The sequence below is a fragment of the Manis pentadactyla genome, chromosome 14 (assembly GCF_030020395.1).
Source record: "Manis pentadactyla isolate mManPen7 chromosome 14, mManPen7.hap1, whole genome shotgun sequence".
Lineage (NCBI taxonomy): Eukaryota > Metazoa > Chordata > Mammalia > Pholidota > Manidae > Manis > Manis pentadactyla.
In genome coordinates this window covers 83,903,357-84,047,535 of record NC_080032.1, presented here as the reverse complement: position 1 = coordinate 84,047,535, position 144,179 = coordinate 83,903,357, and the positions used below count along the sequence as shown (strand labels likewise).

The window sequence follows — 144,179 nt, the reverse complement described above, 5'->3', positions numbered from 1 at the left end:
AACTATGTTATGGAGTATTGCTTCCAAATTGCTACTATTGTAACTATTACCTCAATGAATATCTTCATGTATAAAGTTTGGTCTCCATTTCCGATTATTTGATTAAACTAGGTTCCTACAAATTGACTCTGGGGACCAGCCCCCAGTATGGTCCTTACTGATCCCCCTTTTCTGGAATTCTTGGCCTTGTCTAAGTCTTTCCCATCCCAATCCCGCAGTAAGTAGAGCTTTTTAGTTTAACCAATAGGATATTGCAAACATGGTGACGTGTGACTTTTGAGGCTGAGTCACAAAAGTCACTGTGGCTTCTTCCCTGTTCTCTCTCTGCCGGATCCATCACCGTGCCAGCAGACAGCTTAGCATCTCTCTGGAGGGGTCCATGTGGTGAGGAACTGGGGCCTCCCGCCAGCTGCTGTGTGAATGGGTTGTCCTGGGAGTAGATCTCCCAGGCCCCCAGTCAGGCTTTCAGATACCTGACGCCATGACAAGAACTTAAGAAGCCCTGAGCCAGAGCCATCTAGCCCAAGCTGCTCCCAGATTCCTGACCTGCAGAAATTGTATGAGATAATAAATGTTATTGTCTATAGTGAAATGGGCAAAATTGTATAATCATCAAGTTTGCTAACAAACTAGAACTTAATTATTCCAACCACTAAAAAGAAATTATAATTATCTAATATGATACAGATGCTAATTATTGCTATAATGGCATTTGTATTATAATACGTAAATGTATGAAAATAACATGCTGTACACCTTAAATTTACACAATAGTATGTGTCAAATATATTTGAATAAAAAATGTTGGTGTCCTCTAAGTTGTTAAGTTTTGGGGTAGTTTGTTACGCAGCAATAGATTAGTAATATATAGACGAATTGAATTAAAAGGTAAAATATTTAAACATGCTTGATAGTGTTAAATGGCTTTCCAGAAATGTTGTAGTAATTCCCATCCAAAGTACATGAGAGTGCCTATATTCTTACTCTTTCATCGCTACTGAGTATTCATTTTTGTAATCTTTGTTAATTTCACAGAAAAAGCAGGCATTTTTGCCATTAAAAATCTTGCTTTTATTTTGTCTCCCTACATTAATACATCATAATTACTCAAAGTGCATAATTTACACTAGGGTTCACTTTTGATGCTATGCTAAGTTAATTTTTTCATATTTCTTTTCTATTTGTGTTTTCTGGGAAACCTCTTTATATATAATTTGCTCAGTCTCCTGTTGGAGTCTTAGTGTTTTTCCTAGCAATTTGTATGAATTCTTTGTATATAAAGGATATTAACCATTTGTTATGTTTGCTATGTTTGTTTTTTGGTTTTATATTTAATGACATAGAAGTTTTAAATTTCTATGCAGTCAAATGGTCTGTGATATTTTCTTTTATGTTTAAGCTGAAAAAACCCTTACCTATTCAAAGAGAAGATAAATATTTATGTTACAGTTTTTGGTTTTGTTTCATATTGGATCTTCAATTTATTTGGACTTCATGTATTTTTTTTGTATCGCCAAATAGCTAGCAAATTTTATACTATTTATGCAATAAATAGGACAGTGTCCCTCTTTTCTGTTTAGTGATATTTTACATTAAGTTATTTTAAAATCTAGTGCCTGTTTCTGTGTTCTCCATTCTATTTTTAACTGAAAAGCTTTTCTGTGTCACTATTACTCTGTCTTAATTATTGTGGCTTATAATGTTTTAATAAGTGGAAGGACTAGTTAGTATAATGACCTTAAGAAGTGTGACCTCACGGTCTGTCAAAGCCACCGAGCTTTCCAGAAGGCAGTCATTTGCCATTCAAAAATATTTAAGAGTTGGGTGGCCCTTCACCTAAGAGTTTGAAAGAAGGCAAATTTTCATCAAGATCAGCAGTCTGTGGAGCCAGCCAGAAAAAACATTTTGATATTCTAAGAGCCAAAGAAATGAAAAGTCTAGTCAAGTGTTTTAGCAGCTTGGCTGAGGGCTGCAGACTGCCACGAGTAAATGGAAGAAAGACATCATATGATTTAAACCTGGGGATGTAAATGAGTTCTGCTACATAAACAAAGTCTGGCCAATAAATTGGTTTTCATATTTTGTGTATCTTTGTCAAACTATGGAAAGTTTGAAATAATTCAACTGGAGAACTAAGCTTGGAAATCTTTCATAGCTATTCCGTTGATAATTCAACATTTTCTTTGGTTTTAAGTTTCAGAATTTCAACCTTTTAGTCAATTCTGGCCCTTACAATTTTTCTATTAATCATCCAATTTATTGAGATTTCTGTTTATCTGCATATTCTGATGTTTGTTATCTTATACCAAAATTTTTCTAGTATATTCCTCGTTTATTTTATCTATGTTTTTCTCTCCTTTGTGTGTGTGTGTGTATTGAATTTGACAAGATGTTTGTTTGTATATTTTTTCCCCAAAACAACTACTCTTGGATGTATCAGTTTTACTGTTTTTGTTTTCTTTTAATTTGTATTTTCTTTTTTCTTAGCTTTATATTAGCTATCCTAATTTTATGAGTTGAATAGTTCGATTTCTTTTTGTTTTTTTAAGAAGGAAAGCATTTAAGGTTTAAGATTATTTACCATGAAATGTAACTTGGTTACAAATTGTAAACTAAGTTTTCTATGTATTATTCTTATTTTCATTATTTTGCAAATAGTCTGCTATTACATTTGTTTTCCTCTTTGACTCAATATTATTTTACTAAAAAACAGTAAACAAAACCATGACTAAGCAGATCACTAGTCTCATTCGTTCCCTCTTTACATTCTATAAAAAGTGGACCAATTCTTTTTGTTCTCTTCCCCCCTAAAAATCATTTTTCAAAATTATGCCATAAAAGAACTTTAGGAAAACCAACAGAAGTCATTACATTTAAAAACAATTTTATTCCCTACGTTGTGTTTGCTTCCCTGTGACTAATTTATTTTATAATCAGGTGTTTGTGCCTCTTTATCCCCTTCCCCTATTTCACCCATCCCCCCACCTTGCATTTGAGTCATTTAATTCACTTATTTGATACAACTCCCACATGTCCCAGATTAAACCAACTGGTTTTGAAAATATGTTTTATGCCATTTAACACTCAATGAAGAGTGTAAAGTCAAAGAAATAGGAAAAAGGCTATTTTTGACATCAGCTCATTTGTGCTACAGCTGATATCTTGGGTCCATGATTCAGTGTAACTGAAATAGCTGTTTCCTTTGCCTAGAACACAAAACGAGCAGCGCATACAATGTTGGTGGAAAGGTACAAGAGCAGGCGATGAACAGGGGCCCCGAGAGGAGGAGGGGGCCGGCGATCAGCGTCGTCTGGGAGAAAAGCAGCCGGGGGGACGGGCTGGTGACCCTCAGGCCTCCACAGCGGCCCGTCCAGGCGCTGAGCCACACTCGTTGCTGGCCCGGCCTTTGCTCCGGATCCACCGCGACCCGCGCGGGCCTCGGGGGCATCACGGGAGCCCTGGGCCACTCTAGAGTGGGGCGCAGCCTCGAGCGCTAATCTGTGCTCTGCTCCCGTTCCCGTCCGGCTGTCCCATGGTCTTCGGACATGCCGGGACCATTCCTGTTCTACTAAGGAAGAAGCAGCCAGCAAAGCTGACAAAACGCCTGCACCCTTACACTTCGCTCCTGTATCCTTGCTTCTAAGCCCCGTCCTGATCCCCCGAGACCCTGATCAGTTCCTTCCAAAGGATCCCAAAGGGGAGAATAAGGAAAGGAGCCCCAAATAAATCACCATAGGCGGAAGAGCAATGTGCAAGCTTCACCCACAAACTAGAGGGAGCTTCCCCAGGGAACGTCCCGCCCTCTCTGGCGCTGTGTTCCCGAGACACAGCCCAGCACCCTCTTCTAGAAGAGATTTGGTTCCTGGTCGTTTAGCCCTTGACAGAACAATGAAACTGGGAATGAAGGAGCCTTGAATCTATCACTGTGACTCTCTTCTCGTGGACAGATTATTGGGTGAACTTTTGAAAGCCATGTAGCCTCTCTGGTCCCAGTTTTCATCACTTCAAAAAACTGGGGATTGACCCCTATGTTTATCACAGCACTACTTACAATAGCCAAGATATGGAAGCAACCTAAGTGTCCATCAGTAGATGAATGGATAAAGAAGATGTGGTACATATACACAATGGAATATTATTCAGCCATAAGAAAAAAACAAATCCTACCATTTGCAGCAACATGGATGGAGCTGGAGGGTATTATGCTCAGTGAAATAAGCCAGGCAGAGAAAGAGAAATACCAAATGATTTCACTCATCTGTGGAGCATAAGAACAAAGCAAAAACTGAAGGAACAAAACAGCAGCAGAAACACAGAACCCAAGAATGGACTAACATTTACCAAAGGGAAAGAGCCTGGGGAGGATGGGTGGGTAGGGAGGGATTGGGGGGAGGAGAAAGAAAGGGAGGGGGCCTTACAATTAGCATGTATAACGTGGGGGGGGCATGGGGAGGGCTGCACAACACAGAGAAGACAAGTAGTGATTCTACAGCTTCTTACTACGCTGATGGACAGTGACTGTAATGGGGTTTGTCGGGGGGACTTGATGATGGGGGGAGTCTAGTAAACATAATGTTCCTCATGTATTGTAGATTAATGATACCAAAAAAAACACAAAAAACCGGGGATTGGGTTTGATGGCTTCTGAGGTTCCTTCCTGATTCAGAACTCTTGGTTTGATTTTTCAGGAGTTTGGTCCAGGAATATAGCCTGGGGTTCTGCCATGCCACGCCACCGGGATTGTCCCTGTAACCATCACAATGGCCGGCGTATACTGAAGGCGGATTGCTTGTCAAGTACTATGTTGAGTGACTTACATGCTTACATACATTGAAGACCTGGAAGAATTTTCTGCTGTCTCCATTCTACAGATGACGCCAGGGAAGCTTCAGGAGGCTATGGAGTTTACCCAGATTACACAGCTAATAACAGGTGCCACTGAGGTCAGACCCTGGTCAACCTGACTGTAGAGCCAAAGGCTTCTACTTTGCACGACATTGCAGCAGGATTATTTTATCCTAGTCTCCACAGAATTAACAAATTAAAGAGAGTAAGAGGAGAAAACTTTCAGATTTTAGAGGTTAGTAAAGTTTGAAAAAAGAAGGAGGAGGAGGACAAAGAGGAAAAGAGGCAACGGATACAATTCTGTTCGGGACAGTTCAGAAAAACAGCAATCATACAAAGTTCCAGTTGGCAGAACTTGGGAACTACTTCTCCCCTGAACTCTCCCCTCCCCCAGCTCTTCTTCTGAAAATAAGGGCTTTCTTTTCAGTAGCTAGTAATAATATCAAGGGCTGTAAGTCAATAGATAAGTCATGTTTAAACACGGAGTTGATTTGTCTTCTATTCCCAAATTGTTACCCTGTTTTAATAAATGAAATCAAATCAAGATGAGCCTTATTCCTTATAGTTTATCACCTTGTAGCTCCGTCATTACAAAAGCATTTAAAAGTGGTTCTAAACTGATGAATTTCTAATTATTCCTTACACAAATTATGCTCTTACATTTAATCTACCAAACTTGATCATTTTATAGGTCACAGGAAGTTCGAGGTGGGGGGAACGTACAGCTCATATAGTCACATTTCTCTTTCTCACTATGGTAAGTGACATCATACCTGTGGGGTACTCTGGAATTCCTACTCACATATTTCAAAAATTCCAAAATCTTGGGAGAAAGGTAAGAAGGAAATCTTTAGCTCACTTTAGAATTTTAAGGTCTCATCTTCTATCTTCAGCTGAAATTATCTCTGACTTTTAAAAATATGCTCATATTAACCAGATTTGGACACACAATTAGTGCACATATTTGAAATATATTTAAACTCAGAAATTGAGGCTATGGGTTAATGGTGTTTATTCGTAAGTAGCTCCCTCTAGTGAGAAGTACTAAAAACTACAAGGTTCACTTATGAATCCCCTTTGCACTGGTAACTTTTTCTGATAATTTTTAATTTTTAAGACCTGCGAAGTCTTGAATTTTATTCTTTATAGGGTCCTGAATTATAGGCTAGTGGAGTTTTTGTTACTGTGGGGCTTATTTTAGGAATTAATTCATGATGCAAAACAATCCAGAGACACACACATAATAAATGAGCTGCGTCTCAATACCGTAACTGCAACCTTTTGGAGAAACAATAAAGTTGGCTTTAAAGATAAATCTTGGTAGAGAAGTGAAATACCAGCTGTTTCTGAGATAGACGAACGTAACAGCAAGATGGTGATGAGAGTGCTACAGAATTCAGGCCGAAAAGAATAACCTTGCTAACAGTTCACAGGTTGCTTGCCCTTGTGTGTTTCCTTTTGCCCTTTCAGAGCTCCTGTGAGATCCGCATTATCCCCTTATGTTGCAGGCCAGGCGGTTAGGTGATGTGCCCAGTGTCGCAGGGCATTGTGGGTGCTGTGGTGTGACACCCAGGGTCCCGTTCAGGATGCATCGCTCCAGTTGCCCTGAGAGTTGTTGAGTGATGCTTCTCAGCCTGATTGTCCTCAGCTAAAGAAAGACACTCCACCCAAGCTTGTGCTGCCTGCCCCCGGTCAGTGCATATCCCACGACTGGTTCACGTCAAAGCCTTGCCCACCCTGGCTCCATGTGCGATGTCTTGGAGGGGCCATCGGGCTCCAGAGCTCCCAGGGGACCCGCTGAGACCTCTGCGGCAACATGGTCCTTTCATGTTTTCCCTGCGGAGTCTGTCCTCCCTCACCACTGGCAGGTGCTGTTTCTGCGAGGATTCTGCAGGGACCTCTGCGCAAGAACATCAGCCTGTCTGTCTCTTTCCTGGGGAACCCAGCCCAGGACAGATGACCCTGGGTGTGGTCCCGGCTACCATGTCTAAAATGGGATTTTGTTGTCAGGCCTGGCTGACTGTAGTAAGATGCCATCACTGCTGGTGTTGGTGGTGGTGTGTGTGTTTGTGTGTGTGTGTGGTGGTGGTGGTGGTGGTGTGTGTGTGTGTGTAGCACTAACAACACCAGGCGTGTGTGTGTGTGTGTGTGTGTGTGTGTGTGTAGCACTAACAACCCCAGGCATGCAGGTCCTGCAACCGTTCAAACTTTTGCAGGTGCAAAACGGGGCTGGGATCCCGGTGGAAGGCAACGTCATGCGCAGGTGCAACGTCTCAGGATCACCAGCAGAGAGGATCCTGGAAGCCTGGCCAAAGCAAAGCCAATATGATTAAAGTAGCCATTTCAAAGGACAAACTGCGGGGCTGCATTCCAGAGGAGGGGAGCCGCCTACTCCCTCTGCCTCAGCCTGTGGGCTGGAGACCCGAGGACCTCAAGGATGTTTACCCAGCCCCTCGAAACTCGAACTCAAGACAGGAAGCAGCAGTTCCTCACCTACATGCCCCCCTGCACGTGGCCTCTCCCCTTCCCCCGATTAAAGCCAGCCTGACAGGGCAGGGAGGCCACCTGGGCAGAGCAATTGCCCCAAGGGCCTCGCCTGCTCCCTGAGTAATCCCTTCATAAAGCTCAGGTCCTCGCCACCCTGCGGCTGGTTGAGTCCGTCTTTGGCCTGTCGGTTCCCCCACAAATCGGAGGTAGTAGTTTCTTTGAGGTCTACCCAGGAAATTCTCATTTAACAGAATGATTTGAGAATTTCAGGGGAAATTAAGTAAATGCAAGAATTTTGGAACTAGATGGCTGTTGCGTGGGGCTATCAATGCTTTGGAGACAATGAAAGGTTGAGGAGGATTACTCGCCAACATGGTGGGAAATGTGAAGCCAAGCTCTTCCCTGGCCATGTATAAATAGGTTCCCACATCCTGTAGCCTGGAAGCCACAACGCTGAGGACAGAAATGACGAGCAGCACAGTTCGAGAGAGTTCTCTGCTCTAGCCGGTCTGTCTGTGATTCAGAAGGAGTGAGACTTCGGATGAAGACACCTGGGTCAAGCTCTACAGAAATCTTGAATCCTCAGATTCCCTCGGACCCTCTGGGCCTGCGGAAGTGACCCCCGCCTTCCTATTTAAAGACTGGTGACTTTTATTTGCAGATGGTGCGGAGGATCATCTCCCTTGTAAGAAACCGCGTCCTGCTCAGGATTCATCTCTACCTCCACTCCTGGCTATCAGACCAAGACCTAGGGTCCAGTCACGACATAACCCAGAGAAGTTCTGGGCCTGCTACAGGAGAAGGAGACTGTGCCCCAGTCGTAGGACGCGGTCAGCGTGCGCCATGGGGAGCTGGGAGCGTATGTTTGGAACTAGATCGGAGGGACACAGAACAGAACGGTGGAAAGCGAGGGTTTGTTCACATGAAGCGTTCTCTCCTGGTACAGGATTAATGCCTTGACAAGGCGCCCAGGAGATGGCGATAAAACACTGCAAGGTTGCCGCTTCCAAGTTGGAAAAAGCATCAGCCCAGATTGAGGTGGAGATAGAAGGAATCAGCATGTCTGGAGAAATGGGCACGCAGGACTGAACATACCGCAGAGCCCAGAAAGCCACCCAGGAGGAACGTCCCGTGGGAGGGCGCCGGACATGCCCTTTACCCTTATGAGAAGGTGACACTAACACTCAGCTCTTTTTAAAAATCTAATTTATTTTTTATTGAATACATTTGACATACATCGTGTAAGTTTAAGGTGTACAGAATGTTACTTTGATACATTTATATATTGGAATGTGATTGCTATTGCAGCAATATTTGTAACATTACAAAATTATGTTACAGTATTATTGTCTGTATTCCCTGTACTGTGCATTAGATCTAAGGCCTGTTGACTAGCGGTTACACGTTTGTACGCCTGAAAGCCACCAGTCTAATCCTCCCACCCTTGTAAAACTCCGGTAGCTGCTTCCAGAGCCCTGAAGGCCAGAGTTCCTGGTAGGAGAGCTGTTCCAGAACTGGGCTGATATAACTGGGATGCGAGGTCCTGAATGATACAGGCCAGGTGACAGAGCTCAGCTGCCGTAAGCAGGTGGGTGCAGTGATCCTGAGGAGCCGCTGAAAGCTCATTGGCTGTAAACCAGAAAGTCAGGATATCAGAGTCAGGAACGAGCCGGCTCCTCCCTCCTTCTGATCCAATCACAGCGAGGCCTGAAATTCCGCTTGGGTGAGCTCTGCATTTTTGTCTCAAATGTTAGGCTCTAATTCTTGTTTTCTGTTATTGTTATTGTGTTTTAGTTTTTAAAGAACACCTGTTTTCACCGAGGCCCTTCTCACCTGGGATTCCAAGAGCAATCAGGTCCCTGTGTCCCGTGGCATCGGTTGCATGAAATCTGTTAACTTCCCCCCATGCATGTAGAACAGCGCCACCCGTTCTAGATTCTAGGCTTACCATGCTTGCGAGAATTGAGAAAGTCACCCAAATCAGGTTCTGTGTTCTGAGGTTCAAATGACGAACTCCAGTTATCTGCTGCCTGCTTATATCCTTAACTTTTTCAATGATTAATTTGCATATTATATCTGAAGATCTGGTTTCCCCGCAAGTCTCTTTAGCGGTTTTGTTTTCTGTTTGGCACTTTTCACCTATCTTCTGTTTGTCCAGCCTGGAAGTGGCTTGTTAGGTTTTTAACAGCTTTCATTTCTCTGTTCTCTCGCCCTTCACCCCCAAATTCTTCCTCCCTCTGGGGTCACTAGGACTCACTCTTCGGCTTATCTTCTCTTTGGGAAGGCACCTCAGAGAGGCTTCCTCTAAAGGCCATGTCTCAGGGGAGCGGCCATCTCTTTCCTAGTCCTTTCTTTGCCACAGAGCACTATTTTGTGGTATTTGTCTAAAAACACATAAACAAATAACTTATGTAAATATGAAATTGTATTTAGTTACTGCATTAGTAGTGAGTATGAATCTCGCTCCCCAAACTCAGGTGTGCAAGAAATATAACTTTAACATTTTTTTATAATAGGACATTTCTTTTCTGACACTAAGTCCATGTGTGAAGCTGAATCTCGGTCATTTCTAGGGTTCTCTGCTGTCCCCACACCCCTGGGATTTACTCAAGGTCAATGGTTTGCAGAACTCCTTGGGTAGGAGGGGGTCACTCCCCTGGTATCTTTGGCCCCTGCTTCTTGGCCTCTTTACTGGCCCCTCCCCTTCTGCTAGACTCCTTAGAGCAGCCCAGGAATGGGTCTGAGCCCACCTATACTCTCTCCCTAGATAATCAACTGTAGTTCTTGGATGCTGAAGGAAACCAAAATTTGTCACCCCAGAATCTGCCTCTTTGACATAAGAATTATTTTGAGCTGAAGGCGATTAAGAAGCAGCAAATGCAGATAAAGCTCTCCCCCTTTCTGCCTAAAGGAGGATATATATTTTCCTAGACTGGAGATAATTCTAGACTTATCAGCCCAGAGACAGCATTAGAACAATCTTCGAACAAACCTTACTCTATCAGTTTTCTCCCATATGTGTGTGTACCTTTCCACAGTTTAATGCTCTTAGAAGCTTAAAATCATTTTACTTGTCCTGTCATTTCTCTACAAATGTATTGTTCTTTGTTGAAGAGGCTATATAAGCTGGAGTTCTAAGTCACCTTTTTTGAGTTACCCTTTCCCTAGTCTCTCCCAAATGTATGAGATACACATGCTAATGGACTTCCATTGATTGCCTTTTGTTAGAGGGGCCCCAGCTGAGAATTTAAAATGGAAGAAGGAAAAGGATTTTTTTCCTCCCCTACAATGGTAAGTATCATCTTTACATTGATTTTTTTTCCCCTCCGACTTCCAGGGCAAACTTCTCCCCAGAACTCCAGATGCTCACCTGACATCTCTACCTGGATGTCTGATTTCATCTCAGGCTTATACACTCAGAGGAGAAATCCTGATGTTTTACCCTTAGCCATTTTCCTTCCCCATGATTCCCTTTAGCTTGAGCTAAGTATCTACGAGCCATCTGGCACCTGTTTTCTTTACCCAGTGATTCGGTCAATTTGATTGACTCTGCCTCCAAATACACCCCTGTTTCATCTGCTGCTCATCACCAGTGCTTTCAACCTAAAGTATGGCCGTCTTCACTTAGGAGAGCTGAGCATTTGCCTATTCATCTTTCCATTAACACCCATCATCTTATCACCATTATTTCATACAGCAGCTGAAAGTTTTACCAGCACTAGGACAAAAATGGTCAGACCGTGTCAGAGTTCTGCTCAATACCCTGTTTGCTCCCCACCACACTCAAACCCTGAACTCCTTATCAAGGCCTTTGATGCCCTGAGTAATCTGCTCCTTGTTTCCCTTTTTGAGTCTATTTTATATCATTCTTCCCCCTGCTGGTAGCTCTTGCCACACAGGTTTTCTTAGCCCACCCACTTTATTTTAAAATAATACAAGCTTTTTTTTTTTTGCCTTAAGGCTATTTGAACTGCCATTCCTAAAATGCTCCTGCCCAGATATTCATAAAGATCATTTATTTAGGGAGAGGAAAAGAGAAGAATTAAGAATTTTGGGGGGTAGCGTTTTGTTTTGATCACTTTGGGTGGATAGTTCCCCCGTTTACTGAGATGTGAGTCCTGGGGGAAGAGATGAGAAATTTGAGATCTCTATTATTAGCTTGTATTTATAGAGTGCTCGAGTATTACCTGTTGCTGCATAACAAATGATCTCCAAACTTAGTGGCTACAAACAATATTTATTTTCCCACACTCTCCCGGGGTCAGGAACGTGGCCGTGGGGTGGCGGGCCCTCTAGCTCAACTCTCACGAGGCCACAGGTGTCTCGGGACGCAGCTGGGAAGCCTTCTTTTCTCAGCTCACGCCCCCGGTTGCCAGCGGAATTCATTTCCTTGCATGTCGCTGGACTTGGGTCTCTTTCCTCACAAATGTCTGACCACAGGCGTTCCTCAGGTCCTTGCCACACAGGCCTCTCCACAGCATCACGCCACCTGGGAGTGGGCTTCATCTGAAAGAATGCCGGGGAAGAGACCGTTAGCAAGAGGGAAATCAGTCTTGGAGTCTAAATCACAAAATGATATTCCATCATTTTGGCCATATTCTGTTTGTTTCTAGAAGCAAGTAATTAGGTCCAGCACACACTCAAGGGGAAGGGGTTATACAAGAGCTGAATACCAAGAGTTGGGGTCACTGGGAGCTATGTCAGAAGCTGCCTATGCCACAGGCATGTAGGCACTGTTCTAAATGCCTTATCCTTCTAATTCATTTAGCTCATGAAACACACCTTAAGGTAGATACACTATTGTCTCCATTTCACAGACGAGGTGCCAGGAATGAACCTTCCTGAGGTCGCACAGCTCACTAAGTCAGTGGGGTATAGATTAGAACCTAGGCCGTCTGGCTTCAGGGTCCCTAGTCTTACCTAGTCGGCTGCGCTGCCTGCAATGGGAGTATCAGGTAAGAGCTGGAGCCTGGACTTCGGAGAGGATTGGGCTGGCAAAAGAGATTTGGGAGATGAAATTAATTACTCCTAGGAAAAGAATCACAGCCGATTCCCAGCGTGTGTCTCTCTAGCCCCCAGACTCCAGCACCAAGGAGGCAGGAGAAAATAGATGTAAATCTTTTCCCCTGGTATTTGTTTCTTCCTTCCTCCCTTCCTTCCTTCTACAAACCCTTGACTGCCATCTGTCGGGGGTGGAGAGAACTAGAGCCTGGGGAGTGTATTGTTTAGCTCTCTGGATACAAAAGATGCCGAACTTTTTGAATAGCTTGTAGTTTTCCCTGAAATCATCTATTTAACTGTCATCTATTTCAACTTGAACTGTCTTCCTATTAAATGTACCACTGTTAAGTCTTGTGATGGTACTAGGAAATAAGCAATTTGTAAAGCACTTGTACAAATTCTAACCGGGCTTAATACTTTGGCTTTTTCTATTATCTACTTAGCGATCAAAGCAACTCCTTAATTTAACGTGATGTCAAATAGAATTTTACAATATATCCAATTAAGTTAATTTTTCACATTGCTTTTGTGTTCTTTGCCATCACACGTAGAATGATAAAATATTCTGGGTTGCATATTATTAATGAATGTGGGATGTGTTTTTCCATTTGAATCACTAATAGCTCACCATTATCTAATTTTAGAAATGAGTTCTGTACTCAGTACACAGTAACCAGCTTCTCCAAATTAACCACAATTCAGAGCTAAGCTGACACTCCACTTTTTCTAGAATTGTGCCAATCTGTAACAAGCCAAAGCTCAATGATCTACTTCAGCTAAATGGGTTGGACAGAATTTAGAAGTTCATTAGCAAGAAGTCTGACCCAGAACAAAGAGAGGCCATCACAGTAATGAGGAAAAGAGAAAATTACACAGTTTAGGCCAGCTCTGTCCAATCTCTAATTTATGCTTGAAGAAGATTATTGCACTAGCAACCTGCTTCTTGTTTCATACAATCCTTTTAAAAATGCGAACAATAATTGTTTCGCTTATAAGTTCTGTTGAATATTTAGATTATTACCAATAAAAATATAACGTAAAAGCCAGTCTATGGAAAATATCAGGAAAGAAAGTTGTGCTTCCTGGGACAACCTAACCTACCAAATTTTGATTAGTGTATAAACATTCCATTTGGTTACATTGCTAGGATATTCTGATAAAAGACAACTGTTTCTCAGGGGCAAACCTGAGAGAATCTCATGATAGCTCCATTTGGGCATTAAAAAAAAAAGTCCTGTTGTTGCCAGGGAAATATTCTAATGATTCACATGTTGCGCTAGTATTTTGGTCTATTAGAATTGTGAGAACTTCCTTTGGAAAAGTGCTCATTATCATGTGGCTAAGAGGTCAATACAGATATTCTCCAAAGAATATCATCATCACGAGTCAAATAAAATTAGCATGCTAAAACGTCCATGTTTAACTGCTAAAAGTTATCTCTGGGTCTGAGTCAGTCTATCAGTCAAGGCTTTATTAGATACTAAATCCATATAATATTTTTGGGTACTTGGGCTGTAGAATGGCCACATCTGCTGAACACCCAGATCTCATGTGGAGCTTTATGAAATAAACAGATGCCTGGGGTCCTAATTCTGAAGATTCTAATTGGGAGATTCTGGCACGAGGCCCCTAGGAGTCTTTTTTTTTTTTTTTAAACCTCCTAGGTGATGCTGGTGGTTAATCAGTACTGGTAACCATGACAGCGGAGGCTGTCAACGTCTGGTCCCTCGACCTTAGCATTATCGTCATGACCTGCAGACTTGCTGGAAGTGCAGATCCCCCAGCCCCACCCTACCCAAATCAAAGGCACTGGGGGTGACAGTCCATGTTCTAACAAGCTGCCCTAGTGACTTTGATGCTTGATACAGTTAGACAGTCACGGCCTTTTCTCCAGATTGAGATGGATGCCCAGGCTTGTTCTCTCTTTGCTGCAGGGCTGAAGGAATAGGATTTAACTTTCCCTCTTTGGGTGCGTAGCCAGCCACGCACCTTCCTTCCACCCTGAGCACGTCTGAAGGAGAGTGGAGGGGAGATGTGCTTCCTCAACGTCCCCTTCCTTGCCCCTTGGTTAGAGGATATACATGTGAGATGCCCATTTATCTTTAAGGCAAACAAAGAGGGGATAACAAATAACAACCAATATTAAGGGGAAGAGGCAGTTCGGGATTTAAACGAGCCTTTCTCCCGCTCTCTGGCCCTTTATTCTCCTGAGTGTCAGCTCAGCCCCCCCACCCCACTTCCCACTCCACCTTTAGCAAAGCTGTATGACTCTTCACAGCAGCTCAAGGCCTAAAAATAAAACAAAGCCAAGCAATAGATGTCCCCTTTGAGCATAAAAGTTTTCTTTTTCACTTTTTAATGGGAAATCATTCTAAAGAAATTTTTGTTCAGTCTATTCTGGATTTTTCTTGATCATCTAGTAGTATTATAACAAACTGTTTATATCCTACAACAAACAATGTTATCATGGACCATTAAAGATTAAAGTCGTGTTTGTTTCCTTGGTATTTATTTTTTGTCTTTAACCCTCACTCAATCAGCAAATATGTCCAAGTATCTTCAACATTCTTCTAATTTTTTTTTTGCTTTTAATGTATTCCTTTGGAAAAGCAATTTGCGACGTATGCCAAGATCCTTAAAATATTCATCCTCTTTAATATAACATTCTTCTAAAACGAATATAAGGAAATTATAAAAATATCAATAATGAAGTTTGTTTTATCACTTATAACAGGGAAAAACTGGAAATGACCTAAATATTTAATAGCAGAAGAATTTTTAGGTATATTTTATTTAGGTAAATTAAAACTGATGCAAAGATTTTGAAGTAACTCCAGCATATGTCCACATAATATAACATTAAATGAAGAAGGAAACACCCGCACCCCCCACTGCAGAGCTTAGAAATAATATACTAATGGCTCAGTATTTTATATATGTTAACTCATTAAATCTCCCAAAAATCCCTATAAAATAAGTACAATGATAATCTTCATTTAAAGGGTGAGGAGACTGTTACTAAGAGTTTAAGTTCCTGGCAATGATTGTCAGAGCTGCTGCGCAGACTAGGCAGGGTGGGTCCAAGAGTCTGCGCTTTACCCGCTGAGGCTTTAAAGAGGGACGGTTCAGTTTCTGTGGGCTTTACCAGCATCAGTACTCATGGCGCTCCGTTTCGTCCTTGGAAGTCCCAATTGAGATGACAAATCATATAGTTGCACTAGCTCTAGGTGAACATAGCCATACTAACAACAAATTCGCAGAGGATCAGAAACTGTGAGGGTTTTCTCAGACTGAAAGTACGTGGAATCAGGTGGAGGAGGGCACTAGGACATGACTGATGTAAGGGGGAGTATGATCATAAAGGGTTGGCGACCAAGTGGGCCTCGGCCTGTAGGCCGTGAGAGCCAGGAGGGGGGTCCAGGGGAACCTGGTGTGGGGAGCAGTGGGTTACTCTAACAGGAATAGTGACTTCAGTTGTAATAGATTGCTGAAAATGGGCACAATACCTCTACTGAGAGGTGGTATCTATTTCCCCGCCCCTTGAATCTGTGCTGTCCTTTGACTTTCTTTGGTCAAAAGGATGGGATGGAGGCGATACTGTGTGACTTCTGAACACTGCTGCCATGTGAACAAGCCTGGGCTAGCCTGGTGGAAAATGAGGGTCACATGGAGGACCAAGATGCCCTAGCTGACAGCCAGCCACTAGTCAGACATGCAAGTGAGGCCACTTAGGACCAGCCAGACCCTAGCAGAGCAGCCAACTGGGTATCCAGCAGCTTACTACAAATGCATGAACAGGACCATAGAAGAATTGCCCACTGAGCCCAGCCCAAACTGCTGACCCACAGAATTGTGAGCTGAATAACTGGGTGCTATTTTAAGCCACTGAGCTTTGGAGTGGTTTGGAATGCAGCAAAAGCTAACTAATCACTGGGCAACCCTTGCAAAATCTCCAATTTCCAGTCCTCAAAAGTCTAAGCAGTGTTTCTTTGTGGGTATCTATGCCAGGCAGGAGCAATGCTTGGACAGGAGGCAGTGACAGAGTATCTAAAGTCACCTCCCAGGTGAGGTCGCTGAGCCCAGAAAAATCATCCATGAACTATCTTACCCAATAAGATGTATGTGATCCCTTTTTTCCAAAAGATAAATCTCATATATTGCAAAATGAGGTAAGAACAGCATATATTTCACCAAATAGCTAAGAGAAGTCTTCATCCAGAAATGATTCCTTTTTGTTTCTTAATGCTGCTGTTAAAGAAGAGCCTGCCTATTAGGTCTGTTTCTCCACGTAACTCAAGTACTAGAATTACAAGTGAACGTTACTACAGCCCCAAGACTGGTTACAAAAAGGGAACCCTTTACCCCTTTGAAGCAGACACTTGATTATGCCACAAGTTTGGTTGTATATTGCAGACAACCCGATTTCATTGCCAAGATAAATAAATGAGATCAGATCAAGTTTGCAAAAAGTAATTCAGCAGAAGGAAATATGTAGTACAGTTTTATATATTTATTTTTTATTGAGGTGAAATTCACATATCACAATTAACCATTATAAAGTGTACATTTCAGTGACATTTAATGTATTCAAAATGTGTAGCTACCACTTCTCTCTAGTTTCAGTAATTTTACAGCATGCCAGGAAAACACCCCTATCATTAATCATTGCCCCCTCACTCCTCCCCAGGTACCACTCACATGCTGTCTGTCTCTGTGGGTTTGCCTGTTCTGGATATAGCATATAAAAAGGATCATTTAATATGTGACCTTTTGTGTCTGGCTTCTTTCTTAGCATAATGTTTTCAAAGTTCATCCAAGTTGTAGGATGTATCAGCACTTGCTTACTTTTTTAAAAATTAAAGTATCATTGATATACAATTTTATGTTGGTTTCAAATATACAACACAGTGGTTCAACAGTTACCCATATTATTAAATCCTCACCCCCTCTAGGGTGCTTGTTATCAACATACTAAGATGTTACAGAATCATTGACTGTATTCTTCACGCTGTGCTACCATCCCTGTGACCAGCTTCTATTGTGATTGCAAATTATTGTGCGCCTCAATTTCCTTCCCCCTCTCTACCACCCTTCCTCACCCCTCCCCCTTGGTAACCACTAGTCCCTTCTCAGTGTCTATGAGTCTACTGCTATTTTGTTCCTTCTGGTTTGCTTTGTTTTTATACTCCACAAATAAGTGAAATCATATGATATTTGTTTTCCTCTGACTTATTTCAATGAGCGTAATACCCTCTAGATCCATCCATCTTGTTGCAAACGGCAGGATTTCTTCTCTCTCTTTTTTTTTCATCTCTTCCTAATTATTATTATTATTTTTGGTATCATTAATCTACAATTACATGAGGAACATTATGTTTACTAGACTCCCCCCTTCACCAAGTCCCCGCCACAAACCCCATTACAGTCACTGTCCATCAGTGTAGTAAGATGCTGTAGAATCACTACTTGTTTTCTCTGTGTTGTACGACCCTCCCTGTGCCCCCCACCACATTATACATGCTGATCGTAATGCCCCCTTTCTTTTCCCCCCACTTATCCCTCCCTTCCCACCCATCCTCCCCAGTCCCTTTCCCTTTGGTAACTGTTAGTCCATTCTTGGGTTCTGTGATTCTGCTGCTGTTTTGTTCCTTCAGTTTTTCTTTGTTCTTATACTCCACAGATGAGTGAAATCATTTGGTACTTGTCTTTCTCCACCTGATTTACTTCACTGAGCATAATACCCTCTAGCTCCATCCATGTTGTTGCAAATGGTAGGATTTCTTTTTTTTATGGCTGAATAATATTCCATTGTGTATATATACCACATCTTCTTTATTCATTCATCTACTGATGGACACTTAGGTTGCTTCCATATATAGAATGAGATTTTAAACTTAGACTGACAGGTCATGTTTGCCAAAAATAAATGTTTTGAGAATTCAATTAGCACAATTAACAGGCTTCATCCAGTAGATGCACACACGAATTGCAGCCAAACACACTGCCTTCTCACAGGTGGTTTCTGAGCAGTTGCTTGGCTGAAGCCAGGTTGCTCATCATAAGCTCTTAAGTCCCTTTTAGGAAAAAAACCTGTCAAAAAGAGAAAGAGGGGATGCTATTTTTCTAAAATGGGCCTGTACTGCTTCCTGCAAACTTCCTTCACTGGTGGCAGGAGCTGCTTCTGAGAAGCATGGGCACCCTCTTCGGCAAACCAGCACCCACAATCTGGGGCGCAGGAGGCCTCAGGAGGGACACCAGGGATGCGGCGCCTTCCAACAGGACCCTGCCAGACTGCCCCTGCTGGAGGTCATCTGAGCAGTTTCTAGGGTTGGCAAGTCTTCTGAAACTTGTTAGGAGGGTGAGCAGCGACGGGCCACGCTGCGTCCCTGGAGCGGAAGGGACTTCCCTCCGCCTGGGCCGTGGCATTCAGGGTCCGGTGGGGCTGGGGGCCCGGGGCTCTGCCTGCCTCTCCGGGAAAGGGCAGCAACCCCAGAGAGAAGACCTCCCACTCCGGCAAAAATGGAGCAGGGAGGGAGTCCAGAAAGCCTGGGAAAAGGCGGTAGAGGGGCTGCACTGACAGAGGCGACAGATCGGAGCAGGGCCCTCGCCTGCAGACTGGGGCAGCAGCAGAGCCCGGGGCCAGGCCGGGCCCTTCAGATTTCTTTTGTGGATGGGAGGTGTTTGTGTGGGTAATTGTTTCCTCTCTGCTACTTTAAGGCAGCAGTGCTGTTTTTCATTCTTGGAAGAAACTGCTGCTGCTTCTTGTCAGGATCCTAGAGGCACGTAAATTCTGGCTCGCGGGGAAGAGTTAAGCGCCAAAGAACTCACGTTCTCCCAGTGGTACGTGTAAGTTGGAGAACCTTTAACCCCGCAAGAAATTAAGTTCCATATGAGATTTTCTTGGTGTATGTGTTAGAATCAGTCTTGCTACTGTGTGATCTCCCCTGGGGGAAGCCTCTCCCTTCCTTCTTTAATCTAGGATAAGGGAAGCATAGTTGAAAACATAGTGTAGTAAACAAAGCAAGCAAAACTTGTTAGTTACTGGGTCCTGCTCATTCAGGTTATGTACCATTAACCATACTGAATCAAAGGTGGTGGGGAAACACACTTGCTTCTGATGACAGATACTCATGTTCCTTGTATCTCAAATACCTATGAACCTGGATTGACGAGTGAATGTTAAATGAATTTTATGTGTATACATATTACTGCTTTAACCTGACCACCAGGCTTACTAGGCAAACAGCTTAGGCCCTTTTATTTCCCGCCCAGTTGCCCTCGGCACCTTCCCGCATCTGCCCATCGAGTACCTCCCCTGTGCCAAGTAGGAGGAAGTTGCTGGAGTCTGTCAGAGGAAAAGACTCAGTAGCTAAACAAAAGGCCAACTTGAATGTATCCTTAATCACAATCTCCAGGAAAACCCAGGAGCTGATTTTGTGAAGGGTTTGGGAAGAGTGGGGTTGAGGGACTGGTGGATTTTCAGAGGCAGGAGTGGGCTGACGCCAGCCGTGGGAACCTGGCTGTTTAGATGAGAATGGCGGGGATTGGCTGGTTTTCAAAAGCACGGAGCTCTTACTGGCTGACTTTCAGAAACGCGTTCACTTAGGCAAGTTGCCATTGATTCATTAAAGTGAGGCAAGCTGTCACTGATCCACGAAACCAGTTTAGAACTGGTTGTGGTGGTTATTTGTTGCCATAACTACAGAACATGTCATCTTTTCCTAGGAGTGTGGGAACTTTTTTATTTCAGGTCTCTGCCTTCAAGAAAATCATCGTCTATGTGGAAGATAGACGTGTAAGCAGCATGACAGAGAAGTCCCAAGCGCCAGCTTCCTGCTAAACCTGGAAGATGGAATACTTGCAGTTACCTCTGCTCCTTCCTAAATGCCACTCAGATGACACTGAAGGGATTAAAAAAGACATAAACCTATGAGGGAAAAAGAACCCGAGGGGAGACTACAGCAGGGAGCCGAAGAGCAGGTGAGAGATGTCAACCAGATTTCAGAAGCCAAGAAGCAGACAGGCAATAGCTCATCTAGGAGACCAGGAAAACCGAGACCATACTGCCTGCCAGAGGGAAGCCGAGAAGCAAAACCCTGCTTTAGGGGCCTGGAGAGTCTCAGGAATTGTGGTGCCAGTTCTCTCTGCAGGCAGGGGTGAGAGGTAAGGTTGAAACACAAAGATGGGTTGAAATTCTGTAAGTGAAGCATTAAGGCGTTTATATCCCTTCTCACACCAAGGGCAACTAAGCAACCCACCTCAGCAGACCAGAGAAGGGCACTGAGTTGAGGGAGTCCAAGGTTCAGGTGGAGTAGAAAGGCAGAGAGGTCTGCAGAAACAGCAGGTGTACGTGGAGATCGACACCTTGCCCAGTAAGATTCTCAAGCCTCTTTCCCTAACGTGGCTCCCAGAGCCCTGGGAGCAGGGTTGACACTTGCCTGTGTAAGGAACTGGAGCTGGAATTTCTCCCTGGGGAAAATGACCATTCCAGGAAAAAAAGCCCTCGAGATACTGACTTGATCTGACACTTCTTATCTTTACCTGGTGACACCCTCTGATGTCTCCCAAGGGCTCTGAATCACACACTTTTGTTTGGCCTGAATTCTGGCTCTCAGATGCAGAAGACTGAATTAATCATACAGCTCAGTTCCTAGCACATTATCATTAGCCTATGCAAGGTCCTTCTCCTGTTTTATATATTCCCTCTTAACCTCATTTTCCACTTGCACCTCTTTCCTCTCGTAGAAGAAAGCATTCTAATCCATTTAAGGTGGTTTTATTTCCCTTGTTCTTACAAAATACGTATTTTTGTTTGCATATGTATTTTCATTTACAAAAAATGTACATCTGATGCATATTAGTCTTGGCTACTATGCTTTTGGTCCAGCCGTGTTTCAATGTGCATCTGACATGTCGCTTTTAATCGCTGCACAGTACTCCCCACGTGCATCTAACACATCTTACTCATCGCCTCTCCCAGGGACAGACACCCAGATTACCTCCCGCTCACCGCACCACAAATACTGTTACAGTGACTATCTTTACGTATGTCCGTTTATGGGCCTGAGGTCATTTTAACCCTGGACAGAGCTTACGTATTGCCCAATGTTCACTTAAGGATGACAAGTACCTATTGACTGTTACTATAGCACCAGGCACTGTTTTAGGTTGTAGACATACAGTGGGAAACCAGATAGATGAGACCCTTGATCTCAAACAGTTCACATTCTAGGGTGAGGAAACTGAATGAACAAATTTTTACAGGTAATAAAATTTTCTCTACTCCAAATCAGAACAGTGTAACGTGCTAATGGCAGGGTGGCTACTTAGATTAAGGAGCTAAGGAGGAACATCAGAGCTAAGACCCGAATGACAAGAAAAGTGAGCTGAATGAAGTGATGGGTGAAGTGCCTTCTAGGCAGAGGACTGGCGAATGGAAGGGCCCAGGAGGGCATAACCTTGACATACGAGGACAGCTGGAAGAGGACCACTGAAGGTAGACTGTAGAGGATGTGGAGGAGTATGGGGGAAGGTAAGAATTAAGTGTTGCTGCGGAAAAATACTACTGTAAGTTTAGGGACACCGTTTCTCTGAGTCAGGACCAGGCACGGCTTTGCTGTGTAATAGGGCAAAGCTGCCCCCAGGGGTTGGCAAGGGTTGGGTTCTCATCTGGGGCTTCCCTGAGGATTTGCTTCCCAGCTCACGAAGTTGCTGACAGAATTCAGCTCCTTGAAGGCTGCTGGACTGGGAGCCTCCGTTTCTTGACAGCTGCTGGCTAGAAGCTGCTCTCAGCTCCTTGCTAGGGGGGCCTTCCCAACATTGCCTCCTTCCTCAAAGCCAGCCTGGGAGAAGGGAGGGAGGGTTTCCTAGCAAGATGGGTTACAGTCTTCCGTAACGTCATGAGGGAAGTGACATCCCATCACCACTGCTGCATTCTATTGGTTAAAAACATGTTCAAGTCCCACCAGTCCAAGGGGAGAGGATTACTCAAGGCATGAATGCCAGGATCCTGGGAACCTGGGCACCACCTTAGCCAGCCACAATAAGGTAAGAGAGATTGGGGGCGGGGTGTTAGTATCAGGAGGGCCATTGGAAGTATGGATTTTTTTCCTATGTGGGAGGAAAACCATTAGGAATTTTGAGCAGCAGATTATATCAGATTTAGAATTCTTGAATATTGCCTTGCTCCAGTGTCTAGGATAAGTTGTAGTGGGGCCAGCAGGGAAGCAGAAATCCAGAGGAGGCGGTTGCTGTATCCTAGTTAGGAGATGTTAGTGGCCTGGCTTAAGTGGTAGAATATGTACAAGAAGTGGATAGAATTGAGAGCTACCTTGTAGGTAAAATTGACGGCATTTGCTGATGACTTATTGTGTGGCTGTCACAGACTCAGTAGTTTGCCCAAGGTCACAAACTCTGAACTGATAGAGGCAGAATTAGAACTCGGCCTGCCTGGTTCTTTGTCCAGTTTCCTTCGTACTAGGCCCTTATGCCATTACGGCTGCTATGCTGTATACAGGACAGACTGTCTCGACTACCTCGCATTTCCTACCCTCCACTCACCCCCTAAATTTTGCTTTCGACAAACAAACAGAGCACAGGCTGCACCGGAGGAGAGGCGGTGCTGCTGCAACTCTAAGAGATGTTTTTGGAATTAGCAGCATTAATATTTCTACTTAACAACATTAACATTGCTAAGTAGCAGCATTAATGTTGCTAGTGGCAGCTCAGGGAAGTAAAAGCAATGGTCTCAGAGAGGAGAACTGCCTACCCTCGCACTGGCAAGAGGGCCTCTCTATTCTTGTACGCAGCAACTCTTGTGATGTCACCTTCTACACATTAAAAAAGTCTGGGCGGCCTGAGCAATGCAAAGCATGGGCAAGGGCACTGTGCTGCCGGCAGTCCTCGGGGTTGACTCGCGGCTCCGTGGTTTCCATCCGTCTCTCTCCACATGGCCTCCTGTCCTGTTTCTCCTCCATCTTCAGATCTCTCTCTCTATTCTTACAAGGACACCAGCCATTGGATGTGGGCTCACCCTTCGTCCACTCATCCAGTATGACATCTTCTTAACTTGATTACATCTACAAAGACTCTATTTCAAAAAAAGGGTGCATTCACTGGTACTGGGGGTCAGGACTTTGACATACTTTTTGGGTGGGCACAAATCAACCCACAGCACCATACAGCTCATCCCTTTAATGTGTACAATTCAATGGCTGTTGGTATATTCGCAGAATCATGCAGCCATCACCACTGTCAACTTGAGGACATCTTCACCACCCCGCAGAGAAACCCTGTGCTCACTAGAATTACTCCCCATTTCCCCTGGAACTCCCAAGCCCTAGGCAACTACTAACCTACTTTCTTTCTCTGTAGATTTGCTCATTCTGGGCATTTCATATAAATGGAATAATACAGTATGTGGCCTTTTGTGTCTGCCTTTTAATCTTTAAATATAATGGCATCAAGGTTCGTCCATGCTATAACAGGTATCACTGCTTCACTCTTTCCTTTGACTGAATCATATTCCTTTGTGTGGATATACCACCTTTTTTTATCCATTTGCCAACTGATGGACACTTGGATTGTTCCCACTTTTTGGTTTTTTGAATAATGCTGCTATGAAAACTTGTGTTCACATTTTTGGGCAGAGAGATGTTTTCATTTCTCTCGAATATATTCCTAAGAGGATATACTGGGAATTGTTGGGTCACATAAAAACTGTATGCTTACCTTTGAGGAACTGCCAGGCTGCTTTCCAAAGTGGCTAAACCATTCTGCATTCCCACTACCAGTCTATGAGAGGTGCAACGGGTTTTTCCATCTCCTCATCACTAGTTATTATCTTTTGGATCACAGCCATCCTAGTAGGTGTGAAGTGGTATCTCACTGTGTTTTGATTTGCATTTTCCTGATGACTAGAGATATTGAGCACCTTTTCATATACTTATTGGCTATTTTTATATCTTCTTGGAGAAATGCCTGATCAGATTCTTTACCCTTTTTTAAACTGGTAACATGTCTTTTCAGTATTTAGTTATACGAGTTTGTTATCTGTATTCTTATCACATATAAAAATGCATAACATTGTAATATAATATATATATATATTATTGATGATACAAGTACATCAAATATGCGATGTGCAAATGTTTTCTCTAATTCTATGGATTGGTTTTTCACTTTCTTGATAGAGTCCTTTGAAGCTCAAAAATTTTTCAATTTTGATAAACTCCAGTTCATCTTTTTTTCTTTTGTTGCTATGCTTTCGGTGTCACATCTATTGCCTATTAAAAATGAGTAAATAATTTATGTGAGAAATTCTGGGGTAACAAAGGGATGGTGGATAAGAAGTATTTCTGTAAATGACAAAATAATTTTTACTCTTTTAGGCTGTCCTTTTAGGCCGACTTTTCATGGTTCATATAGGATTTTTGTCCTTTTATGGGAGGCAGAATTACGCAGGCTGTCATTTATTCAAATATTGTCTGTTACATGTTTATTATTGTATTTTCCACTTGGACAATTAGCATTTTTGTTTAATAATGAGGTACCACTTAAAAACATTATTCATTACTTTTCTAATTTCTAACTTGTTCACAAGAAAGGGAAAAGATAATTGAAGTCATGTGAAATTCCACTTCCCAAAGCTAACGTGGAATTACCATTTGTTCCAATGCAAAGATGCCTACTATATTTTAAATGAAAATAGCAGAATGATCAAATGTGTTTAGAACGTTCTCATGTTTATAAAAAACATTATACAGATATTTGCTGGGAAATAAGTCTGGAAGGATTAAACAAAAAATTAATAGTGGCTATCTCTGAAGAGAGTAGTTTTCTGTTTTGGGGGAAATTTTTTCTCATTGGATATCTAAAAAATATGTTATAAAAAATAAGAAAATATCTTTTAGTCTTTTCTATGCATAAAGTTAAATATTTTACAAAACCACAATTGTACTAATAATGTTTTATGTCATGTTACGATCCCACTTTTTAAAAACTTCATGTTATTGGATATTCTTTAAAAAGATTATTTATCCTGCCTGAATTATAATTCGTAGGTCGGAGTTGCCTTATTTGGTTATTACTCAATCATTGAATGCTTAGATTGGTTACTATTTATCATCACTTAAAAAAATGCTGTGATTAGCATTTTAACTATATTATTTTCTGCATCTCTGATTACTCCCATAGGGGAGATCCTAAAATAAGGGTCAAAATATTGGATCAAAAGATATGATGATTTTAAGATGTCTTAATGAATTCCTTGAAGAGGCAGTGACACTGAATTGCTTATTCTTTTTGGTTTCAGTTCTGCCGGTGCAATTGCCCAGTTTCTACATTTTATTACCTCTCTATGGAAGCAGCAGGGACACGGGCTGCAGCACCTGGGATGGCCCATTGCACTAGTGGGCCAGAGACCTGGATTCTTTAGGTCCTCGGAAAACTCCCACCTGTCCAAAAGCTTGCCTTGCCTTATCTTTCAAATAGGAGAGGGATTTCACAGCCCTAAAATTCTCTCATTTTTTTCTAGGCTACCAGGAGAAACGCTATGCCCCACACTGTGGGAGAAGCAGCAAATGAGAACTTCCCAGTGGAGGATATGGTTCAAGGGCTGTGATCCAGAGATAGGCTTTTTTCATAAGGAACTACTTAAGGACACAGTTAAACAGGTGTTAGTATCTCTGTTTGACAGCTAATGGATCTCAAGCCCCGAGAATTAGGTAACTTGTCCAAGATCACTCAACTAGTAAGGGGCAGAAGTAAGAATGAAATCCAGGTGTGTGTGGCTCTGAGCAATCTGCTTCTCAGTGGCTCTACAAGGCTTTGTGGAGTATTGCCCCCAAAATAGAGAAGGGACCAAGAAAAATAACAAGAAGGCTAAGAGAGATTTCCAGGGAACAGTTAACATAATAAAGTTGCTAAAGAAAAGATTGCAATATTGCATACTTTCAGCTTCATGGGGTGTCTCTTCAAATACTCAAAGAGAGAAACCTATAAAAGTAAAGTCCTGACCAGTATAGATGTCAGTTAGGAAAAAAAACTGCCTTAATTGTTTGAAGCATTTTTTGAGAGAATTCCTACAGTTTCTAAGGTTAATATTTTTGTGGGCCTTTATATATATATATATATAAAGAATTATACTATCACATTCCCAGTAGTTTTGTTTATACTGTTTTTCTGGTATTGGAATTAATATAGTAATAGTGCTACATCATTAAGTCCCTTTGAAATAAAAGTTCTTAGGAGAGAAATTAGCAGTATAGAACTTGTGAATGTATGTGTGGTTAAAAGTATCAAGCCCATAAAAATTTGATTCCTGTCCAACTTTGAAATATTGTGGTGTCAACAACACAAACTTCATCTATCCCCCATAACAAAATATCTAAGATAATTTCTCATATCTCTATTCATATGCTACCCACTTCAACATTCTTTGCTGAAATAATCTTTCCAGTTTCAACAATACGAAGCTACATTAATTTTAAGTGACTATAGCATAACCATCCCCACAGGAACCATACATTTGCCAGGCAGTGCATATTTAAAACCTTCACATTTTCAAAGGATGTATAGTTTGGCTGTTTTCTAGAAATCACCATCCATTATGAACCTGCAGTATTTTTAGTTTTTCTATTTTATTTAACTGGTTGTTTTTGCTATTTATTCCTGCAGCTTTTATTAAATTCCCACTCAGCAATATGAAGGCAGGGGCTATATTTATCTCACTCAGCATCATATCCTTGTTACTAAACACATAGCAGGCATTCAATAAATATTGTTTCCCCTCCAGCTTTATTGAGATATAATTGGCATATAATGATAAAAATTTGTTGAATGAGTGTATTATTCCCTATTTATTTGAAACAACCCTTTTTGTCATGTTTTAAATATAGGAATTTCTTTCTAAGCCTGAAAGTGGCTTTCCACAAATACTGCCTCACAGTTGACAGGCCAAATCAAGGTGTAGAAAAGAGGGAGTGGGGGAGGGGAAAATAAAACTTCTGACAAAAATTTGGGGGGAGCTTGTGTTTTTGGAATAAGCAGATTCACTGGCTTTAAAGGTCTCAGGAAAGATTTTTCTGAATCACCTTTTTCATTTTCTCAGACATAATTGCTACATTACCTACAGCCTCCTACAAATGTTCTGCTTTACTTATATAGACTATATCTGACCAGATTTGAAACTTAATTATTTTTTCTTTTACATTCTTTCTTGATTCATTTTCTGAGTTCATGTTGAGAAATAAATCCACATAGATTTAGTCAGAATGATTTAGGATCTATGGCCAGATCTATAGGACCCAAGGGATAGTTTTTTCTTCATTAATTAGAAGGGAAAGATTTCATGATTAGTATGAATGAAGTACCACTCTTAGGTTTATTATTAATTCTGGCTGCAGCAGGTGTAACCCAGTGCCGTAACTTTGTGCCCTCCCTGATGTAAAAGTGTGTCCTTCACATATTTTTTACTCTGTCCACGGTTAACTGATTCTTCAGGGGTGAAGCTTACGTCTTCCTCCTCTCATGTTCAGCAGCTCTTTTCTCCAGTTATCAACAAATGGACAATCTAATATTTGTCTGACCCTCAAGGTCACACATGGGATTCAACTATTTGAAGCTGAAAACGCAACATTAAGGTACATCACAACACAAGAGATTGAAAAGAGCAGGTAGTAACTGGCAAAATACTGTACAGAATGTTAAAAATTGTGATAATTTTTGTGTGGCCTCGATCGACACTTTTTAAACTGGACCTTTGTTTCCTTGAATTATACTTGATTTTTCTTTGTTCTTTTCTTGCAAGTCTAAATATATTTTATCAGAGGCTCAGGGACAGGACCTAAAACCATTCTATTGTAGTGTAACAACTGGACACATATTGGGACCAAGGTACCGCTGGGTGTTTTTCTTTTTTCTTCTTGTTCGGTATGAGAACCACCACCCCTTCCTTCAGAAACACTGATGTATTTCCAGCCTTCTCTCTTAATTGTATGCGACCGTAGCGAGGTTTGTATGAGCCCTTCTGCGTGCCAACGGAGTCATCTGTTCCGAAGCTACAAGTGACACAGCCTGAACACAGTCCTACGGAAGGTTGTGGGGTCCCCCAGTCCGTCTTCACGGCGGTGCGCACTCGGCTGGGTCCTTTCGGGGCAGACGGGGACCTGCCCATCCCACCCTGATGGGGCGCGGGGAGGACAAAGGAGCCCCGCGCGTCCGCAGCCGCTCGGGCGCCGGGTAACTGGCGGGTCCACGGGGGGCGCGCCGCCCTTCCCGAGCGATGGGCAGCACCTGCTCAAGGTCGCGCACCCGAGGCCCCGGCCGCGGCCCGCACGAGCGGGTGGGGCTGCGGCGGCCGCCCCGCCTCCCTGGGCTCACCTGCCGCCCCGCAGTCTGCGCAACCGCGGGGAGCACGCGCCCCCTGGCGGCGGCCGCCCGCCGCAGCCGGGCCTCCGCGGACGCCGCGGGGCGCCGGAGGGCGGGGCCGGCGGCGAGGCCGCGCGCGGATATAAGCCCCGCCGGCAGAGGGGCGGGCCCGGGCCAGCGCGGCGAGTCGGCGGGGCGCCCGGCGCCGCAGACGCCGCCCGCGAGCTCGGGGCGGGGAGAGCGGGGAGGCGGGGAGGAGACGCAGGCGCGGGCGGCGCCGGTCCACCTCCGCAGCGCTCGCGGCTCCCGCGGCTTTCGAAGGCGGGCCCGGGCTGCGGCAGCGGCCTCGGCTGCCTGCGGAGGTGAAGCCGGACTGCGGCGGCCTGCGCGGCGCGGCGGGAGGCGGCCGGCCCCGAGGGTGGGCAGCGCCGGGCGGCCGCGCGTTCCCAGCGGAGTCCCCGAGGGCAGGGGCCCCGGGCGTTTCCCCCCCGGGCGGCCTCGCCGGCGGCTCCTGCAGAGGCGGCCTCGGCGTCCCGGTGGCCGGAGCCCTTCGGGCGCTGAGTGGCCGCCCCGGAGAGGCGCCCCCCGCGCGGGCCCCTTGAGTCGCGCCGGCGTGCCCTGGGCCCGGGAGGATGCCCTGGGGCCGCTCCTTGGGCGGACGGGGATGCTGCCGGAGATGATGCGCGCGGCGAGGCGGGACCGGGGCCGTGGCAGTCTCGCTAGGATGAGCCCCTAAGCCCGGCGGTGGGGAGTGCTTGTGGCTAGGCCAAATAAAACAAAAACCCATCTCGGGGCATTTGCAAAAGTAGCTTGCAGCAAATGTCCAATAGTGCCAGACTTGCCATGTAGGCCCCAGAGCGATCAAAAGGAAGTTAGCGTTCCTGTTCGAGAAGCTGCTCGCAGCTAGTGAACGAGCGCCCAGAAAGGGTTGCGGGGTTTGGGATTTCCTTTTGGATGGCGTTGCTGATTGGGGTTGGGCTGGTGGGAGGGATAATGTAGTGAGATTCGAGCGGCCGCTGTAAGGTCTCACTGTGGGAAGCTTGCTTTGCGTGTGTCATCACTTGGCCGAAGATCTTACTCAGAATGTGGATTGCCCCCAGGACAGGAGAGGAGCTCTGAAGCCATTGCTTGATTAGCAGTGATTCCTCCGTGGAAAATGGAATTTCTGGAAACATCCACCCTGGTGTAGATTTTGCCTACGGAAGGGCGCTAGTGTTGGCACGAATTGCCTTAAAAGTAGTGAGATGGAGGCAGGTGTCTAAAGCACCACTGGTTTTGAGCTCACTTCTGTGAAGGAGAATTTTGAGGGAGTGAGCCTAGACTTTTCAGGGAAGTTAAAGCCTCAGTGTGTCTCTCGAGTCCTAGTTTACTTTTATGCTCAACTTTTTTTTCCCCCTTCCCTCCTTTAGCCTCATCTGTTTCAATGGTGCAACTCTCTTCATCTCCTTCCGGTTACCAGTCACCTTCAGGCCGTTCAGAGGAGGGACGAGAGGGGAATATGAAGTCAGCCAAGCCCCAAGTGAACCACAGTCAGCATGGAGACAGCCAGCGGGCCATGAGCCCCTTGCAGTCTGCGCTCAGTTCGGCTGCTGCCTCTCCTTCCCAAGCATATGAGACATACATTGATAATGGACTCATATGCCTTAAACACAAAATTAGAAACATCGAGAAAAAGAAGGTAACTTTTTTCTCCCAGCCCTAAGTGTGCACCATTTTAAACAAGGATGAAGGACCTGACGTCTTTGCTTCCTATCAGGACTCAGAGGTGTTCCTTCCTGAAGATTTCACTAACTGTGGGGCTTAGCTAGCTGCAAACATACAAGCAGGCTAAGTATTGCATGTATCAAACCTTTGCTGTTTGATTTGTCAGCAGAACTGAATAAAAATTGATAGTAAAACAGTTATGCATGCTACTGTTGAAATACGTGAAAGCTAGCTACTTTAAGTCAGATTAATCCTTGAGTGCTTTACTGTTTCTTTTCATAGACGAATAATAGCTTGATTTTTATTTTTTCAGCTTGTTTTCCTTGTGACTTTCTGCAGCAGTTGATATTGCAGTATTAACTGCTGCAGTCGGGGAAGCTTTTTTGATGGTAGAGCCAGAAAATGTTTTAGCACCAATATTTGTGTTGCTCGGGGATTGTTTGAGATGGGTAGGTTGAAAGCATTGTAGAGAGCCTTGTAAAGAGACCCAGGGGTCATTACCAGCTTCCCGTTGCAGTAAATGCTGATGAGAAGATCCAACTCATTCCTCATTTCCTGAGTCATGTAGCCTGTAGAGCAGCGCTGCCCGCTGCTTTGTTGTGTCATGATTCTCTTTTGCTCGTGATGCTAATGTGAGTGATTAACTATCTGGGTCTAGGAACTACATATTTTTATGTCAGACCTAGTTAAGACCTCAGGTAAGTTGCTATTAGTGGTGGAGTGTGAAAAGGTTTTTTAAGAGCCTGGTTAATTTTTTTTTTTTTTTAAACACACCAGGAAGGTAGGGAAGAAGGGCCAGTTACTAGCAGCTTCTCTGTAGCCCTAGCTCTTACCAGTTGTCTTTTGAATGCATGCCGTCCATCGATCACAAGTGTGATAAGGTGGGTGTGCTGCGGTCAGCACAAATTCCCTGCCACTGTGGGAAACTAGTTAAAGCAGGATTTATTCAAAGCAGGATCTACTGATGGAGGCACGTTAACATCTTCCCCTAAGTGGAGGAACTACATACAGGTGTACAGATATACCCACTTATACCCTGCAACTTAACTGTAGTACCTCTTAACTTTTGAATACCTATCTGGTCAGTACCAGTGCTTTGGCTGCAAGCTTCTGGGAAAGCATTTTGAAGCTATAAAGCCAATATGGGAGGAGCCTAAACCTTTCTTTAGAATATCATAGTGGATCATGTCATTATTATGGGGGCAATAAATGCAATTTATTTGTTATGTATTTACTTAAATACCAGATTTAATATGAAGAACAGATTCAGGTTGAGGCTCCATAGTGCTTCAAAAGACTTACATTTCTGTACATCCATTGGGAAGTTCCCTATTGGAAATAAATGCCACCTAATTCAACAGGTAACTAATAGTCTATGCATGAGATCAGAGCAGGATTTCTTAGCCTTAATACTATTGATATTCTGTACCAGGTAATTCTTTGTCATGGGGGATGTCCTGTGTGCTGTAGGATTGTCCTGTGTGTGTTGAGCAGCACCCCGGGCTTCTGCCCACAAGATACCAGTAGCACTCCAAGCTGTGATCACCAAAAATACCTGCAGGCATTGCCAGATAGGCTGGCAGACAGAATTGCCCCTGATTGCGCATCACTGGGGTGGGAATGTGTAATTGACTAGTTAAGTCCCTGTGTGTTAAGTAGTCCAATGATAAACTGAGGCCATTAAAAGGGTTTTCTTAGTGCTTAACTTTTGTAACTCCATGTAATGTTGGCTGTGTGTAATATTTACTTCCCTGACTGGACCTCATCTGCACTTGCTGCCTGCCTTGTAGTAAAATGGAGTTCTTGGAGATTGATAGCTAGCTTCAAGAACTTGGTTTTCATAAGAGACAGTCTGATCGTTGGCTTCAGAATTCTATTTCAGACTCTAGTAGGTGCAACTTTCTCTCTTGTAGCTCAAACTGGAAGATTACAAGGATCGCCTGAAAAATGGGGAGCAACTGAATGTAGACCAGTTGGTAAGTGGTTTCCTTTTCTTAGTAAAACTGTAGATGGATTTGATGAGACCAGAGATTTGATAGGCCAAAAAAGAAGAGTGAGAATCCACTGGGTTTTTCAAAAGACTTCGTCTTCGTCGCCTATTAGATCTCACAGATTTGACTTGACTTCCTTTGTCCTAGCCGATGGTATGGATGGGGGTGTGGGTTAACTAAGTGAACACGAGGCTCTCACTGAGGGTGAACATAGGGCTTTAAATTCACCTTTTGCTAGGGTGGACTGAGGAGGAGGGGAGGGGGCACTCTGGTGTTCTGCTGTTCACTGGTATATTCTAAACCTGACATCTTCTTTAAAATGTAGAAGAACACTGCCTCCAGCTTGCCTGCCTTTTCTCCAGGTGCTTCCCTTTACTGCCTTGCGTGGTTTCTCCCTCCTTGTCTACCCCGGATCGCCGTGTCCTCTCAGGAGGCATGTTTATCTCATAACTATCTGGCCTTCTGGAAGAAAAAAACAAAACAACTTACTATAAATACTAGACTTCACAATTAAAAAAATAGTGTTTGTCCGTGGTATAACTGGCAATTGCAAATTTTATCTAATGTGGAGAAGGAGAGTTCTTAGAATATGGAAAGAAAAAAAATTGCTTCAGTAACGTTTGTCACTTTGACCTGATCACATCTCCTAGCTGAGAAGGGACACGGTGAATCTAAATATTATTTGATCTGGCTTGTGGATTTATTATCTTTGTCTTTTTTAACTGAGATTTTGGTTGTGTGTCATAGATACTGGCATTCAGGAGCTTTTCCCTTGCAGTATTGACACCTCTTCACTGACCTAGAATTTTGTGATGTAGTAAATTGCAGTTTTGCTGAGGTACAGGTTTGAATTGTGTGAGCTCCACGAATGAGGTTCCCACATCAGCACTGGACATCCAGCATTTCAGCGTGCCTTTATTTTCGAGTAGTTGTGCTCTTTTCCAATAACTTTTAAAGTGATAAAACGTTCCTTTTTGTCAGTATCCTTGAAGGAGTTACTCTGTTCCCGTTGTGCTTCTGATTTGGGGAAAAAACGAGCATTGGCGTTGGGGAGGTTGGTGGTTCTTGTGGTCTGTTTCTTGGGAATGTCAAGGACATGCTATAATTCAGAGCTCCAGGCAGGCTAACTTTCGTTTTAATATTTCATTACCGTCTTCATAGCCACGTGTTGCTTCTATAGTATTGACTTTGATTTTCCAAGCAACGTGCTGACAGCTGCCTAGTTTATATCACCAGTAGATCAGCCCCTGAACCCTAAATTCCTATGTCCACTTGCCTATTTGACATCCTCTAACCTTACCCTCCCTCCCAAAACCTGCTCCTCTTTTGACCTCAGCTCTGTAGTTAAGGGCCTGATGAACTAGAAGGATGGAGTTTCCACAAACCTTGGGGAATTTTTCACCTCATATCACACCCAGCCCATCGGCAAGTCTGCTCAGTTCTATCTTCAAAATGAAATGAAGAAACTGAGCATTTCTCATAAATGCTGCTGCTGCCGTCCTTGTCCAGCCACGTCATCTTTCATCAGCATTACTGTCATAGCTTCCTCATAGGCTCTTCTGTTTCTCCTCCTCCACGTCTGTTCTCAACACAGTAGCCTCAGTAATCCTGTTGACGTGCACGTCAGATGGTCATTCCTCTGCCCGAAAGTCCCCGTGACGGTGGCAGAATGTTTACTGTGGCCTACAAAACCGCACAAAATATGCTCCCCAATTTCTTTTACATCCTTACTGCATTTCCTGCGCTTCTGTCCCTTGCTCGCTTCATTCCAGCCAACTGACCTTCTTGTCTCTCAAACATCCCAGGCACACGTCTGCTTCAAGGTTTTTGCACGCGCTGTTCCTGCTGCCTGGGGTGCTTTTTCCCAGATGTCTAAATGGCTCAATTCCCAGCCTCCTTCAGCTGCTTATGTGAAGGTCATCTCAGTAAGGCTTGTCCTGACAACACTATACTTCTATTCCTCCATTCACACTCCTCGGCAGCTCTCCTTGCTTTAATTATTTAATGTTTTATGAAAATATAGCTGATACATAGCATTCGTTTCAGGTGTACAACATAGTGATTCAACAATTACATTACTAAAATGCTCAAATGTATCCATTACTAAATGGTAAGTGCAGTTACCATCTGTCATCATACATAGATATTAGAGCATTATTGTCTATATTTCCTATGCTGTACTTCCAACCCCATAACTAATTTATTTTGATTGGAAATTGATACCTCTTTATCCCCTTCACCTATTTTGCCCACTTCCCCACCCACTTTAATTTTCTTAGTAGAAGCACCTGTCTCACAAACTGTTTTCTTTCTTTCTCTTATAATATAAATGCCATTACAGTAGAAATTTTGTCTGTTCACTGCTGTTTTCCTAGTACTTAAAATAGCATATAACTTATAGTAGGCTTGTAAAATATTTATTACATATAGATTTACTAAATATAAAATGACTGAATATTAGATTTTAGGTGTGATAGTTTGTGGTGTTTTGGAGAAACAACATCTTAACACAAGCAATAAATATTGAAAGTAGAAATTTAGAAAATGCAGGTAAGTCAGAAGAAAAAACTCTAATCTGACCACTCAGAACTGTCATCAGTGGTGTAGTAGTTAATTAAAAAGTTCTAAGTTTAGTTTTTAAACGTGGCAGTAAATCACAGTTTAGAAACTAGGAAATATTAAAAAAGATGTGGTTTTTCTTTCACCCTGTCCTTCCTCTTTTTAGTTCTCATCTGACAAAATAATGGTTGCTAATTCTTACATGTCCAGAGCTTCTTTAAACCTATATATCCAGATATTCTCCCTTCCTCTTGTCTGTTTTTCTATACAACTTAGCTTAATAGAGGTACATTTTGGGCCTTTATTTTGCTGTCTCCCCCCACCGTAGACCTTATTTTTTGAACAGTTACAGGTTCACAGCAAAGTTGAGCAGAAAGCGTAGTTCACATAGACACTCTGATCCTACATGCGCATAGCCTCCACTGTTAATATTTCTTACCAGATTGGTGCATCACTTACAGTGGGACCTGACACGTTGCCATCACCCAAAGTCACGGTTTGCATTACGCTTCTCGATGGTGTACATTCGTGGGTTTTGACAAATGCCTAATGGCATGTATTTACCATTACAGTATCATACAGAATAATTTCAGTGCCCCTAACAATCCTTTCTGCTCATCTATTCATCCACCCCGGCCTTTTTAAATATCATGTCAGTGTTTCCATAATACATGGTCTTTAAAGTTGGGTTGAATTGTTTTGTGAAACTGTCTAAGACTGATTCTATTTTGGGTGGGAGTCCTTTGAAAATATTGTCTATTTTTCCTTTGTAAATTGGTTTGCTTGTTTTTTATTCCTTTTTTTGGCATCAACTTTTCAAAACTTCCCCTGAAAATCACTTATTTCATCCGGTTTTAAAAGTTTGTGTAGATTAGGGCAAAGTAATTTAAAAATTCTGTTTCTGTGTTATTTTTCATTTATTTCTAATTTTGTGTGGTTGTATTTCCTTGGTTAACTCTTAATTAAGTCAGCTTTTTTTTTTATCAGCTTCTGGATGTATTTAAATTTTTCTTATCTTTCCACTTTCCTTTGGTTTATTTACTTCATTTTCTAACTTTGAGTCGAGTGCTTAATTCATTTCCTTTTCTCCTTCAAGCACTGTGTTAGCTGTATACAGTAAGTTTGATACTGTATTTTCAATATCAGTGGCTAGAACTTCTGTAATTGCAGTTTGTATTTCTTCTTTAGTGCAACAGATATCTGTAATATTGTAAATAAAGCTTTCTGTGATCTGCGTGGGTATCATAACGTCTTTTAGTGCTACCTCTCAGTAACCTGTCAAGACTAAACAACACACCTCTAAGATTTCACTAAGACTGCTATCATAAACCTAGATTTCTCCTCTTAAACAGTAAGAAGAATGTCTTAATGAAGTTTTTTAGAGTCTTGTTTGTAACTTTAACGTCTGGTTTGGTTCAGATCTAGATTTGAAACAGATAACAGAGATTCAAGTGCGTGAGCAAAGGCAAAGGATGCTTGATGTTCTGGCTGCACTGAATTTTTATTGTTCAAGAATGAGGATTTGGTACCCATCTCTTATTGCTAAACTCATGAAACAATGTGGAATCTTCGCTCCTCTGTGGTCCCACTGCTACCGGTCTAGTCAAGGAAGCCCCCTAAGTGTTGCATACATTTCCTAATTAACCTTCTGCTCTGTCCTTCCAGTTCACCAGTCCTTTTCCCTCTAGTGTTCTTTTCTCAGCAGAAATCTCAGTGTGTGATTCTACTCCAAAGCTTTAAATTCTGCTCAGAATGTTTAAGCATATTTGAGGCTAAGATGATGTTCTGAAGTACCTTTAATTCATTTCAACGAAAATCTTTTGAGTGCCTATGCTGGGAGGTGCTGTGTGCTTCATGCTAGGGCTGTAATATCGGAGCGACAAATGTGATGCCTGTGCTTGTGGACATTATGTGATGGGGGAGAAAGGCAGGAGATAAGCGAATCCAAGTGTGGTGGGTGTTCAGGCGAAGCGCAGAACGATGACAGACTGTGATGAGGAGCCTGGCCCGGTCTGGAGAGTTGGGGGCCACTTTCTTGAGAATAGGGTCCTCCAGTTAAGATCTAAGAAAATGAAATGGACTTAGCCAGTTAAAGTGGGGAGAGAGGAAGAGGCGCAGGCTAGGCAGCTGCTAGCATGTGTAAAGGGCCTGGAAAGGAAAACTGTGTTTTTACAAAGAGTCTTTCTAAGAAACTGGAAAGAGGGCCGGTGTGGATGGAGTGGTGAAGCTGGAGGAGAAAGCCACAGAATGCAGATCTCTGTATGCCAGTTAAGACTCTGTGCTTTTTCTTAAGGGCATCAGAAATGATACAGATATATTTTAAGCAGAGAGTACTGATTTGTAGTTAAAAAAAATCATTTTGCTGGGTGAGGAGTCATTTGGAGATGGTAGAGTACGGGTGTAAAGAGACCACATTCGGGTTGGCTGTGTTCTAGGTCAGAGGTTACGGGAGCTGGTACGAAGGAGGTGGCAGAGGGGTTTGAAGAGGTAAAAAAATTGATAGGTTTGTGGCTTGAACACTTGAGTGGATGGTAAAACCATTTTTTGGGTTGGGAACACTGGGGGAGAACAAAGTTTGGGGAGGATAGGCTAAAGGACTTAATTTTGGACAATTGATTTTAAGGTGCTATGAAGCATTAAGGGTGATGTGTAGTAGGTAGTTAAGATACAGGTGTGGGGCATAGGGAAGTTTAGTCTACAGATACATCACCTGGATGGCTGCTAACTGAAGCCACGAGAAAAAGATGAGACCATCTTGGGTGAGAGTGTAGAAAACAGAAAGAAGCCTAGGACAGAGTCCCGAGGAACTCTGACATTTAACATTTGGGTAATACTGGCTAAAAGCATTTTTAAGGAACTCACTTTAGGGTCAGGCATCATTCTGAGTGATTTATAAATATGAAATCATTTATACTGCACAGCATCTCTGTGATGTAGGTCCTCTTATCCTTATAAGTACAAACAACTGAGGTGAGAGAAGTTAATGGAAAAATTCTTGGTAAATAAATGGGAGAAAAATGGGGAAGTTTAGTGTTAATGAAAAATAAGGGATGTTTGTAGAGCAGGAGAGTGCCTTTATATTGAAGTCTTCTGAGATGTCTACCAAAAGGAGAGTTATAAAAAATCCATGGGTTTTAAAGGCTGGGATTGACATTGCTGAAATCAGCCAAGGCAGTAGTGATAGAATCCAGGTCGCTAGAGGCTGGAAGAGAAATGGAGACTATAGATGTTTTTGAAATTTAAATCTGGAAGGAGGTGGTTGCCAGAAAGGCACATTTTATTTTTCTTGCTTAGGTTGGGGAGACTTGAACTTTTTAAAATGCTGGCTTAAGCATCAACAGAGAGAGAAGCTGAAGGCATTAAAGAGGAATCGCACAGTAGGATCTCCTTGGAAGGCAGAGTTGGGTAGGATGCAGGGCACAGGGGGAAGGGTGTCCTCCTCAGGGGAGGAGGGGAGGGAGAAAGGGTGGGTCCCCGCTGGAACCCAGCTCCCAGCAGAAGGGGTTGAGGTGGTTCCCAGATGATGCTGTTTCTCTAGACACAGTTAATACCATCTGGGAGTGGACGTGGAGGGATTTTCCTTTCTAGTTTTTCCTCCCTCTGAAGGCTGTATACTATGGTTATGTTATTTGTGTATTCTTGGTTCTATAGTTGGAAGACTTACTTACTTTTCTTATAATGAAATATATGGTCCCAGCCAAACGTTGCGTGTGAGTTATACTGCATCAAAAAGCATGCATCAAACAATTACCAAAGGGAAAGGGACTGGGGAGGATGGGTGGGAAGGGAGGGATAAGGGGGGAGAAAAAAAGGGGGCATTACGATTAGCATGTATAATGTGGGGGGCACGGGGAGGGCTGTGCAACACAGAGAAGACAAGCAGTGATTGTACAGCATCTTACTGCGCTGATGGACAGTGACTGTGAAGGGGTATGTGGGGGGGACTTGGTGATGGGGGGAGTCTAGTAAACATAATGTTCCTCATGTAATTGTAACTAATGATACCAAAATAAAAAAAAAAGATTGCAAGATAAAAAAAAAAGCGTGCATCAGAGCCGTCGCTCAGCCCAAGCAGGCAGTGCCAACACCACTGAACTCCTTCCCATGCTTCCTTTCCTGTAACCTGACGAACTTTTCCCCTCATTCCTTTGCTTTCATTTTAGTGGCCCTTGTTTGTCGCCCTTGAATCTGTTCGAGTTGCTTTTCTGTACCATATAATAGATGTCATTGTGCCATACATTTGGCATTTTGTCGTCTTCACTCATGTTCAGGATTTTTATAGTGAAGCCAGTAGCCTATATTGCATTTGTTTTTCTCTATTCACTAGAAGTCTATAAATAAATAGATAGGTGTTTGAATTGCTTGTTCTTTTTTATTCTACTTTGAACAGTCTTATATGTGTTATTGAGACAGGTGCAAGATTTTTTTTCAGGGTATTTACCTACCACTGGGCGGTAGGGTATGCCCATGGTTAACTGCATAGGTAAAAATGCCAAACTCTTTTCTAAAATTATTCTACCAATTTATACTGTTGCTCGTAGTACATGGGAGTTCCTATTGCTCTATATCTTTGTAAAGACTTAGTATTATCAGACTTTTTAAAGACAGCTCGATTGAGGTACATATATATAAAACTAATCCATTGTAAGTGTACAATTCAATGATATGTAGTAAATTTGTAGTTATGCAACTATCACAACAATCCAGTTCTAGAACATTTCCACTACTCCTTGCCTTTTGTACCCTTACTTGTTTTTTAGCTCTCTAAATTTGTCTTCCCTGGATATTTCATATAAAATAAGGTCTTTCCCACCTGGCTTCTTTGATTTACCACCTTGTTCTGTTTCGTGTTGACCCTTTGTTCTTCCAAATACATTTGAGTTAAAGGTCCATTAAAAACCTAGCCCTTCTCTAAGTATCAGCTTTGTTCTTCATGTGAAATCTTTAACAAATTTGCCCCTTTAAATTTACAGTATTTCTATTATAATACTTCCTTAATTTAATCTATTACAGGTAGTTGTTTACCAGTCTTTTCTACCATAATATAAATTTCTTGAAGTTGCCTAGTTGTCTGTGTGACCCTCACTGTGGTACCTATGTAATATATTTGAGTAGTGAATGAATATTGACAGAGGAATCCTATTGGCTTATTGCTCATAAAACTGAAAGGTCTGTCTGACCTTACACTTACAGACAGGGACTCAGCCCTATTTTTATTATGGCTCAGATTTCTAGTATAAAAAGTGAATTTTTAAATTAACTTTATATAATCACTGCTAAATGCTTTTTCTCCCTACTTTTTTGAGTATGTATAGTAAATGGCTAGTTCATAAATTCTTAAATCTTTAAATCTCCTCACTTATTTTGACATTTGTGCTTAAAAGTTCACAGAATTGACGCTTTCTTATCCTATTTGGTAGGAAGCAGTAGAGAAATATGAAGAAGTGCTACATAACTTAGAATTTGCCAAGGAACTTCAGAAAACCTTTTCTGGATTGAGCCAAGATGTGAGTATGTTTTCTTTGCTTTTCCTAAGTCCAGTTCAACCATTCTTCTCGAAGAAAATATCTAATGTGTTCAGTCACCATACTTCTAATTCTTGCTGGTATTTTGTTGGGGTGAGGGGTTGACAGTTGTTACTGAAGAACTAGTGTTTTCAGATTTCCAGAGTCTCAAGAGAGTACAAAGGTATCTGAATATGAGACATTGTGGATAAAGTATTATCTAATGTGTATTATTTCACTATGAAATTATAGAAATCATCAAGAAGGAATAAGAACTGTTTTGATAGATACATTTCCTAAAGATATTTTAGAATATGTGGGCTTGTAAGTTTAGCATTATTTGGCATTAGGAAACAGAATTGGTAGACTTTTCTTGAGACCACGACAGTTACTACCAGGAAAATCTGTGATTCTTGTAAAATAAAGTTAAGTCTGGTCTCACTGCTATTTAGGGTCTATATGTTGGCAGTTCAAGCTTTTATGTCTAACAGATTTAATCAGTTAATGTGAAGTCTTATACATTCATTAGCAAAATGTTCCACGGTGGTTCAGAATCAGATTAATATTTAGTATTAGGCCCTTTAAAGATCATGTGCTAATAGGAGATGTTTTGTAAATGCATTTCTAGGATTGGGAGCATGCCTAATAAGATAGCCTCTTCTACTTTTTGGATATTTTCTTCTGGTATGGCGAACTAAAATTCTTTTCTCCATTTCTCTGACATCAAAAAACCCCAGGAAATCTCAAAATATCATTTTTAGGCTCAAGACATCTATCATCTTAATCCTTATAATACAACTCTGAGTTGCTCTCTTCTGGAAGTCTGACTTACTTAATTCTTAAAATGTAGTGTGTAAATCTGAAATATAAAATAGCCTAGTGGGGGGCCACTACCCTCTGTTATTGCAAGTAGAAGATGACATCAGCTCTTTTTGTCAACCATAGCATTTTAACTCATGTTGGCTCATTTATCACTTAATTTTAGTACTTTCTGTTAATTCCACAATTATTAAACATTTTTAGGCTATTTAAAATACAATACTGTCAAGTCAGTATTTTTGTTGTATGTTTTACACATACACACACACAAACATACACCCATGCAAATATGTTAAGTTTATTTAGTTTGGTCTGTTTTGCTATAAAAAGATCTCCCATATATTCCTTCTGGTTGGATGGTTGGAAATATGCTTCTACAATACATAAAATTTTCCATTAACTCCCTTTACTCAAAGTTACCCTGTCAAATCTTAGTTTTCCATTCAGGTGTTTATTTTTTTCAGTATATGGTATTCCTCTTCTTTTTAGGTTTAAGTCTTTTTAAAAACACCTTCCATGTGCCAGGCATGTACAAAAATCCACTTAATTTTTATAGCTATCTAGGAAGTAGGTGTAAATAGCCCCATTTTACAGATCAGGAATCCAAGGCTTGGGACTAAAGGAACTTCAAAGTTTTATGGCCCGTAAGTGGCAGAGTGGAGGTGGGGCCCTATTTTTTACCCATAAAAATGGTTCTTTATAGCACAGCATGGTATGGATCTATTTATGTGTGCTTCACGGCTGTAGCCCAGTAGCCACCAACCTGCTAAATTGTATTGATATCCATGTCTTGTTTTTCCTTATTTGTACCATAGACCTACTTTCATTTTAGGCAAGGTGCTAAAATACTTCAGAGCGGGCCTTAATCAAGGCCCCAGAAGTGCTTGCCAGTATCTTCCAGCCTAGTAATTTGTGGGCCCTTCTCTGACTAGAATCTGGCTCCTGTCAGACCTCCCCTGCGGTAGTCAGTTTTGCAGGGCATGTAACATTTTCTTCTTTCCCTTCAAACTGAAGTTGGAAGCCAGCCTGTTCAGTGCAGCCACGTTGCTCTTGTCTTCCTGGTACGAGCTCTGAGCCCTTGGTGGGAACTTAACATTCTAAGTCACGGTTCAGAAAATTTTATTTTTCAATACTGTTGGTTGATAGTGGCTTACTTCATATCATCTCTTTCCCAGACCAGTTCTCAACTGGAAGGAGAGAAAAAAATGTAACCTGAGTTTTTAGTTTTTACATAAACAGGCTGTGGTCAGTAGTTTTCATGACAGGTAGTTATGATTTAGGAGACAGCATATTCTTTTACTTGATACTTGATTGGCTTACCAATATTTGAGGTCCTGTTATGTGTCAGGTTCTGTGCTGGGCACTAGTGGTATATTGGAGGTACAGTACCTGTCACCATAGAGCTGAAGTCTAAGGGGGATGCAGAGAAATAAAAAGGTTGCCCTTTAATGTACCAGCTCGATAAGGGAAGTTCAGGGTGGCGTGAGGCCATAAGAACACATAACCCAGTCTTGCGAGGTGGCTGAGGAGATGTGAGGCATTCGTGTGACAGTGATGCCCTCAGCGCCACTTACCTGTGCCTTCCTATACCATCATGGAGCTGTAAAGAGAATCCCTCTGTCTTGGAGACCTAGAAGGGCCACCGCTATCCCTTCTTCCTCTAGAGCAGACACGGAGAGTCCTCTAATTTTGTGCGTGGTATTGGTGTAAGTCCATATTGAAGTCTTGGAAAAAGCTTTTTGAACCCTTGCCATTCTGCAGAAAATATCCTTGCCCACAAGGGCAAAATTCTCACTCTCAAAATTTTATCTTCACCCATGGTCTCTTGTCACACCTGGTAGTAGCACAAGTCAAATTTATCAAGTTGCTTTCATACCCGCTAGGAAGGAATCAATAACGCCCAGTGGATCTTCTTCCTGAGCCCACCTTCCTGAATCTTAATCTGTTAGGATTTATGGACAACATCTCTTTTGAACAGTAAAGTACTTCAGCCCATTTCTAGGGGAAAATCATCTTCTGGGTTTTTTTGTTCTTCTAATCTTTATAGCTTGGAAAATATCCAATATGGTGGAAACATTACAATCAGAAAAACAACTATGGGGAGAAAAGACCTTTTAGGTTTCTTAATGGAAATAGATGGTAATTTTTATTGTTGGTATTTTATAAATAGGAAGCCACTTCTGGGACCCGTGTGTTACGCGCCTTTAAGGTATTAGGGTTCTGAGTCTTGGAGTGGACTCCTGGCAGCTCAGTCTACACAGACATTTATTTAAGGGTGAACTTTCATTTCACTAATTCTCCATTTGTATTTTATCAGCTAAATATTGGAAGGCAGCTCCATCCAAACTATTATGAAAATGTCACTTAATTTTACTTTAAAAAAACTGCAGCTGTTTTCTGGCATTACTTTTGTAAGACATTCTGTTTCTCCTTGGTTTTCTGTATATTCTGTACACTTATAAGACATTATGTTTCTGCATGCTTCAGCCTGTCATCTTTGGTTGGTTGAAAATTGACCATTTTAGTTTATTCTTCTCAGGTAACAAGAGATTTAAAAAAACCCACACAAACTAAGTTGAAGCATTTTCTTAAAATATTTGTCCTAAAATTGCTTGATAGACATAAATATGAAAAAGTAAAACCTTGGCACTAACAGGGCCATCAGTGATAGGTACTTAGATTCTCAACAGGGTGGTACTAGGAGTAGGGGTGCTGGATAAAGGGTGCTCTGAGTTGGGAGCCAGATACTTGGACTCCCTTGGGTCTGATTACCTGAGACAAACCAGTTTATTACTTAGTCACTTCTTTAGCTACAAAAGGAAGCAGGGGTTTAGTGAATGTGTTCATTTCATAGTCAGTTCTAATGTATATGAGATTTATCATCTGATCTTTGGGGTCAGGCTGTTACAGACTATGAATTGCTGATAAGGGGTGGTGGCGAGTTGTCTACCTTAATTAGCATTTGTTTTCACAGCTACTTAAAGCGCAGAAGAAGGCCCAGAGAAGGGAGCACATGCTAAAACTTGAGGCAGAGAAGAAAAAACTTCGTACTATACTTCAAGTTCAGTATGTGTTACAGAACTTGACACAGGAACACGTACAGAAAGACTTCAAAGGGGGCTTGAATGGTGCAGTGTTTTTGCCTTTAAAAGAACTTGACTACCTCATTAAATTTTCAAAACTGACCTGCCCTGAAAGAAATGAGAGTCTGAGGTAAGCCAGTGAAAGTATTTTCCTGAAAAAGAACACATAACACTTTAGTCTAACTTTTAAGTTATATATGCATATTTTAAGTAATTAAGAAAACATTAATTCCGATTCAGTATGGGCAGTGGTGGCCGCTCAGCCTCTGATAGGGGTGCTAGGCTGTCGGAAGGAAAGTGAGTGTGAACGGCCTCATCAACATGCTTTTTTATTGTACCACCAATTTTACACATGATGTCTGATCAAGTTTTAACCTTATACAAGCATTAACCATAATACTAATTATGTGTATTCTTAACAATTTTTGTAATCACCTCAGGCTGGTTTATTACCTGAGAGCCTTTGCCTTCTTACTGCTGCTGTGCTTAAGTGGAGGTAAACAAAATTTAATTTGGCCAGTGTCACTAAACAGTCAAAGAGAATTATTTGGTGTTCTTCTTATGCTCTGAATAAATACTGAGAAACAAATCTGATACTTTAAAATATAAAACTAGCAAACTGAGGCTACCGTTTTTGCTCCTACAGTTACTGATTTGCTGTTTTTTGCTCTGATGGCATAAACCAGCTAATGAACAAACCTCTATGCTTTTATTTTGTTAGATACAGGCTGTTGCAATGTTGTGTCTGTTAGCCATGCACAGGCAGAGTTAGATTTCAGCTGTTATTAGGATTCAGCCCTGTATGGGGAAGAAACCTAACTAGATTCTTAATTACCTATGTGTGGCCATATATATTTTATTCCCATTCTGATCATTTACACTATTATCATTACCTATTTGGTTGATTCCTTCTCCTTCAGTTTGGTGGATTCAGGGAATGTATGTGAAATGTCAGTGTAACGTAATTTGAAAAATAAGCTGCTCTCTTTCAAGTCAAATGCAGGTCTTAATATTTCCATTCCACTGTTTTTCATCTAGGACATATACTATATAATGAATAATAATGCACTGACAGCTTTAGGCTCTTTTTGGTCTATTCCTAAATAGCTGTATTTGGTAAAATCTTATTTTAGTTGTCATTTGAAATCCCCATAAATGGGCACTTTGTCATCTTTCATAAAATTTGGGTTTTTCGTTTCCAAAGAGTAAAAAGACAGACTAACACTGTCTGTTTTGACTGTTGATGGGTCATACTGTGTAAGTTGTACTGCTCCGTAATCTGTGTGCCTCTGAAGCCACTTTGTTCTGCTGCTGCTTTTCCTTCTCAGTGTTGAAGACCAGATGGAGCAGTCATCCTTGTACTTTTGGGACCTTTTGGAAGGTAGTGAGAAAGCAGTGGTAGGAACGACATGTGAGTTTTCTCTTCTCTGGGATTATGCAGTAAACGCTTCCCTGGATGTCTAGAAGTTTTAGTATGATGAAGGCCCAAACTGTCAGTCCATCAGAACTTCATGTTTGACAATTCCGTATTCATCAGGAGAAAGATCTCTTTGTTTAGCTCTGTTAACAGCAGCTATTGTATAATTGTACTCAACTAAAATGAAACCTAGGGAGAGTTTTGAAGGGGCAAGTCACTGTGATTTGGAACAAGAGCCAAGGACTAATACTCGCTTCAACACTAGCTTGACCATTTGGGGTTCAATTCTCTGTCTGCACGGTAGTACCTGTTGTGTTTAAGAATCTTAAAATTTACACCTTGTTGATATCAAAGCTTATCTGTCAAATCTGTCAAGAAGATATGTGAATGGTTTGGCTACATAGTCTATTGAAGCATTATGGCCATTGAGGAAATGATAGGGAGAGAGAGAGCTCTTCTGGCTTCCTAATAGATGTTGGCCAGGTGACCATGTACAAATGTACACAAAATTTTGCATCCTACCTTGGGATAATAGGTTCTTAAACACTGGTAACATTTTCATTACTAGTGATTGCTTCCCTTTAAAAATATTTAAGTATGTATAACTCAAAATTTCACCTTTCAAGTTCAAATCACAGAAATTTATTTCATGGTTAGAATGCAAAATGATACAAATACTTTGGAAAATAGTTTGGCAGTTTCTTATAAAATTAAGTCTATATTTACTATATGACCAAGTAATTACACTTCTAAATCCCAAGAGAATCGGAGATATATGTTCACATAAGTATTTGTACGTGAATGGCCATACCAGCTTTATTCATGTTATTACCAAATTGAGCATAGCCTAGATGTACATCAACTGATAATTGATAAGTAAATGTGGTATGTCCATACAGTGGAACCTACTCAGCAATAAAAGGGTGAATTATTGATACTTGCAACAACAAGGATGAATCTCAAAATAATTATGCTGAGGGAAAGAAGCCAGACAAAAAGTGCATACATATTGTATGGTTCCATTTATATGAAATTATAAAAAAGACATAACTGGAATGATAGGTCAGTTGTTGCCAGGGACTAGGGGGAGGGGATTGATACAAAAAAGCATAAGTGGACTTCTGAGTTGATGAAAATGTTCTTTATCATGATCCTAGTGGAAATAACATGACTGTTAAAATTGTACACTTCAAAGAGGTGGATTTTTTGTTTGTAAATTATTCTTTAATGTTGATTTTTTTTTAAGACAAATCATCCGAGTACTCCTATGAAAAGAATAATAGTCCCAAATCTAGTATGGGAATGCTGTTTAATTTGGGAATTATGATTTTAGTGGATATTAAATATGAAATAGACTTTAGACCTATATATGATGCAGCAGTTTTAATGTCATCTTAAGATTTTTCTTGATCATCAAATGGCGATGTGCTAGGAGTGACACAGACCATATCTCAAAAATAAAATTGTAATCATGGAATTTTATAGTTTAGTAATCCTTTAGAGATTGTCCAAGATATGATTTTCTAGGGCTTATGTTTAGAGTAACTGCTAGTTGTGATGTCTGGGAGCAAATGGAGGAAATGACTTTTCTGTCAGCTCAGGGAATAGATGTGTGCTTTTGTAACATATTAGAGAGTTTGATTAGGAACTCTGAGCTTAGTCATTTTCCAAATGGTAGAAATGCAGACCCAGAGGAACTTAGGGACTTGCTAAACTTTGGGATTCTGATCTTTATTACTTGATTCAGCATGGCATAAAGATGGACTGCATGCTTACTTTTTATGATACTGACCAGTTCTTTGAATGCCCCTAATGTAGAATATTATATGACTACTATAATTAGGATAAAATTATGATAGGTTTCTGTGCCAAGTAATTTTCCATGAACTATTAGGCTGTGTGATAACTGAGTCTCAATCACTCTTTCTTAGACAAACACATGAAAGAATTACTGTCTAAATTGCTGAACTCAGGCTATTTTGAAAGTATCCCAGTTCCAAAAAATGCTAAGGAGAAAGAGGTACCATTGGAGGAAGAAATGCTAATAAAATCAGAGAAGAAAAAACAATTATCGAAGACTGAATCTGTCAAAGAGTCAGGTTTGTTGTGATCTCTGAAATTATTTCAAGTGGTTGTATTTTTAATACTTCCCCAAAATATAAAAATCATTTTACAATTCATAAAATAATGTACAATTATTTTGTTAGTTTCTACATGCCTGGAAATCTTTACTTTCTGTAGGATAAACCTAGGTTCAGAAAACATTTATAGATTTTATTACCATGATTTATAGAGTAAATAAAATCCATTTATTTGTGAATGCCTCTTACTAGAAACATTAGGTTATACTTTGTTACAAGAGAGTACACTGTTAAAGTGAGGTATTTGTGGAATTTGAACGAACCTCTGTGAAACTATTAGTAGGATAATTCCATTTAAAATTGTTTAAAATGTAAGTTATAATAGAATCCAATACAGTGGTAGAATGAGAGTATAAATGACCTAAGGTTAACATATTGATTCAGGGAAAAAAATTGCCAAAACTAGTGAAGGAAAAGTACTTTTCAAAACTCCACTTTTCCTGGGGAAGAAATCTGTGGAGTAAATGGTATTTTTGCTTTTGTTTGTTGAAGCTGGATTTATTTAAGAAATATCACTTCTAAGGAGGTAGTCTGGCCAGGATTCTCTGGTAGTTTCAAGTCATTTCTTATGTTCACTTCCTCTTAGTTCTTAATCCTAAGTACAGCGCTTCAGTATCTGCACTGCCTTAACTCCTGCTGCCGACTTTAGCCTGGAGGGGGCCTTTGAGGGATCTATTTTAAGCTGAGAAGACTGATTTTTGCCCCAGGGGGCCAGAGCTATGATTCCAACTTTAAAGAAGCTGTGTTCATTGGTGAGAGGAGGTATTTTATTTTCAATCAGAAATTAGTTTTTAAATGCAACTTGACTTCAGAAGTGTCTTTTATAAGGAGTGCTTCTAGGTTCAAATAGCCTCAGACCACATGCTTTTGACCAGTAGGGAGTAGTGAGAGTTACTCCAGCCATGAACGTACTTCACTGTGCTATCCTTTGTCTATCACTCTTCTGAAATATACTGCCAGAATGAATTACAGTTGTAGTTAGTCTAAAAACCCATAGATGACCTGGTATTTATTTAATATTCCTTTTATCTCCCCAGAGCCTCTTACAGAACTTGCACAGCCCGAGATCCAGCCCCAAGAGGTAAGGTCCTGAGAGGGAATCTGCTGATTTTGGTTTCTGAGACTTTTGAATAGTGATGTTAGGAACTGAGGCTCTGCAGCTGGCCTGGCTCAGCAGCTCCCTGCTTAGTGACTTTGGACAAGGTGTCTGGCCCAGCTGTGTCTGTTTTCCTCATGCATAAAATGGGATAATAAGAATGCCTGCCTCATGCGGTTATTGTGAAGATTAGTAGAGTTAACTTAAATTCTAAGTTGCTTAGAACTTGGCCTGGCACATGTTAACTCCTCAAATGTCAGCTCTTACTATTGTTTTTGGCTCCTGTGATAGAATTTAAAGATGGACAGGCTCTTGCTCTCTCCAGAATTTTCTCACATTGCTAATAGAAGAGGGTATTGTTCTCTTTATAAACACATTGAAATTCTTGGAAGCTGAAAAGAAGGGAAGAGGCAAAAATCACAACACGACTGATATAGAATGGAAATTAAAAGAAGGCTTGCAGTTCAGGAAATGTGAGGCTCAAGTCAAACAGTTTAACTTTGTATAGTTGAGCTAGCTTCTGCCTTAGCATTAAGGTTGTCAGGTGGGTAGACTGGCCCTAAGGCTGGCGGAGGGGGTAACCTTGGTGAAGCAGCCTGAATCAGGCAGACGTAGCACCATGACGTGCAGGTCTCAGCAGCCTCGGGTGAGTCAAATATAGATTCACTGCTTTTGAAGTATCAGAGTTTGTGTTTCTGTTAATTGAGGGAAAAGGAGAGGCCAAGAAAGTAGAGCAGTCTTTTCAAGTAGGATGAGGACAGAAATTCCCCGTTCGCACGGAGGCTCAGACCAGTGGATGTAGGAACACGACAGTTCAGTCTTCTCCTTAAGGTCATCTACACATTTTGTGACTCCAGTGCATTTTTTCTTTGCTCTAGTTTCTTAATAGACGCTACCTGACGGAAGTAGATCATTCAGGCAAACAAGATGAAGAGCAATCTTGGGAAGCAGCCGATGCTAGAAAACCGAATCTCCCCAGATGTTGGGATACGCTTACTGAACCAGACGGTCAGGAGAAGAAACAGGAACCCTTCAAGTCCTGGGAATCTTCTGTTAAGCACCAGGAAGTATCAAAGCCTGTGGTTTCCTTAGAACAGAGGAAACAAGAGATTCCCAAACTCAGGTCCACTCTGCAGGAGGAGCAAAAGCAGCAGGACATCGCCAAAGCCAAGCCAACTCCCAGCCAGTGGAGGCAGGACACTCCTAAATCCAAAGCGGGTTTCGTTCAAGAGGAGCCGAAGAAGCAGGAGACACCAAAGCCTTGGCCGGTTCAGCTGCAGAAAGAACAGGATCCAAAGAAGCAAACTGCAAAGTCTTGGACACCTTCTGGGCAGAGCGCACAGGACATCCCCAAGTCATGGACCACTCCCGTGTGTGAAGAGCAGGATTCAGGGCAGCCAGAGACTCCAAAATCCTGGGAAAACAATGCTGAGAGTCAAAAACACCCTTTAACATCACAATCACAGATTTCTCCAAAGTCCTGGGGGGTAGCTACAGCAAGCCTCATACCAAATGACCAGCTCCTGCCTAGGAAGTTTAATACAGAACCCAAAGATGTGAGTTGATTTGTATCCGTCTGTTTCTGTCAATGTAGTCATAAGTAAAGAGTTGTAGTAATAATAACTTTTTATTGCTCTAAGGAAAAAAAAAAAAGAACAAAGCCCATGTTAAATTAATGTATATATTTCATTTAACTCTTCAGTGCATTGTTTTCCCTAGAAAATTGGAAGTAAACCTAGTCTGTCTTTTGAGCCTAACCTGAGATGAAACCTCCACAGTTAAAAAATATTGTTTTAATGCCAAAATTTTAATGACATGATTGACATAATAGTGGATAGTTCAGACAAAACCAAAATGTGAACAATTGAGAAATGTAAGTGCATGTCACAGAGTGGGAACTTTGTTACACTGTATTTCCTTTGTCTTTCATCTGGCACACGGGTTACTTTTTCCTACGAAGTTACATTTTTTCTGTGTTCTCTTTCACTCATTTGTAGCCTGTACTCTTTGAAGAAGGTATGTGGGGTGCAGATACTCTGGTAGTTGGGGAATGACTTGAATTAGTTCTCCATTTATGTTTCAGATTAAGAATTTTCCAGAGATGGAAACAGTAGGCATTAAATGTTCTGTAATTTCATTTTGGATTATGAGATTTAGTTGAAATACAAAGCCTTGTTCTGTTAATGATAACCTATCTCAGACAGATAAGGGTGCTCATAATGGATAATCCTTGGACACAATGCTAGTTAGTGTTGTCTTTTATTAAATTAAGTTGTTTACCACTATTTAAATGCAACCTCTTTACCACCTTGTTTGCTAAGAAATGTGAAGTTACCTCCTAGTGTTCTCCATTTCTAGTTCTGTTCCTTGCACTTCTAGGCCATTTTAAAGGCTTTCTGATAAAATTTTGGCCCTCTGATAGTGTGAGAAACATCTTGTCTAGGGAAATCAAAACATTGCACTTTATAAATAAATTACCCCTACCTGAGTTCTTACTCATGGGACGAGAATTTTAAATTCTCTCATCTGCTTTCTTCTCTTCTTCAGGTGCTAATACTAATTTTAGCTTCTTTCTGACCCTGCAGGAGATTGATAGCCTTATTTTATTAACCAGATATCATGTAAAGGTAATTGTAATAGACAACTATTTTGAGAAACTTACTTCAAAAACCGAGTTTTAAAATTCCACTAAATATAATAATGCTGAGCCTTTACCATACCAGAATATTGATATTTGTTGAACAGATTTAAAATCAGAGGTACTTAGTTGGAAAGGTCAAAACTCATTTAATTTGCTTTTATATTATATTGAAATTATGTTATATTGAAGTTGCAGGGCCTTTCAGTGACTGAGAGGGCACTTCTCTGTATAATACAATGTTTGCTTCTCTGTCTGCAATCTGAGCTGCCGAGGGTATGACTAAGTACAGTCAAGGGCAAAATAGAGTTCAAAGCCAAAAGACTAGATAACATGAAATTAATCACTAAAGCTTGTACTTTTTTCCTAAAAGAACCTTTCACATATTCACTCGGAGTCTATTAACTCTTATTGTATGCGATACTTTTGACAAGCTTAGCTGTGTGACTTCCCAGCGAATTAGAAGGTGAAGAGTTGCTGGAAGGGATAGACGCTCTGATGGCTGTAAGAATTAGCTATGAACATGCAGTCTAGTTCAGGATATGCCAGTTTTAAGCAATGTGGCATGAGTGCCAACCACCTGATATCCCTGAATAGACCCCCAAAGTATGTTTACTTTATAATAAAATATAGAAGTGTGTTTCCTTAAGTCTAGGATGCATACACACACACACACACACACACACACACACACACACACACACACACTTTAATATCTTAATATTTCTGAAATCACATACACCTTAAAAATGGGATGTATATTCCATGTGCTAGTAGTACTTTTTTCTCTGGAGGGAAAACAAATCATTGGCATGTCATATAGTCAGTGGCATCTTACCATAGAGGATATATGGTAACTGTGTGCATAATGAAAGAACTTTCTATCAAGGAAGTTCTTTTATTCTGGGTCCTTCCTTTAAAAAATGAGGATATTTTAGATTTCCATTAAAGTTGTTCTGAAGGGGAAAACAATTTGGTGGTGGTTAGGAATTATTTTTCCTGAGTTATTTAGGGAATGGATTTATGCGGAATTCTTTACCTGAGGTAAATCTGAGCATTGCTCTGTATTTTGATTTCCTTAGCACGTACTGATAAGCTGTTCCCTGAATGATGCTACTGAACATGAATTTCACTCCTACACCTTATGGGTTTATCCTGTAGGTGCCTAAGCCTGTAGGTCCTTCCTCTGCCCTCCCAAAGGATCCAGTACTGAGGAAAGAGAAACTGCAGGATCTGATGACCCAGATTCAAGGAACTTGTAACTTTATGCAAGTATGAGTCATTCTTAGATGAATCTTTAAGTGACATTCATGGGGCTACTAGCTTCTGATCTGAAGCATTATAATGAAGTTGTTGAGAGCATAGGTTCTGGTGTCCAGAAGGAGTATGAATCCTGGTTCGGCCTCTTATGAGCTCTGAAAGTTCAGGCAAGTTACTTATTAACTCTCTGCCTCAGGTTTGTTTTTTGTTTGTTTAAATGAGGGTCATAGTTCTCACTCCTAAGTTTGTTGTGAGTCATTCAACACATGTAGGAAGCTTAAAGTGTTCAAATATTATTACTGCTGTAGAGCAGTTCCCCCCTCAGACAGTGAGAATATACACTATGCCTGGTGTTACGGCAGGTGCCACTGTGTATAGAAAATCATGACATTTATGGCCCTGAAGTTTGTTTTCCAGTTGTGTAAGATTATACGTGTTAAGTCAATAGTTGAATGCTAAATTGTGTCAGACAGACTCTTAGAGAATTTTGGAATAGTGTGATGATATTAGCTGAGGGATGACGTAGGATATACTTTTGCATAGTAAAAAGATTTTGTGTAGTAAAGAGGAGTTAGACCTGTGTTCAGATCCCAGTTCTACCAACTCTGTAATCTGTGACAAGTTATTTAGCTCCAAACCTCTACTTACTTGTAAAATGAGGGGATCCTTATCCCTTCAGATTATTTGAAGATAAGTAAAAGAACCAAAACGGCAAGTGCGTAGCTTAAGTACTCAAAAGTTTGCAGACATTTCTGGGAGAACCAAGATAGGCAGACGGGAGAAAACAATAGCTGCTCCTCATGAAAGTGTTTAATAGCTTGAGCTAGTTAGTGGTTGAGATTTATTTAGACCCTCTCGTTAGTCAGGTGTAATAGAAATCAGAGTTCCTTCCGTACTAGGATGAATGTTTAAGTCCTCAGATCAGGAGCTTGCTTTTAGACCTTAAAATTACTGTTAACAGGTTTAACACTTGACGCAACATGAAGGTTTAACAGTTACGTTAGGTTTTATTTTTCAACTCTTCTCCTATAAAGTCCAAGTTATAAACAGTTTGAGATAGCTGTTAGATTTCCTATAGCTAATATACCATGGGCAACGTCATGAATAACATAATGGCAATAGCTTTTAAATAATCTTTTGTTTCTATTCATTATTTAAAATCTTGCCTTTAGGAATCTATTCTGGATTTTGAGAAACCTTCAAGTGCAATTCCACCGTCACAGCCGCCTTCAGCTGCTCCCGGCAGTCCAGTAGGTATGTGATCATTCTTTAGACTTGAATAGTTGTAGGTCTAACAGTTGGGTTTTTTTTACAGATAATTTTATGCTAGATGTCTTAGGGGTTAAATTATGTCTATCAGTTAATTTACTCTAAGTGTGTCCATACGTTTTCAGAGTTATATATGGTCAAATTACCATTAGGACATTAGTGTACTTATCTGACCTGTTTGCATTTTAGAGAAAGTCTCCAGACGGGTGACTCGTGCAATGGCTTCTTTTGCAATTTTTTATGCTCTTCTTAGAGTGAATTCTGACTTGATCCTATCTGTGAGTGAAATTGCCTCAGTGATGTTTAGTACACTGATTAACACAGGAAGCCTAGAATTGAATCTGGTTTGATGCTTCAAACGTCAGGCTTTTTGCTCTGTGCTAGTTTGTCTCAGGGAAGGAGTGATGTCATCGAAGCCATAGGCCAGCTGTAGTGAGCAGTGTCTGCCAACCGGAAGACGGGTGCTGTGATTCCTGTGTGAAATGAGAAGGATAAAGGGTAGTTAACAGAAGTGATGGACATTAACAGAAAGAAACCACACAGAAACTATGTAATTCAATAGTACATTAATATCTCTGATCAAAGAGAAAGAAAAATAACTGAAGAGACAGACAACCCAGCCAAGACTGACTTTGAAACTGAAGTGTTTTAATTACTATTCATGAGAGCTCAGATATTATCTCCCAGATTGTTACAATTTTTAGAAGTCATAGTTCTTTTCTTCTGGAAACCTTGAGATGTTGCTTTTGCCCATTTAACCTTAAAACATTATGTATCACAGATAGAACTAGCATCCTATTCTTCTACAATATTCTGAGTCTTTGTGGAGCTCTAATAGAAAGCACATGATGCATTTGAGACCCAGTCCTTCCAGCAACCGCTTTTAAAATAAAGTGCAAACTTTAGTTTTCACCCAGTTGCCGTGCATACACTTTTCTCCATCAGTAGTTTACTGTTGATTTCACTCTCTGCAGCGTCTGCAGAACAAAATCGATCCAGGCAAAGTGATTTTCTTCAAGAGCCATTACAGGTAATTTGTCCAAATTAATTTTTCATTTACTCTTGTTCACTATTCAGGGAAGAAATTGTTGCTTTAGCGAAAGTCATCAGAGTTACTGATTCTAATACACCTAACTAAATTATTGAAAATGTTCTAAGGTTATCTAGTTTTTTTAGTTAAAAGATTTTCCCTAATGACTGTGGGGAAGACTGTTTCAGCAGGCTAGCTGACCTGTGTAGAGAGGGAGCAAGCCTGAAGAATTCACACGCCTTCTCTGGGAAACTCACTTGCTATCCAGCTGTCTGTGTTACTTAGTAACTTGTTAATTACAAGTTAACCATTGTTTCAGGGGCAGGTCTCTGGATGGCTGCATCAGGATCACTTGCTCACCTTAATAAGAATATATATTTCTAGATACCACCTTAGACCCGTTGGATTTCCAGGGGTGTTCCTAGCTATCTGTAGTTGTAATAAGCTCCCTGGGTGGGTCTGCACATCTGTTTTTTTTTTTGAACCACTGGTCTCCAACATCGTGTTTGTTCACCAATAACTCAAACTACCTCCAGCTGGTCTACTTAAAGAGCAGTAATTTGGAGGCAAGAGCTGCCATAACCTCTAAATACTAACATGAAAAATTTGTCTTCTTTTTTGTTGTTAAGTGAACCTTTTAACTCAAATTCAAGTCCTTTCAAGTTTACCTGTCAGGTGGCCTGAGTCATCTTAACCTAGCGTCTGTGAATCTTCCTGTGGCCCTAGAGAGTTATGTTCCCACAACCACCGGTCTCACTGATTTTGGGCATTTGTCTCATTGTTCTAATGAGAGGGCCAGAAGAAAGCCTAGTTCTAGAAATGCTCCAATCTCATAATAGTTGTAATATTTTGGTCAGATCTAAATTTTAACTATTTAGGTATGTGAGATATTCTAAAGGATTTAAAAAATTTTCTCCATAAGGCTTTCTTCCAGAACGTGGTCCCCCTCTCCTTCCTGAGAAGGAGCAAATCACGGTGATGCCTTCTAGAAGGTCACTGAAACATAACTGCTCTGGGTATTTGGTTACAACTAATTAGTTTCAGTTCACACATTTTATTACTTGGACTTCTGAGAACCACATTGAAGCATTCAGATCAAAGGAGTGGATTTACTGACACTTAAGACCTCGGCATCACTAGATTTGTATGGGTCTCTCTCTGCTGATTTGTAGGGGTCTCTCTCTGCTACACGCTGTGCCATAGAGTTCCTTCCTAGCTACTCTTAGTTTTTTATTAGTTGTAGTTGGTACAGCCTGAGTTATTACTGTTCTTTCTCCCAATTTTTATACATATTTGAGCTTTAATTTTTATAATTTTGGTGTCCTTGTGATTTATGTACAATTTATCCTCTCTCTACTTCTGCCTATCTCTTTGAGATACTGAGAACACTTAGAATAAGAGCAGTCATTTTGACCCCCGGCAAACTATGCTTGGAGTGTTCAGTGCACCCTGAGCTCATCTTCCAGGGAGGTGCTGTGAGGGCCACAAGGAAAGTCTGGCCCCAGGCTCCCAGGGCCAGGAATCCCGATGAGTGAGGGTGAGATTAGAAGTGTAGCTTTGGTGTCTAGGCCTGGAAAGACAGTGTAGCTGACTGCTTCGGTTTGAATCTCAGCTCTACCATTTAATTTTAGGGTGATATGGGTAAATTACTTAACTTTTCTTCGTCTCTGCCTGATTGTCAATCAAAAAAATGGGGATAGTAGTACCTACCGCCGAAGGTTATTGTTGGGATTAAGCGTACTGACATGTGTACAGTGTTTAGCCTGGTGTTTGGCCCTGCGGGAGTGCTCAGTAAGAGTGACTTATTAGGAAGCCCAGGCCCCAAGAAATACAAAGTGAACAAGATGTGCTTTTTACAATGTTTTATGTCTTCCCGCATCTAGGCTGCTGCTTCTCCGGCTACTTGTAGCTCAAATGCTTGCTTGGTTACTACTGATCAGGCTTCTTCAGGATCTGAAACAGAGCTTATGACCTCAGAGACTCCTGAGGTAAGAAGAGACCTATCTTCTTACACCCGTGTTCTGCTATTTAAGACAGAAATGAGCTCATGAATTACAGGGCATGATCGTCAAATGATTTAACATTTGTACGCTACTAACATACAGCTTTCTGTAGCTGTTGTGGTCCTGGAACGTACACAGGCGACTTTATAGTGACTTTGCCACCTAAGTAGACTCGCTAGTGTATTGCCTTGTCAGAATAAATATGTCCAAGAATGTGTATTCATTATAGAATATAAGAAAATATAGATAAGCATTCATTTTTTATGGTACTAACATGGTTTAAATTGAAATTGGTTCTTCATTTTAGGAAGAGGAAGTGTTTGTTACCAAGTGAATCACAGCTATCTGCTTCATAATCTGATGGGGACTGATTTTTGGTATCATTTAAAGCCTTTGGATTTATAATCTGCTATATCAAGGACTTGCTTATACCCTTAGATAAAGATTATTTAAATTATTCAGATTTGGTTTTCTTTCTTAGGCAGCTGACTTAGAAATCCACTAATAAGAGTTTAAAGTAGAGAAAAATCAACTAAGAACTTATCCAGGGTGTTTCTTAAGCCTAATTTTTCTGTATAAATTTGCAATAACATTAGATTCTTAACTGAGAAATACCATTTCAGGGTTTGAAAAGGACTAGGTACTCATGGGCAGTTCAGCCCCTCGTCTGTTAGACTGGCTAATAATAAGACCTTCACTTAGTCAGCAAGCTGTGCAGAGCAAATGCTAGTGTGCATCCTCAGCAACTGAGATTTGAAATTGTAAGCAAAAGCTATTCTTTTGCATTCCTGTGTCCAAATGTCATTCTGTGGAACTTGCTGACTTATGCCAGTCTGGGGCTGAGCGTAAGTTCACTGCTTGTTATGTGGCAGGTAATTGGCTGATGCTGCCTTTCTTGTCCCCAGGCAGCAGCTCCCCCCAGCAAGCAGCCGTCTTCACTACCTTCTCCAAATCCTCCCATGTCAAAGGGCTCTGAGCAGGGCTTCCAGTCACCTCCAGCAAGTAGTAGCTCAGTAGCCATTAGCGCAGCACCCTTTCAAGCCATGCAGACGGTGAGTATGCACCGTGACCGCCGGTGGCGGCCATCATTCCTATTGAAAACGTTGTGTCTCATATTTATTGCCGGGTGCTATGTGAGAAAGCTTGCCTTTTCTGCTACTCCTGTTGGGGCTGGTAGAATTTGTGTTTGTCCAATGGAAATACTGTTTGAGGCAGAAGAGCATTAGATCCAAAGCCTTGAGAATCTTGAATACGTACTTTATTAGAGCGCTGTCCCCTCCGAAAGCGAGCAGCAGGGAAAGCTGGGGACCTGCATTAAACAAATCGAACTGTGTGACTGAGAAACACAGTTTTCTATGAACAGCTTAATGATACTAACCATTACTAATATCACACTAGCGCTGTTCCATAGCATTCATAACCTGAAATACAGGACACATACTTGGGGGTTCTGTCATTGTTGAAACTTTCATATGATTTCATCTATCTCTCATGCTGGTTTTAGAGAATTGCTCAGATTTTTGTGGTATTTTGAACTACATATTCCTCTACAAATTGTAGTAAAACGTTTTTTAAGGTCATATTACAACTAGGTGTGTATGTTTATTCCGTGAACACAGTATAGTATAAAGCAGTTCTTTATAGAGTCTTAGCCAGCGAGTACCTTTCTTGATGGTGCTTCATGTCCCACTCCAGGGACTTCTGAGTGATGCCGGGGAGGCCCGTGGGGGGCACAGTGCCGGGGAGGCTGGTGGGTTCAGACAGCTGAGTTACTTTCTTACCACTTCCTGTTTGGCTACTTGGAACAGCTTAGTTTCTTTTTTTGCTAATTGAAGTATTATTGATTAGTTTTAAGTATACAACACAGTAGTTCAACAGTTACCCAAATTCTTAAATCCTCACCCTCACCAGTGCGGTCACTATCTGTCATCACAGGAAGATGTCACAGAATCATTCGCTATATTCTCCATGCTGCACTGCCATCCCTGTAACCAACTTATATTTTGACTGAGAATTTTTGTGCCCCTTTGTCCCCCTTCCCACCCACTCACCCACCCCAGCCCTTCCCCCATGGTAACCAGCAGTCACTTAACAGTGTCTGTGAGACTACTGCTCTTTGGAGCAGCTTAGTTTCCTCGCCTTCCCTCTTTCTGTCCGTCTGTCCTGCACAGTATTGCCACATTGGTTTCACTATTTCTTTTTCCTTTCTAATTGAAAGCAAACAGTGATTTTTCATTACAGCAAATTGTAATGAAAGCCATTACAGAATGAAATCGGAAGTCCTTTGCTTGACCCTCAGTGACTTTTGAAGTCTGGCATAACCTGTGGGCTGGTCCCTTGTGCTGCTTTGTGCACTCTTGTCAGACATGCTTTCTGTTCATGCCAGTCTGTCTCTCTGCCTGTTTGAATCCTAGGAGCACAGATTTGTTCTTCATTCGTTCATTCATTCATTCATTCGTTCAGCAAGCAGATAGTTAGGAAGTCAGGCGCTGTTCTTCATCACTGGGGTGGTTGTAGCAATGACAAGAGGAAGGACTTTGTTCTCAAGAAGCCTGCATTTTATTATGGAGGTGGGAAGGCTGGGGAGAATAATATTCATGTATGTATCAAGCGTTCTGTGTAGTGAGGAAGGAATGGAGCAGGATAAGAGGGCTGAAGAATAATAGAATTGTATTTTGTAGGCAGTGGCCAGAGTCTTGACAGGTCATTGCCTTCTAGATGGTAGACATTTGGTAAATGCAGATTTTTTCGTTCATTTTTGGTTTTTGGAAAAAGTACCCTCTTCCCCTATAATACAGCTTTCATTCTCAGTAAGCATTATTATAATAGCATAATAGCAGGAAGATTAACTTTCATACTTGGGTTTAAGTTCTGTCAGAAACCCAGTAGAAAATTATAATTTTTTTTACTATGGTAAAACACGCATAACATAAAATTTACAGTTTTTGCCATTTTTAATTGTATAATTTAGTGGCATTAAGTACATTCACAGTGTTGTACAGCCATCACCACTAGCTATTTCCAGAACTTTCATCATCCCAAATAGAAACTCTACCCACTAAACAATAGCTTCTTATTCTTCCGTCTCCAGTCCCTGATAACCTCTATTTGACTTTGTGTGTCTATGAATTTGCATATTCTAAGGACCTCATGTAAGTGAATCACAGTATTTGTCCTTTTGTGTCTGGCTTCTTTCGTTTAGCATAATGTTTTCAAGGTTCATCTATGTTGTAGTGTGGATCAGGATTTCATGCTTTTTTATGGCTAAGTAATATTCCACTGTGTGTCTGTACCATATTTTGTTTATCTGTTCATCTGTTAATGGATGTTTAAGTTGTTTTCACCCTTTTGCTATTATGACTATTGCTGGTATGAGTCTCTGCTTTCATTCTTTTGGGTATATGCCTACAAGTAGAATTGCTGGATCATAAGGTAATTCTGTTGAACTTTTTGAGGATTCATCATGTACTGTTTTCTACAGTCAGCTGCACCATTTTACATTCCCACCAGCAATGCACAAGGCTCCAATTTCACCACATCCACAACAACACTTATATTTTCTGTTTTCTTTTAATTTTTTATAATAGCCATCCTAGTAGGTATGAAGTGGTATCTCACTGTGGTTTTGATTTTATATTTTCTTAATGACTAACGATGTTGAGCATCTCTTCATGTGCTTATTGGCCACTTAATCTTTGGATAAATGTCTATTCAAGTCCTTTGCCCATGAAATAGAAGTTTTTGAATGTACAGAGTTTTTCTGGAGGTCACCCTTAATAATTTTTCTCTGAGGCTTCAAAAATGGCTCACCGTACCCTTGTTTTTTAAGGTATTTAATGTCAACGCACCTCTGCCTCCACGGAAAGAACAAGAAATAAAAGAATCCCCTTATTCACCTGGCTACAATCAAAGTTTTACCACAGCAAGTACACAAACACCACCCCAGTGCCAACTGCCAACTATACATGTAGAACAAACTGTGCTTCCTCAAGAGCCTGGTAAGATCTTTGCATGTGAAATTTAGAAGAATCAGATGACAACTAATTGAATGGAAACAAGGCTTCAGAGGTTCCTTCCTGACTAATAAGCGTTGTCTCGTCATATGTTCAGCTGTTGAGAAATGGTGCCTTTTCCTCTGTTTAGTTAGGCTTACCTATTAATTTTAATTTTTAAAGAGGTTGAACTTAGGTGGTTGATTTAGCCTTGATGTGGTGCCCTATTTTTAAATGTCATTGTTTGATCCCCACTGACAGTGATAGAGGGAGATAGGACACTGTCCAGCTGCCTTTATGAAGGTTTTGAAATACTCTGTTAGATCTTTGAGCACATACAGGTAGCTGTCTACGGTCTCTTCTCTTTGCTCCATAATAAACTATCGATTAGTGTGAAAACGTAACTTAGTGTGCTTATTCCACTGCTTGCTTAGGTGTGGGAGACTATTTTGATGTTTCATGCCACGCTAGTACATAGTACAACATTGTAGTTATTTCTTAATTTAAGAAGCACTTGTAGATATTTAGTGTTGGTGTTTTAGACCCCTACTGGGTTTTCTAAAACTTAAGCCTGAGCAAATGAGTAGAGCATTCTGGGTAGTTGGTCAGTCATCAGAGGCAGTAAATGTAAATCCGTGGACCTGGCCAGAAATGGCCTCATTCTGTTCTCACCTGTACAGTGAAAACACAGGACAGGTGATTTATGTAAATAATATTTTTGTCATGTGCCTTCTTAATTATGATATTAATTAAAATTCATTATCTTTCACTCCTTGATCTGGAATATTTAGCCTTTTCTTTTTCTGTAATTGTGGTAAAATATGCACAACATGCAATTTACCATTTATCCATTTGTAAGTGTACAGGTCTGTGGCATTAAGTACATCCAGACTGTTGTGCAGCCATCACCACCGTCTGTGTCTAGGACTTTCTCTTCCCCACCCGAAGTTACCATTGAACACTAACTCTGCATTCCCCTTCCCCCAACTCCTGGCAAGCACCATTCTACTCTGTGAATTTGCTAAGCTAGGTTACTTCCCCTATATAAGTGGAATCATCCAATATTTGTCCTCTTGTGACTGCATAGTGTCTTTAAGGTTCATCCATGTTGTAGCATATGTCAGAATTTCCTGATATATATATATAGATATATCTACACCTCTCTCCATATACATGTATGTATATAGCACGTGTTTCCTATTTTAAAAGGGAGAAATTCGCATTAAAGGTTTTGATAATACAGTGACTTTTAAGTATAAAGAATATTAAATTTTTATTACCATTTAACTCTTGGACTCTAAAACTGTTTCCTTAAGCAGCAAGTTATCCTGATGGAACTGTTCAAGTAAGCAATGGTAGCCTTGCCTTTTACCCAGCACAGACGAATGTGTTTCCCAGACCCTCTCAGCCATTTGTCAGTAGCCGGGGATCAGTTAGAGGATGTACTCGTGGGAGATTACTAACCAATTCGTATCGGTCCCCTGGTGGTTACAAAGGTATGCTCTGAAAAAAGTAATTATACTGAATTATTTTGTCTGTATATTTACTTGACTCAAATATTTTTTACTTTATCTTGTTCCTTACATAATTGCCATTTATAATGTAGAGAATTCCATATTTCTAATGTATTTGTGGTTTATAATGGGAACTTTGTATATGAAAAACAGATTGATCCTGTAACTTCCTGAAGTGAAAGTTTGAGCATCTTGTTTTTCCAGGGATGAATTTTGTTTTTTTGTATTTGAATATTTTGTTAATTCACCCAACTGCTCCCAGTGTCACAAATAGACAGCACCCTCTTTCTAGGTATTTGCCCATCAGAGTATATATACCACAGATAAAAACACACACTTTGGGGCTCTAAGAGCGATCCTGTCTTTAGTTTTAGATGTGGTTCCAAGTATGCAGTCACTGCTTGGTGTCAGCAGAGGTCCTCTGGACAGTGGCCTTGGCCGTCACCCTTTCCCAGCCCCACCTGCATTCCAGCAATAGTGTTATTTTTACAGTTGACTTATTTGAAGTCACCAATATTTTATAAATGTGTGTATTATTGTGGAAGCAATATTAGTAGATTTGCTTAAAGAAGGTATAAATCTAATGTTGGCATTATAGGATTAATTTAACTTTTAAAGTGGTATAAAATTAGACTATTTAAAAGTTTAGTATCATTTTGCCCATAATTTTATGTAAGTTGTTTGTTTATTAGGTTTTGATACTTATAGAGGACCTCCTTCAATTTCCAATGGAAATTATAGCCAGCTACAGTTCCAAGCCAGAGAGTATCCTGGAGCATCCTATTCCCAAAGGGTAAGAACAGTGTCACAGTTGCTGATGTTTAGTGGTGATTAAATGGTACAGAGTCATACTTGGTTTTGTATAAGGTATTCCAAGTTTTAGAACTACTCATAAGTACTCTGAAGAGTTGACTTGGAAACTTTTCCAATAACCAAGGAGGATAAATGACAACTGCCTGTTGTATGGGACTTAGAAGGTCTTAAGGACTTTACTAACCATATTGTTTGCATTAACTCATGTACTCCTCCATACTGTAAGAGAAACCGGGGTTCAGATTCAAGTTAGAGAAAGTCTCTCAGCAAATAAATGGTAGAACTAGGATGAGAATGCATGCTGCTTAACTCCAGATTTTAATTTAATTAATATAATTACTATATTACTTCCAGTTTAACTTTTCTCAGTGTAAAGTATAGCACAGCCCTTTTCTATAAGTTTACATTTTTTATCCTGATATGAACAGCTTAGCAGATTTTCTTTATTACATATGACAAAAGACTGAGAGGAGGATGTTTTATGTCCCACCTCACCAAACCTTGGGACCTCCTTGTCATTGGTCATCCAGGGATGTAAATTTACACTACGTCGGAGTTTTCAGTTGTGAAGTTTGGCGAGCCGCCAGTATGTGTATAAGGTGTTCCCTTAGGTTCTGCTGGTAATGTACATAAAGTACCTGTCCTTGAAGAGCTTACAGATAGGTGAGGTAAGACAGATGTCTGTGCAGAGGTAGTACTGAGGAGGGGTGAAGAACACACCTTGGCGGAACCCACCGAGTCCCCTAATGACTCGGGTTTGACCCCTGACCTCACCACTTCTCTTGGGCATGCTACTCAAACTTTCCGAGCGCTAGTTCCTCATCTGTTAGATGAAGACTCATCTGTTCAAGTTACTCATCTTACTCTGAGATATTCTGAGGATTAAGTGAACTAATACACATAAGTGCTTAGCACCACACTGCCAGGCATATGTCAGACATGGAGATATTAGCTGTTATCACGTGATCCTCAGGTACTCCGTGTGCGTTCATTAACATAGACCTCAGTAATGGAGCTATCTGTTCTTAACACCAGTATTCTAGTATTTTTGTGAGTTGCTTTAAATTTCTAAGGAAATGTAAGATGCTAATAATAGTGGTTGCTGTTGGGAAGAGAGCTAGGAGTCTGGGGTGGGAGACTTATTTTATTGTGTACCTTCTTATCCCGTGAAAATTTACTACATGCATAACCTAATTCCACCACTAGTTATTCTTTTCATGGGTTGTATGGAGGCTGACTTTCACGATACTTAGGAGAGAGTTTGAAATGTCGCCTCCTGAAAATTTTTTCCTGAAGAGATTAGATTACATTTCCAGGCAATAATACACTGATACAGCATAATTTTTCTCACTGCTCTTGTCAAAACAAAAAACGAAACCTTAACATGGTTTCTAATTGTCTTCACAGTCTGGTTTATAATTAAAGCAAGATTGGAACAGTCTGTGTTCTTGCGTTATTATTTCCTTTTATTTTGAGAATGAGGGACAAAGGGCCATACCTACTTCTGAATTTCCTTCATTACCTGGCATTGTCTCTTTTACATAGTGTTCTCTGGACGCCTTATTGATGCTCCTCGTTGGCAGGTTAATTGACAGATGAAGCGAATATTGCTATTGTTGCACTTGGCTTTTGTTTTTCTGGGTGTTTGGAAACACCCAAGCCTCTCTGGTTGCTAGACAGGCCCACACAAAGGTCTAAGAAGACCTTAGTCTTACAAATTTGCCAACCAGTAATCCTGGGTAATAACCATTACCTCTTGTGTCTTTGGTGCCAAGGTAAATATTATGTGTTCATTGTAGGATAATTTCCAGCAGTGTTACAAGCGAGGAGGGACATCTGGTGGTCCTCGGACAAATTCAAGAGGTAAGAATAAATAACCGAGTGGTTTATTTACCCAGAACGGACCTCCAGGTCTTTCTTCTCCTCAGTCAAATTCTTCCCAAAGTATATTGTTTTCAGCATTTGTCTCCCGGGGTTTTCAGTTTGCGTCAGTGTAGTCCTGATACCTGAGGGAGACTGGAGACTATTGGGGAGGCTGTGGAAGTCAGTTGTCAGTTTAATTACAAGAGTCGATGTGTGTATATGTGTTTCAATCTGCTTGGCACCAGAGCCTAATTTAACCTTAGACATATATTCACTAAATGCTTCAAAGAGTTCCATGCGATGTTTCGGGATGACAGCTTTTGTATCACGGGCACTTCTAAGTACTTTAGTGTCACTGCATTGAGAGGCAGGAATCAGCAACAGTGAAGACACAATGACTTCAAACAAAAGCAGGATATTTGCATTTTTTAAAATGTGAGGTACGACTGAAAGGTACAGTGTAACTAAGAAAATCAAGAATTACTGAAGATAAACTATGGCACAGGGAAAACAGTCTTTTCCTTTTAAGGGAGAAGCTAATGTTCATGTTGCCTTTGCTTTATATCTGAGCAGTCTTTCTGTACAGGACTTAAAATGTTAAAATCTCATGATATCACAGTAACTTTGAAATATAAAAAACATTCCCCATGGGGCTTAGCGCCCAGCAGGACATCTTTGAGTGGCCAGTGGTCCTGAAAGTTCACTTCCGTGATCTCAGTTTCCCTGGGTCCTTCTGCATTAGATTATTGTGAGTAGATTCATCACTGAGGAGTTAAGAACTGCATGAGAGTGTTCCAACCTGGGCTTTAGGCTCTGCTAACCTTAACTGTGATAAGTTAGCTAACCTTTGGGGGCCTCAGTTTCTTAATGTAAAAAAAAATGAGGCTACTGGACAAGATCTTCTAGGTCCCTTCTGGATTTGGAATAGTCGTGCCTATAAAAAGTCTTTTGCCAGAAAATGTAGAAAAGTATACTTAACCTACATACTGTGTTGCTTTTGTTTTAGAATTTACTATAAAATGTATCTTTATCTGTGTTTCAGTAGCCGACTAATGTTAAATATTGTGTTCAAAGCTAACTGCTTCATTATGAGAAACTCACTGTTGCTAATAAAACAGCAGGGTGGAGTGATTCTTCTCAGGTGAGCAGCCCAGAAAGAGACAACGAAACCTTTACCAGTGGTGACTCTGGCCAAGGAGACTCCCGTAGCATGACCCCTGTGGATGTGCCCGCGACAAACGCAGCAGCCACCATACTGCCCGTCCACGTCTACCCCCTGCCTCAGCAGATGCGAGTTGCCTTCTCGGCAGCCAGAACCTCTAATCTCGCCCCTGGGACTTTAGACCAGCCTATCGTGTTTGATCTTCTTCTGAATAACCTGGGAGAAACGTTTGATCTTCAGCTTGGTAGATTTAATTGTCCAGTGAACGGCACTTACGTCTTCATCTTTCACATGCTGAAGTTGGCAGTGAATGTGCCGCTATATGTCAACCTCATGAAGAATGAAGAGGTCTTGGTATCTGCCTACGCCAATGATGGTGCTCCAGACCACGAAACTGCTAGCAACCACGCGATCCTTCAGCTCTTCCAGGGGGACCAGATATGGCTGCGCTTGCACAGGGGAGCAATTTATGGAAGTAGTTGGAAATACTCGACCTTTTCAGGCTATCTTCTTTATCAGGATTGAAAATCAGTACAGAATTGACAATGAGAGGATGGTGTTCTATTTAGTGGGATTAAGTGAAACTACTCCTGCCCTTGTGACTGATTGGTTTAGGAAAACGTTTTCACTCCTAGAGGAAGGGGGAGGTCCTTACCTTTTTTTTTCCTCCCCAAGGTGAAAAATTTCAAGCTGAATGACAATTAGCACTAATCTGGCACTTTATAAATTGTGATGTAGCCTCGCTAGTCAAGCTGTGAATGTATATTGTTTGCACTTAATCCTTCACTGTATTAACGTTCAGCTTACTAAACTGACTGCCTCAAGTTCAGGCAAGTTATAATGCCTTGTTGTGCCTCAATAAAAAAGTTACCTGCACCCTGTGTCTTATTTGACTAAATAAACATTTTGTTGAGAGGTAAAATATTTAATTGTTAGTATTTATCACTGATAGCTCTCGAAAGGGTATTTATTCATGGGTTCATACTATTTTTTAGAGTAAGAAGTCATCTATTTAGAAGCCAGCTCCTTTTAGAGTTACTTTTCTCTGATAGTACGTGTGTCCATTCATCACAAGAGTTCCTGTGTTTTTCCACTGGCCAAAGCACATGTTCTCCCGGAAGCTGTTTTGCACTTGGGCATGTGGTCTCCTTTAGCTGACTGTCTTCAGGTACCTGCTACAGGGACAGTAATACAGGTGACACACAGGCAATACTACCGGTCCACCATCAGATGGAAAGCTTATGTTTTCTAGTAGATTCTCAGTCTGAGTAGGCAGAGTGTTTAGTCACCAAAGAGCATAGATCTGTAGTCAGGCTGTGATGGGTTTGAGCCCTGATATTGCCAATTAGCAATTGTTTTGGGGCAAGTTATTTTACCTTTGAGAGCTCTCTGCTGTTTTGTTTTTTAAGTCAATTTCTCTAAATGTAAAATGCGGATGATGGTAGACCAACCTTATAGGGCAGTTATGAAATTTAATTAAGAATATATTTACATAAGAATATATCTACAAGATAACACAGTGCCTGGCACTTACACATTTAACAATGTTAGGTGCTGTAATTGTGTTTTACCCACTTCAAAACCAGGATTGTGTGTGTGTGTGTGTATACTGTCCTATGTAGTATTGCAGTATTGCTAGAGTTCAGTATTCTACACACATACCTTCACCCTTCACAATTTAAGCATGTATGTTTCTCATTATGAGACCTTAATAAATATTGTATTAATTACTTTACAGAAGAGTGTTTAAAAGTAGGCATTTTGATTGCAATATTCTGTAATATATTAAGGGTTGGACAAGGGCAGTCTTACACAGCCACCAAGGCAAGTCACTTGCTGAGGCAGAAAATTTTTGCTTTTCTCTTCCTCTGTTAACTCTGGGGTGTTAAGTAATCTCAGCAAGGTGATATAAAAGTGTTAAGTTATGGTTAATATTCTTGAGCTGGGTGTGCATTCAGCAGTTAAACCCTGGAGCCATGTTTATTTACCTCTCCGTGGTGTTAAGTGTTAGTATAGTGTCCTCAAGATAGAAGATGTAATTCACTATACAACAGAACTTTTTAAACTCATAGGTACTTTATGGGCTAGGGATATTAGTATTTCAGTTACAGTTCATGGCTTTTATATCCAGAACATGAACTTAAAAAGTATACACAAAAGCAGAAATTGGATTAAATTATTGAGGTGAAAATTTGATGTTTAAGAAAGGTTGATGAAGTTCAGTGGGGCTCTTCTCAGCCCTTTTTTTAGCTATTATGTTTTCTGCTGCATTAGGGTCTTTAGCTTACCTAATCTTTTGTACACAATATTTACTTAGAATATTGTGAGTGGCTCTTTATGTTTTTTTAAGGAGAGTATCTTACATGAAACACTGTTTTGCTCAGCGTAAAGGCAAGGAACTAGAAATTATTCTTAGACTTATGAGAATGAATGGACAAGACCTTTCATTCTGAAGCATAACTTTTTGAAGATAGTTCTTTGGAAGCTTCTAGTAAAAGTCCGGCTGTCTACAGAAAGATGTACACATGCCTGGATTTTAGGTACATTTTCAAGAGATGGAGTGGGGATCCACAGATACCAAAGCCCATTATGGACCTTGTGTAAAGAACTTACATTTTATTGGGAATATATTGTAAATGACTGAAGTAGAAAACTCATTCCATATAATTACTATGTAGTCCCTGAATATATAGATGCTTAGTTGTCTTAAGAATAACTAAAAACTTTCAGTGGAGAAAAGGGGAGGTGAAGTAAGTTATTTTATTTACTAAATTCTCCCTTGAGTTTTTATCTTTCATTTTAAATATTTGTCTTTGTTAAATGAATTTGCCCCCAAGAATTGTGAGCTGCCAACTCTTAACTCTGCCCAAATGATTTAGTAAGTAGATGTTTTTTGAGGTTTGTTCACTTGTCTCCTGTACTAAATATCTATCAACAGTCCTGTTTTTTAAAACGTTCTCTGCTCCATAATAGCCATGTTTTTACAGTGCTTTGACATCTCATACTTTATTTTCATATTTCCTTTTTGAAAAGTTTAATTCCTTAGATTTAATGACCAATGTTGTAATGACTAGGTTGATAGTTTATGTATTTCATAGTTGTTGGCATCTCAGCATACTTTTTCCATGTGAATTCCACTGTTCCCCTACCATGTTCCTCGGATAGAGCTGGACAGTTAAATTATCATTTGCCTGGGATAACACACGGAAGAGTTTTACCATAAAGCCCAAAATACTTTGCCCTAATGCTTGCATTTCACCTCCTAATTTACAGAGTACCCTCATCTACAGTCTTATTTGATCCTCACAATGGCGAGGTAGATTCTGTGCGAAATGGTGAGAAAATGGAGACTCTAGGAGGTTGACTTTTAAGGCCATTGGCAGAAGTGCCCAAGCCAGACTTGGCTTTTTCAAGTCCAAATGCAGTGTAGCACTTTCTACAGCACTTTCTCCTCTTTAGTTCTCGGTGCTGTTGCCTTTACTGTATTTCCCGTGGCTGTTTTGCACACACATACTTTTGGTGCACCACTCAGCTTTGGTCTGGCTAACTAAACATGGACCGGGACAAACGGGACTCAGTTGAGGCTGACATAGTTTCTGTTGGACCCAGAGTCGAGGCAGGATGACTCTCCAGTGTGAAATGTGGAAAGCCTGCCAAAGAAACATTTTAAGGAATTTGAAAGTAACTATTTCTCCTTTAGTCCTAGTTAATGCTACTCTCTCTATAGTCTGTCCCTACTCATTACCACTACCAATTGTAGTCTGTTGGAGAAGGAAGTTTCTGGCATCTGTTCAGAAACTTCCAAACCCTGTTATTTTAGCTTATTTATTACTGATTTTTGTTTTTGTTTTCAAATTCCTCTTTAACTGAGAGGTCTGTACATTCTTTTAGAAGTGTCTACTCAGCGCTTTTGGATACAAGTGGCATTTTAAAGGAGACACTTATGGACTGCTGTTAACAAAATACTAGAGATCTTTACAAGATGTGTGTATACATCCTTGCGTGTATTTCAGGTGCTGTGGTGTACAGCTCTGCCAATATGAATTGCAAACTTCACTGTATTCACATACAGATTATTAAACGTGGTGTAAAAGGTACGTTATTAAACTTACAGTTAGGGATGTGTGTGCACTGGGTTTCTTCCCACTTTCTTTTTACCATATGGACCAGATTCAAGCTGCAACAGCCAACAGGGAGGACAGCTGTGTGATATCCTGTTGGATGACTCAAAGGCTGACTCTGAAAAGACCACAGTGGCACGACTTGGAGTAAAACTTACATTCTGGCCTGCGGTCAAGCCGGCCGATCACTCTCTGCTGTGTTTCTTGGGTGCCCATCACTTCTGTGGTGCCGACTAAACTGTACACACCGATGACTCACAGCTGTCTAACTCCATCCCTTCATCCCTTCCCCGCACCCCAGCCATAGCTTCCTGCCTTCTCATCAGCTCTTTTGAGTGCCAGATGTGAATTTACAGTTGTCCCTGGAAATTTCTAGCTATGTCACCAGTAAGCGCTTCCAGTTCAGCATGTGCAAAGGCAAACTAATCTTTCCTCCAAGAGCTCATACTTCCGTTTGCCTGGTTAATGATTTCCATAGGTCATCAAAACTTGAAACTTGAGAAGCACTCTTACTTTCTTTGTTCCTTTGTATATTGATTCAGTCACAAACTCCTCTTGATTCAACCTGTAAATGTCTCAAATCTGTCTTCTTGATTCCTCCTGTGGATATCCTGTTGCAGACCCCTTATCTCATTTCATGTGCATTCATTTATTAATTCGACTAGTACTTATTGATTGCCGGTTATGTGCCATGCATAGTGTGAGACTGTCTCATTCATCAAAGGTTGAATAGTCTCTCTTAAATAGAATACAATGATAACAGTTAATAATATTATGGGCAATGTGCTTATCTCATTTAGTCTTCATAGCAGCTTCTGGAAGTAGATGGGGAAACAGGCATAGAGAGGTGAGGCATATACAGACCATGATCATACAAGACAGTATAGCTGGCTCAAATTCTACCTTAACCAAGGAGAGGGTATCAATAAATATAGCCATCTCATGTAAAGTAATAAAAAAGAGGGGACTCAAATAGTGAGCCATATATAAATCAAACATAAGCTATAGTTTATGGAAAGCTGTTTTAAAGCAGATGTGAGAGCAGAAGCAGAGATGCCTATGGGTTTTTCCCTCTTGTCTCAGACGCTGCTGGTTTGACAGACTGTTATTTAGTAACTTGCCTTCATTGAAGTCTTTCCAAAGCATACAAAGTACTCATGAGCACATCAGCTCTCTTCTTAATTATGTATTTTGTGGGTTAAGATTTTTGTTTTCAGATAATCGTAGAGTCTCATGTAGTTGTAAGAAATAATATGGATGTGATCCACGCACTGCTACAGGTGTAGATGCACTCATCCCACCAGTCCCTGGACTTGCCATGGGAATGAAGAAGGAGATATCTAAGCTGGCCTGTGCATACAGTAAAACAACAAATTTGACTGGATCTATACTGTTGGAACTCAACCAAGAATTAGGAGAAGTGCAAATTGTAGCGCTCCAAAATCTTACAACTACAGACTATTTACTGTTAAAAGAACATAAGGGATGTGAACATTCCCCAGGAATGGGTTGTTTTAATTTGTCTGATTTCTCTCAGACTGTTCAAGTTCAGTTGGACAATATCCACCATATCATAGATAAGTTTTCACAAATGCCTAAGGTGCCTAACTGGTTTTCTTGGTTTCACTGGAGATGGCTGGTAATTACAGATATGCTTTGGTTATGTAACTATACTCCTATTATGTTAATGTGTGTGCGCAATTTAATTAGTAGTTTAAAACCTATACATGCTGAAGTTACTCTACAAGAAGATATGTCAAAGAAATAATCAATCCTCCCATGTTTTCTTCCGCCTGCTACTTCTATAGCTTTTCTTCTTCCTAATTACAACCCTTAAATAGAATTTGTGCCACATATCGAATTTACCGAGTATCATAATTCTTCCAAGTGCTAAAGACACCTCAAGACAAAGGCTGGGCATAGAAACCACAGGGCATAAATATGCAAAGAAGTAAAAAGCTAACCTTTTCAAACAATAAGGCTTCTCTCTCACCAACTTTACATTTCCCTGTACGGCCCCGGAAGATGACTGGTTAGCCAGAGACGGGTAAGATTCCTCAAGGGAGGAACAACCTAAGACAGGCACAGTCACAGGGGGGCCATCAGGTGAGAAATTGGGGATCAACAGAGGTGAGGCTTAGAACCTCAACCCCCCTGTTCTGAGAGAAATCTTCTGCATACATGGATGTTTAATTGCCCTCGTCTAGCTCGGATTAACACATAGTCTACAGCCACACACCTGATCATCTACATTTGCTCTCTTACAACACTAAACTATGTTTTCTACCTCTATCTTGTATCTACCTACCACTTCAGCATTTTATTAAAAAAAATAATAATAGAGAAATGTGGTATCCACATATAAATCAAGTATAAAAACCAAATGAGTATTCATATTTGAACTGACTGTTTATAGTTCATAATGCATGAGCAAAACCAAAAGTTTCTGTGATGACTTCCCTTCTACTGTTCACCATGTAACTTATTCACTATGTAAGAATTTGTTCTCCATGTAAGAACTTGTTCGTTATGCTTCAGAAGATTGAGACTAACGAAAATTAGGCTTGGGGTGGATTAATGATTGTGCATTGAGCATTGACCCCCCTATACAGAATTTTATTGTCGTTAACAACCATTTGATCAATAAATATGAGAGATGCCCTCACAAAAAAAATATATATATATATTTATACACACTTCCAATTGTAAAATAAATAAGTAACCGGGATGTAATGTAAAGCATAAGGAATATAATCAAAATATTGTAACAGCTTGGTATGGTGATAGCTGGTACCTAGAATTATCATGTATATAAATGTTGAATCACTGTGTTGTACACCTGAAACTAATGTAATACTGTGTGTCAACTACCCTTCAATAAAAAAAAAAACAAAAAAAAAACCCAATATGGATGGATCCTGTGTACCCTTTATCCAATTTCTTTCAATGGTAACATCTTGCAGAACTCTGGCACAATATCACAGCCAAGATACTGACAATGATACGTCAAGACAGCACATTTCCATCCCCACAAGGGTTCCTCATGTCGCCCTTTTATATTAACACCCACTTCCTTCTTTAACCTTTCGCAACCACTCTAATGTTCTTTCTGCAATTTGTTATTTTAAGAATGTTGTATTTAAAAAATTTATAAAATGGAATCAGATAGCATGTGAGATTGGCTTTTTTCACCCAGCCTAATTCTCTGAAGATTCATCCTGGTTGACCGTATTGTTCGTTTTTATTGCTCAGCAGCATTCTACGGTACAGATGTACCCAGTTTGTTCAAGTGGCTGTTTTCCAGAAAGGGTATACCATTTTAAACTACTGCCAACAAAATATGAGCGACCCAATTTCTTTGTCCTTGTCAGCATTTGGTGGTGTCACTGTTCTTTAAATCTGTTCTCTCCTTTTACATTATTGGAATGACTGCTTCAAGTCTCTCTTTACTCCAAAACATCCTTAGTTCTGCCAGAGTTCAGTTTTAGATATGTGCCTTAAAGGATCTGGAAACATCCAGGTAGAAATGTAGTAGGCATTTGGATACATCTAGTTTAGAGAAAGAGATTTTGGTTGGAAGCAGTTTTCTGAGTTGTCCCTGTTGTGTTAATGGCTAAAGTTATATAAGCGGATGAAATGACTAAAGTAGAATGGGTGGAAGAGAAAGAGAAGAGGGCTGAGGACAGACTCCTGTGAAGGACCAGTGTGTGAGAGCTGGATGATCAGGAGTGTCAAAGGATTAGGAATATGCATATTCTTTAAGAGAAAACAAGGAGATTTTTGTTTTTAAAGCATATAACATAGTATCAGATACCAGATAGATACATTTTAAGATGAGCACCGAAAATGCCTCTTGCACTTGGCATCTAAGGGATCCATGTCAACTTTTGCTGGGCAGTGTCAGTGGGGGAAATGAGGGCAGAAGCTGGGGACAGCTGACTGAAGCATGCATAGGAAGTGAGGGAGTAGAGACAAGGAATGAAAAGTGAAAAAGAATGAACAATAATTAGCATTTCAGAAGAAAGATAGTTTCTTAATTAGGGGAAATGTTTTTAGGCTGAGGTTGAATCAGCGAAGAGAGTTTGAAAATATAGGAAAAAGTTTTACATATTGTCAACAATGAGCATGTAATAATACCCAAAATTTATTTTAGTGAAAAACATATAGGAGAGAGAAAAGAGACTTATGGAGCAAGGCCCCAAAGGAGATGGGAGAGGACTACGTTCAGATTGGAGGCAAGGAGGTGAAGAAGGGTGAGCAGTGGTTAATTTGTTTGAATGAGTTGAGCCTGATGGCTTTGCTCATCTTTTGCAGGGCTCTGTAATGGGGGGTAGGGAGTTTGAGAAGAGTGTTGAGGGTGGGAACAGTTGCTGAGGGAATGGAAGACGGTACTGTTAAAGAAAAGGAATAGAATTGCTAAGCCTGAGACAAGACATATATATGTAGTGGTGTCAGTTTGCACAGTGGGTCAAGGGTAGACTTGAGAAGTTGGATTGGGAGGTTAATAGCAGAAAAGGATATGTAGTCAGGAATGGATAAGCTAAGAACTGAATTGAGTGGTTGAGTTGGAAAACAGGTGTACAATTATTGAAGGAGAGGGAGATGGAAGAATAGGGACTAACTTGAAAAAAGGATATTGGAGCTAAGATTTCAGAGGTCATGGAGTTTTAGAATATGAGGTTCAAGAGAGTGTGTTAATGAAAAAGTGTGGAGATGAGAGGCACTATGGTTCATAACACCCTTAGTAGTGCTAAGGAGTTTGTATTTTGTCTTGAAATTGGTGGGAATTTATCAAGGAAGGGACACGACAGTATTGTCCTTTAAGAAAATGTGGAGAATGGATTAAAGAGGGGCAAAACTGGAAGCAGAGGCTAGTGCTAGGCACTTTTGCACCCAGCTGAGGGACATTGTCCTTGGACAGTCCCTGCAGAGGAGAGAGCTTTCAGGCAGAGCTAAATTTTCTGCCACGTATTTTCTACCCTCTTGATCAAACCCAGTTAATTGAACCAATCTTTCTTAATTATCTGCTCCCAGAAAGATCACATCCCCTCAGATGTATTTTGCCCATAGCCATCATCATAAACTAAATGTAATTAGGACTCTTCTCTGGGTTAATCTCAGGAAAAACTAGCTCTTTAATATTTTTATGCCATTGAAATTATGGGGCCAGATATGGCCACAATGTTGGAAACAATACAACCCTTTTGCCTTTCACTACTTTTCTGAGAAGGTCCTGAGCATTTTCAGACATCTTTAGTCATATAATTAGTTTCCCTGATCTCTGGATTTCCACACTGTAAATCTATTTTTATGTTTACGTTTGTCTTGTCTATCAGATTGCAAGTTCCTTCGTAGTAACCTTCATCGAATTTATCTGTTATTAGGCGGAACCTAAATATCTCAGTCCTCTAGTTCAAAAGCATCCGTTTAACACATGTTCAGTGAATGAATGAATGAATGAATGAATGAATGACGGCTCCTACAGCCGGAGGTAACCCTAACCTTCTGTGGGCTAGAGATGATCTCAGGGTCCCAACAAGTCATAGTTGTGATGCGCAAGCAGTTCTCGGACTAACAAAAGTGCCAGTCCGCCCTTGCGTGTTTAGTTTGGAAGCAGCTCTAAAGAGACACTCAGCACTCCCCTGTGTTCCCCGGCTGGGAAGAGGCGGGAGGCTGTTTTCCGTGCAGAAGCATGGCGGCCGCCTGCCGGGCGCGGAGAGGAGGCCGCCAGCCCTTCCGTACAGAAGCATGGCGGCCGCCAGCGGGAGCGGCCGTGGCTTCGCGCCCTGGGGAAGAGGCCGCCGTAAAGGAAGGCCGCTTCCTTCTCTCACTTCTCCCGCCTCCCACCGGCTGTCGTGAAAGGGTGAATGGAGAGCGAGTTGCTGGGGGCAGGAAGGGAGGCCGGGGGGCGCGGAGTCAGGGTGGCGCAGCAAGCGGCTGCAGGTGGCGGCGACGGCGGCGGGGGCCGCGGAGTGAGGTAGTGCGGACGCGGCGGGCGGGGCGCGGAGGCTCGCGGGACGGACTCACGCTGCAGCCTGGCCTACCGGCCCGGGGGCCGCGGAGCCCCCGCCGGGGAGATGGACCTCAACCGGATCATCCAGGCGCTGAAGGGCACTATCGACCCGAAGCTGCGGCTCGCGGCCGAGAGCGAGCTCAACCAGGTGAGGGGCGGCCCGCGGCGCCCCCAGCCCGCGCGGAACCCTGGCGTGGGCCGGCCTGCCCCGCCCCCGCCCGGCCCGGGGCCGCGCGCTCCGGGACCTTCGCCCGACAGCTGGCGCACCTGTTGGCCACCTCTGCGTGTTTCCAGGTCGTTTTCCCTCCGCAGAGCCGTGTGCGCAGCCCGCCGGGTGTGCAGAGAGCGGCTCCGGCGGCGTGGCTGGTGCTCTCGGGGTGGCGTTCAAGTACCTGACTCGGGGCCGCGATGGGGGCACGCGCCGAGGATCCCCGTCTGACTCGGCTCCCCCCGAGCCCGGCCCCTGGGTGTTGGGCGGGAAGCCCTGCCCCCCGCCTGCGCGTGTGGGGTCGGCAGGACTGTTCCGACGCCGACCGGCGGGGTTTGTGCAGCGCCGGGGGGGAGAGGCGCCCGCGATGCTGGGAGGACACGTCGGGGAACCGCTTTTGGAGGGATTTCTTAGAAACGCTCAAGTGTACACTTTCTTTCATGATTTTACTGATTCCGAACTCTAGCTTATTTTTGACTCCTCACCTGTAAGAATGCATCGTAGACCTTTCACTGAAAAGTACGAATTCAGGCCTACCTTCAGGAGGGAGTGACAGCTGTTTGAGGTTGCGGCGGTCCTTAAAATGGGAAGGAATATACCTCAATTAGTGGTTTTCTGAGCTTTGCCCAGAATGAGCAGCATAACCATCACGTGGGAACTTGCTGGAAGTGCAAATTATGGGGCTTCACGCTAGACTTAAAGAATCAGAAGCTCAGGGGTGGGGCCCAGTTGTGTTTTGATTAGCTCGCTAACTGATTCTGCGATTCCTGACATGTGAGAAAGACCGTCCTCAGTAAGTGTTTCTGTAGGAGTTCACTAAGGTTTTCCCTGGTTGGAGTTGATTTTAAAGTGCAGATAGGCGTTGTGGATTTTTGAAAGGGGTTAATTTAATGGGAAATCTGGGTGGAGTTTGGAGTAAGTGTGAATCCAGGATTCCCAAGAGATGAAAGAGAATGAAAACACTGACTTTGGAGTAAAGTTTGAATGAACTGGCGACCAAAGGGAGTATATTGATGCCTCAAAAAAGAAACGGACTCTCATTCAGAATGGAGAGCGTTAAAGTTGCTATCTGTCCCGGGCTTTGCGGAGTAAAAGTCTCCATGTTGATTGGCTAGAAGAAGAGTAATCAGGGGATGGTTAGAAGGAACAAAGCCAAATCTGAACTTGGTCCACTAGTGTGAACAGGGGAGTTAGCTGCTTGTGACCCCTCTTCTCATCAACGAGGCCAGATGTTGTTTTGATAGTGTTGATAAGGGTCACATCTTTGATATCATGTTATACTTTCCTGCCTCTTGTTAGTTTACCCTCGCTTGATTTCTGGTTTCATCAGTGTATGAGTGCAGTTGACTTTAGAAGTGGAAAAGGTACATGGGAAAGCCTGCAGAACTAGGACATTTAAGGCCTAATCCTACTTTTTTCTTCATAGTACCTCATGGTATTTCAACCAAATCCGTTCCAGTCTCACTGTGTCCCCTATCCACCCAGCTTATCATAGACCACAATTTCCTCTGTAATTCTAAAAGTGGCTTATTGCTGTGCTGCTCATTTGGCACTTATATTTTATACACTATTTTGGATTGTAATAGGCTCTCACCGAGTATTTTTTTTTTTTATTTGTCTGTAAGTAGAAGAGTAAAGTGTAACGTCACATAATTTTACAGTAAAACGTGGTGATGGTGTTGGGTTTTGTTTGTTTACCCTTTACCACCGGCCTGCTGTTCGGTACATGGGTATTCCACTCTAAGTGATTAGTATCCAGCTCCTTCATTCAGTCTGGGTCCCCCCTCAGCAAATGTGCTCTGCATGGGAAATGGGGCTGGTTTACAGTGTGCTGGTCATTTGTCCATTGCTGCTCAAAAGAGTAGGCAGTTTCAAAACATAACAGCCTGAAAAAAAAAAAAAAAAGAAACATAACAGCCTGCATTCCAGAGGATAAATTCTTATCTGGAACTATGCTTTTCTGTAGCCAACATATTTCTGTTACCAGTTCCTTGACTGCTATTTGTGACGCTGTTTTTGTAGGAAATGAATTTTCAGTTTTATTTCAGGATACTAAGAATCCGGTATACAATCGTCACAGTCTCTAGACCCCAAAGTTGCTTTGGCAGCAGCGCAGGCTCACCCAGCAAGGTGTCTTCTCTTCATAAATCATTCTTCATGTGGCCCCAATGGGGAAACAAATTTACTTTCATTGCTGAACTTTGGAATTCCTGCTTTTCCAGGTGTCTGTATTGTTAAAAACCATTTTTACTACCCTTCAAGAGATGTTGCTTACATGACTCACATATTTATTGAGTTACATGCAAGCACTAATATAAGACTCTGCTCTCTTAGAGCTAGCATTCTGGTGGGGGATATGAACAAGTAAATAGTAAAATTTCAGGGCATAAGTGCTGTAGAGAATAAAGCTTGAAGTGTGTTGGGGTTTAGAAATAGGGTGGCCATTCCCTGAGGAATGACACTGAGCAGAGACCGAGATGTTGTAAAGGAGTGAGCCAGGAGGCCAGCCGGGAGAGGAACAGAGGGAAGACCAAGTGAATGGTAAGGGCTCTCAACTTGTCACGTTGGGGGACTACAAAGGTTAGCATAGTGGGAACAGTGAGGCAGAAAACAGGAAAATATCAGGTCCTTTGCTTTAAATGAGTTCTCATAAAGTGCATCATTTAGCTATGCAACTAAGACTTTATCTGTCAGAAAACTTGACATAACAAAATAAATATCTTCCAGGAATCACTGAGAAATGTCATTATTTTTTTCTTAGAAACTCGAAGCCGAAGGTGGACAAAGAAAGTGGATACATATGTATGAGGAAAGTAGTATGAGAACATATCAGAATCTACCACAGCATGTTTTAGCTGGCCAGATCACCACAGATTGAATCAGGGCTGAAAGGAGAAGACAGAAAGTTGCAGAAGTTCTTTGAAATGGCAAACAGTTGCAAAAAGAGGAGTTCCAAAATGCGCACAACAGCAACAGTGTTGTGAAATAAAAGTAGTCGCCAAGATGCCTACTTTCAAATAGGCAGCATTTGATCTAAGTGGAAAGGTTATTTTGTACTTAAATGAATAAGAGTTTTAAAATAAGTAACTATATAGATTAGAATTTAACATTATATAGATGTTTTAATCTTTGATTCACTGTAGCATTTTCTAATCTCAAAAGTTTTACACAAGTTATTTTATGATGATGTAAATGTAGAAGATTGGGCTAAATCTGTTTTGATTTTTGACTATAAACTGCTGTTATAAGAAATCTTTTTTCTTAAAAACTACAATCCTGGTGGTTTCCATTGTGGATAAAGGAGAATACTTCATATACAACAGATTGAGGATTCTGAAATTTGTACAGGTTGAAAAAGAAGGACAATGACAAGATCATTCAAAATTTTACTGATAGATATAGAAAGATTTGGCAAATATATTGTTCTTGGATAGAATTAATATTTTAAAAGATGGCAGTTTTCTCTAATTTTTAAAATAAATGCTTAATAATGCTATTATAAATAAATGAATAGGAGAGGTGATAAATTAAAAAACTGAGTGGTATGCATAAACCAAGTAGTGTATTTAAAGGGATGCCACCATAGAGCCGTGCTTCTGAGGGAAGGTAAGCTGAACAGAGTCTCTGCGTCATCCTCTGGCTTTAGCTTCAGTGAGAATTTATGAACCTTTCTGGGAAGGCCAGTGGGCAAGGCCAAGTGCAAGCTCGGGGGGGTGGCAGAGCTGTAACATGGTTCGGGTACTAGACATCTGGAGGGAAGAAGGTCAGAAGCAATGGGCTGCTTTGTATTTTTTTGCTTCTGAAATCACTAGCCTGGGAACTGCCACTGTGGAAAGCAGTTTGGAGGTTCCTCAGAAAACAGAGTAGAAATACCATACCACCCAGTAATTCCACTTCTAGGAATTTACCCAAAGAAAACAATATCTCTTATTCAGAAAGATATATGCACCCCTGTGTTTATTGCCCCATTGTTTACAATAGCCAAGACATGGAAGCGACCAAAATATCCATCAGTAGATGAATGGGTAAACACGAGGTGGTACATATACACAATGGAATGTTATTCAGCCATAAAAAAGAAAAGAAGTCCTGCCATTTGCAACAACATGGATGGACCTAGAGGGTATTATGCTCAGTGAAATAAGCCAGGTGGAGAAAGACAAATACTGTATGATTTCACTTATATGTGGAATCTAAAAACAAAACAAAACAAAATGAACAAAACAGCAGTAGACCCCTAGACACTGGTGGTTACCATGGGGGAGGGTTTGGAAGTGGGTGGGTGGGGAGGGTGAAGAGTATAAAGGGGCACAAAAGTTCTCAATCATAATATAAACTGGCCACAGGGATAGCAGTACAGGTTGGAGAATATAGTCATTGATTCTTTAACATCTTCCTATGGTGACAGACAGTGACTGCACTAGTGGGGGTGAGGATTTCGTTATATGGGTAACTAACTGTTGGACCATGTGTTGTATACTTGAAACCAATATCAAATATACTTCAATTTAAAAAAAAACCACCACTGCCAAACTCAGGAGTAGGTCAAAGTAGAACATGCCTGTGGGGTGAAATGACCCAGGCAGCAGACACTTCATCAAAACAGGCTCAGTTGAACCTTGAGTTTAAACGATGCTTCACCAGCAGAGGACAGCTGGTGACGACAGCTCTCAGCAGACATCGTCACGGGAGGCCTACAGTTCCCGTCTGGGTGGGCTCCCCTCTTTAACGTAGGCACTGCTACTTAACATCAGCTTGCCCATCCTCCCGTGTTGGAGCTCCTGTTTTTTGTAGCGTCTCCTGTTGTCAAAAACACTGTAAACAAAATTGAAGCACAAATTAGCTGAGAAGAAACGCTTGTAATGTATAGGTTAAAAGAAAGGTTGAGATTTAATATTCATAGATAGCTCTTAGACTTTATTAAGGGTGAAACAAATATTCCATTTACAAAAGGATAAAGGGAGTAAGGAATTTGTCGAAGGAACAAACAGCCAATAAACAGGAAAAAAAATTCAACCCAGTGGAAATGTGATTTAGAATATGAATAAGGCTTTAAAGCTTTAATGGAATGATAATGCTAATCTCTGTATTGGACAGAAGGACACAGAATTTTGCTGGGAGTGTAAATTGACACATTTACCCTGGAGAGGATTTTGACAATATATGTCCAAAAAACCATAAAAATGTTCATACTTTTTTATCAGTTTATTCAAAGTAAATTTTTTTAACTTGAAGTATATTAGTAATCTTCATTTTAGCCTTGGAGAGTTTCTCAAACTTTTAAAGTTCTTTTTTCTGGACAATATTGTAATTAGTAACAGGTGCTAACATTTATATTGCCATATCTTATAAAGCATTTCTTTGTAATTTCAGTCCTACAAGATTATCAATTTTGCCCCCAGTTTACTTCGGATTATAGTCTCTGACCACGTGGAATTTCCAGTACGGCAGGCAGGTGAGTTGGTTTTCTATCTTTTATAAACTTATTTGTGGTAAAAGTAGGACCAGAGTTTTATTTTGATCCTAAATATCTGTGATTTTTTAAAAAATAGGATGCACGCATGAAGCATTTCTAATGGCTTAAAAACTCACTCTTTTCTATTTGCCTGAAAACTTAGTGGTGGCTACTGAGCTCTTAAATCTCCCCTAGCTTTTCCTTTGCGCCTCTCCCTTCCACCTCCCGATTCTGTCCCTCTGTAACTTTGTCATTTTTCCCTGTTAGCTTTCCCAGCTTCCCTAGCTTCATCTCCCTAATTTTTTATGATTCCTAGTAGCCTAGCCTTTGGCCCATCGTGTAGACCTTGAGCTCCATGCGTGCATCAGATTATGGGTAATGTGTTGCACAGATGTTCCTAACCATGTGATTGGGGGGCAGGACTTTAATTTTAAACCTGAAACTTATTTTTAGGTCTGTGGAACCATATGATAATTTCATGATGTTGCATATTGTTCTTCCTTTTTGCTTTTTCAGTGAGTTGGTCATTAGAGCCTAAAAGGTAAAAAAATGGAGAAAGCCTTGGAGTGTAATGGGGCCTGAAGAGACAGTGATTTCAAGATAAATGGGGGTAAAATGGCAATAGTTAATTAAAAAATATATATTTAAAAATACTTTTATTACATGTGATATATACTCATTGTAAATAATTTGGGCAACACAGAAAAATACAAAGAAGAAAGCAAAAAAAATTACCCAATATTCCCACTCAGAAAGAACCATCATGAACAGGTGGACGTTAGTTTTGCATGTGTTCAGGTAGAAGGATAGGCGAACACTTTCGTAGAAAAAGGATTATCTTCCATACTGATAAAAGTATTTAATTTTACTTGAACGTAGCAGAGAAAAAAGCAGGAACTATTTGCTTCGGGAAAATACAACAGTGTGTATAATTTCCTAAAAGATTCCTTTTTGGTTAAGATAAGAAAAACCTATGGGAAAACTTTCACGTTGGAATTACTTTTTACTTTAATTGGGTTTATAAAAACTTCTATGTGAGTTTTTTGAAACTGGAATGCTCAGTTGTCTAATCTTTGTTTTATAAAATAGGGCTGTTCTGAAACCACATTGTGCTAAATTGAACCTGTTTTAATAACCTAAGTATTTATCAAGCCATTGTGCAGTTCTTTTGAAGCTTTGTAGAAAAGGTACTTTTAAAGATCTTAAAGCAATTTATTAAATTAATAAATGTTATATGACATATAAACATTACAAAAACACAAAATTTATACATTAGATTGCCCTTAATCTTTATACATTAAGATAGCTGCTGTGAAATTTGGTGAATGGTTCTCCATTTCTTTATTTCCTGTAAATATGCTGGTTTTAAAAAGTAATGAAAACCAGCTAATCCTATACATGCTTCCTTTTTTTTAAAAATAACTTTCTGTTTTTCCCCATTTAATCATGTTCCCTTGGGAGAGCTTTCCATATCAGTGTATATACATATACTTCATTCTATAACTGCTCAGTATTTCTTTGTACTGAACTACCAGCTTATTTAAACAATTTGATATTGACAAACATTTCCTTTATTGTCCTTTTTTTGTTGTTATCAATAGACGCAATGCTAAAATAAGCATCTTTGGGCATGTATCTCTGGATACTTGTGGGAATACTTTTATAGAATAAATTATAAGAAATGGAAATGCTAGGTCAATGGATATTAACCACATTAACATTTAGAATTTGGACTCTTATCACCAAGTTGCTTTGCTTACATTTTCTGTCAATACTGCAACAGAGTGTTGGATTCTCCATCTCCTCATCAACTCGGTGCAGCTTTGAATCTTGGTAACTTAGATAATCAAGTTTTGAAATAAAATGTAAATGGCATTTAAAGGCAATTTTTTTCCTCCATAATTTATGTAGATTTCAAATCTGTTAGCCACAGGACAGAGTTTATCTTGGTGGTTGATAATTTCTTAATTTTTTAGGATAATTTTCTATGTTAGAGCATCCATTTTATCATAGAGTCTGGAATACACTGTGTAAAATTCTACATTATAGCTATCCTAAATCTAAATGCCATTTATAAATCTGTCCTGTTTATTATTAAAATACCAAGAACCTTTTGGTGACACTCAGATAATTTATGATTTTAACATGGCATTTAAAAATGATGTGATCTTTGATTTTAAAAAATTGTATAGCTTCTATAAAGCTGTAAAAAGTTACGCTGATTTTAAGGGAAATACATAGTTCTGCAAAATATTCAGTTTTTGATTTTTGCTTGTGTGAAATTCTGAAATATCCTTGCTAACAGCAGGCAAGCTCATTAGTGAATGTCCTTTATTACCTTACTGCGAAGAAATAGGAAAGCAACGTAAACAATAGGAAAACAGTCAAAATAGCAAAACTAAATAATTTAGATGTTTGCTCTACTGTTTTCCTTTTGAGGTATTAATTGGTATAACACCATTATTAACATTATCATGTAATGGGCAGAGAAGGGAGCCTTTCTTAAATTTAGGGTAGTTATGATCAGGAGTCTCTCAAGCCACTGTGTTTCCAGGCTTTTACTCCTTGCCTTTGAGGAGAAGAGACCCTGTCCTGTGAGTAAACTTAGGTTCAGAGATGTTACTTTCTTTTTGGAGCTGCCATGAGCAGAAGTGTAGTTTGAATTAAAAAGCGGTAGTTGAGAGGTACTATGTCAGACCTAAAGGAGTCATTGCTGGTGAATGATCATTTGAAAAATTACATGGTTTCTGTTTTCTGTAAGTTGCCTGCTTTTTTTTTTTTTTTGTGGATAATTATTTTTTATTGAAGGGTAGTTGACACACAGTATTACATTACATTAGTTTCAGGTGTACAACACAGTGATTCAACATTTATATACATGACAATTCTAGGTACCAGCTATCACCATACCAAGCTGTTAAAATATTTTGACTATATTCCTTATGCTATACATTACATCCCGGTTACTTATTTATTTTACAATTGGAAGTGTGTACTTTTTTTTTTTGTTGTTGTTGTTGTTGTGAGGGCATCTCTCATATTTATTGATCAAATGGTTAACAACAATAAAATTCTGTATAGGGGAGTCAGTGCTCAATGCACAATCATTAATCCACCCCGAGCCTAATTTTCGTCAGTCTCCAATCTTCTGAAGCATAACGAACAAGTTCATACATGGAGAACAAATTCTTACATAGTGAATAAGTTACATGGTGAACAGTACAAGGGCAGTCATCACAGAAGCTTTCGGTTTTGCTCATGCATTATGAACTATAAACAGTCAGTTCAAATATGAATACTCATTTGATTTTTATACTTGATTTATATGTGGATACCACATTTCTCTCTTTATTATTATTATTATTTTTAATAAAATGCTGAAGTGGTAGGTAGAAACAAGATAAAGGTAGAAAACATAGTTTAGTGTTGTAAGAGAGCAAATGTAGATGATCAGGTGTGTGCCTGTAGACTATGTGTTAATCCAAGCTAGACAAGGGCAATAAAACATCCACGTATGCAGAAGATTTCTCTCAGAACAGGGGGGGTGAGATTCTAAGCCTCACCTCTGTTGATCCCCAATTTCTCACCTGATGGCCCCCCTGCGACTGTGCCTGTCTTAGGTTGTTCCTCCCTTGAGGAATCTTACCCGTCTCTGGCTAACCAGTCATCTTCCGGGGCCATACAGGGAAATGTAAAGTTGGTAAGTGAGAGAGAAGCCTTATTGTTTGAAAAGGTTAGCTTTTTACTTCTTTGCATATTAATGCCCTGTGGCTTCTATGCCCAGCATTTGTCTTGAGGTATCTTTACCACTTGGAAGAATTATGATGCTCGGTAAATTTGATATGAGGCACGAATTCTATTTAAGGGTTGTAATTAGGAAGGAAGAAGAAAAGCTATAGAAGTAGCAGGCGGCAGAAAACATGGGAAGATTGATTATTTCTTTGACATATCTTCTTGTAGAGTAACTTCAGCATGTATAGGTTTAAACTACTAATTAAATTACGTACACACATTAACATAATAGGAGTATAGTTACATAACCAAAGCATACCTGTAATTACCAGCCATCTCCAGTGAAACCAAGAAAACCAGTTAGGCACCTTAGGCATTTGTGAAAACTTATCTATGATATGGTGGATATTGTCCAACTGAGCTTGAACAGTCAGAGAAATCAGACAAATTAAAACAACCCATTCCTGGGGACTGTTCACATCCCATATGTTCTTTTAACAGTAAATAGTCTGTAGTTGTAAGATTTTGGAGCGCTACAATTTGCACTTCTCCTAATTCTTGGTTGAGTTCCAACAGTATAGATCCAGTCAAATTTGTTGTTTTACTGTATGCACAGGCCAGCTTAGATATCTCCTTCTTCATTCCCATGGCAAGTCCAGGAGCTGGTGGGATGAGTGCATCTACAGCTGTAGCAGTGCGTGGATCTTTGTTGGGGTTTTTTGATGATCATCTTCTGGCATGAGTCTTCCAGAGAGTGCTGATGTTGGAAGTTCTTTTTCATATCGTATCTTAGTTCATTTTCTGGGTAGCCCAATTAGGCTTTGATCCTCTGTATAAACACAAACAGACCCTTTGCCTACACTTTTATATGCCCTTTATACCCTTGTGTAGGACTCATTGGAGGTCTCCACACAGGAACTGCCTTTTTTTTTTTTTTTCTTTTTGGTATCATTAATCTACACTTACATGACGAATATTATGTTTACTAGGCTCTCCCCTATACCAGGTCCCCCCTATAACCCCTTTACAGTCACTGTCCATCAGCATAGCAAATGTTGTAGAATCACTACTTGCCTTCTCTGTGTTGTACAGCCCTCCCTTTTCTCCTACCCCCCCATGCATGCTAATCTTAATATCCCCCTACTTCTCCCCCCCTTATCCCTCCCTACCCACCCATCCTCCCCAGTCCCTTTCCCTTTGGTACCTGTTAGTCCATTCTTGAGTTCTGTGATTCTGCTGCTGTTTTGTTCCTTCAGTTTTTCCTTTGTTCTTATATTCCACAGATGAGTGAAATCATTTGGTATTTCTCTTTCTCCGCTTGGCTTGTTTCACTGAGCATAATACCCTCCAGCTCCATCCATGTTGCTGCAAATGGTTGGATTTGCCCTTTTCTTATGGCTGAGTAGTATTCCATTGTGTATATGTACCACATCTTCTTTATCCATTCATCTATCGATGGACATTTAGGTTGCTTCTAGTTCTTGGCTATTGTAAATAGTGCTGCCATAAACGTAGGGGTGCATTGGTCTTTCTCATACTTGATTGCTGCATTCTTAGGGTAAATTCCTAGGAGTGCAATTCCTGGGTCAAATGGTAAGTCTGTTTTGAGCATTTTGATGTACCTCCATACTGCTTTCCACAATGGTTGAACAAGTTTACATTCCCACCAGCAGTGTAGGAGGGTTCCCCTTTCTCCACAGCCTCGCCAACATTTGTTGTTCTTTGTCTTTTGGATGGCAGCCATCCTTACTGGTGTGAGGTGATACCTCATTGTAGTTTTAATTTGCATTTCTCTGATAATTAGCGATGTGGAGCATCTTTTTATGTGTCTGTTGGCCATCTGTATTTCTTTTTTGGAGAACTGTCTGTTCAGTTCCTCTGCCCATTTTTTAATTGGGTTATTTTTTTTTGTTTGTTGAGGCGTGTGAGCTCCTTATATATTCTGGACGTCAAGCCTTTATCGGATGTGTCATTTTCAAATATATTCTGCCATACTGTAGGGTTCCTTTTTGTTCTATTGATGGTGTCTTTTGCTGTACAGAAGCTTTTCAGCTTAATATAGTCCCACTTGTTCATTTTTGCTGTTGTTTTCCTTGCCCGGGGAGATATGTTCAAGAAGAGGTCACTCATGTTTATGTCTAAGAGGTTTTTGCCTATGTTTTCTTCCAAGAGTTTAATGGTTTCATGACTTACATTCAGGTCTTTGATCCATTTTGAGTTTACTTTTGTATATGGGGTTAGACAATGGTCCAGTTTCATTCTCCTACATGTAGCTGTCCAGTTTTGCCAGCACCATCTGTTGACGAGACTGTCATTTCGCCGTTGTATGTCCATGAGTTGCCTGCTTTTTTGTATGTATTTCCAAAAGATGGATTGGGAGAGAATAGAAGCACTCACTTTATGGTTATTCACAGGTTATTTATTTGTTAAGGTTAACCTCAGTGGTCCAGAATATTGAACCTAGAAATAAATGGAAAAATGCCTCTGATCAGTCCAGAAACACTTCAAGACGCTCTTCTTTAAAGGTCATGTACCTAATTTGTAGGAAGCTCATTGGCTTTTATTCAGAATCTATTTAATCTTGTTTTAAATATAATACACACACTTTGTTGCCTGTGTTCCTAGCCATTAGTAGATTAAAGTAATAACAAGGGATAGAGAGCCTACCAAATTATAATGAAAAACAGAAAAGCTTAGAAACAGCAACTCAAAAAGCACGGCTTTCTGCTTCCCTGAGCTGCTAATGATGCTCTTTCCCCTTCCAGGGCTTGGAACCCAGCTGAACTGTGGAGTCGTAGCTCTGGGTCCAGAGCATAGGGTTTAAGTGATGGCTCATTGTATTTAAAAAAGAGAGAAGTGTGTGTATGTTTTAGAAAGTTAATTTCAAATTTAAGATGCTTAAAATGGTTAGTGGATTTTGCAGAACAAAGTTTAATAATTTCTTTATGAACAGTTTAAGGAGATATTTGTGTTTTGTTTCTTTGCTCTGGCAAATGGTTAAATAGATAGTTGAATTAAATGATTAAAGGGAAGTTTTTACATTATTGATAGAATTTCAATTATCTTTGGTATTTTTCCTTCATTATCCTTAGTAGTAATCTATGATTATCCATAGGAGTAATTAATAATCTCTTTTTAAATTATTACATTAAGTTCTATTTTGCTTTAATTGCAGATTTATTTCAAAATTTGCAAATTAAACAGTGTGCCTTTTATCTAGGCCATATTGTATGGTGCCCCATAATAAAAATATTTTTAAATTATGAAATTAACAGTATTTGTTGACTATAAGTACGTGATTTTATCATGTTTGTATCTTTGCTATCTGAAGGTTGCTTTTTATTTTCAAGACTAGTTCTATAGGAATTAAAATGGTTTTGTGTGTAATATAGTTGATTTCTCTTTTTTTGAAAAGATTAATCATGAAATCAGTCTGAACTGCTGACAATTGGACCATATTTTTAGATGATTTATTCATTTTCTCAATAGTCTAAATTATTATTGTTAATCACTCTTACATAATATAATATTGCTGGGATAGATGATAATACTTAGTCCAGAGCCTGTGTGTTATAAATTAATAAATAAGACAAAAACCCAAACTAACACACACACACTTTCCCCCAAATAATTTTTGATTTTATATATATATAAAAGGCAATCATAGGTAGAATTGTCCTTTTCAGACTTTTGTTGAATCAGAACTAATGAAAGAGGAGCTTATAGGATATCAAGTTCATATTATTAAATTTCTCTTGTATTATTGCCAGTGTAGAACACGATCTTGGTTTATTGTCTGTGGTGTAATGCTTTTACAAACTGACTTAGTTTTATGTTAAAACTGGGATGAAGGGAGGGGTGGTTTGGGTAGGGGAAAAAAGGAGAAGAGAAACTTAAGGGAAGACAGTTAAAATGCTTTGTAGACCACATCTCTTTATTCTTATATATGCATGTATATACACATGAACACACACACACACATACATGCATATGACATTACAAGTATTTATTTACATTCAGTGTTAGTTGAGATGGTTACAGCTAGCTTAAAAAGCCTGTCAAAATCCTCTAACAGTATGTCAGCTTGTTTCTTTCAGAAGCCTTTCATTAAATGTTGAGTGATTAAAAAGAAAGGGAACAAAATCATTGACTATGTGGTTTGATAGAAATAAACAGGTAAGAAATTTCCTGAGATGTTTTCCAAAGATACTTGAATGCTGATGTCCTTTTCCATGTTATTATAAGTGGTAAGTATTTCAAAAGGATTAGACAAAAATTACCAATACTATAAAAGCATAGTTATTGAAGGTGGTAGTGCAGGACAGTGGCCGGTGAAAGAAAATAGACAAGAAAAGCAGCCTGCATGAAGGACAGTAGAATTTCACTTGTCATCTCAGTATTAGACATTATGTGAATAGTGTGACCCGTAGGATCTCAAAGTGCATTGAGCAGGGCTTCACTTAGACAGTCTTGTTTTTAGCTAAGGATGCATACATACTTGATTCCTAGGTTATTTTTCTGTCCTGAAACTCTGGAGCTTGATTTACTGATATGTTTTTCTGCTTAGACTTGCTTTACTAGCTAAAGAGAAACTTTAAATTCTTATCCATTTTCCCTTCCCCTCTTGGCTATTTATAATGCCAAGATTTTCCATTTTTGCTGGGTGTCATGTTTAGCATTGAGGGGCTTAGCCTTTCATGCTCTGTAAAGCTGAATTAAGGCCATCTTTTCAATACTGCAACAAGAGCATTTTTTTTCTCTAACTTAGCTGCCATTTACTTGAAGAACATGGTGACACAGTACTGGCCAGACCGAGAACCTCCCCCCGGAGAAGTAGTATTTCCATTCAACATTCACGAAAACGATCGCCAGCAAATACGCGATAACATTGTGGAAGGAATAATCCGGTCCCCGGATTTAGTCAGGTATGTTATACTGTGTTTATATGATTAGTGGAAGCACAAAATATGTGGATGAGGGAAGCTGGACTTATGAGCCTCAAGTTTGTTTTTTTCAAAGAGGTTAAGTAATGAAGATGGGCACTCAATATTGTTTTACTTATTTGTTTTGCATTTGTAATTCTTTGCCCCAGAATAAAAGATTTAGTTGCCCTAAGGTGCCACAAAAAAGAGTTAAGGCAAAAATTACACTTACTTCAGATTGTTGTATACATCCCTGCTCTGTAAATCGCCTATATTCTTAGTTGTGATCTCTTGATTTTTTATTGTCTGCTTTTCTTTTTCTGATACAGGGAAATCAACTTCTGGGAGTTTTAACGTACCATTTTTCTTAACACTTTACCTCTATGCATTTTTATGAACTAAGTATCTTTTCCTTTGGAGAAGACAGGATGGAGCAGGTAGAAACTGGAACTGTCTCTGGTTTTTAAAATTCAGAGTAGATACAGTGGCTCAGCACTGCCCATAGACCTTTCTGCAGTGATGTCATGGAACTGTACAGGCACAGCCTCCCGTTTTTAGCCATATGGTGGACATTGCTGTTGAGTACTTGACGTGGCCAGTGTAACTGAAGAACTGAATTTTTAATTTAATTTTGGTTAGTTTAAAGCGTGTACATGTAGCAAGTGTCCACCCCTGTTGGACAGCACAGCTATAGAGTCATCAAAATTTTGTAACCTTACAAGGAGAAACAAATTCTTTTCAACATGAGCTAGTACTTAGATTTCATTTGAAAATGGAGGAGGCAAATATATGAAACTGAGGTAGAGGATTGACATTGTCTAATATCAAGCGATTGGGTGTAACTTCATCCCTGAGAGTCTAATGCACATGATGGCATAAGGACTAGAAAAGGAAGAGAGGGTGAGGGGAACCGTGAGGAAGGAGAACACACGAACTCCTCCCTGTGCAGTTACTTTGTTAGTTAAGAGGAAGAAATAGGTGTATTGGTTAAAGAAAATCACCATTATTCTCACTAGTTGCCCCAGTGCCAACCTGGCAGTGGCTCCCCTGTGGTGCCGTCATGTATCCGGTTCTTGTCAAAATCTGCACTTTCAGATGTCTCTGAATCTCGCAGTGCTTCTGGACGGTGATGTATGAAAGGGTGACTGTTCGTGGCCATCCTTAGATTTGTTGAAATGAGAAAGGAAAGGGAGGGTCAACCTGAAGGTGAAATTTAAAAACTGGAAAACTTTGAGTTTTATTGTGCTCTTAATATGACCTGTTTGTTGTTTAGGAACAGTTGCTGGGGGCACCAGAGGAGACCCTTATCTTTGTAATCCAGTTTCATTCTCTTGCACGTAGCTGTCCAGTTTTGCCAGCAGTTGTTGAAGAGGCTGTCGTTTCCCCATTATATAACCATGGCTCCTTTATCATATGTTAATTGGCCATATTTCTGTGGGTTAATGTCTGGAGTCTCTAGTCTGTTCCACTGGTCTGTGGCTCTGTTCTGGTGCCAGTACCAAATTGTCCTGATTACTGTGGTTCTGTAGTAGAGCTTGGAGTCAGGGAGTGAGATCCCCCAGCTTTATTCTTCCTTCTCAGGATTGCTTTGGCTATTCGGGGTCTTTTATGGTTCCATAGGAATTTTAGAACTATTTGCTCTAGTTCATTGAAGAATGCTGTTGGTAGTTTGACATGGATTGAACTGAATCTCTAGATTGCTTTGGGCAGGATGGCCATTTTGACAATATTAATTCTTCATATCCATGAGCACGGGATGTATTGCCATTTATTTGTGTCTTCTTTAATTTCTCTCATGAGTGTCTTGTAGTTTTCAGGGTATAGATATTTCACTTCCTTGGTTAGGTCTATTCCTAGGTATTTTATTCTTTTAGATGCAATTGTAAATGGAATTGTTTCCCTGATTTCCCTTTCTGCTAGTTCATTGTTAGTATGTAGGAATGCAACAGATTTCTGTGCATTAATTTTGTATCCTGCAACTTTGCTGAATCTGGTTATTAGTTCTAGTAGTTTTTGGGTGGATTCTTTAGGATTTTTTATGTACAATATCATGTCATCTGCAAACAGTGGCAGTTTAACTTCTTCCTTACCAATCTGGGTGCCTTTTATTTCTTTGTGTTGTCTGATTGCCGTGGCAGGACCTCCAGGACTGTGTTGAGTAACAGTGGGGAGAGTGGGCATCCCTGTCTTGTTCCCGATCTTAGAGGAAAAGCTTTCAGCTTCTCACTGTTCAGTATGATGTTGGCTGTGGGTTTATCATATATGGCCTTTATTATGTTGAGGTACTTGCCCTCTATTCCCATTTTGTTGAGAGTTTTTATCATGAATGGATGTTGAATTTTGGAAGACCTTTATCTTTTTTTTTTAATTTTTATTTTTTTACTATTTATTATTTATTTTGGTATAATTAATCTACAATTACATGAAGAACATTATGTTTACTAGACTCCCCCCTTCACCAGATCCCCCCCACAAACCCCATTACAGTCACTGTCCATCAGCGTAGTAAGATGCTGCAGAATCCCTACTTGTCTTCTCTGTGTTGCACAGCCCTCCCCGTGCCCCCCCCACACTATACATGCTAATCATAAGGCCCCCTTTTTTTTTCCCCGCCCTTATCCTTCCCTTCCCACCCATCCTCCCCAGTCCCTTTCCCTTTGGTACCTGTTAGTCCATTCTTGGGTTCTGTGATTGTGCTGCTGTTTTGTTCCTTCAGTATTTCTTTATTCTTATACTCCACATATGAGTGAAATCATTTGGTACTTGTCTCTCTCTGCCTGGCTTATTTCACTGAGCATAATACCCTCTAGCTCCATCCATGTTGTTGCAAATGGTAGGATTTGTTTTCTTCTTATGGCTGAGTAGTATTCCATTGTGTATATGTACCACATCTTCTTTATCCATTCATCTACTGATGGACACTTAGGCTGCTTCCACTTCTTGGCTATTGTAAATAGTGCTGCGATAAACATAGGGGTGCATCTGTCTTTTTCAAACTGGGCTGCTGCATTCTTAGGGTAAATTCCTAGAAAGGAAGACCTTTATCTTTATTATGAAACAGTTCTTGGTGGCTTTGTTTCATTTATGTCCTGAAAGCTTAACTCTAATCACTCTTAAAGAAATAGTCTCAAACTTTAAGAGTATTACAGAGGAAGTTTTTCAAATGGATTTGGTAACATAAGGCAAAGACAGTATTTTGTTTGTGTCAGTGAATCCAAGGTATTGACTGTTCAGCTGAACACACAGGTATATATTTTTTTTGACACTGTTGAGTCCTAATTTAGCCAGGTTCACTTTCTCACCACTTACAAATGACCATGTAAAGACATATTGATAGTTTGTAGAAGAGACCATTTTTGCTCATTTTCTTTCAATCGCACTTACAGTTGGGATCCGACTGAGGAAACGATTACTCACCTAAGTGCTGTGACATCACATCTTTTATTATTCTGTGGTTTGATTAAAGAGATTTCTCTTTTTTCTGTTTTATGTATTTCTCATTGCTCTTTTCTTTGTTACTTTGGAAATAACTCTTAGCTTTCCTCTTCAGAAATTGCCAGCTAACGCTTGTTTCCTCTACTCAAAGTACAAAAATTAAGCTCTCAGGAGGCTTTGGTAGCTACAGCCTACCGTGTCGGCTGTTAACTGATAACGGATGACTCAAAGTCTTGGCTCACAGAGGTGCCTCCCCCTGTTGTGTTGGCCTCCATTTTACTTATTTTGAACTGCTTTTAGGCTAAGTTTGTCCAGTTAAAATGATATAATACCTTGTTTTGTTTTGTTTCTGCCTTAGAATATGATAACCAAAACACAAACTAACAACCTGGGAAATTTTGCAAAGCTGAGGTGGATTCACTGTCTTTTTTTTTTTTTTTTAATTTCTTATGAATTTGTTAAAAATCTTTTTCAAAGCTTTATTTAGGATAAGACAGTTTGAAAGGGTTCATTCATTTTAGGAAATTACCCATTCTGTTTATTTTCAGTAGGTCGAGCTATTGAGGAGGCTTTTCTTTATTGGACTGTTCTTTCCCCCACCCCAGATGGAGAGATATGTAATGTAGGTCAATAGGAGTTAAGAGTGCTTTTTTGTAACATATTAGAGTTCTTAGAAACCTCATGTTTATAACTACTTGGTTTTTGTACTTTTTCCCCCACCTGGCAGAGTCCAATTAACCATGTGTCTCCGTGCCATCATTAAATACGACTTCCCTGGTCAATGGCCTGTGGTAGTTGACAAGATAGACTACTACTTGCGGTCCCAGAGCAGTGGGAGCTGGCTTGGCAGTTTACTGTGTCTGTATCAGCTGGTGAAGACCTACGAGTAAGTTGATTTCTTTTGGCTGCAGATACACCAGCCTTGTGTTACTTAGAATTAAATTGCTTGGAATTAATAGGGGGCTCTGCTCTGGGTGTTCTGCAGAATCAGGTTCATTGTGGGACATTTTGGGGTTAGCTCTGTTAAACATGTTTGTTTATTACTGTTACTCAAAGAACCTTTAATCTGCTAATGTTCATCACTCATCTCCAAGGCAGTGACAAGGTAACCAGGGCTTCTCAGACCTGTTTGTTAGTATCAGCGGGCCGTTTATTAGCAGCTTTTCTTGGAAACTGATGTAGAGGTACTTTAACAATTGTCTTCAAGTGAACACATTATTAGGTAAACCAAACATTTAACTTTTTGAATGCAAAATAGAACATGTTAATGTTTCTTGGCTAATGACTTTCTTTTCTGTTAAATTTGTTGGAGAGGTGGGAGACGAGAGTCACATTTAATAGCATTGTTTCTGCTTTCTAATAGGATTGCTACTTGCACATGCAAAGTTCTGTAGTTTTCTATTTTAAAAACTAGTTCATATTCCAGAATTTTTAGAGGATGTTTTAGATTTGTAGCAAGTGAAGTGTTGTAAAAGCAACTAAATTGATAAACCATTTTAACTTCTCAATTGAGGATAGTATAAGAAGAAATTCCCCCACCCACACATCGTTTATCATATAGTAGGAATGTTTAAACATTATCAACTTGTATTTTATAGGAAGAATTGGGATGTGAAAAAGAGTAGTAGAAAAGTTCATTTAGGGAAGTTGTGAAATAATCTTGGATTCTTTTAAACTAGTTTGACACTTTCTAGAAAGATTTTGCCTAAAACAGGGATGTGCTCTTTCAAAGTTCCTTCCAAGTTTATTCTAACAATTCAAACAAAATGTAAGCCAATGGTTTGAAATGCTTTTGTTTTTTTAGCCTTATATGGTCAAAAAATTTTTTTTTCCATTCAATTTGTATAGTTTTTTGGAGGGGGAGAAGTTATTTTTCTCTTTTTGTTTTTTGCTCATGTAGATATAAGAAAGCAGAGGAAAGAGAGCCCCTTATAGCAGCCATGCAAGTATTTCTGCCTCGAATTCAGCAACAAATCATGCAGCTCCTTCCTGATTCCTCACATTATTCTGTTTTACTGCAGAAACAGATTCTGAAAATCTTTTATGCTCTTGTTCAGGTAAGTTTCCATTGCAGAAGACAAGTATGAGGCCATGTATTTCTGCCTGACACATGGAAAGTGCTCAATAAGTGCCAGTTTTTATTAAACATTATTATATATGCTCACTTACATTTCTTACGAAAAAACTCTTGTGAGAGAATAGGCTCACAGAAATTAACTTAATTATCTAAGGCCATCTGAGCGGCAGAGCTAAGATTCAGTGTCCATAGGCCTTTACTCCAGTGTCTAAACTGCCAGAGTCGTGAACTGCCCTAAAATCTGATTACTTGACTAATCTGTCCGCAGCGTTCTGCCTGTAGATTAGGTAGGATCATAGGAGGGAAGGAAAAGAAGAGAGTCCCTCTTTTGTTGGGAAATCATACTGATGGTTTCTTTGCATTTGAGCTAATTTAAAGCTAACAGAGAAGGCTTAGCACCTCAGTTTACTTCATTTAAAATACTTCCATTTTCTTATCTGAAAGCTATAAAGAATATTAATATGGTAATCAAAAAACAGGAAGACAGAGATAGAATGTCTTAAATATAAAAATATTTAAAATTTAATCCTTGGGCAAATTATTTAGATCTGGGTGGAGGAAGAATAGTTGTCAGTCTAAAGTTATAATGAATAAGTTAACCTGTTACACACATTTTAGTTAAATTAGTCATGACAAGAAGGTAGCTTTGTTGAGCAGAGAGCCCAGGTAAGTTGGTTTTGCTCCTGGCTTCATAGGTGACTGAAGTACTGTGTACCGTCTCCGAATATTTCACTTCAGTAAAGATTTATATTTTTAGCCTCATCTTTTAAACTCTTAATCGAGACAACCAAGGTAGATTTTTTTTTTTCCCAGCTTGACCTTGTTTTGGGGAGAGGGAAGGGAGAAAGGCAAATCGGAGAAAACAGAAGAAGTTAGGATACCAGGAAAATATTCTCTCACCCTCTTCTTTTGAAGTAATAAGGGAGGAAGATACATGGAGCCTCTGCTTTTTTATTGAAGTGCTGTTCGTAAATTCTCAGGAGAATCATTTTTATGCTGAGGCAGTATTTTTCATTCATTGAGGTTCCTGCCATTAGATTTTTAATGTATTTCTTCAGAGGCCAGAGGTCCTTGTTCAGTGGGGAAGCATAGCCAGGGATCAGGAAGTAAGACAGAACTGATGGAATAATTCTAAAACCTCTACTTGATTTTCTAAAAGGACAAAAGCTAAAATGTTTTTTCTCAATATATATGTGCTAAAAACCTAAAAAAAAGACAATGAAAAACCTCAACGTTTTTAACCTTCTTTGTAATCTATTAGATGCTGCTAAAGTAATATGCTCCCACTGGGAATCCTGGCAGCAAAAATGCAAAAGGCTTTAAGAGGCACAGTACAGTGATAACATACATAAAAAGTGATTGGCCATTTGGGAAAGGCAGAAAACTGTATGCTTTGAAAAGTATGATATAATTACACTGGCTTTGCCCAAGTAGCATTTATTAAGTATTTATGTGTACAGGGCACTTGGATGCTTCATATGCACTAAAGCACTCAGTTTGTCCGAAAGGGAATTCCTCTCCCCTTCCCCCAGTCCTGAGCCTGCTCCTCCTGTTTCTGGTCTCAAGCCCAGTGACTCCTGTGGCACTTAGAATAAAGTGTGAACTTGTTCACATGGCCTGTTAAACCCTGCATCTTTCCCCTGGATCTTTCACCATTCTTACCTCCAGCCATACTGAAATTCTTGCAGCTCGTGCCCTCTCTCACTTCTGAGCCTTTAAAATACTGTTTCCACCTGGGCACTCTCTTCCCCTTTATGCCCTGGCCAGTCTGTACTCTTTCTCCAGGTGTCTCCTTGGACATCACTTCTTCCGGAGAGCTGTCCCCGATGCCGCCAGGCTGGGTTAGGTGGTCCTCCTGTGTGCCTTTATAGATACTGTATTGCTTTTATCCCTACTGTGTGTCATACCATATTGTAATGCCTTGTTTGTATGTGTTTTTTTCCCCAACTAGAGTGTAAGCTTTTTGAAGATGGAGACTTATCTTTCACTAACCATTGTTCCTTAGCATGTAGCAAATGTTTGAATGTAATGTAACTCACAGTGTAGTAGAGGGATCCACAGTATTACAGTACCTGTGGGATTCTGTATAATAGAGTGGACTGTGGTATTAGGCCACAGTGTAAAGGCAGGTAATTGAAGAAATGGTTCCTGAATATTTCACGAGGTAAAGATTTTCATGAAAGTGGTTAAAGTGAGTTCTAGCCACAAAAAAAGATAACTTGTGATATGTGAGGTGATGGAGGTGTTAACTAATCTTACTGTGGAATCTTTTTGCAGTAAATACTTGTATCAAACCATTATGTTGTTCACCTTAAACTTACACAATGTTATATGTCAATTATACCTCAATAAATCTGGGGGGAACCAGTGGTACAATGAAAAGTTTGACACAAACAAGGGTAAATGGTAAAAATCCCTTATCTAGAATCTCACGCTGAATAAATGAGGCCATTAATTTTTTTTCATTTAAAAAGTTGCCTGAAGAACAATTCATGGCATGTACACTTCTAGATCTTTAAAAATTTAGCTTACACACATAGGCTTATTGATCTCTTTTAAGTTGAACCAAATGAACTTACTGTTTTCATCATTATTAAATGTTAGTTGTATCATATATTTCAACATTCTGATATAGATGAAATTGCTGATTTTTTTTTTTTTTTTGTGGGGAGGAATTATTGTTTGATGCTGATGTTCTTTTGTTTCCAGTACGCGTTGCCTCTTCAGCTGGTGAATGGCCAAACCATGACGGCGTGGATGGAGGTCTTTCGAACTATTATTGACAGGACTGTTCCTCCTGTAAGAAAGGGCTCTGGTCTTAGGAAAAACTGGGGACGACACCTGGGTCTGGGGTATTTGCAGTAGACCAATGTATTATCCCAGCCAATTAGTTGGGAAAAAACATAACTACTGTAATAAAAATAATGAATAATATGTATGCAGCTTTAGAAAGTTCAGATAAGCAAAATTAGTAAAATAGTAACTATAATCCTACTAAAGATGATAAAAACCATTTTTAAAACTTGGTATTATTCCTCTAGCCTTTTCTCTCTGTGTCTCTCCACAACCACATTTTATTTATAAGAATGGTATATGGTAGGTACTGTTTTAGAATTTGTTTTTCATTTAAAATCTCTTGTAAGTGTTTTTTTATGATTATGGATGTTTTTATACTCTGTCATTTTTTGTTGAATGCTTCATTTGCTGAGTGTTTAGGTTGTTTTAGTTGTTAAGTGTTTTAACTATGTGGATGTAGTTAAATTTTTATGCACATACATGATTTTTTTTTTTTTTTGGATAAACTCCCAGAAGTGTTTAAGACTAACAGATCTTGTTGCAAATTGCTCTCCAGGAACATTGCCCTGGCATATTCTTTCATAAGCAGTGAGTGAGAATGTCTGGTACATTAAACTCTACATTTGCCAGCTTGACAGGTGAAAGACTGTGTCTCATTTTTATCTGTTGTAACAATGATCTATATTTTGCCTGTCAACCAAAATAACTAGTTAAATTAACTAAAAGTATGTACAATATTTTTAAGTCTAAGCTTGCCTTCAAATGTGCAATATCCTTATCCAAATCTTGGGACAAATTATGTTCAGGTTTAATTGATGTACATAAATGTACATAAATACAAACAGAATTTAGTGAACAGTTCATTGAATTTTGATGAACATATACCTGTGTTTCTATCACCCAGATCAAGATATGGAGTTTTTCTGTCATTCCAGAGTTTTCTCAAGGGACATGGTGTTTTGTAATTTGTTTTCTACTTATTCAGGCCTTTTGGAAATAAGGAGATAAGTATGAAAAACAACATTGGTTAGTTGAAATTCTCATTGCTGATTTAGTTCCTACCTGGAAATCTAAGAATTTGCATTTGTGTATGGCAATCTAAATTCATATTTAACATTGGTTAATCTACATCATGATTTATTCTGCCTTTGTTACTCACATAACCCCTTTTATTATGCAGAAGTTTAATCTGGGTGTTTTTGTCTTCCTAGGAGACTCTGCAAATTGATGAGGACGATAGACCAGAACTAGTCTGGTGGAAGTGTAAGAAGTGGGCACTGCACATCGTAACACGTCTCTTTGAACGGTAATTGTGCTTATTAGATTTATGACCTTAAGGTCAGTGTCCCGGTGTGGAATGTAATAAACTGGATAGGTCCCTAGTACATGATATTTATCTTTAGTGCCACAGAGGGAAAAAGTCACCTGTTTTAAAGTAGGCTTCACTGTGGTCATTGACTGTGAGATTGTAATGATGTGGACCTTCTTCTCTGAATCTTTCAATTCTGTAAAAAAGAATGGAGAAACAACATCATTTAGCTTATTTGAAATACCCAGGAGCTGTATAAAAAGGTGCTTGGCCACTCAGCTCCATAGGAAAGTTAGTCAAATTTAATTATAGAAACAATTTATTGGGAAAAGTAAGTCATAACATATTTTTATTTGTAATATTTCCCCTGTAGGAGCTCTTGGTTAAGTAGCTGGAAGTTTCTGTTTGAAATTTTAAGCATAGCCCAGAGTCTCAGTATAGCAGATGGTTTCATCTTGGGGCTTGGGAAAAAAGGGAAAGTATTAAATAGAATATAACTTTCAACAAGGGACTGTATTTAAACTAGTGAGCATGCTTTGTTTTTAAAATTAACAGTATTTAAACATTTTCTTTTTGTATTTTAAGATATGGAAGCCCAGGAAATGTCACGAAAGAATACTTTGAATTTTCTGAATTCTTTTTGAAAACCTATGCAGTGGGAATTCAGCAGGTAATGAGCTTTTTAAATTAAAGGATGGTTACTACTGAAAGTGAAGTCATTTCTTACTCGTGTACACAAGTCACCAATATTAGATTGGGTTCTTCTGTTAACTCTCTCATCTCTTATGAATTTTTTTTTTCTCTGAGCCTCTCCTCTTTCTTCTGAGCTTTTATATTAGGAGATTTGTGTAATATGAATTGATCTATTTCAAGAGGAGTTGAGTTCAGAAGTTAAGAGTTTCAGCTGAGAATTTATACATTTTTTTGTGGAAGTTTGGGGACCCTTCTATACAGTGAAAATTAGGAGTTTTTGAGAAATTGTCCAAGTTGGTATTAATATTTAAAAGCTACAAAGGACAAGTGGGCATGAAGATTGGTTGCTCTGTATTGCCATTTGAATCATATTTTTGTTTATATTTCAACAAGTAAAATTTAATAACCATTGAGCACTGACTGTCGGGACCGTATTGAAGAAGCAAAGATGAATTAAATGTCTTAAGCTTTCATCACATGAAGGAGGGTATTTCTAGATTTTATAAATCTATGCATATTAGTTTTCTTTATTGTCAGTGATACAATAAATACTTCAACCTTGTCATCGTAGATAAAATTATTCCTTTTATGGGTTATTTCTAAAAAGTACTTTGGGAACTATTTAGGAAAGCTATGGCTGTAATTTTTTCACATTATTTTGTTGGCTCATGAGACAGTCTGTAGGGAAAATTAGTGAACAATGAATAAAATTAACTGTTCAGCAATTCACTATGGGCACTAGGATGATCAGGGAGCTGGTTGGCTCTGTCTTCTTCCACAGCTGGTAAACCCACTAAGCATCCTAAAGTTGACGCCCTCTCAGAGTGTGTTCGGTAGTTTTTCTAGTGTCACATAAATGTGTGTGTGTGTATATGCACACAAACACATTTTAATTTATGCCACTGCATCCATATCTAATGTATTTGTACCTTGGTTATTTAAAGTATAAATTCCTAGTGTTTAAAAACAGCTTTCTTATGAGAAACTGTTCTTTCCTGTTGTGTCTCAACTCCCACCACCTCCACCTTGTATGAGCCACAACCGTGTTCGAAAGAACCGTGTTCAGTAGTGTCTCTTTTAGCCTGTATCACAGAAGGGGGCATCTAGGTGATGGTGGCTTCTGACAAATTGTGTAAATCTGAACTTTACATAACCTGAATTCATGTTGCAAATTTATAAATTCTGTACATGTTTTGAAAGGCCCTTTTTATTTATTCAGTAGTTCAATTATAAACTTGCTATATAGTGAAAGCTCTGGAGACCAGGAATTGGAGGAGTTGCTGCTTCTGACGGAGGGTCCCTGGGACAGTCACAGCCACTTTGGGCATGAATTCTTTCTTATAAACAATCTTTTAAAAAAAAAATTTTCAGTTTTGTGTTACGTTTACAAAGACTTTCCATGGTCTGAGATGATAATTCTTCCACATTTTCTTCTCTGAGTTCTATGCTTTCATTTTTTATTATTGTTGAAATAGTTCCCCATCTGGAATTTATTTTGATATGAATTTAGTTAGGGAGCCAGCTTAGTTTTCTATACAGAGGGCTAATCAGTTGTTCAAAAGCTATTTTTTGGGTACCTTAGCATTTCTCTTCCAATTTGAAATGTACCTTTATAAGATATCAAAGTCTATGATGTCTCTTGCCGTATGGATGTTTCTAATGTACATTTAGTCCAGTCTTTTGTGATTTTTTTAAAAACAGAAGTCTTTCCACAGCTGTTAAACCCACTAAGCATCCTAAAATTGCCCTCTTGAAGTGTGTTCGGTAGAGCTTTTTAATACAGTTTTATGAAGAGCTAGTATATGAATAGAGCATAGACTTATTTTGAATAGTTCCACAGGTTAAAAATAGGATAAGTGGCTAGAAATTACAGTGAGACACCCTTCAGTTCAATATAACATGGGCCTATCTAATAAAACTGCCCAGGAGCTTTCTCACAATGTATTGATTTCCCTAAAAATATGTTAATTTTTACCTTTACGGATATGGGTTTTATGTCATCCCTAAAATGCCCCTCGCCTTAAACTTAAAATTGTTTATATTCTCCTGTATTTTCTCTTCCTATTTTCCTATAGGTACTGCTAAAAATTTTAGATCAGTATAGACAGAAAGAGTACATAGCCCCCCGTATTCTTCAGCAAGCATTCAACTATCTCAACCAAGGAATTGTTCATTCTGTGACCTGGAAGCACATGAAGCCACACATACAGGTTAGTGTCAGGGAGCAACGCTCCAAAATTATTCTTCGGTTAAATTAGGTTTTCTAGACAGAGGTAAGTATTACGAATCCTTTGTTTTGTGCTTAATATATTTTTGTTTCCATTAACAATGTCAGGTGAGTGCAGTCTTATAAGTGATATGAAAGGTTTAGAAATTTAAGTGTTTTAGGGGTTGGAAGACTCAGATTCAGTCGCTTTTGCTTGGAATCCCATTTAGGTTCAGTTTCTTTAGTCAGCTCATGTTTTTCTGCCCGTCTTATCTAAAGGTTGTGCTAGGATCAGATGAGTTATTTTGTGGGATAGCATTTTGAAAACAGTCACCAGGAGTCCGGTAAGGTAGTTGTTATTTTGCAGAAAATGAAGCCTGGTACATGGCCACTTCCTTCTGTCAGGATGAGCAAATAAAGTCTTTATTTATCCTTTTAGGTTGTTGAGTTCTATAGCAGAAATTAAAGATTTCTGTTTTTATATCAATTGTTTTTACTTAAAAGTACTTGTTCAGTATTAAAGAACAAATGAGAATAAAAAATTATAGGTCATTATTAAGTAAATTCTTATTTGCATACAGTTAATTTTAGGTAATTCAAAGATGTCAGGAACTTTTCCCCTCCCAAACTATGAATTCTTAAATTCTATAATCTCTTAAAATGGTATCTAAAAAGGAAAATAAATTATTTTGCTTTGGCTTTGTTATCCAGGATAGAATTTGTTTAGTGTTATTTTATTAAGGTCTCACAAATATAGTATCTTCTGTACTGTTTTCTGCAGTCATCTTAAGAATGTTTGCCTAATCCCTTTGATCAAATAGCAATAATTTCTTTGCAGTTAATATACCGATTTCATTTTATTTACTATTTTCCTGTAACCTAAGGGTGAATTTTTTTCTCTCTTTGATGCCTTTGGCCTTATTTTTACATAGCTGTTATATAGGAATAAGAAAACTATGATCTTTAGGCTGAATTTTTTCTCTTAGATTTATTTAATTTGGAATAAGTGATAAGAGATGATTCTGTTTTACATAGGTAAATGTTAGTCTTTAAATAGAGTATTAGTGGCAACGTACATAGAGGCCCTTAGGTGGGACTTTTTTCCTCCTGAGACCCACGTTTGTACTGTGGGAAATTAGGTTTTCAAAAAATGGAAGAGGAAAGGCAAATTTTAATATTGCAGATACATTGACATTTAGGACCAAAATGGAAGTGTAAAAATGTTCACAATAGGAGAGATAATAGTAAGTATAAACTTGATTTGATATTTATTTTTCTATCTTAAAAAGTCAAGGTATGATTAATGGTGATTTGTTAGTAAAATTTTATTGTCCCTGCTCCTGCTTCAAAGAATAGCATTTACACTAATTTCTTTCTATGTACCTTTTATCAGTTGTTTAAAATATCTTATGCTTAACTCTTATCGGCTCTAGCTGATAACACCAGGCTCTAGCTTTCTTGTTTTCACCTTAGCCAGTGCAAACTTAACAGAAAGATCAATGTAACCATTTGGAAAACTAACATCGCAGAGGCTGTCAGTATTTTAAGTATTCCCCAAATTTGGATAGCATATACCCTTTAGCTGTTTTGTTCTTCTTCTTCTTAGAATATCTCTGAAGATGTCATTTTTTCTGTGATGTGTTACAAAGACGAGGACGAAGAGCTGTGGCAAGAAGATCCATATGAGTATATAAGGATGAAATTTGGTAATCAAGATGATTTTATTTCTCATCAGTTCCTGGATGTGTAAAGTAATATAACTGAATTTATATTTTTAAGCAGTTTTTACTGTTAAATTCCTGAAGTTCTGATTTGCATGATAAACACTGATTCTCATGAGAGTTTGATGTTTTATTTGAACCAATGGGCTTTGGAGGCCTTTGGGTGTGGGAGATGAAAAGCCACTTTCTTCATTTCTTTCGGGTGCTGAAGCAGTCATGGAACCAATTATAACTTTTTCTGTTGTGATGCTGATCTGTAATGATTACCCCTTTCTGTGCTGTCAGGATAACCATTTGTAGGTTGGGTTGTTCTTAGTCTGGAGCATCCTTTGGATTTCTGCATATTTTAGAAGCCCCCTTATTAGGGACTAAGTATTACCCTACAGTGGCCCCACTGTGTGGCTTAGGTCTGTGGGTGTCCTTATAGCTTGGGTCTTTCTGGAAGTTGTTGAACCATGTAGGTGGCCTGCATTCATTCTCTTTTATCCCCAGTTTGAATTAATTGCTTCATGGAATAGGCCCTTAATAGAGCAAAATATTTGTGTACCTCTGTTTCTCCCACAGCTTAGCACTGTCCGAAGGTGGGGACTCTGTCTTATCTCTTTGCTTTATTTTGCATTCCCCATCCTTCCTACACCTCTGCATTCCTCTGCGAATAGTCTGCCTTCAGTAAGAGTTGAGACAAACAACGGATAAGCCTAGCACTGCCCAAGGCGTGCTGAAGGTGTGTGATAATGCAGTGCTGTCCCCTCGTTGGGCCTGGTGTCTCCAGCTCCCTGAGTTAAGCCTGCTGGTATAGATGCTAGATTACTGGGCTGTGTTGTTTTTACAGTGCTTTGCATTTAGTATTATTTGATCGGTAATTGTGGAAGTGCCTCTTTTCTTGGAGACAATGTGCAGGAAAAGCATATGAGTAAGAAACAATATTTACCATTTATCCCTCCAGTCTACCATTTCCTTTTGAAAATCATTACACATATGTATACTCTATTATTTCCCCTTCTTAATGCTTTTGTTTCCCTAGAAGCAGAATGATTAGCCCATCTGTCTTCTATAATCTTCAAGGCATTCTTTGAACGTTTAGCTTTTCTGTAATACCCTATGTTTTTGTGATGTGCAAGGTAAATAGCTTTCAGAAAGCTACCATTATTTTTCACTTATTCTTCATAGCAAATAAGATAGTATCTCAGTTTTTAGAAATGTAATAATTAAGAGCTGTGAGTGTTGATTGAAAACTTATATTAAAAACAGGCAATGATAATAGTGTTGGGAGGATTAAGTGGGGTAATACACATGAACTAACTGCTTTAACTGCTTAGTATAGAATTCCAAATGCCTGTAAAAACTTAGTATAATGCCTGGTGCACAGTTAAGTACTCAATAAATGTTAGTTATTATTTTATATTTTGAGACAAAAACTTAGATTTTATTTTATTTTTATATTTAAATATGGACATACCAGATACTCTTCAAGTTTTCAGATTCTTCTGTAAAACTGCATAATCAGAAATTTGTGAAAAATTTTCATGACATTAAGTGATATGTTTTAAACAGGCAAATATTTTAATAACGCATGTGCATTGAATACCTGCCGAACCTGTCCATTGACAGAGCCAGGCATTGTCCTAGTAGTGCCTCCAGGGTTTCACACTTGGGGTTTCCTCTGCTTGGAGAGCCTTATCCTTGGGGATCCGTGGGGAGTTTTCTGCTTCGTTCACTCCATCTCCATTTAAGTGTCACCTTACCAGAGAATTAGAGAGGCTTTCCCTGACGCCCCATTTAAACTAGCACCCCATTCTCTGTCACTCTCTTTCTCTTTACCCTGTTACATATGTTCTTAGCCTGACCTGTTGTGTGTGTGTGTGTGTGTAGGTGTATAAATGATCTGTGTCTTTCTCTCACCACGTAAGCTCCATGAGAACGCATTTGCTTTGATCTTTGTATCCTCAGAGCCTGAAACAGTGCCTGGCACATAGTAAGCACAAAGTAAATCTTTGTTGTATTTTGGTAGAGATAAAGTACTTTTCCTGTCCTCAGAAACAGATATGCCTAATATGTATTGTTTTCTTTAATATGCTTGTTTAAAAGCACAACCTATAGAGTTTGATAAATATTGTTGTGCAAGAGAATACTGGTTATATATCTTTCGCTTCAGCTTTTTTATGCTATAAACCAGTCTCATATATGGACCATTTTATTTCTTAATTTTGTAGTAGTGGTCAGTCAGGTTTAAAATCTATAATAAGTAATTACGTTTTTACTAACATGTTTTAACCTTTTAAAATCTTAGATATTTTTGAAGATTATGCTTCTCCCACCACTGCAGCCCAGGCTCTTTTATATATTGCTGCAAAGAAAAGAAAAGAGGTATCGTTTATTCTCTTTAAGTTCAAAACTGACTATTGATTTGACACTCTAATATGCCCCTAGTATTTGAACAATTGTATTATTAGTTATACTATATTGCTTTAAGAATATTTTTCTGTTCTAGTAAGGAAAAAGGGTTATTTTTGTTAATTATAATTGCTTGATGAAACAATATAAAATGACTTAGTTTCAAAAATTTGTGCATTCATATTTAATATTATAGCAAGGCAGTGAAAGCTCATGTAGACTAAAATGGATTCTTCTATTTCTTTAGGTGTTGCCAAAAATGATGTCATTCTGTTATCAAATCCTAACAGACCCAAACTTTGACCCTAGGAAGAAAGATGGAGCCCTGCATGTGATTGGTTCCCTGGCTGATATTTTACTGAAGGTTAAGCTACTCAAAATTTAATTTACTTAATAAAACTGTGAAGCACAGGCAAATGAGAGCATATGAAAGTTACAGATAATTTGAAACTGGTGACTACTTCTGTGGAGAGTTTACTGCAAATACCCTTCTTTCTGTCACCTGTTTCTTTAATTAAAAAGAAAATTTGACTTTCGTATTTGGCAGTTTTTCAGTATGGAATTCACTAGATGAGACAAAGAGAAGAAATGTCTATTAGTGTTATTTTTACAAAAATCAAGCATGTCAATTATGTTTAAGGTATTATTTCTGTCTTGTTTTAAAACATGGCAATATGTAGGTCAATTTTACAAAATTGCAAATAGGAGTATATTAAGTGTAAGCTGTAATAAACATACTTTATTAGAATGTGATTTCTACCTATGAAAAAGACATTGATAAGTTGAAACAGTTTCTCTTCCGTAACAGAAGAGTTTGTTCAAGGACCAAATGGAGTTGCTGCTGCAGAATCATGTATTTCCATTGTTATTGTCTAACCTGGGATATCTTCGAGCTAGAGTAAGTTTTCTTTATTTCCATTTATCTATCTTAAGATCTTCATTTGTAAGGTAATTATTGAAATAAATGTTTTTGGATAAATTGACCTTTTACTACATATTGAGACAAAATGAGGTCAATTAGAATGTCCTTATGATCCCCCAAGCTGAAAAAAGAACAAACTAGAAAATAAAGGGGTTTATGGGTTTAATTTCGGCTGTTCTCATTTTTTACCATAGCTTCACTTGCTGCATTCACAAAACATGCAGTGAGAGGGATGATACTATAGCAATGGTACAATGTAAATGCATAAACTGGTTAGTTTCCTGCGTCCAAAACAGCATGGTATGCTAGTTTGGCTAAAAACTTGACTATGATTTCTAGTATATTAGGTAGATATACCTTAGAAAAATGGAGAAAATAATCTATGTAAACTTAATTATGTTCTAAGTGTATATTACTTCTAGAATTAATATATTTTATGGAGAAATAAAAATATAACTTTAAGAGACTAGTATTTATCTTTATAACTATATCAACACAAAAAATGTTGGAAACAACATAGGTTAACAATGTCTTATACACTCTAAAGCATTTATAAATAGAAGCTAATAGTCACGGAGAAGTATTCAGGTAAATGTAGGTTAGAGAAGCAGAGGGCACATACAGATTTTTATAGACAGGCTATGTGAACTGTAATTCTCTTGCTGAAGGTCTTTAGCAATTCAAATGAATTACTGTGGATTGAGCTTTATGTACATAGAGAATTTTTAAAAAGTAATAATATGATTCTGTGGTGTAAAAAGTTGGTAACCTATACATGGTTTAAAATTCCTTATACCATATCTGAATGAAAAAGAGCCATTTGCTAAGCCAGTTAGTATAAGGGAAAAGATTTCATTTGCCTGCATGAAGGCAGCAAATGAATGGCAAGCATTGGGTTATAGCACTTTTTACATACAAATAATAAATTAGTTATGAATCATAATATTAAAAGCATAAACAAGACTTCTGTTCTCGGAGATTGTCTTTTTTAATAAAAAGACTGGGAAAGCCAGAAGTTAGCAACTAAGGCTGATATGCTACCTTTGAAAACAGTGCTTGGTAATTAATGATATTTTACATAGTAGGACGTTATATGTGTGACATTATGACAGAATGTCATGATCCTAACAGTTCCCTGCTTACTTTCTTCCCATAACGCAGTCCTGTTGGGTGCTTCATGCGTTCAGTTCTTTGAAATTCCATAATGAGCTGAACCTCAGGAGCGCCCTTGAACTAGCCAAGAAGAGCCTGATTGAAGATAAGGAGATGCCTGTCAAGGTCGAAGCTGCGCTTGCTCTTCAGTCCTTAATTTCTAACCAGACACAAGGTGAAGCTGAAAATACCTTTGAGAAGGCTTATTTTCCTTGTTTTTGACATAGTCTTCACAAACAGTTTTATTTACTTTCTTCCCTAGTACGGGTGATTCTCTAAGTCTGAAGGTTCAGGGTTTAGATTTCTGAGCTTTTGCCTCCTCAGAATTTTGTCATTTATTCTTTCCCTCTTTAGGAATTCCTCCTGACTGTGATTTCCAGAAAAAGTTTAGATGGGGGAACAAGTTGGTAACTGTTGGACACGAGGGTACCTGGGAATCCAGAGATCCGGGGTCGAGCTTCCATGGGGCTGGTAACTTGCCATGTAAGCTGGGGCGAGGCACACGGTCTGTCAAGGCTTAGATTTCCATATATTTAGATTTCATGGGGCTTAGATTAGATGGTTTCAGGATTCTTTCAACTCTAGGATTCTATGGTTCTCCTAGTTCTGCAAATAGCAAGTAGTATTTCTGGTGAGTAGTAACATAGATGCCTCATGTGTTTGTCTAGAAGAATATTCTGTTCAAAGTTTAGACTGACCTATGATCTGAGGGTTCAAGCTTCGCATATGAAGAACATAAACATAGTTTATTCTAGTCAACAGTGTTTCAGTGGGAGGACTGAGTATTGTATAAGGATATGTGGGGAGGAGGATAGGCAGGGACGGGGCGGGGCAGGGCATCAGGGACTGCGTCATTCCTTATCCTGTATCCCAGTACCATATCCATGTTCTGTAAGTTACGCTGATGACAAAGCACACGTGTAATTAGAATTTCTCAGCGGGGGCCATTGGCATTTTGGGCTGGACTGTTCTTTCCTGTGCAGACTGATGATCCCTGTGTTACTCATGGGAAAGTTGATATATTGGTGATGATTTTGGTACAGCTTTGTAACTTACTACAGGGCAAATATCTGTCTAGAACCTATTATCTTGTGTCATTTCACTTTGTGACCAAGTTAATTCCTTGTACTACCTGTGAATGATTTGGTTTGTTTTATTTATCCTTAGCTAAGGAATATATGAAGCCGCACGTGAGGCCTATTATGCAGGAGCTCTTGCACATTGTTAGAGAGACAGAAAATGATGATGTTACTAATGTTATCCAGAAGATGATATGTGAATACAGTCAAGAAGTAGCCTCAATTGCTGTTGATATGACCCAGCATTTGGTAAGACTGGGCAAAGTTTTATATTAGTTTGGTGTAAAAACTTTGAATGATTTAAATAAGTTAAATATAATATTTGGAGTTAAGTTTTATATGTAACTAGTATTAATATAAGAACATTTACTCTAGACTTGATGATAATGGGTGAGTGTTGAAACCACAATGTTGTTCATGTGAAACATTCATAAGATTGCATATCAGTGGTTCTTTAATAAAAAAAAAATCATTTGCTCTGAAAGTTCTGAGAGTTGTTAGTTTCTATAGTTAATTAGACTTACTCTAATAACATTAGGATCATCTCTTTTCATCTGTAGTATTCTGAGATTTCATACTGATGTGCCTTGATGAGCCTCCTAAATTTTCATTTTCTGGGCTTTGAATCCAGAAACTCATTTACTTCAGTTCTGGGCAATTTTTTATGTTTCTTCTTTGATGAATTTCTCCCTGCCATTTTTTTCTGTTCTGTAGCTTTGATGTGAAATATTGGGCCAGGAGTGAGCTCTCTAATTTCCTTACCTTTTCTCGCCTGTCTTCCGCGTCTTTTTTTTTTGCTTCATTTTCTAGGTGATGCCTTGACTTTATCTTCTAAATCTATCAAGTCTTTCATTTGAATTTTATTGGATTTCAGTTTTCCTAGATTTGGGGTTTATCTGTTTAATGACCACTACAAGTTAAATATTAGCTATCTGATTGTAATAGTTATGGTACATTCCTCACTCGTGACCAGCAAAAACACAAACGGCTCTGTTTAAAACATGACAGGTTCTATCCTTGATTCACTCAGCAAAATGTGTATAACTTAAAGATTGAGCAATGCTGACGTTGAGCTGTGTGACCCTGCCGTTGGCTGACTCAGTAGTGAGGGGCAGGTGTGACAGCGCTAACTGTTGAATATGTTTATGTTGTTTTCTTAGGCTGAGATATTTGGCAAAGTTCTGCAAAGCGACGAATATGAGGAGATTGAAGACAAAACTGTAATGGCCATGGGAATTTTACATACCATTGATACTGTCTTGACAGTTGTAGAAGATCATAAAGAGGTAGGATTTCTTTGTGTTTTATTGTATCATTATAGTAACATAAACTGAAATTTGTATTACCAATGGGCATGAGTTTTAGCGTCTTGATGTTTAAATTGTTACTTAGTTATGTTGCTAGATTTCAAAAATTACCTTCAAGTTTTAAAGAAAAATATTAAAATGATTGAGGGGGAAGCACTACACATGGTTGTAAAGTGTTATGGTGAATCCCTTTGTGCCAAGCTGGGTTTAGTTATCACATCTGCTATGTGCCAGGCTAGGTGTTTGTGGAATGTCAAACCGAGTAAGAAATGAGCTCTGTGTTACCAGAATCCATAGTTGTTGACAGAGTGGTAGCCAGTCAGTCACAGTGGCCAACATTAAATAATGGACCAAAATTCCAATGTAACAAATATCTTGAGAATAGAAGGGAGGAACTTGAAATACAATATTTTCTAAACTGAATTCCAGGACAGTACTTGGACAAGAATTTGTGCTGACAGTTACCAAGTGCTTTCATGTCCAGTAGGGGATAGAATCTTACTGATGTCACCATGAGATAGAGCAGATAATGGCAGTGTCTTTTTACAGAAGTGGAAAACAAAGTTCCTGTAGTATCAAGAGACTTGTGCATGGCCACAGAGTTTTGAGTTTGCAGTCAGATTATTCTGATAACGTATCAGTTTATCCCCACTTATACCCACTGCTGTCCTCCCCAAGCATCACGTAGCCTCTGCTTAACTCAAGTTAGGTTTGTGTTCATCACTCATATGAGCACAAGTCGACTTGATTGGAGGCTCTTGTTATGCACAGTGGGACTTAGGAAGCAGGTGTGGGGTCTGTAAATAGCACTCTTAAACCCTTGTTTATCCAATATTTTATCCAGTGTTTATCACATACCAATGGGAGATTACCAGAGTCTTAAAAAGGGTTCCTTATTCTCCCGGGCAGGCCTTTCTTTACCTAACAGGTTTAACATGAATTTTTATTTCCGTATTTGTTATCTTATTTTATTTTTGTACTGTTCAAACTGCATGGACCTCTAGGGAACAGTGAGATGTTCCAAATGAAACTCCAAGTACACTTAAGGATAACTCGTTCACTTCATTTGTAGGGCTTGTATTTGAAGTTTGAAGGGACTTAGTTTTCCCACGTGTGTGTGTGTGGATGGGCAGTACTAGATTGAGCAGCAGGATGAGTTTGAAAACAAAACAGCTTGTTATCTTTTTTTAAAAATTTTTTTAGTCTTGAATTAAGTTTATTTTAAATTTCAAATAAAGTTAAAGGAGCCATGGGAACTTACTGGATTATCAAAGGAGACGTGGGTTGAAATTGAGCACTGATCAGGCCCAGCTTCCTTACCTACAGGTGGAGAACTTGATTTTCAGCTACTTGGCTTTATGAAAGTCATAGGTAATCAGAGCAAAACAAGGACTGAAATCTGGGTCTCCTCACTGCCTGTCCTATGATTTTGACCTTTGGCTTATTAAAAGCGAACTTTGGAAACAGCATTTCCTGAAGAGGAAGAAAATCACACACGTATGAATACGTGTACAAATACTTAATGTATAAAGAACAAAATTAGAAATGAAAAAAGAAACTAGATACTTAAGCACATTCAGTTTTGCTTAATGGTTTCAAATAATTTTTATACTGGAAAATTTTGGACCATTTTAATTCAGCAGTTTAAGCTGAATATGCAAAGAATACTCAAAAGTTGAAAGAAGATACTTAAATGGAAAATGTCATGAGTTTTTTTGCTTTAGCTTTCTTTAAGGATGCAGGGTATAATACAAATAACATGCAAAATGTATGTTGGTTGTTTACATTATTGGCAAGGCTTCCTGTCAGCAGTAGGCCAGTAGTAAAGTTTCTAAGGAGTCAAAAATTATAAGCAGATTTTTGTGCAGGTGTCTGCACCCCTTACCCCTGCATTTTTCAAGGGTCAACTGTATTTTGTAGAAGTATAGGTATCATTGATATGCAATTTTCTGAAGGTTTCACATGAACAGCATCGTGGTTCTAACATCCACCCATATTATCAAGTCCCCCCCCACCCCATTGCAGTCACCGTCCATCAGCATAGTAAGGTGCTGTAGAGTCACTACTTGTCTTCTCTGTGCCATACTGCCTTCTCAGTGCTCCCCCTACATTATTTTTGTGTGTTAATCATAATGCCTCTCAATCCCCTTCGCCCTCCCCCACCCCTTCTGTTTTGTAACCCCTAGTCCCTTCTTGGAGTCTGGGAGTCTGCTGCTGCTTTGTTCCTTCAGTTTTGCTTTGTTGTTGTACTCCACAAATGAGGGAAATCATTTGGTACTTGTCTTTCCACCCGTGACGAACATAAATGTTTACTTGTTTCGAAAAAATGTTGAAAAATTCAAAAGGCATCCAGTGAAATTTCAGCTTCCCACTTGGCTCCGCGGTCGGCTCATTGCCCTCGGGGAGACAGCTCCTTGCCCAGGCTTTTTGCATCCTTCCAGAGGTTTTTCTGTTATAATATTGTAACGCTGAGTGTGTATATTTTTCTTTTATGAAAACAATCGATTGCAGTTTTCATCTGCCATTTTTTACTTAATATTTTGGTGATCCTTCCACATTAGTCAATAAAATTAGATATTTTTAATAGTGGCATAACAACCCTTTGTATGATATGTCAGATTTATACAACCAGTCCTTCATTAATCACTGTAGTTTAACTGTCCCTTGTTAAGGGGACATTTTTTGACTAATCACAATCAAGTCTGCAATGAATGACTTTTTACATGTCATTTTGCATATATAATCATAAGTCTAGAGGGCATATTCCTTGAAGTGGAATTGTGGGTCAAAGGATGTACGTATGAGGCAGGTGGAGGCTATTACTCACCCGGCCTTCATAGTATGTGCCGACTTAAACCCCCCAGGCCACCGCACAGCAGGCCTCTTCCAGCCCCGTGCTTCCAGGTCAGTGTCAGTCCGAAGGGTGAGAAGCGTTGATCTTGCACTTAGAACTTGTACTCTTGTCATGTATTAGAAGGAACATCTCATTATAAGCTTAAGCTCATTGATATTTCTTTTTTATAACCTTTGCCTTCTGTTGATTTGATTTCATGTGAGGGGAATTTGATCTCTGTGATACCATTTGAAACTATTCAACTCAACTTTGCGTTTATCTTTGACTTTCCCCTGCCCTATGTAGAAATTTTTAATTTTTGCAAATCAAATGGTCCAATGTATTTATTTCTAGTTTCTGGTTTTGAGTTATTTCGCCTCTTCAGGGTCATACACAAAGTCTTTTTATTTCTTCTAGTATTTTTATGGAGTAAGTCTTCACATTGAAATCTTTGATACATTAGGAATTTACTTTGGTATAAAATACAAGGTGAGGAACTAACTTAATTTGCAAAGTTATTATTGATTTAATTCCCACTTCTATCATTAGTCTGCTTTTCAGATTATTCTTGCATTTTTCATTTTTCACAGGAAGTTTAGGATTAACTTGCCAATTTCTCCTCCCAAGAATAGTCCTATTGATATTTTTATTGGGATAATACTGAACTTCTAGATTAATACAAGGGTTGTAATGATGAATTTTAAACTAAATGTTTAAAATTTTTCTTTAGGTTATGCAGCAGTTAGAGTCTATCTGTCTACAGATCATTGATCTTGTTTTGCAGAAACATGTAATTGGTGAGTACAGAGGCAGAGGCAAAGGTAAATTGAGAATATTTTTTAATTTGATGAACTGAAAGTGCAGTATTTAGCCCTTCAAATTCAACAAGATGGACACTTTTGAGAAAGAAGCACACATTCCCTTTAATTTTGGGATATAGTTTCTAATGTTAGATATCTGTATTTTCATTTAGAGATAAGGTTAATATATCCAATTAAGAATTTTCGGTCTTGGAGTTTTTAAAGGACAGAATTAAAAATTTTACATGTTTAGGAAGAAGGAACTGGGATGAAGTTCAGGTGATTTGACATTAATCTGGGATTGGAAAATGTGAAATGATAGGCAGATGGCCTGTCAGAAGTGTGAAATCATTGTTCTGTTATCTGTCACAGTGTCTGACTTTTGAATAGAATCAGTAACTAATGTCGAATGTTACCAACTGATGGCAGTCTGTAGAGGGGCTACTTTTTTGTAGTATCCAAGCATTTTGGAGGTGCCAGACCCACGTCACGTGGGCAGGAGGGAGATGCAACCCATGTAGCGTGCAGACAGAAAGGTGGAAGCAAAGCATGTTAGTGCTTATGAGCAGTTGTCTCCAGACTTTGTATTATTCGTAACATTAGTAAAAATAGAGCATGTACTGCTACTATATGTGAATAATATTTGAATATGTATTTATAGGCAATACACAGTATGCATATACATTTACATACCTAAGAATAGAGGTGTAACGGATGAGATTGAATATATGTAAAGTGTTCCAATACGTTCTGCTCCCATCTCCGTGGATTATCTTGCGCTCAGTCTAGGATGTTTCCTCCTTACTTTCGAATTGCTGTAAAGCCATAGTTCTCAAACTTTGGTTTGGTCACAGAGATGCTGATAAGCGAAAAAAGAATATATTCACTGATGTCCTTACTCATGGAAGATTTTGTAACTGGAAATTCTCCATTTAGATTTAAAGTAATGTTGAGGAGGAAAACTGAAGGAAGGCAAAGAGGAATAGCTTATACCAACTGTCTGTCATCCACCTCTACCAGCTATTTGATTTGAGCAATTAGAACATCAGACCATTAAGAAAGGGAAAAGGGCCTGTTTTTGGGGTGCAGTGGGCAGAGGGGAAAGCTAGGGTTCCAATTATTTGTCTCCTCTCATACCCTATCCTTAGTCCTAAACAGGATCTCTCTTGTTTTTAGCTGTGATGCATGTAGTGTTAATGGCCCTTTTTGAAGCGATACGTGGCCATATAGGATCTTGGATTAAAATAAACCAAACCTGTTCTGGAAGATGTCGTGGGCAGAATCTGTTATTCTAGGACCCCTGCCTCAGCAGCTTGACCTCATTTATGTCCATAGTCGAGTTTCTTTCCATTGTCTCACTTTCCTTCCTTCCTTTGTCCATTTTCATTGCTAATTTAGTCATAAAAGTTCATTTAATATTAGAAGCTGGGCTTAGCTATTACAGCTTCACCTGCTTTATCTTACACAGGAAGTCCAAGTTAGTAAAGCCATGCCATTCTAACAGCCAGTCTTCTTGGTTGCAAACGATCGAAATAACTTGTAGTCAGTGTAAGCCTGAGTGGAATTTAGCGGAAGGATATTTAGTAGTTAACGGAATCCAGGGGAAGCCAGTCAGGATTCTGCCACGGAAATGGTCTGCTTAGGAGGCCACTGCTGCCTTTGTGAAAACCAGGTCTCAGCCTGCCATCCACTGCAGCCCAGACTCCAGCACAGCCACAGAACATCTGTAACAGCTCTGTGTCTTTTAGTTTCTCCCTCAAATCCCAGAGTCCTGGTCTTGAGCGTCTGAGTGGTCAGGTCGTGCATACATGCCATAGCTGTCAAGGTCGTGAAAAGAACTACCGGGCCCCTTTTCATGTTTAGGCTTCCAATGGGAAGAGGTATTTGCTGCCCTTCTCTCATCACCCAAACTTTATATTCAGATGATTTGTTTTTTCTCAAGTGATTGTCTTAAGTAACAAATTATTTCCCATTATCTGTGATTTCCGTCTTATTTTACTTTCAATAAGGAAGCTATCTGTATTACTAGCTTTTGAATGCATTTTTTCTTTTTTTACTAGCGTTGTTGATATACAATCTTACAATGGTTTCAAATACACAGCACAGTGGTTCAGCATTTGCCCATATTATCAAGTCCTCAGCCCCCCCAGTGCAGTCACTGTCTATTAACGTAGTAAGATGTTACAGAGTCATTGAATGAATGTATTAAGTTTTAAATAGCATTACTGAAAAAAACGTTATTCAGGCTTCCAGGATAAATATTAGTTCATTTTAGTAAGAGAAAACAAAAACCTTGAAGTTAAATTTTTTGCTCAGTGACATGGTAGGCATTATTTGAAATTTTTATATTGACGTTTGTGCTTTTTGATTGTGGGCTTAGATATAATTTTTTTTTTGACAAATATATGTGCAAATACAAGAACATGCCCTTTGCACTCTTACCTGTTATCATGGGTATAATTGTCTTAAGGTAAATTTAAAAATACAGTATGCACTTAAAAGTTTTGTAAATTGACAAAATATTGTCCAGTATATAGTTTGTAAAAGTATGTGAGACAGGAAGATATTTTAACTTAGCTTTAAGTAAGCTATTCAAAGAATATTAATTATTTGTCAGTTAGAAGTCCTGTGTTTGAAATACGGTGATCTGTTCCTTCTTGTATCCATTTCTAATATGATTTTATAAGTATAAACTATATCTTATATATTATGATATGTAAAAGAAATATTTTTTTCAGTATTATAGGTAAGTTTGGCAAAAACAATTCTTGGCCTTGTTTTGAGTTCAGGTGGGGTGCAGGTCTTGGTAAGAAAAGGAAGGTACAAATATATGTAGCAGAAGATGTGACTACTGAGTAAGGGATTCTCAGAAAGTACGTTAGATACGGGAGGAACGTGTGTGAGGGTAGCTGGAATCCTCTCCTGGGTGGTGTTTGTGTTTAATTGTTGCTATTTGCTAGCATTCTAACCAGAGATTTTCTTCTTCCTAGAATTCTATGAAGAAATTCTTTCACTGGCATATAGTTTAACCTGCCATGGCATTTCTCCTCAGATGTGGCAGCTTCTAGGTATATTATATGAGGTTTTTCAGCAGGATTCTTTCGAATACTTTACAGGTATGGTTTTGACCAAATAGTTTTGCTTTTCTGTGCCTAGATATTATTTCCTTTGAAACTCAACATAAGCACAAACATGATTCCAGTACTAATAAGAAAATTAATTCCCTGTTGACTGAAGGGTAGTGCACAGTAGTGTTTCTCAGCTCTAGGAATATAGACAGCAGGAGTGACACTGTTATTCCCTCTTGTAACTTCGTTTGCAACCAGTGCTTATGTCCATACATTAATTCCGTATTCTCTGAATACTGACTGTATTCCAAGCAGCGTTCTAAGCTCAGCGAGGTAGCAGTGGACAAAATAATGCATGTTCTTCTGGCACTTGGATTCTAGTTGCGTGGAGGAGGGAAGGTGGGGAAGACACGGACAAGCAGGAAAATACACAGTACAGCAGAAGGTGGTGAGGGCTGTGGAGAAAAAGAAGGAAATTCAGAACAACACTGTAATAAACGAGCGTTTTAATTTTCTCATTTTCCTCATCTACAAAAAGGGCAGATTTATCACTTCTGTTTCTAGCAATTTGTGGTTATAAGGGAAGTAATGTGTGGGTGCCATAGAGATGTGGTTTCAGTGGGAATAATTTATTTCTACTCCTGTTACTCAAGTGTCATTGGGGTTTTAAATTTTTTTTCCAGACATGATGCCTCTCCTGCATAATTATGTGACAATAGACACAAATACTTTACTTTCAAATCCAAAGCATTTAGAAATACTTTTTACAATGTGTAGAAAGGTAAGCATGTCCTGGTCAATTGTCATTGTGGTGCTTATAATATTTGTTTTACTTCAAGATATTTTTCACTTTGTTTCCTATTACATTTATTTCTGTATTGTCTTCATCAACATATGTTTGTCATTTTGTATTTTCAAATGGAGCTTGGAATCTTAACTTGAAAATTTCGTATTGTGTGTCATGCTTAAGACTGTCCGCCACTTTTGTCCTGAGTCACATAAGTATTTGAACTCAGGTAATCTGGCTCCAGAGCCCATTTTTTAAATTACTGAAATATATTTAGTTTCTTCTCCTTTTTGAGGGGGGTAGAGGGTAGGGGAGCCTGAAGTCAACAAACAGAAAAACCAAGTAAATGCAATTTTGGGAAAAGTGATTTTTTTCTTCCTGTATCATACAACCCCATGATGTAAGTCTATTCTTATACTCCTTTTATAGGTGGGAATAGTGAGACAAAGAGGTTAGTTTTTCTAAAAGCACAGATAGTGAGTGGCCGAGCTGGGATGTTAACCAAGGCATTCTGTTTCCAGAGCCCATTCGCATTAGAATCTAGATCTACATACACTATCTAGAGGTAGAATTTTAAGTTTGTGTAAATATGGTTGATTCTTGGATTTGCCTTCTACCTGCTTATGATTCACTCACTGATCCATCTGTTCCCCAGCTTAGCTTCCAAAATTTTATAGCTGTTTCTTTTTTCCTTTTCTTTGTGTTTGTGGATGTATGCCTCTAAAATCTCTTTACTATCATTGTAATCGCTTGTGGGGAAGGAATAAAATTAAAGGAGAATGTTCAATCTGTCCTCTTTATCTGGAAGTTCTTTTTAATTTAGTGTTCTTAAGTTGTACTTGTCTAGGAAATTATACAATTTAAGTTTTCAAATATATAGTATTCTCTTATTATTATTCCTCCACAGTATTCTCTTATTTTTAATCTCTCCTTTATCTGCACTTACGTCTGCTTTCCAGTAATTTTGTAAAATTTAACTTCTTTGCATTCCAAAAATAATTTTGACAAAAGTTGTTTACTCCATTAAGTCTTCTTTTCAGTGATTCTGTTTTTTGTTTTTATTACCTCTTTTTGTCTATATTTCTAATTTTCTGTTTTTATTCTTTAGGTTAAGTGTGTTCTTTTTCTTATGTCTTAACTCTTAGTAATTTTTCCGTATTTCTTAATTTCAAATATAGAAATTAAGTAATTTCAAATTACTCAATGGATCTCTCTTTTGGGAACCTTATTATAAGGCAACCAAATTCCAAATTTTATGTATGAACATTGCATTGTAGATTCATTTATAGTAGTGAAAATACAAAATGGACAATACTGGAACAGTCTGGTAAACTCTGTTGTATTTGTCTACTGTAATATTGTATGTCCTAAATGGTTATAACCTTCCTGGGAAATATTGCTAATTACAAAATTCATGTGAGGAAATTAAAAGATGTGTAATGCTAAATATGCTTATTATGAAAAAGTGGGTGCATATAGACAAGAATTCAAAAGGAATAGAGACGTGTAAGGTTTGTTCATTGTTTAAAAAGGTTATTTTATTTTATTTTGATTTTCTTTTGTTTTTAAAGGGAAGCTTCATTTATCTAGACAGTTAATTTAATAGCCTACTTTATTATCGTAGAGTTGAATTATTCTTACAAGAAATTAGAATAGATAAAGGCAATAGATGGACTTTGTTGTGACCTTCCCTCTTTGTGTCGGCAAGGTAAGCTTACAGAGCAAGCAAAGCTATGATTCTAATGGCTGAATTTTTATGTGATATTTGCTTCACGTGGACTTGATTAAATTCTGTGCAGTGGCGCTCACTGCCAAGCTCAGTTGTGATTATTGTAGGTACTGTGTGGAGACGCAGGAGAAGATGCAGAATGTCATGCAGCCAAACTTCTTGAGGTCATCATTCTTCAGTGCAAAGGAAAAGGAATTGATCAGGTAACATAGTTATGGAAAACTTCATGCTTGATGTTTATATTCAAAATTTACATGCCCAATTAGTATTTTTAAAATATTATGACGGAAAATTAAAAAGATAGTCTATAGTTTATGCTTACTGTTAGAAATCCCATTTAAGTGACAAATACCTGTGCAGTTTGAAAACTGCACCTTGCATTCTCCCTGAGAAAGAGATGCACAGAAAAATATGTAATAACTTAAGGGACTATCAAGGAAATCATGAAAGAGAAAAATGTGTAAATGCTATTCAAATGGATTGCCAGAGGTTTGCAGTTTCCCTTTGTTTATGTTTATGTTGTTGAAATAACTCCCATCTGGGTATTTTTTAACCAGAAATAAAGAATACTGTGGAAAAAAAAGCAGTTTGTCTTCACAACCTGAAAAGTAGTATAAATTTTCAGTAAGATTAATTCAATCTTTGATGCAATTAATTCAGTTTGTGGTATGATACTCAATTACTGAGAAGAGTGGAAGTATTCAAGTTGTGAAATTCTCTCTTTTTTCTTTCAGTTCTGTAATGTTTGCTCCTTGTAATTTTTTTGTAATGGCTTTGTAGACATATAGGTCATATATCATTCAGTTTACCCACTTAGAGTGTATAGTTCAGTATTTTTTAATATATTCACAGAATTGTGCAGCTATTACCATAATCAATTTTAGAACATTTTATCACTATCCCCGCCACACTCTGTACCTGTTAGTAGTCACTTCTTTTCCCTGAACATACCCTTCAGCCCTAGGCAACCATTCTATTTTCTTTCTCTATAGATTTGCCTGTTCTAGACATTTCATATCAATGGAATCGTGTGGTCCTTTGTGGATGACTTCTCTCACTTAGCATAATGCTTTAAGGTGTCATTCATGTAGTATAGCATGTACCAGTACTTCATTTCTTTTTATTGCCAAATACTCCATTGTATGGATATATCCCATTTATTTTAGTTATTCATCCATTGATGGACGTTTGGATCATTTCCACTCTTTAGCTATTATGAATAATACTGTTATGAACACTTGTATGCAAATTTTTGCATGAACACATTTTCATTTCTCTCGGTATATGTTGAGTGGTAATTCCGTGTCTCTCCATTTGAGGACCTGCTGAACTGTTCTGTAAAGCAGCTGCACCGCTTCTCATTCCTGCCGGCCGTGCATGAAGGTTCCGGTTTGTCTACACTCACTAACACTCTCTTTATTGACCTTTTTGTCAGAGCCTTCTTAGTAGGTGGGTCATGGTGTGTTGTGGTTTGATTTGCATTTCCTTGATGACTAACAATGTTGAGCATCTTTTCATGTGGCCATTTGTTATCTTTTCTTGAGAAATGCCTATTCAGATCCTTTGCCCATTCTTAACTGGGTTATTTGTCTAATAGTTGTAGTTCTTTATATATTCTAAATTCAAGCATATAATTTGCAAAAATGTGCTCCCAGTTTGTGGGTTGTGTTTTCATTTTCTTGATGATGTCCTTTGAAGCACAAAAGTTTTGTTTTGGTGATGTCCTGTATCTTTTTTTTTGTTGTTTGTGGTTTGTGTTATATTTAAGAAACCATTGTTAAATCCAAGTTCACAAAGATTTCTCTCAGTTTTCTTTAAGTTCTATAGTTTTAACTCTAATATTTAGGTCTTTAATTCATTTTGAGTTGATTTTCGTATATGGTATGAAGAAGGGGGCCAATCTCATTATTTTGCATGTGGATATCAAGTTGTCTCACACTATCATTTCTTGAAAAAACTATTTCTTGCCCGTTGAATTGTCTTGGCAACCTTGTCAAATCAATTGACTATAAATGTGAGGATTTATTTCTGGGTTCTCATTCTATTTGGTTAATTTTTTTTTTTTTAATCTTCAGCCTGGGTCTATACTGTCTTTATTACTGAGGCTTGTGGTAAATTTTGAAATTAGGAAGGTTGAATCTTCCAGTTATCTTCTGCAAGATTGTTTTGGATATTCTGAATTGTTTGACCATATGAAACCATTGAACCATTGACCTAAACCATGACCACATGGACCATTAAAATCCATATAAATTTTAGGATCATTAACTCAAAATGGGTGAAAGACCTAAATGTATTAGCTAAAATGATAAAACTCTTAGAAGTCATAGAGAAAGCTTGATGATATTAGATTTGGCAATTATTTCTTGAATATGACACTATAAAAACACAGGCAAAAAAGAAAAAAATGGGTATATTGGGTTCTGTCAAAATAAAAAAATTTTCTACATCAAAGGACACTATCAATAGAGTGAAAATGTAACCCACAGAGTGGGAGAATATATTTGCAAATCATGTGTCTGACAAGTGATTAATATCCAGAATATATAAAGAACTCCTTTAATTAACAACAAAAAATAAATAACTCAAAAAATAGGCAAAGACCTTGAGTAAACATTTCTCCAAATAAGATCACAGATGGTCCAAGAACAACACAAATGACACATGAAAAAATATTCACCATCACTAATCACTAGGGAAATACAAATCAAAACACAATGAGATACCACTTCATACCCATTAAGATAGCTATTATCAAAACGAAAGAATAAAATCTTTAGAAAGCAACAACTGGTGGCATGAATGTAGAGAAATTGGAGCCCTTGTGCATTGCTGGTGGGAATATAAAGTGGTACAACCACCATAGAAAACAATATGTCAATTGCTTGAAAAATTAAACATAGAATTACTATATGATCCAGCAATCTCACTTCTGGATATATACTCAAAAGTTGAAAAAAGGGTCTTGAAGAAATATTTGTACACCTGTGCTCCCAACGGCATTATTCCTAGTGGCCTAAAAGCAGATGTGAGCTACGTGTTCATCAATGATGGATGTGAAAACAAAATGTGGTATAGATGTACAATGGAATATTACTTAGCCTTAAAAAGGAAGGACGTTCTGACAAATGTTTCAACATGGATGAACCTTGAGGACTTACATTAAATGAAATAAGTCAGTCATAAAAGAGCAAATACTGTGTGATTCCACTTACATGAGGTACTTATAGCAATAAATTCATTGAGACAGAAACCAGAAAGGTGGTTGACAATGGATGAGGAGAGGAGTGAGTGGGGAGTTAGTGTTTTAGGGGAACACAATTTGAATTGGAGAAGACGAAAAAGGTTCTGGAGATGGATGATAATGATAATTCCACAACAGTGTGAATATACTTAATGCATAGAACTGTACACTTAAAAATAAAGTTGTAAATTTTATGTTACATATATTTTTCTATAATAAAAAAAAGGTAAATTCAAAAAAAAACATTTATTTTTAGGATCACCTTGTCAATTTCAGCAAGAAGCCATCTGGGATTGTTAGACATTGTACTCAATCTGTAGATCAGTTGGGGAAGTATTGCCATTTTAAGAATACGTAGTCTTTCAATCCTTGTACATGGAATGTCCTTTTATTTAGGTCATTTTTAGTTTCTTAAAAAATTTTTTTGTAGTTTCAGAGTATAATTTTATAGTTCTTTTGTTAAAATATGCCTAAGTATTTTAGTTTTTTATAAATGCTATTATAAATGGAATTGTTTTATTAATTTTATTTTCAAGTTACTTATTGCCTGTGTTTGGAAATATAATTTTTTGGGTATATTTATTTTGCATCCTGCAACTCTGCCAAACTTAATAGTTTTAATAGAGTTTCAGTGAATTTCTTAGGATTGTCTATGTACAAGGTCATGTCATCTGCAAGTAGGGTTTTACCTTTCCAATCTAGAGCTTTTCATTTTATTTTTCCTGCCTGGTTGCCTTGGCTAGAACTTCCAGTGCAGTGTCTGATAGATGTGGAAAGAGGTGTCTTGTCTTGTTCCTGATCTGAAGGGGAAAGCATTCCTTTTCACCATTAAGTCTGACGTTAGCTGTGATTTTTCTTAGATGCCTTTTACCAGGTTGCGGGAGCTCTCGTCTATTCCTAGTTTGTTGGGTGTTTTTGTCATGCTTTTTCTACATATATTGAGATGATCATGTGTTTTTGTCCTTTAATCTGTTGATAGGGTGTATTGCGTTATTTGATTTTCAGGTGTTAATTCAACCTTACATTCCTTACTTATCCAGGGAATGTGACCCTTTTTATGTATGTCCAGATTCAGTTAGGCGGTATCTTTTTAGAAGTATTTTTGTTATATTCATACCAGGTATCAATCTGTATTTTTTTCTTGTGTTATCTTTGGTTGTCTGGCTTTGGTGTCAGAGTGATGCTGGCCTCCTAGAATAAACTGGGAAGTGCTCCTTCTTCTGTTTTTTTTTTTTTTTTTTTTTTTCTGGAAGAGTTTGTGAATGTTGGTATTCTTTAAATGTTTGGTAGAATTTAGCAGTGAAGCCATCTGTACCTGAACCTTTTTTTGGTGGGTAGCTTTAAAATTACTAATTCAATCTCTATTTGTTATGGGTCTATTAATATTTCTATTTGAGTCCATTTCAGTAGATTGCACCTTTCTAGGAATTTATCATTTCATCTAATTTAACTAAATCATTTGCATGGAGTTCATATACTTTCTTGTATTTCTCTTGTTTCTGTATGTTAATATTATATCCTGAAAATCACTTAATAGTAATATAGATATATTCTGCATACTGAGTCCCCATAGTTGATTTTATTTTAATATAATATAAAGGAATACTTTTAGTTTTAAAACCTCAGAGTTGCCTTGTATTCTTAATGACTTTGCATGTAATTGTAAGTATTTGTTAAAGTGAAATGTTATTATTAAAGCATCTCAAAAAGAGCATTTTAAGCTTAGTTTACTTCTTGTGGCTTTATTGATTTACAGTAATTGGCCATGGTAATAATTTTTAATGTAGCCTATATGCAAATGTTTTGTGTTATTAACTCAGAACACTGAATGCTCTGTATCAGAATATGAGAAGAAATCAGTAGCGTTAGTCAAACTAGTCATCTCTTTATAAAATCTCAATCTTAAAAGTACCACATGCAGTCATGTGTTTTGATTTTAGTATTATCCTAAACAAGGCTAGTATTCTGCTGATTGTAATATATTTATAGTTGGGCCTACTAAAGAGAAAATTTTAAATTTAGCTCTTAAATTCCTACATGAAATGCTGGTTATTTTTTAATAGACTGTATTTTTTAGAGCAGTTAGATATGTTCACAGCAAAATTGAGCAGAAGACACAGAAATTTCCCATGTACTCCTTACACCCCATATATACACAGCCTCTTCCATTATCAACATCTCCACTGGATGGTATATTGGTTACAATTGATGAACCTGCAAGGATGCATCACTGACATGCAGAGCCCACAGTTTACACTAGGGTACATTCCCAGGGATTGCACACTTTATGGGTTTGGACAAATGTATTATGACCTGTATACACCATTATAGCAACATGCAGAGTATTTTCACTGCCCTAAAAACCCTCCATCCTCTGCCTGTTGATCTCATTCTCCCTGAAACCTTGATTTTTAAAGTTTAATTTTAAAATGAGTTTATATTAAGACCTCAGAATTTTATCTTACACAAAACATTTCAGCCCATTCCTTTTAATTGAAATTACTACTAATAAAATAAATTAATCAGTACTGCACTTTAGAATTAGAGTCAGTGATTTTATTTTAATCTGCAAAGTCCACCGTTTTCCCATCAGTCTTTTACTTATACCAACAGAAATTTTCCTTTTTTAATTTTATTGCAATATAGTTGACATATATATCATTATAGAAGTTTCAGGTGTACAACATAATGATTTGATATGTATATGCTGTGAAATGATCATGACATTAAGTCTAGTTAACATCCATCACCACACATAGTTACAAAATTTTTTTCCTTTTGATGAGAACTTTTAAGATTGACTCTCTTAGCAACTTTCAAATATACAATACAGTAATATTAGTGTAGTCACCTTGCTGTACATCTTCTCTCTGTGACTTCAAAGATTTTTCTTTCCCCAGAGAAATTGTGATCACATCATGCTTATTCTCAGTCCTATTCATTTATTTCCAGCTTGATTTATCAAAGAAAATTGCACCCTGGTCATTTTTACCTTCAACATGGAAGTGGCCGAGTCTGCATTTGGATTGTTGCCCTATTTGAGGGTGGATTCTTGTGGGACAATCTTCAACTAACTGTAATCAGCACTGAAAGAGGAAGGTCTCCTGGCACCGTTTTAGAACCTCTTTGTCTGTTTAATCTCTGGGTTTTTATGAGAATATATATTTGTTTAATGATTCTAAAAATGATCTAAATAATCAGAAGTCTTTATGTCATTAAGAGTATCAATTTATTGACAGCAGTCTTTACCGACCTTCAGCTTTCTACGAAAGTGACTTGTTTCTCTGTTTATGGCTGACTCTCTGCTTTCTTTTTCCCTGCAGTGCATTCCACTCTTTGTTGAACTTGTTTTGGAGAGACTAACTCGAGGGGTGAAAACGAGTGAGCTCCGCACCATGTGTCTCCAGGTCGCAATCGCCGCCTTATACTACAGCCCTGAGTTGCTCCTGCATACTTTAGAGCGAATTAGGTTGCCTCACAATCCTGGACCCGTAACTGTTCAGTTTATAAATCAGTGGATGAATGATACAGACTGTTTTCTTGGGTATGTGTCTTTTGGATTTTATACTGCATTTCTGTTCCTGGAAAGTTGACTTTGATATGTACATATAGTAGCATATAGTAAGGTGATTTTCATATCTTAAGAGTTATTTTTACTGTACTGTTAACGTAATTTTAATTTTTAGAGAATTAAGAATGGTTTCAGGATGGTAGAGTCCTTCTCCACTTGTTTTTGACTTGTGTGTATTGTTGAAGCTCTAGGCAACAAGAATTAAGTGCCCGTTGCAGTTGCATGACTATTAAGTGTCTCTGGGTAAAGACATTCTAAAAGGAGCCGGGTTTCGAAGGAGGGTAGCAGTCTGATGAAGGTACACTGTTCTGCCCCAGGATGCGGAGCTCTGCAGATCTCAAGGGAGCCTGTTCTCAGGTGTGAGCAGGACTGCTGGCTGTGGCCCAGGCGCTGCCCTGCGAGGAGAGGTTGGCCTTATGTGAATCCCTCTCCTAGTGTTCAAACCTAGGAAAAGTGAGATCCCAAGTTAGATGTCTGCTTCAAGTGACCCACACTTACCAGGGACTGTATTATGCTAAAATTTGAGCTGAATTAGTTTGTTTAAGCCATTAGAAGTAACTAGTGTTATTTTTAAGTCTTGTAAGATATCATTTAGAGGAATTTGCTGAGGGTAAAAGACTTCCAGCAGGAGGTAGTTAGGACCCTGCTGAGTGGCGGGTAGGTGACGGGCCTGAATTAGCATGGTGGACTAGCAATGGGGCAGCATGTCCACAGCTGCTGTGTGTATTCTACTTTTCCTACTTGTAGGAGACTTGAATTAGTTCCTGATTTAGAGTTCCTATTAAGGGCCTGAAAGGAAGAACATACTTGAAAAAGAAATGTGCTTAAAGTTATACCAGATGAGGATTTGGAGGTAGAGGTCTGTCGTCCATGTTTATGCAGTTGCTGTGCTCATCTTTCGGTTAGCATCTATCTGCAGCTTTCCCGAGGTGGGCAGAGGCGGGCAGCCACCTCGGCGATCGCTCAGACTGGGCACGGTGGCTTGTGCTTCCTTAGATTGTTCTGGGCCCTGCTCGATCATCATCTGTCCTGCTGTGACCCTGTTGACGTCCAGTGACTGCTACTCGTTAGTTAGGGGCTCCGGGGATGAGAGAGCCGCAGCTGGACGACAGGTCCTGTGGCAGCAGGCTGCTAGGGCCTTCGTGATGTGAGTGAGTCAGCCAGCAGTGTGCATGTGAAGACGGACAGAAGCTTGTAAGACGGTCATCACTGGGTTTGATTCTGTTACTCTCATTTTAAACACATTGAATCACTGCCACTTAGTTTTTTGTTCATGCCTGGAATTGTAAGAGTGTTTTACCCATATAGCAGCCTTTTCCTTCTTAATATTTTTAGTTTTGAACAACTTAGAAGAAACATTTAGTCGAAAAATGTGTGTAATATATATTGGTCAAATTTTTCCTTTAGGAATTAAATTTTCCTTATCCTGTGTTATAGCAGAGGATATTTAATAGATTTGCTTATACCCATTAAATTCAGCTTGTTAGATGTTGAGTTTTTGAAATAGCTTTTGACACCTTGGGTTAGTGTACGCTGTGTGTGCCAAGAAACCTTGCCGGCCAGGCTAATGAAGACCAAGCCTAAGGGGCTCTTCCTTTTCTCTATTGGATAGGAACTTCATGCTGTCAAATACAGGATTCCCTGCTTTAATAAAAATTGTTACGCCAAGGCCCAGATGTAACATTTATATTAATCATGAGTTGATATTACAGCAAGATTCACCATATTAGTTGTAGACTCCCATAGGTTTTTGAAGATAATATTTGGCACTTTTTTCCCCCTTATGATTTGTAGGCATCATGACCGGAAGATGTGTATAATAGGACTGAGTATCCTCTTGGAGTTGCAGAATCGGCCTCCTGCAGTAGATGCCGTGGTGGGGCAGATTGTGCCCTCCATTCTTTTCCTCTTCCTTGGCCTGAAGCAGGTCTGTGCTACTAGACAGTTGGTAAACCGGGAAGACCGCTCAAAAGCAGAGAAAGCTGATACGGAGGAAAACGGTAAAGTCTTATAATTGCAGTGAGTGCTAAAATTGATCTTTATCTGAGCATGCATTTAATTTGAATTTTAGTCCATTTGGAGTCACTAAACTGATTTACATTCTTTGGCCTGTTGCACATTTAGCAAACAACTTTTTTGAGTTCGGTTGAATTAATTATATCACGGGATGTAAATTTAGATTTGTTCACATTTTGACACTTAAAAGGTTTATTTTGAGCCTAATGAATGTTTTTACACCCCAGGAGATATGTTTATAATATAATCAAATGGTCTTGACACTACGTGAGCCACACTGTATTTCATTTTCTTGCCTGTGCCAAGCAGTCCCAGTGAAGGCAGCGGCTGTGAATTAGGTGAACCATTAGATTGAAGCAGAAGGGTCAGGACAGGGCTGCAGTGGATGGTGCCTGATTTTTGTGTGTAATGGTTCTTAGGTGACTCATCATCACAAATTATAATTGGGAGATATTGTGCCTTAAATATTAAACTTAGAATAAAGTACATAAGTGAAGGTGATTTTCTCAGTCAAGAGACGGAATAAGATTGTTAGAATCAAGAATACTGGAACTTTGTTTTATTTAATGATACTGCAAATCTACTTGCTAGGGCCCAGGAAGTAACTTTCCCAACTCCAAATGGAGTTTTACCTCCTCTGGTTAAAAGCAGATACTTGTTTAACTGAGAAGAATCAGAACTTTTCCTGGAAAACTCTATTTTTGATGCTCAATTCTACGATTTAAGCATGTGTAGGTTTAAAACATTTTGCATTTCACTGGTGTGTGCAGTTTGTTCGAGTACAAGGAATGGTGGTGCTCCTCCCCACCTGCAGCACAAAATACAACCTCTAATCAAATTTGTTTTTCTGAATTCTGTGTTTGCAATAATGCTTCTGCACTAGAACTTTTTTTCTAAGTGTATGCCAGCAATTATAGATTTTTTTTTCTTTGTCAGTGTAATGTTCTCTTTCTCTGTTGCTTTGCTCACTATTGACTTATAACTAATATGACTTGAGGGAAAGTTTTCTAGTAATATTCCAGACTTTCCTATTGAATTTCTTACTGAAGCATAGAATGCTTAGCTAGCAAAGATATTTCTTGCTATCTTTCTAATTATATCTTTGCCATATCTGTATCATTTCTTGCCTTACTCCTAAAACTACCTTGCAGTTTAATCCAGATGCTTTAGTATATGGTGTGTTTTATAGAACTGGGTTGTGATTAATACTGCATAGTTTGGGTTTACTCTAGGTTTTTCCTCTTAGGTTGATTTTGTTTTACATTTACTATTTTCTGGTTATTTACAATACTGGCTCACTGCTTGGAACAGACCAGCCCTGAAAATAGGCACATAATCCATGGTGATACACGATTCAGCCTTCAGTTTTTCAGCCCATATGTGGCTAACCGTTTTTCCTTGTATTTCTCTATTTTTCTTTCTGTTAACAGAAATGACTTCATATCAGCACTTCTACCCACTTAGTTAATTAAGAGACCCAAATTCTCAGTGGGAGGTCATTGTTATTTAAAACATGGGCACTGATGGCACATTTCATATCTTTTCTTTTGGGAAAAAAATTAACTTGGGCATCTATAGTTAAATAATGTTTTTTATGTTAATGAATGTGAGGCAGACATAGCAAAACAGTGCACTGCTTACCCGGGCTCCCGATTTGGGGTGGTTGGAAATTGTTTTCAGTGAGGAGGATAAAGTAATTTTCAATTTAGTAAACTATAGTAAAGATGAAGATTAATTTTGTAATTTCACATAAAATTATGCAACAGTTTTTCTGCTTCCAGAGTGTCATTTTATAATTTTTGTTTTCTTCATGGAATTTTATATTTTGTCCTTACGTGTTCTGATTCCTTTTAAATACTTAATGGGTCCACAGAGGAGCTCTCAAGTGACGAAGATGAGACGAATGTAACTGCTCAAGCGATGCAGTCCAGTAGTGGAAGAGACCAAGATGAGGAGGAAGACGATGGCGACTGGGATGAAGAAGTCCTGGAAGAAACGGCCCTTGAGGGATTTAGTACTCCTCTTGACCTTGACAGCAGTGTGGATGAATATCAGTTTTTTACACAAGCTCTGCTAAGTAAATCTTTCCTCCCTGAATCTTCAGATATTTTGTCTAAACTCTTTCTTCATTTCCTCCTGTTAGAAGTTGTCTTGGGATCTGCCTAAAACTGGTTTAGATTCCTTTTAAAATGTATTGTTATTATAGAAATCCCCAAATATGCACAAAATGAGAGAGACTAGCAAATGGCACATCCATCCCCCATCCCAGCAGCCCTCATGGGTGTAAGGTGGCAGGTGAGCCTGCACGTTATCCTTACAAGAGTAATTCAGGCAAGAGTGTCTACTTAGATTGAGCATCTAAATATAAATTTTACAGAAATGTATGAAGCACCTTGCATATGTTGCCTAAAAATTATGGCCATAAATTTGTCAATTCCTGATTCCCATGTGAAGGGGCACAGAGTCCAGCTGCCATGAGAGAGACACTTTTTATACATAGGCAGTATGCCAATTTTGTACAGCAAAGGATGTTATAAATTCAGTTAAAGGACTCATAAAAGATTGGGAGAAAATATTTGTGACATACATTTCATAGGCTTAAGATCCACAGTTTATAGAGGCCTACAAATGAGTAAGACCAATAACCAAGTATAAAAATGAGAGATGTAAATGGAAAATTTACAGAATTAAAAATAAGTAATAAACCAATGGAAATATTTGGAAAATCATTACAAATAAATCAGAATGAAAAATCCCACTAATACAGATCATTTGTTTTAGTTGCATAATATTTCTATGGCAGTATCATAATTTATTTCCACTGATAGACATTTAAGAGAATTTCCAGGTTTTCTGCTGTTACAAGCAATTTAAAGTGAACATCCTTGTGAATAAAATATTTCCAACAAGGCAATGCTAGTATAATGTATTGGCATTCGTAGTGGCGTTACAAAGCCCATTAGTGAAGATGTAACCATCTGTGTTTTACTGAAATTTAGCAAGAACTAGACAGAGGTAGAGTTCGGGGAATCTTTTTCAAAGCATGGGGAAATAAGAGCATAAACGTGAAGACGGGACCATGGAGGAGTGCTCCAAGCACGCCTTCCAGATTTGGGTTTCATGATCGGCAGGGACCTTTTAGGTCTTGGGTGGGATCTCAGGATATATATTTTGAAAACGCTCCTCAAGTGATAGGCACCGAGCTTTGGAGCAGCATGGGGACCACTGCTTAAAGTCTCTGTGAGGTAATAAAATGGGACCGAATTGCAGCAACCTTACTTCTGGCCTGAGGTCGTCCTATCCTGTTCCACCGGAGTGTTACTGTGAGACAGTGAATGTTTTCCTGTACGGAGGTGACCTTGGGGACATGGTAGTTCTTTAGGGGAAGTAATCGTAGCAATGTGTGTGAAGAACTGGGGGTGTGGGCCTAGACACAGAACCAACCAAGTGTTAGGAGGTTATTAGCTTAGGAGTTATAGGGCCCTGGAGTGGGAAGATGGCATTTGGTGGCGAGAAGCATAGGGGCGAAAGACTTCAGGAAAGCAGTGGAGGATTGGATGTGGAGAGGGCATGGTTAGAGGTGTTAGGGATTCACGGCGGTTAATTGATAGAACTAGTGATGGAAATGCGGAGGTAGAGTTTGGGAGATAAAATGTCAAATTTGGTTTTAGTTGTGCTGAGTTTGAGGCCAGCTGCACATATAGAAGAGTCTGGGAGGCTTAGGGAGTGGCTGTGCACAGGGTACGAATTGAGTCCTTGGTGTAGGGGTGACGCTGAAGCTGTGGGTGGTATGGGTCCCAGGGGAAAGCTAACAAACGAGAACGGGTATTTCCCCAGACCCGGATTTTAGGGAGCATTCACAGTAAAACTGCAGGAAGAAGAGCGGGGGTGGTGAAGGAGGCGGAGAGCTAGGCGAAGCAGAGAGGTGCAGGGCCCTGGCCTTCCTCCGATAGCCCCACGTAGTCGGATACTGAGCGGGTCCTCAGAAGCCATCCTTTGCTGGCAAGTTCCATCCCCTTGTGTGTGTTAAAGTGCTGTACTCTGTCTCTTACACTCTGCAGTCATTTCATTGTGACTTGATCGTGTCCCTGCCCTTCTTTGAAATAATAATTGTCACTGGGCTCCCTTATTTTTTCTTCCTCCTCCTCCCCCACGCCTCCAAAATGCAACAGCCGTGCAGAATCGGGATGCTGCCTGGTACCAGCTGTTGGTGGCCCCGCTCAGCGAGGATCAGAGGACGGCGCTGCAGGAGGTGTACACGCTGGCCGAGCACCGGAGGACGGTGGCAGGTCAGCCGGTGGGATTTCCAGACCGGAATGCGTGTGTCAGTGCCACTAGTCAGCCTTGTTTATTGAGTCTTGTGGCACCTAAATACTGTTTTTAAAATTGTTAGAAGCCAAACTTTCAAGGTAATAAGGAATTATCATTGTGTGATCTTTTTAATCATTCATGGTACCTTAGCTCTGTAACACTGTGTTAATATGTGTCTTAGTGCTACCATTATTCACATCCTTACCCTGTTTTGGAGCCGGAGGTAGGATGTAAAGGTTGGGATGAGCCTTACCGAGGGGGACTCAGTCAGGGGATTACCCACCCACACATCTGAACCACAGGCAGAACCAAAGGCACCCACGGGTTCCTGACTGGAGCTCGTGTCCATGAAGTGAAAGCTCTCCATTTCTATTTGTTGGGCTTTCTGTGTTGGCAATAATGATTTTCAGTTTTTAAACTGGAGAAATTATGCAGACATTATTGTGGTCACGCCTAAAAAATCATTTTACAATGACAAAAATATTTTAGGAGGAAACATGGAATAGGCATCTTGAGTTTAGAACCCGGGTCCTTCTGCACAGACACACAGGTGTTCAGACCCGCGCAGTCTGTTCCAGCGCTCCTGGCGGACGAGGCTCGTGAGCTGGTAGAAGCCGACTTTGAGGCTTGTTTGATTTGGCTCCTTTTTAGCAACCCGTCTTTCTGTGATAGTAAACATAACGACTTCCTGACTCGGGCCTAATGTTCAGCTGGGCGGAATGGCTCATACGATGCGTGCGTGAGTCACAGTCTTTCCTCGGGCAAGGAAGCAACCTGGCTCCTTTGAGGTTGTTTCCAACTTTGTCTCCTTAAATACTCTTTTTTTTCCCCCTCTTTCCTTTGGCAAACGACAGAGGCAAAGAAGAAGATTGAGCAGCAAGGAGGCTTCACCTTTGAAAACAAAGGCGTCCTCTCTGCATTTAACTTTGGGACTATGCCCGGCAGCAACTGAGGGGGAGGCACCTCGGCCGACCACGTCGCGGGAACGTTGTGCTTCGCCAGGCGAAGGTGAGGGTCGGGGAGGCAAGGAGGGCGCTGCTTCCCGGCGGCTGTGCCAGCTGCCGCCTGGCATCGGGCGACACTCTCATCTGCTCCCCATTCCCCTTGGACCTTTCTCACCCTGAAATAATATACTTCAAGCAGCTACTGTAAATGTATGAAATTAAAGGAAAAAAAAAAACCATTGGACTGAAAAGGACAAACCATATTCTCCAAAGGATGAATGACCAAGGTGGTTTTAGAAGATTGAAATGAGTTGCACGTCTCAGGTTTTTGCCATGCAGAATCAATGGATTTATGCGGATAACAGTGCCTTCTGTTGTACATGAATTATCTGAAAACATTTTTTGGAGTGCATTGCAATTTTTTTTAAAGCATAAAACATATTTCTAGATATAATGTAAACCTTGGCTATATGTTGACTTATCCTGCATTTTACTATGAATTTACTGTTAGGCAACTAGTTAGCTACAAGCCACTCTGGCTTCAAAAACGTCATTGATCCGCTCTTTCACCCTGCCACTGGGGGCTTTCCTTAGGGGTTGTACAGTACACACTGGCTCTGGTTTTTCATAAGATCTTTGGTGGCTTTCCTAACAAGTATCTTATTCCCTCTTCCATCATATTTTTCAGCCCTGAAAGGGGTGGTATTTCTTTTGGAGTCAGCAAATATGAGTGTCAGTGTCATTCATAATCTGATCAGAACTCAAAAATTTCTTGGTAGCAAGTGTCAGGGACTCTTTAGTCACTGGAATTAACAATAAGGCTGAGCATACTCTGAATCATGTGCTTAATTATGCAATTAATTGATAATTATACTAAAGCACATTGAACTTCTAGGAGAACCGTGCTGATAAGCACTCTGTCTTTCTGGGTGGGGAGGTGGCTTGCATTTTCAATAACTTATCATTCCAGCCGTGTTGGACCCGGGTCCAAAACATTTTGTGACACTATTTTGTATCTAGGAAAAAGACCCAAACAGATCTAACTTCTTGTTTTCTCACACAACTGAATGTTCTCCTACCGGATTCGTTCTAGTCTCCATTATAGCTCAGTTTGGCTTCAGATGTTTTTCAAGTGTTGGGGATTTTGGTCAGCTGCACTTAGATGGTAGTGATGTAAGGTAGCCTATAGGAAATGTTGCAGATGAAAGTACAGCTGATTTTCTGAATGGATTCAAAACCAGAACATGGGTCACACAGTTTTCACACAGTAAAGTGAAAGTGCATTTTCAGAACTTAATATTGTTATGGATGTGATACAGTTTTCCATTTTTGTGAAATGTCTGCAGCTTATATTTCCCATCAGTGACTGGAGTTTTCTCCAGGTGCTTCCAGACTTGCCGTCCCTTGTTAATATGAACTCTTTTTGGAATGTCAGGTTAAGTAGTTTTTACAGAAGTAGCCTACAAAGCCATGAATTTTGGAGTTAAACGATCCCCTGCTTCCCTCTGTCCCTCTCTTCCCATGGCATTGATGCTGAATGTGCCAACAGGCGGTTAGAAGAGAGAGATGGCATGGGGGGAAATTTTAGGTATCTTAAGCTTTGAGCCTCTTCTGATTTTATGTCCCAAATGGTTTAATCTTAACATAAATGATATATATGCCTTTACACTGGATTGTAAAAGGCATGTGATCTTATTTTTGTGATGAATTGTCTCTGCGGTATTAAAGGGAAAGAAGTGTTCATGGGTATCATCCTATCTTGTTTTTGAAGCCAGGGTGTTTGTATTTTGTTACCAGCAGTGCTAACCTGAATGTGATCTGGTTACCTTGGAAATGCAGGAACTTACAGGAATGTGCTGTAAAATAAAATGTGGACTGATTCCCAGGATCGGAGCTCTGCCGTGTGAAGTGCTTTCTGCAATGTGTAGGTGCTTTAGGCAGGTGATGAAGCCCACAGCAAGGTGGCCTTCGCTCTGGGAGAGTCACAGGGGCTCCTCAGGAGCAGCTGGAGGGCGGGGAGAAGCTGGGAGTAGAGCTCATCCCACAAACCAGGGTGTCCAGAAGGGAGCGGCAGAAGCGCCGAAAAGGCCGAGGTCATTCAACCACATCAGGACCTTGAGGGAGAAGAAAAGGGTCCACAATGGAGCTGTTACCTGAGGGCTGCCATCCAGGGAGGGGCGGTCGGGACTGAGAGGCGTGGGGAATGCCGGGCCCCCGATCTTCAAACGTGACCTGGTGTGACAGCAAGCTCCTGCTCCCCGCCGCTCATTCATGGTAAGACCACAGCAGACCAGCACATCGTTAATCAGGGATTATTCCAGGGGTAGAAAGAGTATTGTAAATTATGTCATTTAAATAATATAGTGAATATACAGTGCAGTTTTCTGTGCAGCAAAGGAGACTGAAAACTAGTAAATCCATGGAGGATATCAAAGGAAACTTGGCCAGGGGATCAGAGACCACTAGTGGTGTGTGTGTGTGTGTGTGTGTGTGTGTGTGTGTGTGTGTGTGTGAGTGTGTGTGTGAGTGTGTGAGTGATCTGAGACCACTAGTGGTGTGTGTGTGTGTGTGTGTGTGTGTGTGTGTGTGTGTGTGTGTGTGAGTGATCTGAGACCACTAGTGGTGTGTGTGTGTGTGTGTGTGTGTGTGTGAGTGTGTGAGTGATCTGAGACCACTAGTGGTGTGTGTGTGTGTGTGTGTGTGTACATGTGTTTGATTTCTAGATAAGCCCAAACATGCCCTCGTTTCACCCTCTCCATTAAGATCAGGGTCCAAGCGCAGACTCGGTAGGGTGAGAATTTCTCCAGCAGCCCGATAGTGAGTAAGGCCGCTCATCAGCGACAGGGTTGGACGGTGCCTCGGAAGGAGCACAGACACCGGCGCAGCCCTGGCTGATCCTGTAGCCAGCAGAGGGCAGGTATGCCACAGACAGCTGGTGGCTGGGCGGCAGGGGAGTTGGGCTGACAGCAGTGCTGAAAGAGGACGGGAGGGCTGCTGTGTGGGAGTGCCAGGCTCTGCCTTCGAGCGGAGGTGGGGGTGGGGTGGGGGTGGGGTGACAGCGCACATGCTCCCTGCAGGGCGCAGGAGAGGAAGCTCACCTTGGGGGTCACACTGTTTGAAAAGGATTTCACAAGTAGATGGATGCCTCTCAAGAGCTTGAAATCGGAGGCCTCCCAAAAGGTTTGGGATGTGCAGGGGTCTGAGAGCAACTCAGGCAGTAGTGACTTCATGGAGGCTTCTCCCCAAAGGACCTTAGGCGTGAAGGGAGGAACTTGGGGAGAACGAGAACCTCGCAGTGAGGCCTCGTAGGCGCCTTTCAGCTCAGGCCTGGTGTGGCCACTGTGGGCTTGCTTAGTTTAGAGTGACCCACCGTTCCACTGCCTAGTGAGTGGGGACGGTACCCCGGTTTCTCTTCCTTTGCAGTCACTGGGCACTTCTGCAGCTTGCCCATCACCCCTGCGGATTCCCAGAGGTCATCTCTGCCTGGTGCACAGCAGTGAGCACTTCGAAGTGGGTAACCTCTGGCCCTGGAGTCGGCTCCTTCCTCTTCTTTCTCGTAGCAGCTGTGTTTGTTGTGTATTACCTTGAATCGCTCATGCCATTGATTACAAGTTTGAGGGCCGAGAAGATGCTTTACATAGTATTTTGTGCATGTTTTGCTTTCTTCGTATACCCTGCCTCTGGTGACCAAGCATGGTTAATATGAACAAATGAATGGGCATTTGAGGTTTTTCCAGGGAACTCATGAACTTGGAAGCCACTCAGAGCCACAAATAAGGTTTCAGAAACAAGTAGGTTTCTGTGGAGGTGTCTGGCTTTTAGAAGGAAAAAACAAGTTTGCAGCAGCTACTGGATGGTGAAGTACATGCACTCCACTGGAGGTGAGAGGCTGTCTGTGGTCCTGCCAGTGTTCCTGTTTCTAAATCCAGTGCCTGGGTCTCATGGGGGACAACATTCAAGGTGATTCCTTTTTCATACCTCTCTTCCTTCAGTTTCCAGGACAAAGCACCCCTTTCTCCTAACTCCAGCTGTTTCTTTCCTTTCCTTTCCCATTTATGGATCATTCTCCTCTACTTAATTTTCAGGAGGCTGCTCATTCATTTATCAGATGCTTTTTGTGTAGAGAGTTCGTCCAAGCTTGATCCCAGGCCCTCTTCTGCTGTCTTGGCTTTCGCTACTACCCCTGACCTCTCGTCCTGCATCCAGACTTCTAGAACCAATTGCTTCCTCTTGAGGGCTGCAGGTATGTCAGTGTCCACCTGTCCAAATGGAAATCATAATCTGTCCCCTCCACTCCCAAACTTGCCCTCACCCAGTGTTTCTTGATTACAAGTTTGTAATTCACCCAATTCTTGACAGATAATTGTTTTAAGCTCTCTCAGTGGCAACGGGAACCCTCCTACACTGTTGGTGGGGATGTAAATTGGTGCAACCACTGTGGAAAGCGGTATGGAGGTTTCTCAAAAAACTAAAAATGGGAATACCATTTAATCCAGAAATTCCACTCCTAGGGATTTACCTGAAGAAAACAAAATCCCTGATTCGAAAAGATATATGTACCCCTATGTTTATCACCACACTATTTACAATAGCCAAGATATGGAAGAAACCTAAGTGTCCATCAGTAGATGAATGGATAAAGAAGATGTGGTACATATACACAATGGAATATTATTCTGTCATAAAAAAATCCTCCCATTTGCAACAACATGGATGGATCTAGAGGGTATTATGCTTATTGAAATAAGCCAGGTGGAGAAAGACAAATACCATATGATTTCACTTATTTGTGGAATATAAAAACATCAAAACAGAAGGAACAAAACATCATTAGACTCATAGACACTGAGAAGTGGCTAGTGGTTACCAAGAGGGAGGTGATGGGGCAGGTGTGGGGGAGAAGAAGGGGAATAAAGGGGCACAACAGTTGGCAGGCAGAATATAAGTTGGTCACTGGGACTGTAGTACAGCATGGAGAATATAGTCAATGATTCTGTAACATCTTCCTACGTTGCTAGATAGTAACTGCACTGGAGGGGATGAGGGTTTGATAATATGGGGAAGTGTTGAACCCCTGTGTTATACATTTGAAACCAACATAAGATTGTATATCAATGATACTTCAATTAAAAAAACATCTCTCTGTGGCTTTTAGGATACAGATGAAACATTGACATGGCCCCATGACCCTGAGTTCTCTGGCCCTATCTCAGCTGTCTCACCCTGTGCTGCCTCCTTGGTACACACACTCCGGCTGCCTTTTTTCACTGCCTCCAATTCACTGCTTTCTTCTCTCTCCAGGCAGAAACAAGTAAGTAGGTTGCTTAGTCTCTCAATGTGCCTGTATCTGACAGACTTTCAGCCTCTTCTTTCAACCCAAGTTTAAAGACTATGGTGTAACCTGAACTAACTGCAACTGCCGTGTGATGTGATTTCCTTCCTGCTCTTCCATTTCCTTCCACCTCATGTTAATCCTCCCCAGTGGCTGTGTACAGGCTGTAGTAAGCAGAATAATGATCCCCCAAGCCCCACCAAGATGCCTGAATCCTAATCCCCAGAATTCATGAATGCACAATGTCACATGGAAAGGGCGATTATGGTTTCGGATAGAACTCCTTTGATAATCCACTGGCCTTAAAATAGGGAGGGTAGCCTGGGTTATCCAGATGTGTCCCTTGTAATCATAAGGTTCCTTAAAAGCGGAAGAGGGGGTAGAAGAGAGGGCCAAGTGATGAGACAGGAGAAGGGCTGAACAGATGAGTCACTGTGAGCCTGGAGGGTGAATAAAGGTGCCGTGAGGCAGGAATGTAGATGCCCTTCAAGCTGGAAAGGCCTTGGTGGGTTCTTGCCTAGAGCCTCCAGGAAGCAGTGCAGCCCTGCCCACACAGGTGTTAGCCCCGTGCGACCCGTGTGGGACTTCTGACCTCTACAACTGTGAGATAATAAGTCTGTGTGCGTTATGCCAGTAAGTTTGTGGTGATCTGTTTCAGCAGCCACAGAAAATACACAGACCCTGTTGGGGGGTAGGTGCCCGAGAAGTCTTGGCTTTGAAGATTGAAGTATTGATTTATATTTTGGGCTGGGACTTCTAATTTCTAAACCAAGATGTTTTGTAGTGTGAAGTGATCATGGACCTATTATTACCTAAGAGTGAGCAGAAAATCATTGGACCTGCTGGGTGTTTTCATCTAAACGCAAGGAAAAACTTCCAGTGGTTAAAATTGAATGAGCAAGTGCAAAGTAAAAATAAAGGCACATTTTGATTATATCCCATAGGTTATGATTGTTTGGTGTACCTTTTATAAAACTATCTAATGTAGAAAATTATATTTTAGATGTAATATATTCCATAAACAAATATCTCTTGGCTCCTGACATTTTCTGAGCCTCCTCCGTGAGCTTTCCTTTCAGTTCTGTGAGAAACTCAGGTTCTCCCATTAAATTCCTTTTCTGCTTGTGTTAGCTCATGCAGGTTTCTGTTGCTTGCCACTAAGGAGGCTGACTGATGTAGGAAACTGTGGATAAAGTGAAGGTTCCTGTGGCCAGGATTCTCACCTGGCCCTGGTTGGCTCACTCACTACACATGTGGGCAATATGTTGTTATTGACTCTATATAAAGAGCCCCGCCCAGTGCTGTGGGTGACATGGTGCCAGGGCTGCATGGCTGCAGGAGAGCAGAGACGAGACTGGAGTGGTGGCAGCAGCCGAGGATGGAGACTGAGATGGCTGCAGGGGTAGAGGGACCCAGAGGCAGGGACCGGCTTGCTGCATGCAGACTCGCTCTGAGTGAACGGGATTCTAGTGATTTACCTGCCACCATGGGAATAAAGTTGGTTATAACCCTTCCACCCCAAGAACGTTGTACTGTCATTTCTTTGGTCACATTGAGTCTATAGTGAACTTGCCTGGGTTTGAAACCCATTGGCAAGACAGAAACACACTAACACTTTGCATCTAGAGAGTTGTGTGATCCAGATGGATTGTTTTTCCTTGCTTGTGATAGTGTGGGCAAAATGGAAGTTCCTAGGGCCAGGATCCTCACCTGACCCTGAACTACTTGATGATGTAATTGGCCTACTGCTGGGCTAGTGCTTCCACACCTGTAGGCAATGAGCTATTATTGATTGAGTCACAATAACAATATAAAGAGCTCTGCCCAGTGTGCTGGGAAGAGGCAGAGATGGAGGTGGATTATGGACCTGCAGACTGTTGGATGCAGACATGATCCTAGTGCTCGACCTACTGCTGGAAGAATAAAGCTGGGTATAAACCCTTTTACCTCAACAACATTCCATTGTTGGTCTCACTGAATCCATAGTGAACTTGCCTGGGGCTGAAACCCTCAGGCAAGACAGGTAGCCAGCCTCTAGGATGGCCCCCAGTGACCCTTGCTATCCTTTGGGTTATTCCATCGTTGGACTGTGGGATCAATAGCATACGGGAGAAGTTATGGTATGTCATTTTCAAGATTAGGCTATTATAAAACTGTGACTTACATACTTCTTCCTTGTCCTTTGCTCTGGTGGAAGCCTTGTTGTGGACAGCACTGGAGAGGCCCACGTGGTGAGGAACTGAGGCCTCCTGCCCACAGACACAGGAGTGAAGGAGGATGGAGATGCTTCAGCCCTTTCCAGTCTTCAGAGACTGCAGCCCTGGCTGTCAGCTTGACTACACCTCATGAGGGACTCCAGTCATAACCATCCGACTCAACCACCCCTGGATTCCTGACTCTCCTCAGCTGTGTAAGATAACATGTGATTGTTCTTTTGGGCCACTACATTTGGGGACAGTTGGTTATGCTGCACTAGGTCAGAAGTGCATCTGTTCATAAAAACTCTCCTATACTTTGAAATATGAGCAAAGAAAATACACCCTGAAGGCTAGGAAAACAATCAGATCTTTCCCAGGCAGGAACACAGGCGAGGGAATGCTGGCATCTGATACGAGGCAGAACTAGGGAATCTCCGGGATTGCTGTCCACGCCAAGATGCCACAGTAGGCTGACATGGAAGGGTGACATGGAAAACAGAGTTTTCTGGAGTTTGTTTAGACAGTCTGTTTCAAACTATGCTATATCAAAAGACAGATGACAAAATCCTTAGACTCAATTTACATTTGTTTACGAATGTTAGGTATTAGTTCTCAGAGATTATTATTTTTAGTCAGCTTTATTTTATAATATGTAAGGCTTTTTACAAATGAAAAGCATGTTCTAGCTTACAGGCTGTGTGTATATGGGCATAAAACGCCATTAGCAGCCATAGCTGAACGAACTCTTCACATACTCAGGCATTATCTGGAGTTACTCCGCCTGCATGGGTCAGTCAGCCCTACTAACTCATGCAGTTGACACAGCTCTTCAACAGATCGGTTTAATGTGCATGACCAGTTTGCATGGCTGTGAAGCTATTTCTTTTGTTCTCTTTCAAAAGTATCCACAAGTCTGGACATGCTCTCTGCCCTTGGGCTCTAGTTTTACCATCTCATGTTTATATTCAACTTGAAAATTTGATCTTTAGAGATGTGTGGGTAGAGAATTGACTGTGGGGTTTAAACACAAGAACAAGATTGCTTGTGTAATAACAGGCGTTTGCCTCCCTAGGTCTTTTGGTGAGCTGTCGCTTGGCAATAGTTAGTTGGTAACACTGTTAATTTTGTTCTTCCATACAGGAACCACTAGAGTAGTGGATTAAGCTGTCAATCAGGTTTGGCAGAACCTCTGTGAGATTTGGTAATGGAATAAAATCAACACAGTCTAATTGTACTAACTGTGAT

The 144,179-nt window shown here is 39.7% G+C and overlaps 2 protein-coding genes across 14 annotated transcripts; both read left to right on the top strand.

Moving 5' to 3' along the window:
• Nucleotides 1-28,931: 28,931 nt before the first annotated feature.
• Nucleotides 28,932-67,473, top strand: CAPRIN2 (caprin family member 2). 12 transcript variants are annotated; one of them, XM_036889523.2, is made up of 19 exons: nucleotides 28,932-29,063; nucleotides 30,111-30,379; nucleotides 32,319-32,381; nucleotides 40,376-40,462; nucleotides 44,253-44,491; nucleotides 45,690-45,772; nucleotides 47,710-47,877; nucleotides 48,957-49,000; nucleotides 49,894-50,571; nucleotides 52,815-52,925; nucleotides 54,086-54,167; nucleotides 55,157-55,212; nucleotides 57,096-57,200; nucleotides 58,121-58,267; nucleotides 61,045-61,213; nucleotides 62,524-62,703; nucleotides 63,414-63,514; nucleotides 65,334-65,397; nucleotides 66,472-66,741. In XM_036889523.2, exons 2-19 carry the CDS (start codon nucleotides 30,125-30,127, stop codon nucleotides 66,540-66,542), a joined length of 2,703 nt encoding a protein of 900 aa, XP_036745418.2. In that variant the 5' UTR covers nucleotides 28,932-29,063; nucleotides 30,111-30,124; the 3' UTR covers nucleotides 66,543-66,741. The 12 variants fall into 12 exon arrangements, with proteins under 12 accessions (XP_036745418.2, XP_036745415.2, XP_036745414.2 ...); XM_036889520.2 differs by having other exon boundaries at nucleotides 28,934-29,063; nucleotides 62,584-62,703; nucleotides 66,516-67,472; XM_036889519.2 differs by having other exon boundaries at nucleotides 28,934-29,063; nucleotides 66,516-67,472.
• A 9,097-nt stretch (nucleotides 67,474-76,570) lies between these two features.
• Nucleotides 76,571-137,292, top strand: IPO8 (importin 8). Of its 2 annotated transcripts, none has more exons than XM_036889369.2 (25): nucleotides 76,571-76,841; nucleotides 82,275-82,356; nucleotides 90,857-91,013; nucleotides 95,173-95,331; nucleotides 96,346-96,502; nucleotides 99,232-99,321; nucleotides 100,530-100,624; nucleotides 101,213-101,297; nucleotides 103,396-103,530; nucleotides 105,133-105,232; nucleotides 107,538-107,614; nucleotides 107,889-108,005; nucleotides 108,450-108,539; nucleotides 109,725-109,890; nucleotides 110,883-111,043; nucleotides 111,955-112,080; nucleotides 115,665-115,755; nucleotides 118,725-118,850; nucleotides 119,486-119,583; nucleotides 121,426-121,521; nucleotides 127,886-128,106; nucleotides 129,928-130,133; nucleotides 132,023-132,226; nucleotides 134,322-134,438; nucleotides 135,315-137,292. In XM_036889369.2, the coding sequence occupies exons 1-25, from the start codon at nucleotides 76,758-76,760 to the stop codon at nucleotides 135,410-135,412; spliced, it is 3,138 nt and encodes a 1,045-aa protein (XP_036745264.2). In that variant the 5' UTR covers nucleotides 76,571-76,757; the 3' UTR covers nucleotides 135,413-137,292. The 2 variants fall into 2 exon arrangements, with proteins under 2 accessions (XP_036745264.2, XP_036745266.2); XM_036889371.2 differs by having other exon boundaries at nucleotides 76,572-76,841; nucleotides 115,665-115,731.
• The last annotated feature ends 6,887 nt before the right edge of the window (nucleotides 137,293-144,179 follow it).

Excerpts from the sequence above, each read along its gene's own strand:
- CAPRIN2 (XM_036889514.2), top strand. The coding sequence starts at position 30,125 with ATGGTGCAACTCTCTTCATCTCCTTCCGGTTACCAGTCACCTTCAGGC. Across the intron at positions 30,380-32,318 it reads GAAACATCGAGAAAAAGAAG|CTCAAACTGGAAGATTACAA; the intron begins GTAACTTTTTTC and ends TCTCTCTTGTAG. Across the intron at positions 58,268-61,044 it reads CCTTTCAAGCCATGCAGACG|GTATTTAATGTCAACGCACC; the intron begins GTGAGTATGCAC and ends TTGTTTTTTAAG.
- IPO8 (XM_036889369.2), top strand. The coding sequence starts at position 76,758 with ATGGACCTCAACCGGATCATCCAGGCGCTGAAGGGCACTATCGACCCG. Across the intron at positions 103,531-105,132 it reads ACATGAAGCCACACATACAG|AATATCTCTGAAGATGTCAT; the intron begins GTTAGTGTCAGG and ends TCTTCTTCTTAG. Across the intron at positions 108,540-109,724 it reads TGGGATATCTTCGAGCTAGA|TCCTGTTGGGTGCTTCATGC; the intron begins GTAAGTTTTCTT and ends CCCATAACGCAG.